This window comes from Bufo bufo, chromosome 2 (genome assembly GCF_905171765.1).
Source record: "Bufo bufo chromosome 2, aBufBuf1.1, whole genome shotgun sequence".
NCBI lineage: Eukaryota > Metazoa > Chordata > Amphibia > Anura > Bufonidae > Bufo > Bufo bufo.
Genome location: NC_053390.1, coordinates 674,166,858 through 674,311,036, shown reverse-complemented (window position 1 = coordinate 674,311,036; position 144,179 = coordinate 674,166,858). Strand labels below are relative to the sequence as shown.

General features: G+C 44.3%; 1 protein-coding gene across 1 annotated transcript; it reads right to left on the bottom strand.

Annotated features, from left to right (window-relative positions):
- Window positions 1-48,873: 48,873 nt before the first annotated feature.
- Window positions 48,874-125,803, bottom strand: TMA16 (translation machinery associated 16 homolog). Its single transcript, XM_040418628.1, has 7 exons — window positions 125,666-125,803; window positions 86,102-86,211; window positions 82,479-82,516; window positions 79,369-79,453; window positions 76,214-76,362; window positions 59,360-59,402; window positions 48,874-49,585 (listed from the first exon to the last, which is right to left on the bottom strand). Exons 1-7 carry the CDS (start codon window positions 125,666-125,668, stop codon window positions 49,423-49,425), a joined length of 591 nt encoding a protein of 196 aa, XP_040274562.1. The 5' UTR covers window positions 125,669-125,803; the 3' UTR covers window positions 48,874-49,422.
- Between the last annotated feature and the right edge of the window lie 18,376 nt (window positions 125,804-144,179).

Genomic DNA, 144,179 nt, shown 5'->3' with positions numbered 1-144,179 from the left:
CGGGCTTGTCGAGAGGCTGAAATGAAGGAATGGTGCTGAAAATAGCTCCTCTGAATATTTGAATGTGGGATCACTTGTTTGGCAAGACTCTCCATGGTGGGAGGAAGGAGGATCAGGGTGAGGATTGTGTTGACCAGACTCTTGGCTACTGAGACTGGACTTGGTGGAAGACAGGGTGGTGCTTAACCAACTGGAAGCATTATCTGCTGCAACCCAACCGACCACCTGGTCGCACTGGTCTGACTTCGAGAGCGTTGTCCTACGCCGCCCTTCAGACTGGGACATGAAGCTAGGTATTGTGGATAATTGTTTTTCTTGTGCTCTGGCAGCAGGCACAGTTTCAATGTGCCCAGGGCCATGGCCTCTGCGTGCACCATCAGCATCACGGCCACTTGCCTGTCCCCTTACTGCTCGCCTTCTTCATGTTGAATGTTATATATGTTTGAAAGTATGTCACATGTACAGTAGCATAGGATTTGTAAGTGTATGCTCAAAAAAAGTAAAAAAGGTATTTGATATACCACAGATAATGTCGCTGATGTCAGCAGCGGCTAATATAAAATTACAGGGAATGTCACAGGTATTTTGGATGTGGAAACGTTACACAGGAGATATACCCCAGGTAATGTCATTGTCCGTCTATGGAAAAGTACACTGGATGTCACTGATATGTTTTGGATGTGCACACATGTCACGACCATGGTTATGGTCGTGACTCCTGGATCCGCATGCAGTTGCCGGCGGTTTGGTTTTATTGTCAACCACATGGTGAGGGCTGCTTGTATGTTGCCTCAAGTGTGGTTGCCGTTGGCAACATGATTGTATTTGGCAGTATAGCAGCCTGAGCTGTTGCTAGGCAGCTTGCTGTCAAATGCATGCGGTTACACCTGGCAACCTCTCTTTGTATGTGTGCACTTTTCCAGTTTGGTGTGTACGGGGTTTATGTGTGTGTGTGCACTTCCCCTTTAAGTGGCTTCACTACTTCCTGGATTGGGTTCACTGCTTGAAGTTGCTACTGCTGGTTCCTCAAGATAAGTCTATTTCTGTATTTGTGTTTTCCTGTTGGCTTGATTCTAGGTGACCCTGACTCCCTCCGTATTAAGTGCACGGAGCCGGTGGTCGTTTCCCCTCACTATTATAGGGTTTGCAGGTGTCACTCAGTCTAAGGTACGTGGACATGCAACTTTCTATCATTGAGATCTTTGCATGGGCTGAGCAGTGAGGGAGAGCTCTAGGGCTTTAATAGGGCTTACCCTGTTTGGTGATGGAAGGGTTAACTCCTTTCCTAGTGTGGGTGTGGCTGCTTGGCCTATTTAGCTCCTGCTGGAAGCCAGAAGTCTTAGGGGTACTTCAGCAATGGTTAGCTGGAGTCATCCTCCTGGTTATTTACCATCTCTCCAGTGAGGGCCACCTTTGCGGTCATAAAGAATGTCGTGATGTTTACTTTATTTTCCTGTGATGTCTCTTCTTACTGCAACTATATGGATCTGGTTTCCTGTGTGAGTCATGTTGTGTGCTGTGTCCGTTTGTGTTTGGTCTGGACAACAGCATTTGAGCACGGGTTCCAGTCAGTGTGTCTGTGGCAGGTAGGTGTGGAAGTGTTTCACTCACCTGCCATATCCTTATGCTGTTGATGTTCCCCCTTCCTTGCAGCTTGGCCAATGAGACTCCTGTTCGTCCATGTCCTGGAGGAACAGGTCGTCTTACCCTGCTCCTATGTTCAGGGATCCCTTGAGGGCTAGTAGGGATCCGAGGTTCCTGAGTATGAGCCCTCCTACCACCAGGGCCGGCTCATACAGCTAGGAGTTAGGGTCAGAGTTAGGGACGCTGTAGGAGGTGACCTGCTCCCTAATTCTGTTGTTTCTGGCCTAGCAGCTTCCCTTTCCGTTAACATCGCACGGATGAGAGTTTCCCCCACTCTCATCCGTGACAACACGTTACACAGGAGATGTAGCGCAGCTAATGTCGCTGATGTGAGCAGCGGATAATATAAAATTATAGGGAATGTCACAAGTATTTTGGATGTGGAAACGTTACACAAGAGAAATACCGCAGATAATGTGGCTGATGTCAGCAGCGGCTAATATAAAATTATAGGGAATGTCACAAGTATTTTGGATGTGGAAACGTTACACAGGAGAAATACCGCAGATAATGTCGCTGATGTCAGCAGCGGCTAATATAAAATTATAGGGAATGTCACAGGTATTTTGGATGTGGAAACGTTTCACAGGAGATGTACCCCAGGTAATGTCACTGTCCGCAGCGGACACCGTCTACGGAAAAGTACCCTGGATGTCACTGATATTTTTTGGATGTGCACACGTTACACAGGAGATGTAGCGCAGCTAATGTCACTGTCCGCAGCGGACACCGTCTACGGAGAAAGTACACTGGATGTCACAGATATTTTTGGGATGCGCACACATTACACAAGAGATGTAGCGCAGATAATGTCGCTGTCTGCAGCGGCCTAACTATTGCACGCTATTTAGCGAAGGATGCACTAAAAATAGATATTGCTGCCACACACAACAGTCCGTAAAAGGACTTTTGGGTCTCTGACAATATTTGAAACTTCCTAAAAAAAAAGATTTCACTCCCTACACTATCTTTCCCTTCTTCAGCACAGCTCTCCCTGACTAACACTGAGGCGAACACGTGTCATCGGGTGCTATATAGCATTACAGTGAAGGGAAGTACTTACCTGCATGTTTATTGGCTGCGTAGCAGCCAACAAACGTGATGGGAGGAGACTCGAGCATTGCGCTCGAGCAAATGCGGTATTCGTCTGAATACCGCCATGTGCCGAGGATCGAAATGCTCGAGCCGAACTGGTGTTCGGCCGAGTTTGCTCGATCAACACTACTGATTACAGGTTGTAGCATACAAGTAGCTGCTGGCTGTGCTATGTAACAGGATGTGGGGGTCGGGCAGCAGAGCTTGTGCTGGTGCATGTGAAATCAACAGGAACGGAGGAGACATGAGAAACAGTGCGTGAATCTCATAGAAGAGCATTTCTGAGGGCATGTGAAGCAAAGCTGATACAAGTAAACAAACAAGTGCAATTTTATGTGCTGCATTACAGTAAGATATGGGGTAATTCATTTTTAGCCTTTAAGTGTGCTGTATCAATCCTTTTTTAAATCATCCACTGTTCAATAAATTCCCCATGAGCAAGCTACATCTCATAAGTATTAAAACTCTCGATATATGGATATGTTCCCATAATTACACTGAAGATCAAGTGCATTTTGTAACTTTACATAGTCCATCTGGAATAAGCAATGGTAGGCACCCAATAATACTAGATTACTTTGCTTTCAGACGGCAATAGGTTTAATCTTCTGTCTCTCATCCTGGAATCATAGCTGAAAGATTAGAGTACAATGCTGTGGAGACATGGAATGCATCGCTACATTGCCGCTTTCTAAGAAAGTATTTATCTGCCCACAATTGTACAGAAAACACATGGGGCTGATTGCCACATTCACAGAAATAGTACTTTATGGGCAAAGAGTGGAAAGTAAGAAGCAACAAGCTGTACAGCTCCATTTACTCCACAGCTATAGCCAAGAGATTTGATAGAGCAATAAAGTGAAGTTCCATTACAGCTAATGGATCGAAGGCAAATTAATGTAATGTTTCACTGCATGACAAAACTCTAGTAAACCATAATAATGTAGTGGCAAAATATGTTATTGATTATAATGCAGCTGTAAGTAGCTTAATTAAAACTACAGTGTACATGTCACTATTTCTTCTGAGCAATAGCCAGTTTCGGTAATAAAACCATATATTTTTTCCTGCAGTCAACAATATATTAGGAATAAGCATGAGCAAATTGATTCCAAACAAATCTGATTCATTATAAATTTCACACAAAAAATCATCACAAAACGGCAAGGGGGAAGAAGAAGGATGGTCACATGACACTGGGAGGAAACGGGGGGAGAGTTTGCCCTGATTGGCTCAGAGGCTGACAGCCTGTGCAGCCTGAGCAGAACGTCATTCGGCTTTGTACTTGTGACCTGGCAGGAAGTTGTGCTGTTGCTCTGCCTCTGCAGACAAACACGGAGCTAGGGACAGTATAAGAAAATTATATGGTGAGGACAGGAAATACACTTGGGAATTTGGGGTATATTAAAGGGTGTTATCAGGGAGAGGGTGTGAGAACTGATCACTATCAGGTGTATTTGCTGGCAGGCTATTGTCAGCTCAACTTCTGGCAACTAGTTCTACATTACAGATTCCTGAAAAAACAGGAAAAATAAAAGCTTTTTTTCTTTTAGAAAAAAGTTTCATTAGAGTCTTACAAGCGACGAGGAATTGCCCTTTTTTCTAGAAACCAATTTCTATTTACTGTTTGTAATTGAACATAGCCGTAGTACTGAACACATACATTGCTGCAAGATAAAAGGTGGATAGGGTAGAGCGGCAGCATACGTATTTCACATCAGTAACACAAATTATAACCGTGTTACTGAAGGCAACTGCATCACAGCATCTAGTTCAAAAGACGCCTGGCATCACTGCAAAAAAACTGCAGTCACAACCAAGTTTTAGTGAACGTGTGTTATTTTTTTTTTAAAAAGTGTTTAATAATTTTACTGAAATAATAATAATAAGGCAATTATAATGCCATTACCATAGCCATGTTGCCGAACACATACGTTACTACAAGATAATGGGTAGATAAGGTATAGCAGCGGTATACGCACTTCACATCAGTAATCCAATTGTTACTGATGGAAACTGCATCGCAGCATCTAGTTCAAAAGACATCTGGCATAACTGCAAAAAAAAACTGCAGTTACACACGAGTTTTAGTGAATTCAATTATTTTACTGCAATAAAAATAATACAAGAATCATAATGCCATTACTAGAGATGGCCTTACGGTTCGCCCGGCGGTTGTTTTGCGGCAAACTTTGCTCGTTCGCGGTTCGCCAAACAGGCGAACATATGGCGATGTCCGCCGGCGCCATATTCTTTTACATTGTGAAGAACTTTGACCCATGACACATCCATCAGGTGGTACAGGACAGCCAATTGAGTTGTTTCAGCACATGGACATAACACCTACCTTATAAATAAACCCGATCTGGCCACCATTTTACATTCAGTCTTTGGGTAGGGAGAGGTTGCTGTGTGGAGCAGGGGCAGACTGTTAGGGACACCAAACACTAGCTAATAGGGCAACAAAAGTCCTTTTAAGGACTGGTATAGGTGTGCTATCGATAGGTGTGACTTACTGAGGGGTTCTAACATAGAAAGTATATTATAGTGCAATTGTATTGTGCAGCATTTGTTTGCGGTTCTGCTGTGATACTGCAGCTACACAGGGTGCCAAATGCAACTGGAACAAAAAATTTATGGTGTGATTTACCAGTTGCCACCCAAAAAAATGTATTGAAGCAGGGGTGTTATATACCAATAATATACTTTCTATATAGTGCATTTAGGTAGTGCAGCAGTTGTCTGCGGTTTTGCTGCGTTACCGCATCTACACAGAGTGACAAACGCTATTGGAACAAATAATTTCTACTGGTGTGATTTACCAGTTCCCCCACCAAAAAAAGTGGAAAAAAAAGTGCAGGCAGATTGGAAGAATTGAAATGAGCAGCAGAAAATCACCAACCCTAGAGAGATAATTCAATTTTACAGCATAGGAGGTTATAAAATATCTTGTCACAGGGATGAATACTTTATGAGTCAATACACATGACATGCATGGTATCGACCTTAATTATTATTTTTTTTAATTATGATAAAACAAAAATAATCTAATATATACAATTTCTCTTTCTCTCATCTGTAAAATTGTAATAACTTCTATTCAACTTAGTTGCATCTGTTTCAGGCACAGCTGACTAGCTATCAAAATGGCTGTCATAGTTGTATTTATAAAGATATTGCATCTATATAGTAACATTATGTCCACATGACCAAATTGCCCGATAGTTCCTGGAAGTTATATTCTCATGGGCAAAACATCACTTCATCCTACAGCCATATCCATATGAAGACCTGAAAATGACAACGTATCACTGAAAAACGGCCATACTGAATGACACAAGGTTTTGGCCTCATGCACATGACCGCTGTTTTGGTCAGCATCCGATCTGCATTTTTTGTGGCTCTGATGTGTTCCCATTCACTTCAAATGGGCAGCAAAAGATGCAGACAGCACGGGGGGGCGGAGCTTGCGCCTGAACTGCATGGCAGCGTTCGGCTAGAGCTCCGGCTTACAACCTGCTGTGGGGACGGCAATCTTTAGCCTGAAAAGAGAAAAAATGGTTAAATACGGCTGCCAGAAGCAAGGGGATGCTTCCCTGCAAGCTAAATCATCTCACGCTGTGTCAGACATGACGAAATACCTGAAAAAGCAGCAAACAACAGGCCCAGCCAAAGAACCCAAGATGGCCGCGGCGTCTGGTGGTGCCGCACGAGGACGCACCTCTAGTCAATCTGAAGAAGAAGATGACATAGAAGACGTGGGTGAGTCGAAAAACCTCCCGATATCACGCCGCTTTATTAAACAAGCTTTGGAAGAAGCCATACACCCCATATATTCCAAATTGCAGGAGGTGGCACAAGATATCCAGCAAATAGGCCATAGGGTCGACTCTCTGGAGACTGTCCAGACAGCGGCGTTAGAACACAGCGCCGCAGTTACGCAGTCCCTGACAGCCTGCCAAGCCCATGTCAACCAGCTATACTCTTCCCTGGAAGACCAGGAAAACCGAAGCAGGCGTAACAACCTCCGGTTCAGGGGGATCCCTGAGACGGTGTTGGCCTCTGAAATCCCGAGCGCCATCATGAAAATAGTTGCCTCTCTGCTTGGTGACTTTGACCCGGCCATGCTCATAATTGAACGGGCTAACAGAGCCCTACGTCCGCGTCCTAAGGACAACGAACCCCCCAGGGACATCATAAACAGATTCTTGAACTTTCAAGACAAAGAAGCGATTCTAAAAACGGCTAGAATTGCTCCCACGATTCTCCTGGAGGAGGCTCCCATACAAATATTTCAAGACTTATCTCCGTCAACCCTACAAAAACGGAGACTTCTCAAACCTCTCACATCACTCCTCAGAGAGAAAAAAATCCTATATAGATGGACTTTTCCATTTGCACTTTCCTTTATGCTGGCTGGAAATAGGATCACTATCTCCTCCTACTCGGATCTCTTGGAAGCCTGCAAAGCTTTGGACTCTCCTCCATTAGACATTCCAGACTGGGATAAAGCTAAAGACATCTCATCTTTGCCTCCTCTACCTGTCTTACAGCCTTGGGAAACTTCTGCTACTCCCAAGAAGCAAAGATCTAAGAAGTCCAAAGATCCAACAACACCTAAGAAGACCCTCTCCTTTCAAGATGGCTCCTGAGGACCTTGTATTTTCTCCATTATTTCAGAGTGAAAATGCCTCTTATATTGTTTTTACACTCATCTCTCCCATGCATCTGTTTACTACTCCCCTTATTCTTACTATGCGGCCCAAATAAGGCCTCTTCTCTCTTGTCCTGTTCTTATGCTTTTATATATCCCCCTCTTCTGTCTACAAACCTTCTTTTTCACTTGCAGTCCCCACCTTGATGCAGGTTACCAGTGAATCGAAATTCACTTCTCCCCTATCCGTTACAGGTCGTTATATGTACGACCATATTTTTTGTTATTTTCCCACTTAAAGTGGATACAAGTTTTTGTTTTTTCCTTATTTTGTTATAATGTTGGGCTTGTCATGATCGTCATGTTGTCTGCTCATAGTTACACTAACTGCCTTAAGACACCAATAATATGTCTGACTTAAGCATAGTTTCATACAATGTGAAGGGTTTGAGGTCCCCCTCTAAGCGTAGCCAGATCTTCTCTCTTCTTTGGAGGGAGAGGGGCTCTGTGATATTTTTACAGGAGACCCACTTCAAGCACAACAAATATCCTGACTTATCCTTCTCTAGGTTTCCGGTTTGGTTTCATTGTGGAGCTAATGGGGCGGCCTCTAGGTGGGTCAGCATTGGTTTTCGCAGAGGCATCCCTTTCTCCTACATCAGTCATATCCAAGACCCTGAGGGTCGCTTTATCATTTTAAAAGGTAAAATCGGCCAAACGCTTTACACCTTTGTAAATGCTTATGCCCCCAATGCTGACCAACCTAGATGGCTTGCCGAACTTCTCTCCTTGGTGGAGCTGCACAGAGAGGGAATTCTCATTCTTGCAGGTGATCTTAATATGGCTTTTAATCCCCTGATAGACACCTCCTCGAAAAAATCTGCCCTATCTGCAAAGGCTATCCGCGCTACTCTGGCTAGGTTGTATAAACTAGGGCTTACTGATGTTTGGAGATGTCTCAATCCTAACACTATTGACTATTCCTTTTTCTCCTCAGCCAACAATTCCTACAGCAGAATCGACTACATTCTGATCTCAAAGGAGTATTTACAACTCTGCTCCTCTGCAAAAATTGGGTCCATGACGCTTTCAGATCACTCGCCTATCTTCTGCACTATTTGTCCCCCACAAGGTCTGGGTAAGAAAACTGGTTGGAGGTTCAATGAGTCTATTTTGAATAATGCATCACACAAAAATCGTATATCATCTCTACTAAGCGAATACTTTCTTCTAAACCAATCCCCTGATATCTCCCCTAGCACACTGTGGGACGCCCACAAAGCTTACATCAGAGGACAATTAATTAGTCTTGGCGCACATTTAAAGAAAGAATCTGAAAAGAAATTAAACTCCCTTCTCTCCAAAATCAATACTTTAGAAAAGACCCATAAAATATCCCTTCTTCAAACACACTTATCTGAACTATTACTCCTAAAAACTGAGCTAAAAAACATGCTAAATGAACGCTCTGCTAAATTCTTCCTAAACTCCCAACAAAAAATCTTTGCCCATGGAGACAAAGCCACTAAATATCAAATCCAGAGGATTAAACATAGAAAAATAGCAAGCTATGTGCAAAATATCACCTCTCCTCAAGGTTCCACATATCTGAAATCTGAAGACATTGCTGAGCAATTCAGACTCTTTTATGAATCCCTCTATAACCTCCCTTCTCCTACTCTCCCCTATCCCAATTTAGACAAAAGCCAGAATATATCCCTCTTTCTCAGTTCCTTAAAGCTTCCTGCCCTTTCCAAAGATCAGCATGATCTCCTTGCAGCTCCCTTTACCTTAACAGATATCCAAACAGCGCTAAAATCCTCCCCTACGGGGAAATGCCCAGGTCCTGACGGACTTCCCCTGTCCTACTACAGAGCGTTCTCAGATACATTACTCCCTCAACTACTTCCAATTTGTAATAACGCCCTCCTGAATACCCCGGTATCCCCTGATATGTCCAGAGCCACGATCACAATTATCCCTAAAACAGGAAAAGATCCCTCATTATGTTCCAATTATCGGCCCATATCGCTGCTCAATGCAGACTTAAAATTATTGGCTAAAATGTTAGCAAATAGGTTACAAACCTTTCTCCCCTCCTTGATTCACGCAGACCAAGTGGGTTTTATTAAAGGTAGAGAGGGGAAAGATAATGTCATGAAAGTGTTAAATTGTTTTTCTCCTCTCTTAAAAAGATCCCTATAGTCCTCCTCGGTACTGATGCTGAGAAAGCATTCGATAGGATAGACTGGGTTTTTATTAGCCTTACCCTTTCCAAGTTCAACATTCCGGAACAATTTTCCAACGCGATAACAGCTATGTATCGTTCTTCCTCAGCATCAGTATCAGTCAATGGCATTTTATCCCCTAGCTTCCGTATACAAAATGGTACGAGACAAGGCTGCCCCCTTTCCCCCCTCATATTTGTACTAGTAATGGAAACACTCCTACAGGCTTTGAGACAACAAAAAGATATCTTAGGTCTTAGGATGGGGGATCGGGAGGTCAAACTAGCTGCTTTTGCGGATGATCTCTTGATCCTCACAACTAACCCGAAAAAATCCCTCCCTTCTATCATATCTCTACTTGAACTATTTGGCTCTCTATCAAATTTGAAGGTTAATCCCACAAAATCACAACTCATTCATAAAGGTTTCTCTCCCTCTGAAATTAAGTCCCTCAAACTCCTCTCTCCATTTGACTGGTCCACACAACTACTTACATACCTAGGGGAAATTTTTATCCCTAACACGACTGACCTATACAAACTTAACTTTATCCCTCTCCTACACTCTATTATCACTCAGATAGACTCATTGGACCTTCCTTTCCTTTCATGGTTTGGCAGAAAAAACCTGGTATCTGCCCTGATCTTACCCAGACTAACATATCTCATGCAGACCCTCCCTATTAAGCTTCCGAAATCTTTCTTCAACAAGTTTAACAGGGCGGTTTGTAAGTTTATCTGGAAAAACCGTAGACCTAGAATAGCCTTTGACACACTAACTAAGCCCAAACATCTAGGTGGCATTAATCTTCCTGACCCTGAAAACTATTTGAGGGCTATACATCTAGCCAGAGTAGTGGACTGGATTAGAGCTCCTCCTCATAAGGCTTGGGTCCTTATGGAAGGATATTTCCTTCCCTCCTCTCCTAGAGCCTTGCTCCTTGCCGGAAAACCCTTTCCCCTACCTCATCATATTCAAAACCCACTGATAAGATGCACATTAGCAGTATGGGATTGGTTTCTTTCATACAACAAGTTATTAACCACTCCTTCGCCGCTCCTCACTCTCAAAGATATTATTGACCTGGCTCCTTCAGAATTAAAAGAGACGTGCCACCCTCTGATTAGACGCTCAGACTTACTTATTGCTGAGATTCTGGATACAGATGGTAGAGTTCTCCCTCTATCATCTCTATTTGAGAATTTGAGGGATTCCTTGTCTCTTTCCTTCACACAAAATTTTCTCTCGACTGAAATCACTTCCATTCTCAATTCCTCTCCCTTGCAGCAGCTCTCCTCCTGGTTCGACACTACTATTGGGTCAAAACTCCCACCACAAAGAATCATTTCATCCATATACAAACGGTTGAAGGCTCCTGGATCTTTAGTTAAACCAGCTATAGTCGGTTCATGGGAAAGAGATCTTGCTCGCTCACTATCACCCCTAGAAATCAAATTGATGTTCTCTATACCTCACAAAACCTCTAGATGTGTCCGTATACAAGAGAATGGCTATAAGGTTATGATGAGATGGTATAAAACCCCAGAAAATATTGCTTTATACTTCCCTACCGTTTCTAACGTCTGCTGGAGATGCAAAACCTCGAAGGGTACCTTTTACCACATATGGTGGAGTTGTCATATCATCAATGATTGGTGGTCCAATATAATCAATAAATGTAATAGCATTTGCAACTCAGCTATCCCGTGTTCTCCTGACCTAGCCCTTCTTAGTTTGGGTTTAAGTAAGACTTGCAAAAAAGTCAGATCTCTTTATCTTATATTATTGGCTGCAGCCAGAATCCTTATTGCGACTGCCTGGCTTTCCAGTGAAGCCCCAGATGAGGCCGATTGGATCAATAAAATTGACCAAATTTACAGATTAGAAGAACTCTCCCATTGGGAAGCACATACACGTCCCATCTTTATTGACGTATGGTCCCCTTGGAAGAGTTTCAGAGGTTTTTCCTGAACCTCAATTCTCTTCTATCCCCCCTCCCCCCCTTCATCACCTCCCCTTTCACACCGGCAACCCCTTCACACTCAGAGACATATATGGATTACCTGAACAGTGTAACTCTCTTCTGATAGCTAGACACATTATCTACGAGCAAAATAGCCCACACCGTTGGTTAACTATGTTGTTACTTGCAAATCTGTTTCACAGTTTTGTAATATTGAATACGGCGCTACATTTGATGCCTTCAATTGGTCAAACTATGTATGTATTCATTCCTCAGTGTTTTTTCTTTGTTTTTCCCTTTTGTTTTTCATACTTATACATCATGTCTGTATATCATTTGGCTGTACCATCTTTTATTTTAAAACAATAAAAAACGTTAATAATAAAAAATAAAAAAAAAGATGCAGACAGCACTCCGTGTGCCGTCTGCATCCGTTGCTCCGTTCCGTTGCCCAGCAAAAAAATAGAACATGTCCTATACTTGTCCGTTTTGCAGACAGGAATAGGCATTTCTATTATGGGCGCCCGTTCTGTTCTGCAAATTGCAGAACACACACAGGCGGCATCCATGTTTTGTGTTTTGGTGGATACTTAGTATTCCAAGTGGGTAATTGCGAGTCAATACATTCTTGATTTAAAGGGGTTGTCCCTGAAAAATATTCTAGTTTTCAAACCAGCGCCTGGATCTGAATACTTCTTATATTGCATGAATTAAAAAATTTTGTATAGCCACTGAGTTATTCAATAAAATGTATCTTTATAGCACTACCTGCTTTTTTTATTTTTTATTATTATTTCTTTGTATGGCTCACTGAGATGGCCGCACATGCTCAGTTTCATCCTTCAACTGCCTCCAGAGCTATGATAGGGAGAACTGAGACACGCCTCCTGAGCTGTGATAGGGAGAGCTGAGACACGCCTCCTGAGCTGTGATAGGGAGAGCTGAGACACGCCTCCTGAGCTGTAGCAGAAAAGACACTCCCCTTGATCTGCCAGCTTGATATAAATCTAGCAGAGTAATGAATGGGGAAATCTCTGGATCCTGGTTCTAGCTTTGTTAGAAAGAGATTTTCATGTATTATATGATGACTGATTTTTATTTTTTACATTAATCATGGGATACCCATTTAATAGTATGGATATGATAGATGGACTGTTAGCCAGCATGGTGCACTACCAGTAACTCTGTGACACCTTACAAAAGCCTTTTCTGTGTGCATTTGGAATACTAAGCACCCCCCCTTTTATTCCCTATATTAAAAAAATAATTAAATAAAGTATTGCCATGTTCCAAAATGCCTGTACTATTAAAATACTGTATAAACGGTGAACACTGTAACAGAAAAAAAATCTAAATGGTTGCTTCACCTCCCCAAAAAAATTAATAAAAAGTGATCAGTCATACACACTTTAAAATGGTATCAATAAAAACTATGCACCCACCCTGTACAAAAATTAAAACACAAGAAAAACTATATAAATGTGGTTTTGCTGTATTTGTACTGACCTGCAAATTCAAGGCTACAGATTTTACTGCATAGGGGACACCGTGAAAACAAAACCCACAAAACTGTGGCAGAATTGCATTTTTTTTCCAATTCCACCCCATTTGGAATTTTTTTTCCAGCTTCCCATTAAATCGTATGAATTTATAGTGGATGAAAGGATGCACTGATGCACAAAACATTGGTGCAAATATTACACAAAGTTACAAGTATTCACATAACCTTACCCTTAACCACATAATTATGTGTCATTGTAAGCAGTGTGCCCTTGACCTGTCCAGAACATGAACAAATCCCATTAAAGACATTTGTTATTCACTCTCTTGCTCTTATACCAGAGCTTGCCCTGGGCTACCTGACCATTCTCCCTGAATTCTTTTAATCACCACAGCAACTTGAAACACTGTGGCAATTACCTCAAAATGAAAAGCACAAAAATCAAACGGAAAAAGAATTTTAAAACTATTATAAAAATATATTTATTATGGAAAAATGTTGTTTAGCTAAAGCAAAACTTAAAAGGGTATTACCATAGTGACTTTTCATCATTCACAGTATCTGGTCACTTAGGAGTTGTTGAAAGTATTGACAGCTATACTATGCTGTTTGTGTAGCTTCTATTCATTGGTAAGGTAGTTAAAGGGGTATTCCAGTTGTTAAAAGTTATCCCCTCTCTACACATTAGGGGATAACTATTTAGATTGGTGAGTTGGTGGGGGTCCTACCACTAGTCTCACCTGCAGTCCTTAATAGCAATATACAAGTACTAAGCCTAGAAGCCTAATAATGGCTCTGGTGCATTACTGCAATGGAATGACTTACCCGATCTCAGGATGGGGAAGGCATTCCTACCCAGCAAGTGCATGCTTCTGGATTTTCGGCCTCTCAGATTTTGTGGTCACGTTTGACCACTGCATCTTAGAGGTTAAATGTCCACAATTGGCATTACTGCTGATCGCAGACCATTAGCCCCGGGTGTCTGCTGTGTGAAACAGCAGGCACCCTGTAGTTATGGTGCTCGCTCCACTTTGGAGTGGATACCATTTTTAAAGACTCGACATGTACGACGAATGTCGGGAAGGGGTTAAGAAAAAAGAAGAGGGGTGCAGCTGGCTTAAATGTCTCCATTAATCCACCCAGTGCATGCACTCTAATTATTCCCATCTTAGCCTTTCAAGGGGAATACTGCTTTAAAGGGGGCTAGTCACATTTAACATGGTGACTGATCCGCAGGCAGTCAGAGAAAAATAGTTTTATGGTGCCTTCACACAGGGCAGATTATGTTGCAGAAATTTCTGCGACTGAAAATCATCTACCTCCATCTACCTTTATAACAATCCGATTCAAATGAATGGAATTGATTTTCAGTCAAAGAAATCTTTGCAACAAAATCTGCCACATGTGAATGCACCCTCTTACAGACTTTTGTGAGAAGTATTGCACTTGGCCATCTTTGGCTGTTCTATGGAGAGTGGAGTGCCAGCAGTCAGACCCTTACCAATCAGATACTGTACTTACCAGTAGTGATGGACGAACATCTGCCCGGGATGGTTCGCGAACGCGATCAAATGTTCGCGAACCGCAAGTTTGCGGCGGGTCTCATTCATTTTGATGGCAGGCGAACCTGAAAAACCTTCAGCTCATATTTGCAGCCAAGAAATAATTACTAGAAGTGCACAAATAGTCCCCACAACATGGACAGTGACATGCCAGATGTATTTTTCAAATTTGCGATCTCCATTCATTTTTTTTTTCAATGCGAAATATCGGGAATATGATTTTCGCGTACGCGCAAATGCACTATAAAGAAAGTATATTAGTATATAACACCCCGCTTCAATCAGTTTTTTTGGGGGGACGACTGGTATATCACACCAGTAGCAACGATTTGTCCCAATAACGCTTGTCCCTCTATATACCTGCAGTATCGCAGCAGAACCGCAAACAACTGCCGCACAATACAAATGCACTATAATATAGCTTCTAACATAGAAAGTATATTATAACATTGTACAAGGAAGGCAATCCATTAGAATATACATAAAGATAAAACGTAATCTTTAATAATGTTACTATGAGGGTCCATTCACACGTCCGTAAGTGTTTTGCGGATCCGCAAAACACAGACACCGGCAATGTGCATTCCACAATTTGTGGACCGCACATCGCCGGCACTATAATAGAAAATGCCTAATCTTGTCTGCAATTGTGGACAAGAATAGGACATGTTATATTTTTTTTGCGGAAACAGAAGCACGGATGCGGATGTGGATCCGCAAATGCGGATGCGGACTGCACATTCGGGCCCCGTTGAAAATGAATGGGTCTGCAACCGTTCCGCAAAATTGCGGAACGGATGTGGACCCATTTTGCGGAAGTGTGAATGGAAATGAAATCCCTCAAAATGAAAATAAATGAAATTATTAAAGATAACCAAAAAGCATAGAAGTGGTAGGCAATAACAAGTGCTCGGCGGCACTAAATCAGGTGCTCGGCGGCACCAAATCAGAAACCATATGTCCTACCACAATCCGGGGGGTTCCAGCGCACATCGATGAATCCAGGAGGGAAAGCAAAAAACATCTATCCCTGGGCTAGATGATGATGTGGTATTGAAGGACAGGATGGGCAAAGAACTGTCCCTGATATTGCCCTACAGGGGGGGTGCTATTCTGGCCCTGATAGCCTAACCACAGACCACCTGTCCTGATAAGAGCGACCCCGTCCGGAACCTTACCCTATATAAAAATGCCCCTAGTAAGCCCCTAGCCCCCTGACTTCCAGGTGATCACTATAAAGATCTATGTGTTTTTGACTCATTATAAAAGTATACTATAAGTATATTGCACCCCTCTGTGTATCACACATATCGATAGCACACCTATACTAGTCCTTAAAAATACTTTTGTGGCCCTATTAGCTAGCGTTTGGTGTCCCTAACAGCCTGTCCCTGCTCTACACAGCAACCTCTCCCTACACTGACAAAACACTGAATGTAAAATGGCGGCCAGATCAGGTTTATTTATAAGGTAGGGGGTATGTCCATGTGCTGAAATGTCTCAATTGGCTGTCCTGTAAAAAAAAAAACGTCCAAAAATGCGTTTCAATATATAAAATGAAATAAAAATAAAGGAGGTCATTTACAAACAAATATATGTAAATTTTTGGTTATTTGCACCTCAATCTGCAAATTTTCCCTACTCACACCAGGTCTAAAAACGTTAGTGTGGCATGTGCATGGATTTTGTACGCCTGTTTTAGGAGTAGAAAATGGTCTAAATCTATGCCAGCAAGGGAGCTGGCGTAGAATTAGACAGGCGGTGGATACACCGAAGTTATGTAGAGGCTGGGTCCTATCAATTGAAGTGGAGAGGGTGTGGCAGTTGCAGAGAGAGCAGAGCCTCTATATATATATATATATATATATATATATATATATACACACTCACCTAAAGAATTATTAGGAACACCTGTTCTATTTCTCATTAATGCAATTATCTAGTCAACCAATCACATGGCAGTTGCTTCAATGCATTTAGGGGTGTGGTCCTGGTCAAGACAATCTCCTGAACTCCAAACTGAATGTCGAAATGGGAAAGAAAGGTGATTTAAGCAATTTTGAGCGTGGCATGGTTGTTGGTGCCAGACGGGACGGTCTGAGTATTTCACAATCTGCTCAGTTACTGGGATTTTCACGCACAACCATTTCTAGGGTTTACAAAGAATGGTGTGAAAAGGGAAAAACATCCAGTATGCGGCAGTCCTGTGGGCAAAAATGCCTTGTGGATGCTAGAGGTCAGAGGAGAATGGGCCGACTGATTCAAGCTGATAGAAGAGCAACGTTGACTGAAATAACCACTCGTTAGAACCGAGGTATGCAGCAAAGCATTTGTGAAGCCACAACACGCACAACCTTGAGGCAGATGGGCTACAACAGCAGAAGACCCCACCGGGTACCACTCATCTCCACTACAAATAGGAAAAAGAGGCTACAATTTGCACGAGCTCACCAAAATTGGACTGTTGAAGACTGGAAAAATGTTGCCTGGTCTGATGAGTCTCGATTTCTGTTGAGACATTCAAATGGTAGAGTCCGAATTTGGCGTAAACAGAATGAGAACATGTATCCATCCTCTGATGGCTACTTCCAGCAGGATAATGCACCATGTCACAAAGCTCGAATCATTTCAAATTGGTTTCTTGAACATGACAATGAGTTCACTGTACTAAAATGGCCCCCACAGTCACCAGATCTCAACCCAATAGAGCATCTTTGGGATGTGGTGGAACAGGAGCTTCGTGCCCTGGATGTGCATCCCTCAAATCTCCATCAACTGCAAGATGCTATCCTATCAATATGGGGCAACATTTCTAAAGAATGCTATCTGCACCTTGTTGAATCAATGCCACGTAGAATTAAGGCAGTTCTGAAGGCAAAAGGGGGTCCAACACCGTATTAGTATGGTGTTCCTAATAATTCTTTAGGTGAGTGTATATATAAATATACACTGCTCAAAAAAATAAAGGGAACACTTAAACAACATAATGTAACTCCAAGTCAATCACACTTCTGTGAAATCAAACTGTCCACTTAGGAAGCAACACTGAGTGACAATCAATTTCACATGTGGTTGTGCAAATGGGATAGACAACAGGTGGAAATTATAGGCAATTAGCAAGACACCCCCAATAAAGCAGTGGTTCTGCAGGTGGTGACACAGACCACTTCTCAGTTCCTATTCTTCCTGGCTGATGTTTTGGTCACTTTTGAATGCTGGCGGTGCTTTCACTCTAGTGGTAGCATGAGACAGAGTCTACAACCCACACAAATGGCTCAGGTAGTGCAGCTTATCCAGGATGGCACATCAATGCGAGCTGTGGCAAGAAGGTTTGCTGTGTCTGTCAGCGTAGTGTCCAGAGCATGGAGGCGCTACCAGGAGACAGGCCAGTACATCAGGAGACGTGGAGGAGGCCATAGGAGGGCAACAACCCAGCAGCAGGACCGTTGCCTCCTCCTTTGTGCAACGAGGAACAGGAGGAGCACTGCCAGAGCCCTGCAAAATGACCTCCAGCAGGCCACAAATGTGCATGTGTCTGCTCAAACGCTTACAGCCCAACACTGTGCAGGACGTTTGGCATTTGCTAGAGAACACCAAGATTGGCAAATTCGCCACTGGCGCCCTGTGCTCTTCACAGATGAAAGCAGGTTCACACTGAGCACATGTGGCAGACGTGACAGAGTCTGGAGACGCCGTGGAGAACGTTCTGCTGCCTGCAACATCCTCCAGCATGACCGGTTTGGCATTGGGTCAGTAATGGTGTGGGGTGGCATTTCTTTGGAGGGCCGCACAGCCCTCCATGTGCTCGCCAGAGGTAGCCTGACTGCCATTAGGTACCGAGATGAGATCCTCAGACCCCTTGTGAGACCATATGCTAGACCCTGGGTTCCTCCTAATGCAAGACAATGCTAGACCTCATGTGGCTGGAGTGTGTCAGCAGTTCCTGCAAGACGAAGGCATTGATGCTATGGACTGGCCCGCCCGTTCCCCAGACCTGAATCCAATTGAGCACATCTGGGACATCATGTCTCGCCCTATCCACCAACGTCACGTTGCACCACAGACTGTCCAGGAGTTGGCAGATGCTTTAGTCCAGGTCTGGGAGGAGATCCCTCAGGAGACCGTCCGCCACCTCATCAGGAGCATGCACAGGCATTGTAGGGAGGCACGTGGAGGCCACACACACTACTGAGCCTCATTTTGACTTGTTTTAAGGACATTACATCAAAGTTGGATCAGCCTGTAGTGTGTTTTTCCACTTTAATTTTGAGTGTGACTCCAAATGCAGACCTCCATGGGTTAAAAAATTTGATTTTTATTTTTGTGTGATTTTGTTGTCAGGACATTCAACTATGTAAAGAACAAAGTATTTCAGAAGAATATTTAATTAATTCAGATCTAGGATGTGTTATTTTTGTGTTCCCTTTATTTTTTTGAGCAGTGTATATATATATATATATATATATATATATATATAATGGCAACGCCCTTGTTAAACCCTAGAAGCTCATTTAAGCGCATACAATAAAACATTTTTCTCAGCAATGTGGGCATTTTTCTCAGCAATGCGAGCACTCCGTACTGTATTAGAATGTATTGGCCTTGATTAGCCGAAGTTATTACTTTGTGAAGTCTTGTGAGATTTTGCATAATAACTTTAGAAATTGATTTACACTGTAAAAAAAACTTTCCCAAACTCGGGTTCTCATCCCTACATGAGACCAACACAGATGCCTTCAGCTGCCAAGCGCACATCCAGTTTCATAGATACAAACCTGCTGACATTCCGGCTATGTTATTCACCCTGGAATTCACCTGAGAAATATATAAGAACTGATACTCTAACAAGGTTTAGTTTATTCGTTAATTTTCCATTCAAATTATTTGCTTGGACATAAGCGAGGCATGTGATACATTTTTATATTGACTGGAAAATAAATTTTTATGAATTCTAACTACTTCAGATAAGGAACTGCATTTATCTTAGATGACAACATAAAGTCAAAAAATGCCCACCTCGCTAACATATTGCCTGAAGATCAATCTGAAGCTTTAATGATTAAAACTGGTAAGGACTATAATAAGAATCAATATTTGTTCCTTTATGAACTGATAACATGTGCAAAATAAAAGGAGAAATCAAAGAATATTTTTTAAGAATACAGTGTGCTTCTTGTTTCATCCAACATCTCATATACCAGTAGTATTTTTGACTCTTCACTAAACATTCTAAATAGTTTGTTGTCTATCAACAAGGTTTTCATGAAGGAGGACTTCAATAAGCAATAAACAGAGAGTGGTATGAAAACTATTGATTATTTTTTAGGAACAGCAAATAAACATTATTGTTCATCTGGAGGATTTAAATTTAAAATTTAATTTGGTGTGGGATTATGCCGGATTACTGAGATCAAATAGTGAACACAGAGATTAATAACATGCTGAAGCAGAGACTTGGTGCCCCAAAGTAATTCAAAAGATAGCAGGCAAACTGATTAAACAAGAAATAACTGGAATGGGAGGACTACAGTACCAAGAAAGATTATCAAAATTAAGGTTATTCAGTTTAGAAAAAAGATTGAAGGGAGATCTAATAACTATGTCTAAATATATCAGGGGGCAGTACAGAGATCTCTCCCATGATCTATTCTTCAGGACTGTGACGAGGGGACCTCCTCTGTGTCTGGAGGAAAGAAGGTTTGTACACAAACATAGAAGAGGATTCTTTACGGTAAGAGCAGTGATACTTTGGAACTCTCTGCCTGATTAGATGGTGATGGTGAGTACACAAAAATAATTCAAGAGGGGCCTGGATATATTTCTGGAGAGTAATAATATTACAGGTTATAGTTATTACATTTCTGTAGAAGGGTCATTCATCCAGGGAGTAAGGGCTGTTTCAGACGTGCATGTCTCTGTGTGTCAGCATGATTCCCCGTTATGGAGACTGCTCATTTCGCAGGGGCACATGGCATTATAATGATTTATAATGCTGTGTCTCTCTGCAGTGGCCGTGTTTTTGGTGGCCCCAATGCTACGCTGGGTCCCCCGACACCGTTAAGGTGTCACTACATGTTGCTGATCTCCTGAAGGGATGGTAAGATGTGGTGCACCCCAATGGGAAATAAGTCCAGAAAGTCAGGGTCTGCAATAAACCAGGGTGCTTCTTTGCTGGACGAATTCAGGTACAAAACAATCCAGGCGAGGCATTGGGCTGGCTTCTCCAGTCTCCTCCCTGGCAGAAGAAGGGTTTGATGCTGAGGAAAGGCCTGAGCTAGCTGTCCCTCTTTCTCTTCAGAAGGCTGGTACCCTGGTCCAAGGCTGGTGATCCAGGGTCTGTGGCAGCGTATCCCCGTCTCAGCGTCTTCTTCTGGTCAATCAGTAATATGGCAGAGTCTCCTCTTCCAAGCACTATTCCCTAACTGCAGCACACTATGATCTCTGACTGATCTCATTATATACAGTTTTTGCTAGACTAGAACATTTTAGTGGGAGGGGTGGAGTGGAAAAACTCAGCACAAACAGATACATTGTTTCAGCTTCCGTCTAGTATAGACTTACATTAGAGCTTCAATGATACTCAATGGCAATGACACAGCAGGTTTTCCAGACAAAAACAAGTTTTCAGACATAACAACATAGCTAAAACCAGACATTTATAAGGTCAGGCTGTCTGCTTTTTGGTGGTAACCAAGTCTGGGTTTTTCCCTCCAAAATATGGTGGTAAACAAGTCTGGGGTTTTCCCTCCAAAACATGGTCTTCTTTAACCACCTCAGCCCCCAGTGCTTAAACACCCTGAAAGACCAGGCCACTTTTTACACTTCTGACCTACACTACTTTCACCATTTATTGCTCGGTCATGCAACTTACCACCCAAATGAATTTTGCCTCCTTTTCTTCTCACTAATAGAGCTTTCATTTGGTGGTATTTCATTGCTGCTGACATTTTTACTTTTTTTGTTATTAATCGAAATTTAACGATTTTTTTTGCAAAAAAATGACATTTTTCACTTTCAGTTGTAAAATTTTGCAAAAAAAACAAGATCCATATATAAATTTTGCTCTAAATTTATTGTCCTACATGTCTTTGATAAAAAAAAAATGTTTGGGTAAAAAAAAAATGGTTTGGGTAAAAGTTATAGCGTTTACAAACTATGGTACAAAAATGTGAATTTCCGCTTTTTGAAGCAGCTCTGACTTTCTGAGCACCTGTCATGTTTCCTGAGGTTCTACAATGGCCAGACAGTACAAACACCCCACAAATGACCCCATTTCGGAAAGTACACACCCTAAGGTATTCACTGATGGGCATAGTGAGTTCATAGAACTTTTTATTTTTTGTCACAAGTTAGCGGAAAATGATGATTTTTTTTTTTTTTTTTTTTTTATTACAAAGTCTCATATTCCACTAACTTGTGACAAAAAATAAAAAGTTCTATGAACTCACTATGCCCATCAGCGAATACCTTGGGGTCTCTTCTTTCCAAAATGGGGTCACTTGTGGGGTAGTTCTACTGCCCTGGTATTCTAGGGGCCCAAATGTGTGGTAAGGAGTTTGAAATCAAATTCTGTAAAAAATGACGAGTGAAATCCGAAAGGTGCTCTTTGGAATATGGGCCCCTTTTCCCACCTAGGCTGCAAAAAAGTGTCACACATCTGGTATCTCCGTATTCAGTAGAAGTTGGGGAATGTGTTTTGGGGTGTCTTTTTACATATACCCATGCTGGGTGAGAGAAATATCTTGGTCAAATGCCAACTTTGTATAAAAAAATGGGAAAAGTTGTCTTTTGCCAAGATATTTCTCTCACCCAGCATGGGTATATGTAAAATGACACCCCAAAACACATTCCCCAACTTCTACTGAGTACGGAGATACCAGATGTGTGACAATTTTTTGCAGCCTAGGTGGGCAAAGGGGCCCACATTCCAAAGAGCACCTTTCGGATTTCACTCGTCATTTTTTACAGAATTTGATTTCAAACTCCTTACCACACATTTGGGCCCCTAGAATGCCAGGGCAGTATAACTACCCCACAAGTGACCCCATTTTGGAAAGAAGACACCCCAAGGTATTCACTGATGGGCATGGCGAGTTCATGGAAGTTTTTATTTTTTGTCACAAGTTAGTGGAATATGAGACTTTGTATGAAAAAAAAAAAAAATAAAATCATCATTTTCCACTAACTTGTGACAAAAAATAAAAAATTCTAGGAACTCGCCATGCCCCTCATGAAATACCTTGGGGTGTCTTCTTTCCAAAATGGGGTCACTTGTGGGGTAGTTATACTGCCCTGGCATTCTAGGGGCCCAAATGTGTGGTAAGGAGTTTGAAATCAAATTCTGTAAAAAATGACGAGTGAAATCCGAAAGGTGCTCTTTGGAATATGGGCCCCTTTGCCCACCTAGGCTGCAAAAAAGTGTCACACATCTGGTATCTCCTTATTCAGTAGAAGTTGGGGAATGTGTTTTGGGGTGTCTTTTTACATATACCCATGCTGGGTGAGATAAATATCTTGGTCAAATGCCAACTTTGTATAAAAAAATGGGAAAAGTTGTCTTTTGCCAAGATATTTCTCTCACCCAGCATGGGTATATGTAAAATGACACCCCAAAACACATTCCCCAACTTCTACTGAGTACGGAGATACCAGATGTGTGACACTTTTTTGCAGCCTAGGTGGGCAAAGGGGCCCATATTCCAAAGAGCACCTTTCGGATTTCACTCGTCATTTTTTACAGAATTTGATTTCAAACTCCTTACCACACATTTGGGCCCCTAGAATGCCAGGGCAGTATAACTACCCCACAAGTGACCCCATTTTGGAAAGAAGAGACCCCAAGGTATTCACTGATGGGCATGGCGAGTTCATGGAAGTTTTTATTTTTTGTCACAAGTTAGTGGAATATGAGACTTTGTATGAAAAAAAAATCAAAAAAAAAAATCATCATTTTCCACTAACTTGTGACAAAAAATAAAAAATTCTAGGAACTCGCCATGCCCCTCACGAAATACCTTGGGGTGTCTTCTTTCCAAAATGGGGTCACTTGTGGGGTAGTTATACTGCCCTGGCATTCTAGGGGCCCAAATGTGTGGTAAGGAGTTTGAAATCAAATTCTGTAAAAAATGACGAGTGAAATCCGAAAGGTGCTCTTTGGAATATGGGCCCCTTTGCCCACCTAGGCTGCAAAAAAGTGTCACACATCTGGTATCTCCTTATTCAGTAGAAGTTGGGGAATGTGTTTTGGGGTGTCTTTTTACATATACCCATGCTGGGTGAGATAAATATCTTGGTCAAATGCCAACTTTGTATAAAAAAAATGGGAAAAGTTGTCTTTTGCCAAGATATTTCTCTCACCCAGCATGGGTATATGTAAAATGACACCCCAAAACACATTCCCCAACTTCTACTGAGTACGGAGATACCAGATGTGTGACACTTTTTTGCAGCCTAGGTGGGCAAAGGGGCCCATATTCCAAAGAGCACCTTTCGGATTTCACTCGTCATTTCTTACAGAATTTGATTTCAAACTCCTTACCACACATTTGGGCCCCTAGAATGCCAGGGCAGTATAACTACCCCACAAGTGACCCCATTTTGGAAAGAAGACATCCCAAGGTATTCGCTGATGGGCATAGTGAGTTCATGGAAGTTTTTATTTTTTGTCACAAGTTAGTGGAATATGAGACTTTGTATGTAAAAAAAAAAAAAAAAAAAAAATCATAATTTTCCACTAACTTGTGACAAAAAATAAAAAATTCTAGGAACTCGCCATGCCCCTCACGGAATACCTTGGGGTGTCTTCTTTCCAAAATAGGGTCACTTGTGGGGTAGTTATACTGCCCTGGCATTTTCCAGGGGCCCTAATGTGTGGTAAGTAGGTAAATGACCTGTGAAATCCGAAAGGTGCTCTTTGGAATGTGGGCCCCTTTGCCCACCTAGGCTGCAAAAAAGTGTCACACATCTGGTATCGCCGTACTCGGGAGAAGTTGGGGAATGTGTTTTGTGGTGTCATTTTACATATACCCATGCTGGGTGAGAGAAATATCTTGGCAAAAGACAACTTTTCCCATTTTTTTATACAAAGTTGGCATTTGACCAAGATATTTATCTCACCCAGCATGGGTATATGTAAAATGACACCCCAAAACACATTCACCAACTTCTACTGAATACGGAGATACCACATGTGTGACACTTTTTTGCAGCCTAGGTGGGCAAAGGGGCCCAAATTCCTTTTAGGAGGGCATTTTTAGACATTTGGATACCAGACTTCTTCTCACGCTTTGGGGCCCCTAAAATGCCAGGGCAGTATAAATACCCCACATGTGACCCCATTTTGGAAAGAAGACACCCCAAGGTATTCAATGAGGGGCATGGCGAGTTCATAGAAAAAAAAAAATTTTGGCACAAGTTAGCGGAAATTGATTTTTTTATTTTTTTTCTCACAAAGTCTCCCTTTCCGCTAACTTGGGACAAAAATTTCAATCTTTCATGGACTCAATATGCCCCTCAGCGAATACCTTGGGGTGTCTTCTTTCCAAAATGGTGTTATTTGTGGGGTGTTTGTACTGCCCTGGCATTTGAGGGTCTCCGCAATCATTACATGTATGCCCAGCATTAGGAGTTTCTGCTATTCTCCTTATATTGAGCATACGGGTAATGAGATTTTTTTTTTCCGTTCAGCCTCTGGGCTGAAAGAAAAAAATGAACGGCACAGATTTCTTCATTCGCATCAATCAATGTGGATGAAAAAATCTCTGCAAAAAAAAGAAAAAGGAGGGGAAAGGCGTCTGCCAGGACATAGGAGCTCCGCCCAACATCCATGCCCACTTAGCTCGTATGCCCTGGCAAACCCGATTTCTCCATTCACATCAATCGATGTGGATGAATAAATCATTGCCGGGATTTTTTTTTTTATATATACAAAGTGTTTGCCAAAGTATATGAACACCGCCACCTCCTCAGCTCATATGCCTCGGCAAACGTATCTTTTACTGCAGAGGAGAAATCTCGTCTTGCAGCGCCGCATACACCGACTTGCGTGTAATCTGACAGCAGCACAATGCTTCTGTCCGGATGCACATCAGTGCTGCAGCTAGTCGATCGGTTGGTCCACCTGAAAGGTAAAAAAAAACAAAACAAAAAAGAAAAAACCAGGCCGCAAAGCAATAACTTTATTAACTTTAGAACAGAACATATTAACTTTTTTTAACTTTTGTAACTTTTTTACTTACCGGTAATTTTTTTTTTGTTTAGTTTTTTTTACCTTTATAGAACAAACCTCTCCTTCCCCATGGGACAATGTGCAAAGCGCAAATCGCCCAAAGATGTGGCGAAGTACGTTATGCACTTTATCCCAGGTGAAAGGAGAGGTTTGCAGCAGCTGTGAGTAAAAGGGCCCTAATAGCCCTGTGTGCCTGTCCTGTGAGATGCAATCCCTATGCTAGGTGTACCTGTGTGTGGTACTTCCGGAAACACTCACCTAAGCATAGGGCAGGGTGGTCAGGGCAGTCAGGACAGAAATAGCGGGTGTCACGCCTTATTCCACTCCTGCTACAGACACGACATTTTTTTCGGGGTGGCGGTTGGGTTGAGGTACCAGCAACGACACTGGGGAAATGTCGCTCGTGTAGACGGCTAACTACACTGGTGGATGGGGCCACGGAACCTCCTGGGTAAAGGAGGTTCGCGATGATCTCTTCCTGGAATTTGAGGAAGGATCCTGTTCTCCCAGCCTTACTGTAGAGAACAAAACTATTGTACAGCGCCAATTGAATTAAATATACAGACACCTTCTTATACCAGCGTCTGGTTCTGCGGGAAACTAAATAGGGAGCCAACATCTGGTCATTGAAGTCCACCCCTCCCATGAGCGCATTATAGTCGTGGACTGAGAGGGGCTTTTCAATGACACGGGTTGCCCTTTCAATTTGGATTGTCGTGTCTGCGTGAATGGAGGAGAGCATGTAAACGTCACGCTTGTCTCTCCATTTCACCGCGAGCAGTTCTTCGTTACACAAGGCAGCCCTCTCCCCCCTTGCAAGACGGGTGGTTACAAGCCGTTGGGGGAAGCCCACGCGACTAGTTCGCGCGGTGCCACAGGCGCAAATCCGTTCTAGAAACAAATGCCTAAAGAGGGCCACACTTGTGTAAAAATTGTCCACATAAAGATGGTACCCCTTGCCGAATAAGGGTGACACCAAGTCCCAGACTGTCTTCCCACTGCTCCCCAGGTAGTCAGGGCAACCGACCGGCTCCAGGGTCTGATCTTTTCCCTCATAGATCCGAAATTTGTGGGTATAGCCTGTGGCCCTTTCACAGAGCTTATACAATTTGACCCCATACCGGGCACGCTTGCTTGGGATGTATTGTTTGAAGCCAAGGCGCCCGGTAAAATGTATTAGGGACTCGTCTACGCAGATGTTTTGCTCAGGGGTATACAAATCTGCAAATTTCTGGTTGAAATGGTCTATGAGGGGCCGAATTTTGTGGAGCCGGTCAAAAGCTGGGTGGCCTCTGGGACGGGAGGTGGTGTTGTCGCTAAAATGCAGAAAACGCAGGATGGTCTCAAATCGTGTCCTGGACATAGCAGCAGAGAACATGGGCATGTGATGAATTGGGTTCGTGGACCAATATGACCGCAATTCATGCTTTTTTGTCAGGCCCATGTTGAGGAGAAGGCCCAGAAAAATTTTAAGTTCGGAAACTTGGACTGGTTTCCACCGGAAAGGCTGGGCATAATAGCTTTCCGGGTTTGCGGTTATAAATTGTGTGGCATATTGGTTGGTCTCTGCCACGACTAAGTCCAAGAGCTCCGCAGTCAAGAACAGCTCAAAAAATCCCAGGGCCGAAGCGATTTGAGCCGTCTCAACCCGAACTCCAGACTGGGCGGTGAAAGGGGGAACTACAGGTGCGGCTGAAGTTGGTGACTGCCAATCAGGGTTTGCCAGCACCTCAGGGACTCTAGGGGGTCTACGGGCCTGTCTGCGCGGTGGCTGCGACGGGGTAACTACTGCACGTGCCACCGTACCAGCTTCAACTGCCCTTCTGGTGCTCGCTACTTCACCAGGTTGTACGGCAGTGCTGGTACTAGGTCCAGGAAGGGCTGCGCTGCAGGTGTATGCCTCACCACGTGATCCGGCAGCGACAGCCCCACTCTGCTGCTCTTGAAGCGGATCCTGCGTAACCTGTGGTCTAGCGACACGGGGCCGGGTACGCCTGGTGCTGCCAGGGACCTCAACCTCCTCGTCCGAACTTTGGGTCAGAGAGCCACTGCTTTCTACAGGTTCATATTCTGACCCGCTAGATTCGTCAGATGAGGGTTCCCACTCCTCATCCGACTGGGTCAGAATCCTGTAGGCCTCTTCAGAAGAATACCCCCTGTTTGACATTTTGGACTACTAAATTTAGGGGTATTCCCTGAGACTACCCAAGAAAAAAAGCAAACCTGTCTTACAAAGGGGAGGCTAGCGAAGTACCGGAGGCCGCTGCGGTTGATAAAAAATATCAAAACTGATTTTTTTATCGCCGCAGTGCGTGTAAAGTGAATGTGCAGTGATCAAAAAATAATAATTTTTTGTCACTGCAGTGGGGCGGGCGTGGGTGAACGCACGTGTGGGCGACCGATCAGGCCTGATCGGGCAAACACTGCGTTTTGGGTGGAGGGCGAACTAAAGTGACACTAATACTATTATAGATCTGACCGTGATCAGTTTTGATCACTTACAGATACTATAAAAGTACAAATGCTGATTAGCGATACGCTAATCAGCGAATAAAAGTGACTGCGGTGCGGTGGGGTGGGCGCTAACTGACGCTAACTACCTAACCAAGGGGCCTAAACTATCCCTAAAACCTAACAGCCAATACTAGTGAAAAAAAAAAAGTGACAGTTTACACTGATCACTTTTTTTCCTTTCACTAGTGATTGACAGGGGCGATCAAAGGGGTGATCAAAGGGTTAATTGGGGTGCAGGGGGGTGATCTGGGGCTAAGGTGTGCTGTTTGGTGTACTCACTGTGAAGTCTGCTCCTGTGCTGGATCCAACCGACGAAAAGGACCAGCACAGGAGCAGAGAAGCCATATAACAGATCATATTTACTAATATGATCTGTTATCTGGTTTGTGATTCGATTTTTTAAAAATCAGCAACCTGCCAGCGACGATCATTGGCTGGCAGGTTGCTGATGCAACTCTCCTCGAACTTTTGCCGGCCCGCGATGCGCATGCGCGGGCCGGCTGTGACCGAAATCTCGCGTCTCGCGAGAAGACGCGCCGGCGCGTCCACTCGGAATGAAACAACCACCTCCAGGACGCGTCTGTGCGTACAGCGGTCCGGAGGTGGTTAAACACTATGGCAGCTGTGGAAAATTACCAGCTTCTCAATCAAAGCCCTAACAGTCTCTCAGTATTAATTAACCCTTTCCACAGAGCCATGTAAATACAGTGAAAATGAACAGGATATATATCACAACATATATATAAAATGCAGTAACACAGTAACAAACAGTATAAGTTAACCCTTTCAAGAGAAATAAAGTAAGAAGTTTTAACTTAGCATAGGGGATATAGGTAAAAGTCCACAAATGTCCAAATGTCAAAGTACTCCCTGCTCTAGGGCACTACATCTCTACATGACCTTAATCCTTCAGAATTATGCTGATATAATGCTGTCAGTATAATTCAGTAGATACAGGTCATGCAGAGACTTTCAGCATTATAAATCATTATAATGCTTTGCGCTCCGATAAAACGAGCAGTGTCCATAACGGAGAATCATGGTCACACATGGAATGTGATCCCTGCGTACTGGACATGCTTGTCTGAAACAGCTCTTATTCTGATGTTTGATTGGAGTCAAGAAGGATATTTTTCCCCTAAAAATGAGGAAAATTGGCTGTGACAAACTGCCATTTGTCACTGGGCATTGTAGAGGACTTATGGCTAGCCTCCTGCCCTACGACTATGGCCCCGGGACATGTTGCCCTTCAGGAACAGTGTGACAGAACTGTGCCGCATGTCTGGACTGTTGGTGGGACCGAACGCGGTCAGCGGTGTATGCTGGGGATTCTGTGGAGCTGAAATTGGATGCGCAGATACACGAACGCCGCTAACCCTTACCTTCTTCCATACTGAACTTTCAGCTCCAGAGACTAAGTCCCGTTCGAAGATGGGACTTAGTCGTTTTTCTGCATGAAATTGACCGACCGCACAGCCCAAATCTATGGAACTGTTTTGGGCAGGAAATTGTGCTTGCGGTCGGTCATAAAGGACTTCCACTAAACTTTTGATCCGCTGGAGGGATTTGTGTGATTTTTGGAAGTGTTTATGTTTGATGTATGCTGAGTTTAAATATGTAATTTTTATGGAGATGGAATGTATGGTTTTAAAGTTACAGTGTATGTTTAAAAACTGTATTTTTACTGTCTGTGATAGTTATGTTAATCCATAATTATATCCCAGACAGAAGGGAGGATTTTGTGTATTCGGGTGGGGATTCCTCTCCTATTGTTCCCATATGTGTATTGGTGATCTCCCTTTGTCCTGGGAGATAATTGAATTGCACTTCGGGTGTCGCCAGGGCAGAGAGGAGGAAACCATGATGCATTGTGGGGACCTGCATAAATATGGGCGGGTAGCCCTCAATAAAGAGTTCAGTTCAGTTCATGTTTTGCTAACCCTTCAAAACGCAGCCTTGTCTCGTTATTGAAGGGAATTGCTGCATCACGCTGGGGATTGCTATGCTCTGCATATTCCCTGGAGGAGAGATCTTTTCCCACACGGTCCTGAATGCTGGAGGTTCATTCAGGGTGGAAGGAAGACGGCGCGGCTCCAGTTAAGCTACGGCGGTTGTGGAGTCTGCGGTGGTTGTGGTGTCCAGTGCGGTGCTTGTGGTCCTCGGCGCAAGCTAGGAAGCGTCCATTAACGGAAGCGGATCCGTTACATTGGTGGCAAGCGGTGGGATGGCTTCCCTAGTGCGAGGAGCAGCATCCTGGGAACACCAAGCAGAGTGGATTATTGGTATAGTCACGCACGGTTTGACGCAATACTGAAGAGGCGGTTGGCTATCTACGGGCGCCTCCTAACAGAGGAACTTGTACCGGAAGTGAGGAGAGAACTGGCGGAGTATCTGCAGCAGGAAGCAGAATATCGGGGAGAGATAGTGAAGTATTCCGTCCCTGCGCAACAGCAAAAGCGTGAGTTACAGGGGGCCGAAGGTGTCGTCCTTTCCCCCCCAGCGGCAGTGTGTACCCCAGGGGGCCGAAGGTGTCGTCCTTCCCCCCCAGTGGCAGTGTGTACCCCAGGGGGCCGAAGGTGTCGTCCTTCCCCCCCAAGCGGCAGTGTGTACCCCAGGGGGCCGAAGGTGTCGTCCTTCCCCCCCAGCGGCAGTGTGTACCCCAGGGGGCCGAAGGTGTCGTCCTTCCCCCCCCCAGCGGCAGTGTGTACCCCAGGGGGCCGAAGGTGTCGTCCTTCCCCCCCCAGCGGCAGTGTGAACCCCAGGGAGCTGAAGGTGTCGTCCTTCCTCCCCAGCGGCAGTGTGTGTTACAGGGAGCTGAAGATGCTCTTCTTCCTCCCCAGCGCAGTGTGTACCCCAGGGGGCCGAAGATGTCGTCCTTCCCCCCCCCCAGCGGCAGTGTGTACCCCAGGGAGCTGAAGGTGTCGTCCTTCCTCCCTAGCGGCAGTGTGAACCCCAGGGAGCTGAAGGTGTCCTCCTTCCCCCCAGTGGCACTGTGAACCCCAGGGAGCTGAAGGTGTCCTCCTTCCCCCCCAGCGGCAGTGTGTACCCCAGGGAGCTGAAGGTGTTGTCCTACCTCCCCAGCAGCAGCCTGTGTTTCAGGGAGAGGAGCGAAGCACCCTCTCTCCCCAGCGGCAGCTTACCATAACAAGGGGAGACACCAATCGCCCAGATGGCGCAGATGGGACCGTGGTCTCTGCGCCTGACCTACCGGGATGCTGGACAGCCTGTCCATATCCCCCACTACCCTCACCAGGACAACAGGAGGAGGGGGTAAGTACAAATTCCCCTCCCCAGTTAACTCCAAACGTGGCCTCAGGGTTAACAGAGGCGATGTTAACCCCTGCTGACTCCCATGTTCCTCTGGCTACTGAGCCGGACTATGGTCTCAGCACCCCAGCAGAAGAGCTGGCAGCTGGGCAGAGTGCAGTCGGCCTCTGCCCTCCCTCAAGTCCCCACAGCATGTTGCCCCATCACCACAGCAAAATACCCAGGTGCAGTAACTGTTTCTTGTGGGTGGGTCACCCTTGTACCTGTTTGTTGTGGGTGGGCTACTTGGGCATCTGGTTACTGTGGGTTGGTGGATCAACTAACGGAGGCACTGACCGACAGAAGGTCAGGTGCCTGGTTAGTCTTCCCCCCAAAGGGGAGATGTGTGACAAACTGCCATTTGCCACTGGGCATTGTAGAGGACTTATGGCTAGCCTCCTGCCCTACGACTATGGCCCAAGGACATGTTGCCCTTCAGGAACAGTGTGACAGAACTGTGCCGCATGTCCGGACTGTTGGTGGGACCGAACGCGGTCAGCGGTGTATGCTGGGGATTCTGTGGAGCTGGAATTGGATGCGCAGATACACGAACGCCGCTGACCCTTACCTTCTTCCATACTGAACTTTCAGCTCCAGAGACTAAGTCCCGTTCGAAGATGGGACTTAGTCGTTTTTCTACATGAAATTGACCGAACGCACAGCCCAAATCTATGGAACTGTTTTGGGCAGGAAATTGTGCTTGCGGTCGGTCATAAAGGACTTCCACTAAACTTTTGATCCGCTGGAGGGATTTGTGTGATTTTTGGAAGTGTTTATGTTTGATGTATGCTGAGTTTAAATATGTAATTTTTATGGAGATGGAATGTATGGTTTTAAAGTTACAGTGTATGTTAAAAAACTGTATTTTTACTGTCTGTGATAGTTATGTTAATCCATAATTATATCCCAGACAGAAGGGAGGATTTTGTGTATTCGGGTGGGGATTCCTCTCCTATTGTTCCCACATGTGTATTATTGGTGATCTCCCTTTGTCCTGGGAGATAATTGAATTGCACTTCGGGTGTCGCCAGGGCAGAGAGGAGGAAACCATGTGTCACGGGGTTCCGAAGGTGCACTCGGTCCCCCATCGCCCGCAGACCTGTTGCTTAGCTTTGGGAATGAGGATCTGTGTTTGACCTCATTCCCAGGGCGGCTTTACTAGCTGGGTGGCTCCCTGCTCCTAAGTCTGCCTTGAGCGCCGAGCTGATCACTCGGTGCTCGACTGGTTGGTCTGTCGGTCATGTGACGCTGGCCACGTCACATGACCCTCACTCCCCACTATAAATACAGGCAGCCTGCTGGCTACAGGTTGCCTGTTAATTTCTAGGTTCCTGGCTATTTGTTGGACTACTGAATATTTACCTGATCCTGTTCCCTGACAATCCTCTGCCTGCTCCTCCTGTACTGCGCATACATCCTGGTATTGTGACCTCGGCTCCCACCTGACTACTCTCTTAGGACTCCTCTTGTACTTCGCTACTCTCCTGGTATTTGACCCCGGCTTCTCCTGACCATTCTTTGCTTAATCCGTTGTACTGCGTAGCTCTCTTGGTTCTGACCCGGTCCGTTCATGTTCCGTATTTTGTCTTGTCTGTCTTCCCTGCACATATCCTAAGTTAGGGACTGCCGTCCAGTTGTCCCCTGTCATCAGGACTCGTGAGGCAAGTAGGCAGGGCCAGGGGTGAGGGTGGAGCGCAGTGGTCACTACCCTTCCCCCTGTGTGTGTGTGGACGTGACCGTTACACCATGATGCATTGTGGGGACCTGCATAAATATGGGCGGGTAGCCCTCAATAAAGAGTTCAGTTCAGTTCATGTTTTGCTAACCCTTCAAAACGCAGCCTTGTCTCGTTATTGGAGGGAATTGCTGCATCACGCTGGGGATTGCTATGCTCTGCATATTCCCTGGAGGAGAGATCTTTTCCCACACGGTCCTGAATGCTGGAGGTTTATTCAGGGTGGAAGGAAGACGGCGCGGCTCCAGTTAAGCTACGGCGGTTGTGGAGTCTGCGGTGGTTGTGGTGTCCAGTGCGGTGCTTGTGGTCTTCGGCGCAAGCTAGGAAGCGTCCATCAACGGAAGGGGATCCGTTACATTGGCTTCTACCCCATGGGGTATTTTTGCCTTCCTCTGGATTAATGTGCAGGATGTCCTTTTTCAGTCTTACCGCAGGCAAGCAAAGCAAAGACAGGCTTATAACTGACAAAATAACAACCACAAATGATAAATATCCCCCTATGTTATGTATCAGATTCAGGCATCACAATATCCATGCATGTTAGCAAAGTGAATACTGTAGAAGCGATCAATGAGTCATATATAAACATATAAAACGTAACTTTTACTTATTATTAAGATACAAACAAAAAAGAAGACAAATGGGGAATACGGCAAAAATTCAGGTGCACGGCGGCACACACCAGCAGAAAGATATATTAAACTGGGTGTCCTATCACTTTCCAGGCATGTTCTAGGTATATCCAGTAGTCAATACAGTTGTCAGGCAAATGCCCCTAAACTGTGTAATAAGGATAGATCAGTAAAATAGGGGAATTACTTGCCCTAGTAATGCCCTAAGGGGGTACTATCTCTGACCATGATAGCCTAGCCACATAGCACCCTCCCTGAGAAGGGTGACCCAGTCTGGAACCTTGACTTAAATAAACAAGCCCTAAACAGCCCTATCCTGCTCATTCCCTACATGCATACACTCCAAAACGAATGCTCATCAGGGGAAACAAATTGCGAGCTGGGCATAAAATGGGAGACAGTACGCATATAGGTAATGGTTACTGTCAAACAAAAAGGCAGGGAAGAAAAATGCTAATTAGTCCCACCTAGTCATGTCAACAGATAATGACATGAGTATATAAGCTGATCAAGCGGACCAAGCTATAGAAAAAAAAAAAGGGAGGGCAGCATAATGTCCTTGCCGCACACCTCCCTGCACAGGGGCCTGATACAAACTGTGGGAAAATAGTGGCCTACTAGAGTTGCTTTGTCCATGTGTATTTAAACCTTGAGCCGCCTCACAGCGAGGCCTGGCTCATAATGTTATGATGCCGATGATGCGCAGATGATGTCATCGCGTCAGATCGCGCTAGATTAGAGAGCGATCCTGGACACAATGTTGCCGGGCAACCGGGACGCAATCCTGGCACTTGTTGCCGGCGAAGTACAGGGTAAAGGACCTCGCCTTTATTAAAATGACATTATTGCCGCAAATAAATCAATACTCTTTCTGGGCATCAAGCATCTTAATAGCCATAATATAGATATAATCAAGACCAAATTAAAGCGGCATCTATAGTCGCCGATGATTAGACTAGAGATCACCATAATAGCATTAAGTGTGCAAAAGGAGCAAACCAACATAAAAATAAGGATAAAAGAAACAAACAAATGACTAAAAAAGATATATAATATGGAGAAAGATAGCTGCATAAGAGACAACCCCGCAGATAGAAGAGGGCAAGGGATGGGGAAAACTTATATGTACCAAAAACAGCTGTTACGGGGAGGGTACTCAAATGAAACAGCTGTAATTCAGCTGTTCAGTAAGACCAGAGGGGGACGCGGTCCGCAAAAGGAAAGTCCATTAGGCTTCACACTGCAGAATAATGCGAGACCAGTCTCCACCTCTGACAAGGAACTTGACTAGTTCGATACCCATAACCTAAATACAATTGGTGTTACCCTGGCGTTTTTCATGCACATGTCTGGACACTGCAGTGTCCCTTCTATTCTAAATGTCCCCCAAATGTTCCCCTATGCGTCGGCGCAACTCGCGTTTGGCCTATGTATTCTTCTTCACAGGTAATTTTTGTAAATGACCCCCAGTGTTTTACAATTAATAAAATTCTTGATTTCCAAGGTACGCCTTAAGTTAGTGCTATAAAATTGTTTGCCACTTTGTATAGTCTTGCATGCGACACAGCCACTACACCTAAAACATCCCTTTGGTTCACGGTTGAGCCATGTGCCCCTTGTAGGGGCAGGGGTGTAATGGCTGTGGAGCAAAAGATCCCTGAGACTACTACCCTTTCTAAATGTAATCTGTGGGTAGGTCTCAATCACTCCTTTGATATCGGGGTCCATCAAAAGGATGGGCCATTGCTTATTCAGGATTTTTCTAGCCTGGTTTGTAGCACCATCAAATGTAGTGATCAGGCAGATATTTTGGTCACCAGTAACCTTTTCATTAGAGACCAATAGTTGAGTATGATCCTTAGTCAATGCTTATTGGTATGCCGTTTTTAGCTTGTGGTGGGGGTATCCCCTAGATAAAAACCATGTCCTAAGTTCATTTGCTTGTTTCTTAAACTCTGTTTTATAAGAACAGTTGCGACAGAGACACAGATACTGTCCACGTGGAATTCCCCTTTTAAGGGGTGGCTACTCTCCAAATGAAGAACTGACTCAATCTGAGCCCTATAGAATTATTATTAAGTCTATTGACAAAGGATGCAAAAGCCAATTTTGTATCATTCCAGATAATGAAGATGTCATCTATGTACAGAGCCCAAAAAGTTATGGCCTCGGTACATGTAGATGACCCATCACCAAAAACAATGGTCAACTCCGACCAGCCCAGGAGTAAATTTGCGTAATATGGCGCACAAGAACAGCCAGTGGCTGTTCCCCTGAGCTGGTGGCACATTCTACTATTAAAAAGGAAAAAATTATAGGCGAGTAGATATTGAAGGAGTCTCAAGACAAAATCATTATGCTCCTGATATTGTCCCCTCATACTCAGATGATGTAAGACAGCCTGCAGCCCAACCTCATGTGGGATAGATGAATATAATGCTTCAACGTCAATACTACCCAAAATGGATTGACTGTTAATCATGATCCCATCCAGCCTTTTTAAAAGGTCCATAGTATCCCTGGTGTAAGATGGTAGGGAGACAACAAATGGTATAAGGAAACGATCAATGTAGACCCACAAGTTTTGACAAATGCTGTCCACAATAGATACTATAGGTCTACCTTTTAGAGGATTAGTAGCTTTATGTATTTTGGGTAGACTGTAAAACGTCATTGTTACTGGATATTTGGGGTATAAAAAGTCATATTCCTCTTGAGAAATGAGCCTTCTAAATTTAGCATCCAGGAGAATGTCCCTAAGTTTGCTTAGATATGTCACCGTTGGGTTGGAGGTACAGTTGAAACCAGAAGTTTACATGCACTATTTAAAAAGATACATATGCATGTTTTTCTTAATATCTGACATGAAATCAGAATAAACCTTTCCTGTTTTTGGTCAATAAGGATTACCATAATTATTATTATTTGCCAAATGCCAGAATAATGAGAGCGAGAGAGAGAGAATGTTTTAAGGCATTTTTATTACTTTCTGCAATGTCAAAAGTTTAAATACACTAAGATTGCTATGACTTTAAACAATTCTGGACTGCATATATGATGATGTCATGTTTTTGGAAGCTTCTATTAGGTTTGTTGGCAACATCTGAGTTAATTAGAGACACACCTGTGGATGTATTTAAATGCACACCTGAAACACACTGCTTCTTTGTGCAGCATCGTGGGAAAGTCTAAAGAAATGAGCCAAGATATCAGCAAGAGATTTGTGGACTTGCACAAGTCTGGTTCAACCTTGGGTGCAATTTCAAGATACCTGAAGGTGCCTCGTTCATCTGTACAAACAATTATAAGTAGAAACAAAATGGGAATGTCCAGCCATTATACCACTCAGGGAGGAAACTAGTTCTGTGTCCCAGAGATGAACGTGCTTTGGTTCGACATGTGCATATCAACCCAAGAACAAAAGCAAAAGACCTTGTGAAGATGATTGCGGAAGCTAGAAAGATTGTGTCAATATCCACAGTGAAATGAGTACTGTATCAACACAAGGCCACTCTGCCAGGAAGAAGCCATTACTCCAAAAGAAACATAAAAGAGCCATATAAATGTTTGAAAATGCACACAGGAACCTACATTTTTGGAGACATGTGCTGTGGTCTGACAAAACTAAAATTGAACTTTTTGGCCATAATGACCATCGTTACGTTTGGAGGAAAAAGGGAGAAGGTTGGAAGCCTAAGAACACCATCCCAACTGCAAAACACGGGGGTGGCAGCATAATGTTGTGGGGTTGTTTTGCTGCAGGAGGGACTGGTGCACTTCACAAAATACGCTCCACACTTCCCTGATCCCTGATGTATCTATACCCCCAAATATTAGATTATTAATATTAATATGAGCGTGCATTCCAACAATGGAACACATAATCCCCCCACTTTCGGTCCGGAAGTCACCTGACCAGAAGTTACCGCCGGAATGACTGCCACATGGAACACATCAGACAATCACTGTCTACCTATATAAAACTGTGAGTTTTCCATTTGTATGTATTGTATTTTCTCCTGAAGAAGGGGATCTTTTATCTTTACTCCCCAAAACGCGTCAAGCTACACCTTAATAAAGCACCTCAAATTTTTGGAGTCCTCCAGTTCATCTTTGGCAAGGACGGGGTGTTCACACCTTTACAGGTGACCTCAGCGAGGGAAGTAAGGGTGACAAGTGCCTTGAGCTCATCTTGCTCACCCTCCTCCTTGGTGAAGTAATATTACTATTTACCCCCATTTTTTTCAATGATTGATGATTATTTCATTAGTACCTATTCCCTCTAAAATGAACAGTGACTTCTAGCCTTTCTTAGCAAGGTCCACTATACCTGCGCATTATCAGTTTCACAGTGTCCTATAGACGGTATACCTTATCTTGGCATTACCTAGGTTTGCCAGCCTACACACCCATCCTTCCACTTTTCTAATGACGCAGATACAATAAATTCAGATGAACCAGTCTATTCTACACAAATCAAATTTGTTATGAATTTCCCAAAAGATTATAATTTCTGAGAATCTAAAACTTTTGTGATTTGTTCCGCAAGAATCTCTCAAAATGGTGGTCACAATTTTACAGATTACAAGACAGAGAAGAAAGCATCCGCCACCAAGAAGGAATAATTTTGGACCATGTTTTAATTTAAAAAAAAAAATCATACAGTGCAGTTTGTTACCACCCACTACCATCCAATTACCCATAGTCATAAATGTCACCTTCATATTACTAATGCTGTCTTGGGATAAGGGTACTTTCACACTAGCGTTATTCTTTTCCGGTATTCAGTTTGGTCCTAGGGGCTCAATACCGGAAAAAACTGATTAGTTTTATCCTAATGCCTTCTGAATAGAGAGCAATCCTTCAGGATGCATCAGGATGTCTTCAGTTCAGTCACTCTTACGGTATTTGGCTTGAGAAAATACTGCAGCATGCTGCGGTATTTTCTGCGTCCACATTTCCGGAACACTTGCCGGTATGCCGGATCTGGCATTATTTTCCATTGAAATGCATTAATGCCAGATCAGGCACCAAGTGTTTCGGCAAAACGGATCCGGTTTTCCGGTCTGCGCATGCGCAGGCCTTTAAAAATGCAAAAATAAATAAATACTGGATCCGTTTTTCCGGATGACACCGGAGAGACGGATCTGGTGTTTCAATGCATTTGTTAGACGAATCTGCATCCGGATCCGTCTACAAATGCTATCCTTTTGCACACAGATTTCCGGATCCGGCAGGCAGTTCCAGCGACGGGATTGCCTGCTGGATCTTCACAAGGAAAATGTGAAAGTACCCTTAAATAACTTGAAAGGGGTTTGATACAGTCCTAGGAGACCTAAGAGTGTCACATATAACTTTTGAGGGCAACTGGGGCAGATCGAATTTATTCTGGACCAAATTGAAATTTACGGCTGGTTTGACTAAATCGTGCCGAAAATGAATTTTGGGAAATTTGCTCATCTTTCACAATAATAAAAGGGGAGATTATTGGCAAGTCTACCATTGTTTATCATATTCTGTGTCTGCAATACATTTATAATGCATAGTTGATCACCATGGGTGTGGTTTCTAACAACTCCAGCAATCATCCAATCTCACTAGGAAAAACTGCTGACAGTCACACATTTATCCTGTAGCAGTCATTACATACAAAAGGCATTAATATATAAAAATCCATTTATAGAAATGCACAGCCATGTAAAATATGGCCATTTTGAGTTTTCCAGAGAAATTCATAGTGTGGAACCACCAAGCTACGAAATCCACGTACCCTAATTTCACATATGTATGAAGGTTCAACCATAGACATACATGCCTGGCTGAACGTGTATGTGTATTCAATGGGGGGAAATCCACTGCCAGACACCTTTAGGGGGCAGCTTATCTCCTGAAAGAGCAAAAGGATCAGGTGAAAATATTCACTTCTCACAGATCATTCTCTCCTCGTATCATCTGTTATGGAAGACTCGGGAGCTCTGCACACACATAGGCTGTTGGCCGAACCAGCCACTCACGGCAGGTTCAGCCAATAATACACTAAAGAGTATGGGCCCGAGAGTAGCAGGCCTCCCAAGTGTCCCAGATCCTACTGAACAGTCTCATGTATTAAATTCTGTCTGGAGTGTACCTTCCCTAATCCTACAGGTAACAAAAGGTGATAGGATGTTTCTATAGTTAGGACAGTAACGTCAGTGAGATATTAAAGGGATTCTGTCACCAGGTTTGACCCCTGTCAGCTAAACATACGCTGATGTTCAGGGCGTCTTCACGATTCCTAATGTGGGCTTATAAATGTCATCTGTGGGCTTATTTAGCTAAAAAACAGCATTTACTAACCTGTCAGTCAAACAAATAAGGTGCCCAAGGGGATGTTAATGGGTGTAAGATGCCCGCCGCACCCACCGCCGTTCGTGCCCAGTGCCGCCTTTCCGGACTTCTGCGCCGCCTCTTAATCCTCTGTGCAGCCTCTAGCTCTCCCTCCCTCCCCCCTCCTTCTGCTGTAAGATCTCGCGCATACAGGGGTTGAGCGAAGTGCCGGCGCATACGCACTTCGCTGTAAGAAGCCAAATGGAGAAGTCAGCACGGGCGCATCAGGCAGAGCCCTGTGCGCAAGCGCGAGATCTTACAGCAGAAGGAGGGGGGAGGGAGGGAGAGCGAGAGGCGGCACAGAGGATTAGGAGGCGGCGCAGAAGTCCGGAAAGGCGGCGCTGGGCACGTACGGCGGTGGGTGCGGCGGGGCATCTTGCACCCATTAACATCCCCTTGGGCATCTTATTTGTTTGACTGACAGGTTAGTAAAAGCTGTTTTTTAGCTAAATAAGGCTACGGATCACATTTAGAAGCCCACATTAGGAATCCTGATGAGGCCCTGAACATCAGCATATGTTTAGCTGACAGGGGTCAAACCTGGTGACAGAATCCCTTTAATAGCTTTACTGTATGCGGCTGGAGAGATATTTCTCTCTTGGAGCTGGTATGTGACAGGGACAACACTGTATTACTTGAGAGTGTGGCCAATATAGATTTGGACAAAGTTTTGAATTTTATACTCTGTTTACATGAAAATTTTTGCCGTTATGATGTTATAAGCAAAAACAGTTCTTTTTGACTGGAGAACTGCTGAAATTTGAATCTATGCCTACATCAAAGAAAATCTCCATAATTTAACATTATCTGCTATTGTCAGACCCTCCTGAGGCTTTCCAGTAATTAAATCGCTGCCAGTAGAAGATCAATGGTATTTCTGTAAATGAGATATACCGTATATACAAATAAGCAGGTAGCATTTGTATTAGGCAGAAAGATGAAAAACTGCTGTATAATAACTGGCATTAGATGAGGGGGTATATTATATTGACTTGGGGGAACTTTATCATGCTTTAGTGTCAGTTTCATTTGGGTTTTATTATATTTATCGCAAGTGAAAACCCCGATGGCGGCGCATTAACCCTCGCACAGTCGCTGCACGTGCGGGATCCTGCCAGGTGCGGGGTGGCCATCGGGTCCCCACGCTGCTGTGACGGGGATCTCTGTAAGACGGGAACCTAACACTAAGTTCAACCTGTTATGTGCCATGACAGCGACCATGAAGTTCGGGGGGTGTAGGTTGCACATGCATGCTGGGCCCCCTTTGGTTTTTTATCATTTTCGGTACCAAAATGGCCTCCATTGAATCCAGGGAATGCAAGTACCAACATGCATGCAGAGCAGGCTAAGCTTTATACTCATGCTAATTAAAATCAGCTACACCCCCTGAACTTCATGGTCGCTGTCATGGCACATAACAGGTTGAACTTAGTGTTAGGTTCCAGTCTTACAGAGATCGCCTTGACGTGTGGCAGACGGGCTCAAATAATTTTGTACAAAATGTATTTGCCAAGCATCTCCAAATTATAAGCATAGCATTAGCATTACAATACATTTTTGTACTTTATTTGGTTTGCAGAGTGCTGGATTTATTTGGTTTGCAGCCCCCTGGATCTCACAGGCAAGCAGGCTGAAGTGTATTACACTGTGTAAGACACTTACAGCCAATGCATTACAATACAGAAGTATTGTAATGCATTGTAAAGGTGATCAGACCCCCAAAAGTTGAGTTGAAGTCCCAGAGTGGGACAAAAAAAAAAGTGAAAAAAAGTAAAAAAAAAATAAAGTTTTACAAAAAAAAATTAAAGGTTTCAAGTTAAAAAAAAAAGTAGACATATTAAGTATCGCCACGTCCGTATCGATTGGCTCTATAAAAATATCATATGACCTAACCCCTCAGGTAAACACAGTCAAAAAAATAAAATAAAAACTGTGCTAAAAAAACATTTTTTTGTCACCTTACATCACTAAAAGTGCAACACCAAGCGATCAAACAGGCATATGCCCCCCAAAATAGTACCAATCTGTCAACTCATCCCGCAAAAAATGAGCCCCTACCTAAGACAATCGCCCAAAAAATACTATGGCTCTCAGACTATGGAGACACTAAAACATGATTTTTTTTTTGTTTCAAAAATGCTTTTATTGTGTAAAATGTAAAAAAAAAAAAAAAGTAGACATATTAGGCATCGCCACATCCTGCTCTATAAAAATACCACATGACCCAACCCCTCAGGGTAGCACCGTAAAAAATATAAAATAAAAATGGTGTCAAAAAAGCAATTTTTTGTCACCTTACATCACAAAAAGTGTAATAGCAAGTCATTAAAAAGTCATATGCACCCCAAAATAGTGCCAATCAAACCGTCATCTCATCCCGCAAAAATCATACCCTACCTAAGACAATCGCCCAAAAAATAAAAAACTATGGCTCTCAGAATATGGAGACACTAAAAAATGATTTTCTTTTGTTTCAAAAATGATATTATTGTGTAAAACCTAAATAAATAAATAAAAAGTACACATATTAGGTATTGCCACATCCATAATGACCTTCTCTATAAAAATAGCACATGAACTAACCCCTCAGGGGAACACCGTGAAAAATAAAATAAAAACGGTGTCAAAAAAGTCATTTTTTGTCACCTTATATCACAAAAAGTGTAATACCGAGCGATCAAAAAGTCATACGCAGCCCAAAATCATACCAATCAATCCGTCATCTCATCCAGCAAAAAATGAGACCCTAACTAAAATTAAAAAAACTATGGCTCTTAGAATATGAAGACACTAAAACATACCGTATTTTTCGCTTTATAAGACGCACCTAGGTTTTTGAGGAGGAAAATAAGAAAAAATATTTTGAACCAAAAGGTGTGCTTTTGGTAGGTTTTAAACTAATGGTGGTCTGTGGATGACGCACTGTTATGGGGGATCTGTGGATGACGCACTGTTATGGGGGGATCTGTGGATGATGCACTGTTATGGGGGGATCTGTGGACGATGCACTGTTATGGGGGGATCTGTGGATGATGCACTGTTATGGGGGTGATCTGTGGATGATGCACTGTTATGGGGGGGATCTGTGGATGACACACTGTTATGGGGGGATCTGTGGATGACGCACTGTTATGGGGGATCTGTGGATGATTCACTGTTATGGGGGGATCTGTGGATGATGCACTGTTATGGGGGATCTGTGGATTACACTGATGGGGGATCTGTGGATTACACTGATGGGGGATCTGTGGATGACACTTATGTCATCCACAGATCCCCATAAGTGTCATCTACAGATCCCCCATCAGTGTAATCCACAGATCCCCGCATGAGGAGGGAGCTGGGGCAGGCGGCGCATGACCGAGGGAGCTGCCGGTCTGCGCCGTATTAATGCAATACATAAGGTACTACAGTAAGTACAGTACAGTAATTGCGGACCCATTCGGATTGAATGTACTTAACAGCTGCAGGGCCTGGTGTATTAGAGTAGAATCACTGCACCGGGCCCCGCCATGAGTGTCCCCGCCTCCTCCCTCCACACTGATACTTCGCTAGCCGCGCTGTGCAGCATAGCGGCCAGCGAAGTATCCGCTTTATAAGACGCACGGCCATTTCCCCCCCACACACTTTTGGGGGGGGGGGGGAGTGCGTCTTATAAAGCAAAAAATACAGTAATTTTTTAATGCTGTTATGGTGTAAAACTTAAATTAAAAAAAGGATACATATTAGGTATCACCGCATCCATAAGAACCTGCTGTATAAAAATGTAACATGAACTAACCCCTCAGGTGAACACTAAAAAAAAAAAAACACAGCTCCCCATTCTAGTGATCACAGTATCCCGTGGAGAGGATGCGATGTTATATGGATCAACCCCCTTTGAAGGTGAAAAAGACATACGTCCATTCAGTTCAGTCTATTATCCTGCAAAGTTGATCCAAAGGCTCATAACTTTGAAGACAATTTTCCTCATCTTAGGGGGAAAAAAATCTGAACTCCAACCACACATCTGCATTTTGCCTGATCCGGCAGGGATCAGCAAAAAAGCAACCGTAATGATAATACAACTGTATTCTGCACTGTCCTTTAAGCCACACATCCAAACCCTCACCTCCATCTGAGGTTTTCAATTTAAGAATGTCTATCGTATTTGCGCCTTCCTCACCCCTGAGTCAACTAAAATACTAGTGCATGCTCTTGTCATCTCCCGCCTGGACTACTGCAACATCCTCCTGTGTGGCTTCCCATCCAGCACTCTCGCTCCCCTTTCATTTTATTCTCAACTCTGCTGCCAGGTTAATCTACCTCTCCCCTCATTTCTCCTCTGCCAATCTCTTCACTGGCTCCCCATTGCCCAGCGAATTCAGTTAAAAATACTTACAACTACATATAAGGCCATCCACAACCTCTGACCTGCTTTCCTGATACATCCCCACATGTAATCTCCGATCCTCACAGGACCTCCTCCTCAGTTCTTCTCTCATCTGTTCCTCACAAAATCGACTACAAGATTTCTCACGTGCCTCTCCCCTACTCTGGAACTCACTACCCCAATACATCAGGCTCTCCCCCAACATCCAAAGCTTCAAGAGTAACCTGAAAAGCCATCTTTTCAGGAAAGCCTCATCTACTATGTTCTCCCCTTCCCTTATAGATCGTAAGCTCTTGTGGGCAGGGTCCTTTACCCCTCTGTACCAGTCTGTTAATAGTTAATTGTTTACTGTGTTTTTTATTTCTGTGTAACCCCAGCTGGGTGTACAGCGCCATGGAATTAATGGCACTTTAAAATAAATAATAATAACATCAGTTCAGAACGAATCCGGTTGTATTATTTCTAAAATGACCAAGACAGATCCGGCACTAAAACCACTGTGAGTCAATGGGCGCTGGATCCGTTTTCTTTTGTGTCCGAAATAAAGGATCCGTCTTGATCAGTATCCCATGAGCACACAAAAACGTTGCTTTCAGCGGTTTTCTGTCTGGTATGGGAATGCAACGAAACAGACTGAAAGCATTCTGGTGCACTCCGTTCCGTTTAGTTTTGTCCCCATTGACAATGAATGGGGACAAAACTGAAGCATTTTCCTCCGTTATTGAGATCCTATGTCAGATCTCAATACCGGAAAGGAAAACACAGCTGTGAAAGTAGCCTAAGGCTAGTTGCACATAAACACCAAGAACAACCTGTCAGAGCTCTCTGGATCCGGCATTGACAGACGGTACAGGAATGCCCCCTGGCCTCATTAACTAGAATGGGGTGCCGGAACAACCTGCCCGATCTCCTGCCACATATGTGAAACTAGCCCGAGTCAGTTACTTACCCATGAGTACAAGAAGCAAAATGTGCATTCGAGTGTGGGGCTGCATTGGTCAGTATCTTGGTTATTTTCTATACTTACCTTCTTCTTGGTATGCCTTTGTGCATATTTTATTTTGCTATTGGTCTACCTACCATTAACACAGTATTTATGGCAATTATATGTGCCTATGCTGTCTAAGGAAGAGGGAAGTGTCTATATCACGTATACCACCTTGTAATCTATATATCCCTGTTTCTGCTGCTGATACCATCATTTGTAATATTGAATCAATAGTGTACATTTTTTATATATTACTTTTTTGTGTATTAAATTCTGTAATTGGTATGTTATGCACCAATCCTGTGGAACAGATCCTATTATTATACAGTTTTTTTTTTTACACAACTGTACTATGTCATTGATCCCTAATTGGGTGGAGGGGGATCTCTGCAAAAGGGAAAAAAATAAATTCCACAGTAAAGGCTTAATGTAGAATTTTCACTACATAATACAGAGAAAACCTTAATTCCAATCTATTAACAGTACCAACTTGGAAACTTTATAGGAGCAACTTCTTTTTTAAGCACAGGCTCTTTCATAGTTAACATTTTCTTTCTTTCTATAATTCATGCCTTTATAAATTTTGCTGAACTTTTAGGGCCATCAAAACCTCTTCACAAATACTTAGGGAAAAAAAAAATCTTTAAAAAACACTACACAGTAATGGATGTGTGGGATCAAGGGATCAAATTGTCAGAACATGTCAAGTCTTATATTTGTTTTATGAAGTCCTAACCATCAGATTTTTATCCCCCTGCTTGTCAAATATTACCAACACCCCCATCTGGGCAAAGCTGTGCTGACAATCCCTTGATTATGCCAAAGTGAAGTAAGCTGAGGTGAACATTTCTATCATAATTTGTCATTCAAAAAGTCCCCTTTCTGGTCTTGAACCTGTAAATTTGCAGTGTTCAACTTAAAGAGAACAAGACCATACTTACTAACCCAAGGGTGGATGAAAACGTGGAGGTTAATCACGTACATAACAAAACACAATAAAGTACAAATAACAGAATAAGTGGCCAACATTGCCACTGATAACACTTTATAAAGGCTAAATAATACCGCTACACCATGACCGTCATTAATAATCCTGTTTAGGCACCCATTCAGTAACTTACAGGTGATGTCCCCTTTCCTTTTTTCGCAATACTGCACAGATCACCATGATGACGTCTCCTGACCACAACTTCTTTCTGCATAATTGAACACACCTATTTAGTATTAAAGCCTACTTTTATGCCCCAGTAGATATAATGCTCCCCAGTAGTGCCCTATGTACATATAATGCCCCACAGTAGTGACTTCTTTACATATAATGCCCTCCAGTAGTGGCCTATTTACATATAGTGGCCCCAGTTGTGGCCTCTTTACCTATAGTCCCCGCTTGAATATAATGCCCCCCAGTAACAGCCTTTTTAAACATAGCGCCCCTTCCAGTAGTGGCCTCTTTAAACATACTGTAGTGCCCCCCAGGTAGTGCCCTCTTTATACATAGTGCCCCCAGCAGTGGTCTCTTTCAATCTAGCACCCCTCAAGTAGTACCTCTTTAGATATAGTGCCCCCCAGTAAATAATACACCAACCCCTCCCCCAAAGTGCCTCCAGTAGTGTTCAGAAACCAAATAAAAAAATAAAAATAAAAAAAAAAAAAAATACTCACCTCCCTCCCACCGTCTGCACACGTCATTCTTCCAGTCTGCTGCTGCCTCGGCTGCCTGGATTACGGCACAGGTGATCTTTACACCAGTGGAGGTCGCAATCATGTCATCGTCACCTCCTGCACATTCGCATTGCCTCATAGGCCTGAAGCCTATGAGGCTAAACGTGGGGCACAGGAAGCAATAATTCCTGTCCCTCCTACTCAACTCTGCTGCCCCCGCGGACCAGTACCGGATGATACGTTGAATGGTGGTGGAGTACCTCTGCTTTACCGCAACTACATGAACATGGCCTGAAGACGACTTACTGACTTCTATGGCAGAGGGTTATGTGCATGCTGTGCATCCCTGTACAGGAAGGGGGAGGTGGTGAGTTGTCCCACTGCCATCAGTAGAGTGATTCAATAACAGGGATGTTACTTTTCATATTAATCCTGCCTATAATGATAATGAGAGAGTGGTAGTGAAATGATTTCTACTGAAAAGGAAGTGTTAGCCTACTGTGAAGCTCAGTGGCCTGAGTGAAAACTTCAATGGAAAATAATTGTCTTTAAATGGGTTGTATGCTATAATGATATTGACGACCTATTCTCAGGATAGGTTATCAATATCAGACCTGCAGGGGTCAGACTCCTGGCACCCCTGCCAATCAGGGCTTTGAAGGTGCTGCATTCTCTTCAGTGTTCAACTTCACACCAAATGGGACCAGCAGTGGCAGTTATACTACACTGCCGCCATAAACAAGATGGCATGCTGTTAAACACTGAAGAGTGTTCACATTAGCACCCCAGCCCCAGACTGCTAATCAATGGTGGTGCCGAGTGTCGAACCCCAACAAATCTGATCTTGATGACCTAACCTAAGGAAAGTCTGCGTAAACAAAAAGAAGTATGGAGACAGCACGTCCTTCCATTGTAATTTATTCCAGATGCAACTTTTGGCTGAAGAACCTTTGTCAAGAGAAGTGCACCCACCGCTTACTGAAATAGGGGTGCTGTGTCTTCCCCTCCTTTTCTTGTCTAAACTGAGGAAAGGTCATCAGTATCATTACAGCGCACACAACCCAATTAACTTTAAAGGATTTTCCAAAATCTTAATACTGATCTGTGGGGTTCCAACATCTGGGACCCCTACCGATCAGCTGTTTGAGAAGGCATTATCTGTGCTTACTAAGCACAGTGTTGTACCGCAGCTGTGTTTGGTCTCGCGGTTCAGCCCCATTCATTTCTATGGGGATTAGCCTTTAATAGGTTCTATAGTGTGGTAGGGCTATATGTAATTCCAAAACACGTATTCATCAATATGCAGATGATATTTCAAAAGTCAATAATAACCCATGCAATTACCAAAAAAGTGAAGAATAAAAAGCTGTAATGAGAATTAAATTCACACTTGCACACAGAAGGACAGTCATTAAAAACAGAGCCCATTTTGAGACCCTAAAATGTAGGATTTATTTAAAGAATGACATTATCCAGAAATACTCACAGTTCAGTCAACAGTAATAGCAACAGCGAAGATAATATATCATCTGCCTTTATAAAATATACTGTATGTCTACAAGAGAAGAAATACCACACAGATCCTTTTAAAATTCATGCAAAGTCCTCAGCCCAAGACAGCAATTAATTGCAGCACATGAAGTGCAGCTAATTCTTACTGAAATCTCCTCGCTTCGCTTAATCATCTCACTTGAGACACGCGGAGCCGTATTCCTCAGCAGACTCAAATACAGAAATATCAAATATGTTTTCTGCGTGGCTCTTGTGCGAACAGCTCCCACCAAGATGAATTATTAACACAAAATAAACTTGCAAAGATTTGACTTTTGCATTTCCTTCTGTCGGGAGTCCCAGTTACTTCCAAATCCAAAAACGGGGCTTTTACTGCAGACTCGGTTTACAAGGCGTTGCGGTCTTGATTGTTATGCTCTTTCTGGATTTTAGAGGTAAATTTAACAGTCTCTTGGCGCACTTCACTCGCTTCCATTGTCGTCAGACTCGTCTTTACATTCTATTTTCTCTTCAACTTCAGAATCTTCGGCTGCAACGTCTTTCTTAATTTTAGGTAATGATTCACTGACTGAAAATTTGCGCATTTTAATGTTTGGCAGCTTCTTTAGATCCAAATCCCATTCTCTGAAAATAAGCCGTTAAGGAGGAGGAAAGAAAAAAAAACAAAAAACAAAAAAACACACTTGTTAATTTATCAGAACGGCACAGATTTACCCTGAGGAATGCTGGAAAACGGTTCATCAATCACATACACCTTCAATGCTTAGAACTGTACAGGAGGCGGAACTAGAACAATGGTTTATAAATCATATCAATCTCCATTACTGGAGCCCAACGTCTTGTGTATTAGAACCTGAGGTACATATCGTCTTAGGCCTCCTGCACACCACCGTATCCGTTTTGCAATCTGCAAATTGTGGATCCCAGTCGTGTGTACGCCAGCATTTTATTTTAACTCCTGTAGAAATGTCCTATTCTTGTCTGCAAATGAATAGGACTTGATCTATCTTTTTTTTTCGGGTGGTGGAACGAACACCTGGATGCAGACAGCATACGTTGTGCTGTCGGCATGTTTTGCGGCCCCCTTGAAACGAATGGGTCTGCATCTGATCTGCAAAAATTATGGATTGGATGTGGACCGAAAATATTATCAAGTGCATGAGGCCTTAAGGTACTACTGACTTGCGAATAAATGACACATTACAATTTACAGAGGAGCTGTCACCACAAAATGCAAAGCAATTCTAAAGCACCATGGTATAGAGTAGGAGGAGATGAGCAGCTATCAGTGATTGATAGCACTGTGTGTATAACGTCTGTGGGAAGGAAGCTCACCAGTGAAGGAGACTGCTGTAATTACATACAGCGATTTCCTCCACAGTATGGGGGGGGCGGACCTCAACAGGTGCAGAAGCAATGAGCGCTTCCATCAATACATCCGTCTCTCCCGCACTGAATCATGAAGGAGGGAGACTTCTCCCTGCTCCACCATTCAGCATGCAGGCACAGATCGCGCTGCCGGCCTGTGTGAGACGAGCATGCAGCCTGGGAATCTGCCTGCTTTGGGCATTACAACTATGAATGGGGCACAATGGGCATTACTACAATGGAGGGGCACAATGGGCATTATTACTATGGAGGGGCACAATGGGCATTATTACTATGGAGGGGGCACAATGAGCATTACTATTTTGAAGGGGGCACAATGGGCATTACTACTATGAAGGGGGCAGAAAGGACATTACTGCTATGATGGGGGAACAGCGGGCATTACTACTATGAAGGGGGCACAATGGGCATTATTACTGTTACGGGGGTACAGTGAGGGCATAACCATGAAGGGGCACAAAGAGGGCATTACAACTGTGAAGGGGACACAATGTGGGTATAACTACTGTGAAAGTTGTACAGTGAGGGCATAAATACTGTGAGGTTGCACTGTGTGGGCATAACTACCGTGAGGGGGCACATATCTGGACAAAACTACTGTGAAGGTTGTATAATGAGGGCAATACTACTGTGAGGGGGTACCACCCTAGGCAAACCACTTTGGGCAGCAGATCACTAATGCCACAATCATTATTTGCCAGCAGCAGAGCGTAATTAGACGGCACAATCTCTGCCAACAAACAATGCTTTTTGTTAGCATTTCGCTAATTCATCGAGTAATCAGCGGCACCATTAGACCGGCAGAGCGTTCCTACGAACACCAGTTAGCAATGATCTGGCCAATTCTCGGCCAGTGTATTACGGCCCTAAATGTGCGTACAAAGATGGCTATCAGTCACTGATAACACCTCCTCCCTGTACTGATAGCTGTTCACAGGAGCTGGAATGAGCAAATACCTGTATAGAAATGTATATCCCATCTATCTATTCTATATTATCAATCTTACAGGTTTTACTGAATCTTTTCCCACAAATATCTATATATCAATCTGCTCTATAACGTGCTGCCTGCAGATTACATCACATTTTATGGTGACAGATCCTCTAAGTCCCAACAAAAGAAATTAAAGGGAAGTGTCCCCAGGAAATTCGCTGTTGAACCAGGCACAATGCCTGGTAAGTTAGCTCAAAGTAATGATACCTTTCACTTACTGATCTTTTGCTTCATTCAATCCATATGCAGATATGCAGTTAAGTGCACCGAGGGCAGACTAAAGCCACCGTGTGCTCCTCCCAACATTAGAAACCTTATTCTGCGGGTCAGTACGATTACACAAATATCAATTTGATATAGTTTTTATGATCTTAATACTACTTTTAAGTAAATAATCTGGAAAAAAAAAATCTAAATTGTTTGCATTGTCACATTTGGACCCAGAACCTATAAATAATTCCATCCACAGAACTATGTGAGGGCTCATATTTTGCAAGATGAGCTGTAGTTTTTATTGGCACCATCTTGAGGTGCATACACATTTTTGATCTCTTCTCTTTTTTGCAGCAGACGCAAAGACCAAAAAAAAGGTGATTTGAGCATTTGGATTTTTTTTCCATAGTTAAAGCATAACTAAATGTTTAATAAACTTTGATATGTCATAGTGAAATAGCAAAGGTTATGATCCATGGGGGTCTGAGAGCTGAAAATCCCACCAATTACTAGAATGAGGCGAAATACTCAGAGTGTGTACTCTCTCCTCACTGAAGGGAGACAGAAGCGAGACAGACTAAACAGAAAGCCTAAGAGGCCCATCTCAATTCAGTCCCTTGCAGCAAGGAGAGGAAGTGCGCAATGCGAGTCCTTCCCTCTCCTCGTTTTAGTGATCGGTGGTGGTCTCAACACTCAGCACCCCCACATTTAAAAAAAAAAAAAAAAATTTTCAAAGCACATTGACACACTAAAAAGCAAGTGGTCAGCTCTAGAAGTTGATGTTCTGGAGGCAAGTATAAAAATCGGATTATGTCCAAAATGGTGGTTCTCATCTATTTGTGTGCATTTGCTGCCAAAGCAAGTATAGCCAGTGAATCAGCTATGTCAATGAGTCATGGGCATCCGAGGCTCACTAATGTGAATAAAGAGTGAAGGCCGGCCTATCTGCTCCAATCATACAGAAGGGTTTCTACGGCAAAGTGAGCACAAAGTTAATGACTATGGCTATGATAGAAAGGTGTCAGAATACACAGTGCACTGCAGGTTTCTGTGTATGGCTCTCCATAGCCACACACCACTCAAGGAGCCTGCTGACCCCTTGTCCACTGATGAAAGTGCTCATGAGCATCAGAACTGGAACACGAAGCAATAGAAGAAGGTGGCCTGGTCTGATGAATCGCATCCCTTACATCACGTGGATGGCCAAGTGCATGTGAATCTTTTACCTAGGAGAAATGGCACCTGGACACACAATGGGAAGAAGGCAAACCAGAGCAGGCTATCTGATGCTCTGCTGGGTAATCTTGGGCCCTGGCATTCATGTAGAGGTTTCATATATACCATCTACCTAAACACTGTTGCAGACCAAGTACACCTCTTCATAGGAACAATATTCCCTAATAGCAGTTACCTCTTTGGAGCCACCCTGCAAAATGTGTATAGGAATGGCTTAAGGAACATGACTGTGTGCAACGTGTTGAATATTCCCACAATGCCAGGACCCAAAGTTTCCCAGCAGAACACTGCCCTAAGCATTGCACTTGACAACTTACCTCCTTCCCATTGTGCATCCTGGTGTCTCGTCCACAGATGGATGATCATCTATATTATAAAAGTGAATGTCTGTTTGTCTGTCCTCTACATTTGAACTTAAATTTGGCACACAAGTAAATCGGGTGTCTGGAAAGGTTCTTGTAAAGGTCAAATCTTGCCAGACATCACTGGGGGTTGTAGAAGCCTCAGGAGCTATCTCCTGCCACAGTTATAATGTCTCCAGCTCCAACTATACTGGATCAGCCTCACATGTGTGCAAGCATATATTTCTATTGGACAGTTTTCCCAATCACATCCTTGTTGTTCGCTATTATTAGCCACAGTCAGAGGATTTTACACAGAGGATGTACAGTGGATATAAAAAGTCTACACACCCCTGTTAAAATGTCAGGTTTCCGTGATGTAAAAAAATGAGACAAAGATAAATCATTTCAGAACTTTTTCCACCTTTAATGTGACCTATAAACTGTACCACTCAATTGAAAAACAAACTGAAATCTTTTAGGGGGAGGGAAGAAGAAAAAAAAAAAACTAAAATAATGTGGTTGCATAAGTGTACACACCTTCTTATTAGGGATCGACCAATTATCGGTTTTACCGATATTATCGGCCGATATTCAGGATTTTGACAGTTATCGTATCGGCATCTATTTTGCCGATATACCGATAACGTATTGGGAACACAGAACCCGCTGCTCTCAGCGCTCTCTGTGTTCCCTCAGCAGCACAGGGGAGAAGGAAGCAGTGTCTCCCTCCCCCCTGTGCTGCTGCTGCCGCCAATTAGAGGAGAGAGGACAAAAGGGGAGGGGCTGTGGCCACCGCTCCACCAATGAAGATAAGTCTTTCATTAATTCATATACAGGAGACGGGAGCTGGCTGCAGAATCACATAGCCGGCTCCCGACCTCTATGAGCGGTAGCTGCGATCTGCGGTAGTTAACCCCTTAGGTGCCGCGGATCGCAGCTACCGCTCATAGAGTTCGGGAGCCGGCTATGTGATTCTGCAGCAAGTTCCCGCCTCCTGTATATAAATAAATGAGAGATTTCTCTTCATTGGTGGCGCAGTGCGCCCCCCATCCCAGTATTAAAAACGTTGGTGGCGCAGTGCGCCCCCCCACCCCAGTATTAATCATTGGTGGCAGTGGGCACAGGATCCCCTCTCCCCTGCTCCTCCGATCAGAGCCCCAGCAGTGTAATCCTGGGGCTCCGATCGGTTACCATGGCAACCAGATTGCTATTGAAGCCCTGGCTGTCATGTTCAGCTCCAAAGCACAGAGCAGCAGGGACAGTGTGAGATCCTATTCACCCGGATAGAAATCTATCAGGGTGAATAGGACAAGGGTTCTAGTCCCTAAGGGGGCTAAAAGTTAGTAAAAAAAAACACAAAACACAAAAATATTAAGTGAAAATTCCCAGAATATCGGTATAAATTATCGGCTATCGGCCTGAAAGTTCACAAATTATCGGTATCGGCCCTAAAAAATCAATATCGGTCGATCCCTACCTCTTATAACTGGGAATGTAACTGTGTTCAGAATTAAGCAATCACATTCAAAATCATGGTAAATAGGAGTCAGCATGCACCTGCCATCATTTAAAGTGCCTCTGATTAACCCCGAATAAAGTTCAGCTGCTGTAGTTGGTCTTTCGTGAAATGTTTTTAGTCGCATCCCACAGCAAAAGCCATGGTCCACAGAGAGCTTCCAAAACATCAGAGGGACCTCATTGTTAAAAGGTATCAGTCAGGAGAAGGGTTGAAAAGAATTTCCAAGGCATTAGATATACCATGGAACACAGTAAAGACAGTCATCATCAAGTGGAGAAAATATGGCACAACAGTGACATTACCAAGAACTGGACGTCCCTCCAAAATTGATGAAAAGACTAGAAGAAAACTGGTCTGGGAAGCTACCAAAAGGCCTACAGCAACATTAAAGGAGCTGCAGGAATATCTGGCAAGTACTGGCTGTGTGGTACATGTGACAACAATCTCCCGTATTCTTCATACGTCTAGGCTATGGGGTAGAGTGGCAAGACAAAAGCCTCTTCTTACAAAGAAAAACATCCAAGACAGGCTACATTTTGCAAAAACACATCTGAAGTCTCCCAAAAGCATGTGGGGAAAGGTGTTATGGTCTGATGAAACCAAGGTTGAACTTTTTGGCCATAATTCCAAAAGATATGTTATGCCCAAAAACAACACTGCACATCACCAAAAGAACACCATACCCACAGGAAACCATAACCGGACGGATCCGTTATGTAGGCCATAGACTTCTATTATGACAGAAAGAATAACGGAATGCCTCTAAAGGCATTCCGTTATGCATTCCGTCATGGAATTGCGTTATGGTCCGTGCGTTATCATCCCTACCAATAACCAATATCATCCCTACCAATAACCACCAAACTACTACCTTCCTTTTCTAAGGAGCCTTGAAAAGATATTTGACATTTTTGCTATGGGCAACTGTTTCTGCTTTCCCACCAGTTTAGATCAATCATCCCCCATTGTCTGGCACATCTCTTTTGCTGCCAGGGGTGTTTGGACAGTTTGCACCTCTGGTAGTCAGGGCAATTTTCACAGGTTTGACATGTTCAAATAAACCTAAAACCGTGAGTTAGAGCACTTAGAATTTGAGTTGGGAATTAAAGATGCAGGTCTTTCTACGGGCTCTAACTTGAGATCTTGGTCTCTTTAGAAAGCTGACAATCTGGCTTGAATCTTCAGCTGTTACACATCTTGAGGTCCAACTATCAGTAGCCAGGACATATGTGATACGTCCTAAGCACGGAAAGGGTTAAAGTTTTTAGTCATAACTCTTGAAGAGGGGTGGCAGATGTTAGGTAATCTCCCTGATTTCAGTGGGATCTTTTGGTCTTGAAAAGTAAAACCACATCCAGTGGAGGCTTAAAGTTTCTCTGGTCATGTTATATCAGATATTCAAATTTCAAAAGTTTATTAGGCTACTTTCACATCTGCACTTTGGTTTCTGGTTTTGAGATCCAGCAGAGGTTCTCAATCACTGTTTTGACAGCAGGTGGTGCAGGTCCTTAGTCTACAGCCATGTCTTTTGGTGCAGCTGCAGCTGAGGGGTTTTAAAGGCTGCTGGAGCGCTCCAGTGAAGAACTGGTGCTTGGTAACAGTTTTGGTTCTTGGAGCAGGCTCTGCTTCACAGCCAGGGTCACAGGAAGTGGCATGATCAAAGGGGACTGCCCCCGTGATCAGGTCACTGAGTATCTCAGTGACCCGATCGGAGACTAGCGGAGCAATCCGCAGTCAGCCCTGAGGACCTATGAAGGACACCAGGGCTGTCTGGTCAGTAAGCCTGAAGTTAGGGAACCCTAGTATTGCCCTAACAGTAGCTTGTGCCATGACACAGAGCATAATACATTAGCATACAGGACTATGCTAATACAAAATAAGCTTAGAGGGTCACTGTACTTTCAAACACTCATTTAATTTAATAGAGAATGGTGTAATTAGCAGACTTCTAAATCACTTAAAAAAAATTATATATGCCTGCATACCCCTGAAAAGTCATAGCCACTAGGGGTTTCACTTCCACCTAACTTGCAGTCCACTTTCTATTGTCAGGCAAGATCCCTCCCTAGAGACATAGAAGACGGCTCACAGGAAGTGTCAGAGCTAGCTGAGATCCTAAAAGAACTGCTTCTACTTTGCTTCTGAAAATTATAGGATCCTTCTGTGTGTCTGTAAGTGTGATTTCCCCCTCCTTATCTGGCTAGAAGTTACTCAAACACACTCGCAGAGTCAGTTTTGACCTATCTTTACCTGTTTAGTAGTTATGCAAGGTCAACGTTTCCTAAAGTGTTCTACATAGCGTGTTTTGGGTGTCCATCATTCTGGCGGATGGCCTTGGTTTAGCGTTTAATCCAGTGTTTGTGAACACGCTGAAGAACCGCTGGTGATACTTCCTCACAGCACTACCAGCTGGTAGATGTTGAGGAACCCCCAGAACTAGAGGGACATTACCTTAAGTGAGGACCACCATATCCCCACACACCGACTAGCAGAGGAACATCTATCCCTCTGCAGCACGGCACTCCAACACCAGGGGTGTCAGTCTATGGGCCCTCACTGTAGTTGATAGAGCCTTTTTTAACTTCTTGACTGCAGGGTCTCTTTTTTTTACCCGTGGTCGCATATCTTATATGCTGCTTTTTTCTATGTGTACCATCTTCCCCTGAGGAGTCGACACGACAGAAACGTGTCACGTCGGGAGGTCTGAAGAAATTGCATTTTAATAGTGCTAGTGATCAGGTCCATAACTAGGGACAGGTATCCGGACGGGGTCGCCCCTCCTAGGGCGAGTGCTCTGTGTAGACAGGCAGTATGGGAGCAGCCCCCTTCCCCAAAGTATACAGGGTGAGATAGGGTACAGCATCACGACTCCCTCAGACAATACGCCAACACGAGACACCGTCCGGTCCAGGCAATATCAAAGCCAAGCTGATCCTAGCCATCTGGTTGGTCGGGTAAGACTGCTTGCGTCCACACAGGCGCGGCAGATCCATTTATTTACCTTTGCTCTACCAGCAGTGGGGTATCCCATCGGACCCCTTATATATATATATATATATATATATATATATATGTATGTATGTATGTTATGTTGATGCATCCCTTGGTGTATTGTATTTTATTGCATATCGTATAAAAGTTATATTTTAATAAGGATATTTCCCCACACCTTCTTGTGGTGGGCCTTTACGCATATAGAACCTTGAAATATCAGTGAGGCTTTTTTAACCATCAGCCACACTCAACAATTGTTATCTTCACCAAATAATGCAGCCTCCCTCCCAATTAATACGTTCACACATTGGAAGTAAATTTTCTATAAATTACACCAGTTAAAAAGGAAACACCAGACTTTTGTCTCACCATGTTTATTGGGCGGCAGGTGGTATGTATTAATATACAGTATTTTCTGCTTTATTAGACACACTTTTTCCCCCCAAAAGTGCATGTGTATGGGGAAGGGGGGGGGGGAGTGTCAGTGTGTCTTATAAAGTGAATTTGCTAATTAGTATGCAGGAGGCTAAGGGAGTGCAGCGTTGTACTCACTGCTCTCTGGTCTTCCTCCGGGCGCCATGCTGCAGTGCCGTGACTGCGTGGAGCGGCAGGATGTAGTGAGCGCACTATGACCTGACGTTGTACGCAGTCAGGTCACAGTGCGGCGTGGGTCCAGAGAAGACCAGCAAGCAGTGACTGCAAGAGACACCATAGGATCTGCAGAGCAGGAGATGCAAGTTAATGCATTTATTCTATCTCTGATCTGAGGTTTGACATGAGTGTCTGATTTGAGGTCTGATATGGGGATCTGATGAAGATTGGCATCTCTTCTGAGGAAAACATTTTTTCTTAGATTTTCTTCCTCTAAAACCTAGGCGCGTCTTATCAGGTGCTTCTTATGAAGCAAAAAATATGGTATATAGTTGGTTTTTTTCTGATATGGGTACTTACAAGTAAGGGAATATAAATTAATGGATGCGCTCAATTGCATTTCGTTGAATGAATCTGTGGATATTATGCAGTGGACTTACAAAATTTTTTACACTCCGCATGACATTTAGTGGTGTCGAAATGGTGGTGAGGATGTATCGGGCCATCAGCCTAGACAAATTTGTCAACATTTAGGCCTACATACTGATGAATAAGTCGTTTTTCCTCCAGGTAAATGGACTGCTGGATGTGTGCCTAATTAATGAAGAACCGCACACCCGGTCATAAATTATGCACATCTTCTAGCAGCAAAGCCAGCGCATAAGGGGAGTAAAAGGCCGGCGTCAAACACTGGTCTTAGTAAATCACCCCCAATATTCTTACTCCTAGAGCGAGTCCGGCTAGTGACCTTTAGACCATTTTCTAACGCCTAAAACAGGAGTCTATAATGGTAAATGAATCCCCTTTTTAAGATCTGGCGTGAGCGGGAAGAAGTTGCAGATTGCAGCAAAGAGGACCTTCGCGTCGCAATCTGCACCAGAAATACTTAGGCGTATTTCCGTTTGATAAATGACCCCCCTAAGTTCTTTAAGTCTATCCTGGTATGTCTTATGCTGAAGACCCTCCACCATTTTTGTAGCCCATCTTTGCACCCGTTCCATTTCATCTATGTCTTTGGACATATGGAAAACTTATTTGGCAGAGAAAGGAGTTAATGTTAGCTACATACTGCATGTCTAAAATGGTTGCCATTGTACCAAGTTATCAAGGAGACTTACCTAAAAGTTTTCAAGTGTTTTGTATTCACAATATCTGGTATCTCTGTAAAATAGCAAAACAAGAGTATTTTAATCAGCAGGGAATGTTAAAGAAAAAAAAAAGAAAAGAAAAAATTATAATCTATATATATATATATATATATAAATATTCCATACAAATTTTGTCAGTTATTGGAAGTATTGACCTTACAATGGATTTGTTATTATATTAAGAACACATAGGAATCGTTTGATTTTCAGAGGGCCGCTGGTGAAGAAAGAAGACCTTTTACACACAGGCAAGGGGCGACCGAGCTCCTGCTTTGAGCGGCAAATAAAATCTATTTAATGAAACTGTGCAAAAACTGAATTGTTAGGCACTTATGTGATAATCTGACAAAATGTTTTACTCTTTAGTATGTAAAGAATGTAAACTGGGGTATGGAGAACTTACTCACCTGGCACATCCTCTATGAAATACAGCACAAGTCTATGAGAGCCAGGATGTCAGTCTCAAGAGACTTGAAAAGAAAGCGAGACTTCTGGTTCTCGCAGCACCCGCTGTGTGAATCGGCAGGGGATCAAACAGGGGATCCAAATGGAGGCTGTATTACAAGAGGAAGTGCCTGGTCACCATGATGTCCAGTACTAATGAATAATCCAATGAATGTATGGTTTCAAATGGTTAAGTTACTCAAATGTATTAAATTAAAAAGTAAAAAAAAAAGTGACAGGGTCTGAAGACTTTCCGAGTGTATGTGTTTAGAATACAATACTTATTTAGGTAATTGTAATGTTCCCTTAAGTGGTCTTGGGTTTATTAAATGCACTGCTTCCCAATACAACACAGAGCTGAGAAGGCAAAACAGAATACTTAAACAAAGTTGCCGGGACTAAATTCTGCTAGTCGAGTGCAGAAAAAGACTGCCTTGGGGGAAACATTGTGAACAGGACGCAGAGACTGGCTTTAAACCTGCAGGTAGCAAAAATAACTATTTTTAGAACAAGTGTAGTTATCAAGATAAAACAGATCTTTTATGGTTCATTGGGGGGAAAAAAAGACCAACATATGTAGCAAGACTTCACTTGTCAGAGCAAGGATTTTGATCATGCTCCAGTGACAAAAGTTTGCAATCAAATGACGTCCTCGGTCTAGTACTGAGGACATGGAATACCGTAAGTCATAAAAGGATTGCCAAGTAGGGTAACCAAGGGCAAGCAACTTATTTCCATGTTCGCTCATTTATGCTATAATTTTATTTTTCATCATTTTTTTTTAAAACAGGCCACTAATTGTACAGTATCAAAACCACAGCGTATAAGCAGAGATCCCTGCAGAGAGATTGTGTAGAAGAGAGCTAACATTAAAGATTCTCTTCTGGGTAATATTGGCTTTTTAGCTGAAAGCAGATGGATGACTGAATTAACAAGGCTTCATGAAAGGTCAGGATTGGATAACATACTTTGTGAGTCATTTTTTTTACTTCTCACACACTGGGTGACATTCCATTAAAGGAAAACAGAACCTGTTTTGTACTTTACAGAGTAAAAAGATATGGATTTAGTTATAAAATAATAAGGTCTCTGGTTTAGTGATATTTATGGCATCAACTGCAGGACAGTTATTAAAAGAGAAAAAAAAAAACCTGCAAAGGATTAGGGCAGCATTAACATCAGTGCTATTGATTTCCGCCCTTCTGCTCTGATCTAGGAGCAGAACAACAGAAATAACGGAACTGCCGAATTTGGCACATAGCTGAACCAAACGGAAATCATTGCCTATAATGGGTTCCATTCAGCAGACTGGAATTTAAGTGGAGAAAAAAAAAATGTCCCGCGTGCATGACTTTTTTTTCCCTCTGGTATTTTAAAAAGAATTTGCAACGGAGGACTCCCGCAGACCCTCTGAAGCAGATGTGAATTTAGCCTTCCACATAATAACTGTATACGGTTTTATAATAGAAAACCCATTTTATATAAATGTTTAAATAAAAACAGGTTCATTATGTAAATTAGGGAGACCCATAAAAAGGCATACCATAATATTTAACCCCTTAAGGACACAGCCTTTTTACACCTTAGGACCAGGCCATTTTTTGCAAATCTGACCAGAGTCCCTTTAAGTGCTGATGTCAAAGTTTCAGTTTCTCTACTTCTGTAATACATAGTAATACCCCCCAAAATTGTGATGACTTTACATTCCCCATATGTCTACTTCATGTTTGAATTGTTTTGGGAATGATATTTTATTTTTTGGGGATGTTATAAGGCTTAGAAGTTTAGAAGCAAATCTTGAAATTTTTCAGAAATTTACAAAAACACAATTTTTAGGGACCAGTTCAGGTCTCAAGTCACTTTGCGAGGCTTACATAATAGAAACCACCTCAAAATGACCTCATCTAAGAAACTACACCCCTCAAGGTATTCAAAATTGATTTTGCATACGTTGTTAACCCTTTAGGTGTTGCACAAGAGTTATTGGCAAATGGGGATGAAATTTGAGAATTTTCCATTTTAACCCATTTTTTCCACTAACAAAGCAAGGGTTAACAGCCAAACAAGACTGTATCTTTATTGCCCTGACTCTGCCGTTTACAGAAACACCCAATATGTGGCTGTAAACTACTGTACGGCCACACAGCGGGGCATAGAGTGAAAGGTGCGCCGTTTGGCTTTTGGAAGGCAGATTTTGCTGGACTGTTTTTTTGACACCATGTCCCATTTGAAGCCCCCTGATGCACCCCTAGAGTAGAAACTCCATAAAAGTGACCCCATCTAAGAAACTACACCCCTCAAGGTATTCAAAACTGATTTTACAAACGTTGTTAACCCTTTAGGTGTTGCACAAGATTTAATGGAAAATAGAGATACAATTTCAAAATTTCACTTTTTTGGCAGATTTTCCATTTTAATATTTTTTGTCCAGTTACAAAGCAAGGGTTAACAGTCAAACAAAACTCATTATTTATGGCCCTGATTCTGTAGTTTACAGAAACACCCCATATGTGGTTGTAAACTGCTGTACGGGCACACGGCAGGGCGCAGAAGGAAAGGAATGCCATACGGTTTTTGGAAGGCAGATTTTGCTGGACTGGTTTTTTTGACACCATGTCCCATTTGAAGCCCCCCTGATGCACCCCTAGAGTAGAAACTCCAGAAAAGTGACCCCATTTTAGAAACTACGGGATAGGGTGGCAGTTTTGTTGGTACTAGTTTAGGGTACATATGATTTTTGGTTGCTCTATATTACACTTTTTGTGCGGCAAGGTAACAAGAAATAGCTTTTTGGCATCGTTTTTTTTTTTGTTATTTACACCATTTATCTGACAGGTTAGATCATGTGGTAATTTCATAGAGCAGGTTGTCACGGACGCGGCGATACCTAATATGTATACAATTTTTTTAATTTATGTAAGTTTTACCCAATGATTTCATTTTTAAAACAAAAAAAAGTTTTAGTGTCTCTAAAAAAAAAAATAGTTTTTTCAGTTTTTGGGCGATTATCTTAACCACCTCCGGACCGCCTAACGCAGGATCGCGTTCCGGAGGTGGCAGCGCTGCGCACAGTCACGCATATACGCGTCATCTCGCGAGACTTCCTGTGAACGCGCGCACACAGGCGCGCGCGCTCACAGGAACGGAAGGTAAGAGAGTTGATCTCCAGCCTGCCAGCGGCGATCGTTCGCTGGCAGGCTGGAGATGTGTTTTTTTTAACCCCTAACAGGTATATTAGACGCTGTTTTGATAACAGCGTCTAATATACCTGCTACCTGGTCCTCTGGTGGTCCCCTTTGTTTGGATCGACCACCAGAGGACACAGGTAGCTCAGTAAAGTAGCACCAAGCACCACTACACTACACCCCCCCCCCCCCGTCACTTATTAACCCCTTATTAGCCCCTGATCACCCCTAATCACCCCTGATCACCCCATATAAACTCCCTGATCACCCCCCTGTCATTGATTACCCCCCTGTCATTGATCAACCCCCTGTAAAGCTCCATTCAGACGTCCGCATGATTTTTACGGATCCACTGATAGATGGATCGGATCCGCAAAACGCATCCGGACGTCTGAATGAAGCCTTACAGGGGCGTGATCAATGACTGTGGTGATCACCCCATATAGACTCCCTGATCACCCCCCTGTCATTGATTACCCCCCTGTCATTGATTACCCCCCTGTAAAGCTCCATTCAGATGTCCGCATGATTTTTACGGATGCACTGATACATGGATCGGATCCGCAAAACGCATCCGGTCGTCTGAATGAAGCCTTACAGGGGCATGATCAATGACTGTGGTGATCACCCCCCTGTCATTGATTACCCCCCTGTAAAGCTCCATTCAGATGTCCGCATGATTTTTACGGATGCACTGATAGATGGATCGGATCCGCAAAACGCATCCGGACGTCTGAATGAAGCCTTACAGGGGCATGATCAATGACTGTGGTGATCACCCCATATAGACTCCCTGATCACCCCCCTGTAAAGCTCCATTCAGATGTCCGCATGATTTTTACGGATGCACTGATACATGGATCGGATCCGCAAAACGCATCCGGTCGTCTGAATGAAGCCTTACAGGGGCATGATCAATGACTGTGGTGATCACCCCCCCTGTCATTGATCACCCCCCTGTAAAGCTCCATTCAGATGTCCGCATGATTTTTACGGATGCACTGATAGATGGATCGGATCCGCAAAACGCATCCGGACGTCTGAATGAAGCCTTACAGGGGCATGATCAATGACTGTGGTGATCACCCCATATAGACTCCCTGATCACCCCCCTGTCATTGATTACCCCCTTGTCATTGATTACCCCCCTGTAAAGCTCCATTCAGATGTCCGCATGATTTTTACGGATGCACTGATAGATGGATCGGATCCGCAAAACGCATCCGGACGTCTGAATGAAGCCTTACAGGGGCGTGATCAATGACTGTGGTGATCACCCCATATAGACTCCCTGATTACCCCCCTGTCATTGATTACCCCCCTGTAAAGCTCCATTCAGATGTCCGCATGATTTTTACGGATGCACTGATAGATGGATCAGATCCGCAAAACGCATCCGGACGTCTGAATGAAGCCTTACACGGGCGTGATCAATGACTGTGGTTATCACCCCATATAGACTCCCTGATCACCCCCTGTCATTGATCACCCCCCTGTCATTGATCACCCCCCTGTCATTAATCACCACCCCTGTCATTGATCACCCCCCCTGTCATTGATCACCCCCCCTGTCATTGATCACTCCCCCTGTCATTGATCAACCCCCCTGTCATTGAATAAACCCCCCTGTCATTGATCACCCTCTGTAAGGCTCCATTCAGATATTTTTTTGGCCCAAGTTAGCGGAATTATTTATTTTTTTTCTTACAAAGTCTCATATTCCACTAACTTGTGTCAAAAAATAAAATCTCACATGAACTCACCATACCCCTCACGGAATCCAAATGCGTAAAATTTTTTAGACATTTATATTCCAGACTTCTTCTCACGCTTTAGGGCCCCTAGAATGCCAGGGCAGTATAAATACCCCACATGTGACCCCATTTCGGAAAGAAGACACCCCCAGGTATTCCGTGAGGGGCATATTGAGTCCATGAAAGATTGAAATTTTTGTCCCAAGTTAGCGGAACGGGAGACTTTGTGAGAAAAAAATTAAAAATATCAATTTCCGCTAACTTGTGCCAAAAAAAAAAAATTTCTATGAACTCGCCATGCCCCTCATTGAATACCTTGGGGTGTCTTCTTTCCAAAATGGGGTCACATGTGGGGTATTTATACTGCCCTGGCATTCTAGGGGCCCCAAAGCGTGAGAAGAAGTCTGGTATCCAAATGTCTAAAAATGCCCTCCTAAAAGGAATTTGGGCACCTTTGCGCATCTAGGCTGCAAAAAAGTGTCACACATCTGGTATCGCCGTACTCAGGAGAGGTTGGGGAATGTGTTTTGGGGTGTCATTTTACATATACCCATGCTGGGTGAGAGAAATATCTTGGTCAAATGCCAACTTTGTATAAAAAAATGGGAAAAGTTGTCTTTTGCCAAGATATTTCTCTCACCCAGCATGGGTATATGTAAAATGACACCCCAAAACACATTCCCCAACTTCTCCTGAATACGGCGATACCACATGTGTGACACTTTTTTGCAGCCTAGGTGGGCAAAGGGGCCCATATTCCAAAGAGCACCTTTAGGATTTCACAGGTCATTTACCTACTTACCACACATTAGGGCCCCTGGAAAATGCCAGGGCAGTATAACTACCCCACAAGTGACCCCATTTTGGAAAGAAGACACCCCAAGGTATTCCGTGAGGGGCATGGCGAGTTCCTAGAATTTTTTATTTTTTGTCACAAGTTAGTGGAAAATGCTTATTTTTATTTTTTATTTTTTTTTCATACAAAGTCTCATATTCCACTAACTTGTGACAAAAAATAAAAACTTCCATGAACTCACTATGCCCATCAGCGAATACCTTGGGGTCTCTTCTTTCCAAAATGGGGTCACTTGTGGGGTAGTTATACTGCCCTGGCATTCTAGGGGCCCAAATGTGTGGTAAGGAGTTTGAAATCAAATTCTGTAAAAAATGACCTGTGAAATCCGAAAGGTGCTTTTTTGAATATGGGCCCCTTTGCCCACCTCGGCTGCAAAAAAGTGTCACACATCTGGTATCTCCGTAATCGGGAGAAGTTGGGGAATGTGTTTTGGGGTGTCATTTTACATATACCCATGCTGGGTGAGAGAAATATCTTGGCAAAAGACAACTTTTCCCATTTTTTTATACAAAGTTGGCATTTGACCAAGATATTTATCTCACCCAGCATGGGTATATGTAAAAAGACACCCCAAAACACATTCCTCAACTTCTCCTGAATACAGAGATACCAGATGTGTGACACTTTTTTGCAGCCTAGGTGGGCAAAGGGGCCCACATTCCAAAGAGCACCTTTCGGATTTCACAGGTTATTTACCTACTTACCACACATTTGGGCCCCTAGAATGCCAGGGCAGTATAACTACCCCACAAGTGACCCCATTTTGGAAAGAAGAGACCCCAAGGTATTCGCTGATGGGCATAGTGAGTTCATGGAAGTTTTTATTTTTTGTCACAAGTTTGTGGAATATGAGACTTTGTTTGAAAAAAAAAAAAAAAAAAAAAAAATCATCATTTTCCACTAACTTGTGACAAAAAATAAAAAATTCTAGGAACTCGCCATGCCCCTCACGGAATACCTTGGGGTGTCTTCTTTCCAAAATGGGGTCACTTGTGGGGTAGTTATACTGCCCTGGTATTCTAGGGGCCCAAATGTGTGGTAAGGAGTTTGAAATCAAATTCAGGAAAAAATGAGGAGTGAAATCCGAAAGGTGCTCTTTGGAATATGGGCCCCTTTGCCCACCTAGGCTGCAAAAAAGTGTCACACATCTGATATCCCCGTACTCAGGAGAAGTTGAGGAATGTGTTTTGGGGTGTCTTTTTACATATACCCATGCTGGGTGAGATAAATATCTTGGTCAAATGACAACTTTGTATAAAAAAATGGGAAAAGTTGTCTTTTGCCAAGATATTTCTCTCACCCAGCATGGGTATATATAAAATGACACCCCAAAACACATTCCCCACCTTCTCCTGAGTACGGAGATACCAGATGTGTGACACTTTTTTGCAGCCTAGGTGGGCAAAGGGGCCCATATTCCAAAGAGCACCTTTCGGATTTCACAGGTCATTTTTTACAGAATTTGATTTCAAACTCCTTACCACACATTTGGGCCCCTAGAATGCCAGGGCAGTATAACTACCCCACAAGTGACCCCATTTTGGAAAGAAGAGACCCCAAGGTATTTCGTGATGGGCATAGTGAGTTCATAGAACTTTTTATTTTTTGTCACAAGTTAGTGGAATATGAGACTTTGTAAGAAAAAAAAAAAAAGAAAAAAAATCATCATTTTCCACTAACTTGTGACAAAAAATAAAAAGTTCTATGAACTCACTATGCCCATCAGCGAATAACTTAGGGTGTGTACTTTCAGAAATGGGGTCATTTGTGGGGTGTTTGTACTGTCTGGGCATTGTAGAACCTCAGGAAACATGACAGGTGCTCAGAAAGTCAGAGCTGCTTCAAAAAGCGGAAATTCACATTTTTGTACCATAGTTTGTAAACGCTATAACTTTTACCCAAACCATTTTTTTTTTACCCAAACATTTTTTTTTTATCAAAGACATGTAGAACTATAAATTTAGAGCAAAATTTCTATATGGATGTCGTTTTTTTTGCAAAATTTTACAACTGAAAGTGAAAAATGTCATTTTTTTGCAAAAAAATCGTTAAATTTCGATTAATAACAAAAAAAGTAAAAATGTCAGCAGCAATGAAATACCACCAAATGAAAGCTCTATTAGTGAGAAGAAAAGGAGGTAAAATTCATTTGGGTGGTAAGTTGCATGACCGAGCAATAAACGGTGAAAGTAGTGTAGGTCAGAAGTGTAAAAAGTGGCCTGGTCTTTCAGGGTGTTTAAGCACTGGGGGCTGAGGTGGTTAAGTAGGGTCTCATTTTTTGCGGGATGAGATGACGGTTTGATTGGCACTATTTTTTTCAGTTTTTGGGCGATTATCTTAAGTAGGGTCTCATTTTTTGCGGGATGAGATGACGGTTTGATTGGCACTATTTTGGGGTGCATATGACTTTTTGATCGCTTGCTATTACACTTTTTGTGACGTAAGATGACACAAAATGGCTTTTTTTACACCGTTTTTATTTTTATTTTTTTACGGTGGTCACCTGAGGGGTTAGGTCATGTGATATTTTTATAGAGCCGTTCGATACGGACGCGGCGATACCTAATATGTATACTTTTTTTTATTTATGTAAGTTTTACACAATGATTTCATTTTTGAAACAAAAAAAATGATGTTTTAGTGTTTCCATAGTCTAAGAGCCATAGTTTTTTCAGTTTTTGGGCGATTATCTTAAGTAGGGTCTCATTTTTTGCGGGATGAGATGACGGTTTGATTGTTACAATTTTGGCGTACATGCGACTTTTTTGATCACTTTTATTACCTTTTTTTGGGAAGTAAGGTGGGCAAAATTTCAATTTCATCATAGTTTTTTTTTTTTTTTTTTTATGGCGTTCACCGTTCGGGTAAAGTAACATGACCTTTTTATAGATCAGGTCGTTACGGACGCGGCGATACCAAACATGTGTAGGGAATTTTATTTTTTTAATTTTTAATCAGTGATAAATGTGTTTTTTGATTTTTACTTTTTTTTTCACTTTTTTTTACTTTTTTTTTGACCCAGACCCACTTGGTTCTTGAAGATCCAGTGGGTCTGATGTCTGTATAATACAGTACAGTACAATATATATTGTTCTGTACTGTATTTTACTTACACTGAACAGATCTATGCTTTCAGCATAGATCTGTTCAGCACCATGGACAGCAGGACGCCAGAGCAGGCGTCCTGTTGCCATGGGAACCTTCCCCGTCTGCTCAGAACTTCGCAGACGGGGAAGGGTGAGCACGGGGCTGCGGGGGGCTGTCTGGGGGCTCTCTCCCTCTCCATCGGGGGGCTGCAAAGGCACAGCAGCCCCCCGATCGGAGAGGGAGGGAGCTCCCTCTTACTGTTAACTTTTTCCATACAGCGGTCCGTACGGACCGCTGTATGGAAAGGGTTAAACGGCTGACATCGCATCACCGATGTCAGCCGTTTATACCAGGGTGCCAGCAATGTGCTGGCACCCTGGTATACCCACTTTACACCAACGATTATGCAATGGGAGGCGGGCGGGGGATCGCGATCCCGCCTGCCGCACCGCCCGCCTCCCGCACCGCCCCCACCGCCCGCAACACCCCCCCTGCACCTCCCACCGGGCTAAAATCATTCAGAGGTGCAGGGGGGGGGTGATAAATATATATTTCCGCCACACTAAAGTTTCTGATCGCCGCGGTCAGGGACCGCAGCGATCAGAAACTGCAGAAAGCACAACAAACCGCAGGTCTGAATTGACCTGCGGCTTGTTGCGATCGCGGACATCGGGGGGTCACGGGACCCCCCCGCGCATTTAGCCGAGGTGCCTGCTCAATGATTTGAGCAGGCACCTTGTTCCGATCACAGCCGGCCGCACGGCAGTGATCGGAACAACACATGACGTACCGGTACGTCATGTGTCCTTAAGGACTCGGGAAACATGCCGTACCGATACGTCATGTGTCCTTAAGGGGTTAAAGGGGTTGTCCCATAAAAAATATTCTAGTTTTCAAACCAGCACCTGGATCTGAATCTGAATCCTTTTGCAATTGCATGTAATGCAAAATTTTGCATAGCCACTGAGTTATTCAATAGAATGTATCTGTATAGCGCCACCTGCCATTTCTTCTTCATCCTTCAACTGCCTCCCGAGTTGTGATAGAAGGGGCATGGACACGCCTCCTGAGCTGTGATAGGGAGAGCTGAGACACGCCTCCTGAGCTGTGATAGGGAGAGCTGAGACACACCCCCTGAGCTGCAGCAGAAAAGACACTCCCCTTGAGCGGTCAGCTTGATATAAATCTAGCAGAGCAATGAATGGGGAGATCTCTGGATCCATGTGAGGTACAGGGCTGGTTCTAGCTTTGTTTGAAATAGACTGTCATGTATTATATGATGTCTGATTTTGAACATTAATTATGGGATAACCCACTTAGAGAGCATCTGTCACTCCTCAAACTTTTAAAACTGTGTACCTCCCTCAGATTGTGCCACTCCACCGAGTCCTTATGTGTTCTGTTAGTTCTGGCACCCAATATGCAAATGTGGCCACACATGCATACACAAGAGGACAGACACTGGCAATCTGTTCTCAAGGCGGGGTTCCATTCACTACACTGATCAGAGCGGCTATGCATGGCCTTATTGGTATGTTAGGTGCAGATTGATGGACGTACACACTTTTCAAAGTCCTAAAATTGGTTTCAATGATCTCAATTAGGGATCGACCGATTATCGGTTTTACCGATATTATCGGCCGATATTCAGGATTTTGACCGGTATCGGCATCTATTTTGCCGATATTCCGATAACGTATGGGGAACACAGATTGCGCTGCTCTCAGCGCTCTCTGTGTTCCCTCAGCAGCACAGGGGAGAAGGAAGCAGTGTCTCCCTACCCTGTGCTGCTGCTGCCGCCAATTAGAGGAGAGAGGACAAAAGAAGGGGAGGAGCTGTGGCCACCGCTCCACCAATGAAGATAAGTCTTTCATTAATTCATATACAGGAGGCGGGAGCTGGCTGCAGAATCACATAGCCGGCTCCCGACCTCTATGAGCGGTAGCTGCGATCTGCGGTAGTTAACCCCTTAGGTGCCGCGGATCGCAGCTACCGCTCATAGAGGTCGGGAGCCGGCTATGTGATTCTGCAGCCAGCTCCCGCCTCCTGTATATGAATTAATGAAAGACTTCTCTTCATTGGTGGCGCAGTGCGCCCCCCCCCCCCCCCCAAGCCCCCCAGTATTAATCATTGGTGGCGCAGTGCGCCCCCCACCCCCATCACAGTATTAAAAACGTTGGTGGCGCAGTGCGCCCCCCCCCCCCCCCCCTCAGTATTAATCATTGGTGGCAAGGGCCACAGGATCCCCTCTCCCCTGCTCCTCCGATCAGAGCCCCAGCAGTGTAAGCCTGGGGCTCAGATCAGTTACCATGGCAACCAGGACGCTATTGAAGCCCTGGCTATATATATATTAAGTATAAATGAAAAAGAAAGATTTACAAAAAAAAAAAAAATACACGTTAACAATAAACAGTAATTTCCAGCAGATTTGTGTAGGAATTTTTATTTTTTTTTTAAATGAAAATTCCCAGAATATCGGTATAAATTATCGGCTATCGGCCTGAAAGTTCACAAATTATCGGTATCGGCCCTCAAAAATCTATATCGGTCGATCCCTAATCTCAATGTTCCTAATGGTGAACCTACAAATAATCCAAGAGAGTTAGGCCTCTTTCACACGTGCGTTGCGGGAACACCCGCGATTTTTCCGCGCGAGTGCAAAACATTGTAATGCGTTTTGCACTTGCGTGAGAAAAATCGCGCGTGTTTGGTACCCAAACCCGAACTTCTTCACAGAAGTTCGGGCTTGGGATCGGTGTTCTGTAAATAGTTTTATTTTCCCTTATAACATGGTTATAAGGGAAAATAATAGCATTCTGAATACAGAATGCATAGTAAAACAGCGCTGGAGGGGTTAAAAAAAATAAATTTAACTCACCTTAGTCCACTTGTTCGCGGCCCAGCATCTCCTTCTGGCTTCATCTGATCTCTGTGCAGCAACAGGACCTGTGGTGACGTCATTCCGGTCATCACACGGTACGTCACATGATCTTTTACCATGGTGATTCACCATGGTAAAAGATCATGTGACGTACCATGTGATGACCGGAGTGACGTCACCACAGGTCCTTCACCTATAATTAATGCTCACCACAGGTCCTATTCAGTAAAGGGGACAGAAGGAGATGCCGGCATCGCGAACAAGTGGATTAAGGTGAGTTAGATGATTTTTATTTTTTTTTAACCCCTCCAGCGCTGTTTTACTATGCATTCTGTATTCAGAATGCTATTATTTTCCCTTATAACCATGTTATAAGGGAAAATAATAATGATCGGGTCTCCATCCCGATCGTCTCCTAGCAACCATGCGTGAAAATCGCACCGCATCCGCACTTGCTTGCGGATGCTTGCGATTTTCACGCAACCCCATTCATTTCTATGGGGCTTGCGTTACGTGAAAAACGCACAAAGAGGAGCATGCTGCGATTTTCACGCAACGCACAAGTGATGCGTGAAAATCACCGCTCATGTGAACAGCCCCATAGAAATGAATGGGTCAGAATTCCGTGCGTATGCTGTGCGTTCACCTCCCGCATCGCATCCGCGCGGAATACTCGCTCGTGTGAAAGGGGCCTTATTGTTTCTAACAGAAGATGGGGTCACTACAAAATATTTTTGTCCAGTGTTTCAAAATCGCTTTCTCTAGAACTACATATACTCAATAGCCCATAGAAAACCTATCATAGGAAAATGTGAACCTGGCAGTTTCAAATACGCAGACAAAAAGGACATTTGTAGTGTGTCACTGCGTTATCTTTGTATGACTATTTCTCACTGATGGCAACAGCCAAAGTTATTTCCATCTCAACTAAGCTGCCACATGTTCAGGTTTTTTGATGCAGACAACACTGAATTTTTAAAAGTGAAAGTTTTGAAGAAAATAAATAGAGCCAAACATGGAGGATATCGGAATAGGGTCCATTTGAAAAGGGAGGCGTTTGGATAATGACATTAGACCCTCATGACCCCAAGGGCCTAAATTTAGTGTGATACTGTATGTGTCTAATCTTGCTGTTTTTCTAAATCGGTCCTATTGGTGTATCACATATAGGTTTGTGCAATGCCCACTCTCTCAGCTGTGACTCACAAAATATACGGAGATGGCTTGCCATTGTGTTTTATGCTATGACCAAGTGTGATCACACTGGAAACGTGTAAGCGGTAACATTTTTTTACTCTGTGATTTTCCATGTATTAAATAATAAAATTTTATATTTTTACTAGTGCTGGGTATCTGGATTCAACATGGAACAAAAATGTCGGGTGTCCAGTCCTGTATTCATCCGTACACGGTGAATAATTTAAAGGTGTCAGGAGCTCAGGGTGAGCAGTTCTATTTATATTCACAGAGGGAGAGTCTGGCAGAGGAAGCAGGATGAGTGAGAGTGCACAAAGTGACTTCAAACTGCCCTTAGTGCACTTAACTGCTTATTTGCATATTGATTAAAAAATTTCGCCCCAGAATGAAGCAATGGATCCCTATGTGAAAGATTTCATTAAATTCAGCTGAGCTAGACCTACAAGGCATTGTGCTTGCTGTAACTGTGAATTTCCTGGTGACAGACTCCCGAGATCACCCTTTAGATTACGATAGGTGTATCTGGAATCTGCTGTCTTCTGCTACTTGACCACTAGAGACTGCTGTTTTACACTTAGAAGAATGGTGTTGACTCCTTACCACTGGAGGCTGCTGGTTTGCCCTTTATCAAGATGGCCAGTGTTTGTGGGATGGGAACCATCTTGTTCCCTGTTTGGGCCTATTTCAGTCCATACGAATTAGCCAAACATTGCTTGAGTATTGTGACTTGTTCCAGTCTCCTGCCACCAGAGAACTATCATTTCCAGGCAGTTCTTACTCTTCGTTGGACTTGTACTTCACCTCATCTACACTTCAGCAGTTCTGCTGGGGATAGCTACTGTCAAGTCCTTCACTGTGCTCTACTCACTCTTCCTGTTTTAGATTCCAGGAGTGTTTACCAGTATCGTAATAACGTGTTACAAGAGCAATACAAAGCAGGAGCAATTTTTTTTTATGGTAAGATTACTGAACAGTGCCTGATGTAAAGATTATAAGTGACAAAATGCAAATCACAACAGTACTGCAACTTATGTGTGTTGTGCAGCTGGTGAGGACCCACTTTCTCACTTGAGCAAATTTGGCTTGGGGCTACTCCCAAGGACATTTTCTAAGTGGCTCCCCTGGTATTCACTCTTTAAATCCTATACAGGGATCTGTACTTTCCTGTAGAAAAACCACCAGGCCACTATGTCTCGGAGTAGTCTATGTTCAAGTCACAGCTGACCCACGGGGGTCAAGAGACACTGGTCTGGAACCCTGAGGGATAAGGCAAAACCGTAGTCAGGGACAAGTCAAGGTGGGCAGCTCATGGTCAGTACGAAGATCAGGCAAAAGTCACGACAGGCACCAAAGGATTTAAATTCAGGAAACAGGCAGAAGTTTGTACAAGGGCAAATAAATGTAAAACAGTACACCATTGCAAGAACAGATGAACTGGAACCTATTGCTCAGGCACCCTCCCACTGGGAAGCATCCCTTGGTGACTAGCCATTGGCTGTGGAAGATCACTGTGCGCGGATTGGCCGGAGAGAGGGGGCGCTTCCACTACATGCAGGGAGAGGCAGTGCTAGCAAGAAGCAAGCCACAGCCTGCGTGAAGAACCAGGAAGGTAGTCTGGCGGCTAGGCAAGAGGAGGAGAAGACTGGTGTGTTTGAGCCACTGGAAAAACAGAGAAGGGAAGCGCTGAGAGTCAGCAGTGCCTGTAAAAGAGCACTATAAAACTGGGCAAAAAAGGATAGCTGGAAAATTTAAGGATCACTACAAGTAATGCAATATATATCTGAAATGTTGTTCTCTTTTTAAGTCATTAATTCGATATGTAAACTGGTGTTCAAAAGGTGGATACTTACATTAACCTCTTAACAATCATGTTAAAATTGGGAAAACCCTCCCAAAAATGTCACTTTTTTTAATTGTAGATTTTTAATCTGTGTCTGCGGTAAATCTTGTTGCTGTACAACTCAGGGGAAACCACTTGCATTTTTAACCCCTTAGTGACATTATTAATTTTAGCCATAAGGACCAATAATATTTTCCCACTTTGTGTTATAGCAGTCATAATTGAAATTTTTTCTTCTAAATGTTTTTTTTATTTTGCGGGATAAGTTGTAGGTTTTTTTTTTAAACCATTTTGGGGTATATATATATATATATATATATATATAGTGTATTTTATAACTTTTATTATTTTATTTTTAGGGGGGGAAACAGCAATTTATACATAATTTTGTGGAATTTATGGCATTCACTGTGTGGTAAAAGAAATATAATTTTATTATCTGGGTCACTATGATGATGATGTCATATTTCTATATATTTTTACTGTTTTTTCTCTCCTCCTGCAGCCTGTCAGCTCTGCAGCTGCTCCCTCATTCTCCTCCGGACTGAAAGGGAGTGAGGGAGTTGCTTTAACTGCCCATATCTCTGGTTTGGTACCAGCTAGAGATATTGATTGAAAGCTGGCATTCCAAGCTTTCAGACAATACTAGAATTAGTGCAATATGTTCAGTACAGGGGAAGATATCACTGTTAGAAATCGGGATGCAGTGAATATTGCTGAAAGTGAAAGTAAAAGCAGATTTTACCTGCGATTATTCTGGACTCGATTTCTAACAGTGATTTCTCCTCTGTTGCTTGGACTTTAGCTGTCATTTTTCAAACAAGACCAGTTGCATGTTTCTAGCTGCTACCATTCAGGAGAAAGCAGCATCCAAAGCAGCCCCCCCCCCCCCCCCCCCCCCCCGTGACTTTCTGCGCAAGCCCAGTTCTGCCAGAACAGTTAAGTACTTTTCCCACTGCCCAAGCTGGACTCAGGCAAAAACAATTTAGTGGTGAAGCCAAACCTAACACACAAAGATCATTACGATATGCAATATAAGGTTTGTCACTAAAAAATAACTGAATAGAATACAGAAAAAAAGAGGAGTTAAGAGAAGGCATTGACAGGTTTTTCTCCCTGGATCCCAATTACTGTAAAAACGGCCCACATCTATTTGCCTACAGGCACATATGGCCTGGGAAACCTAGATCGTTTAGCTGCAACTGTAAAGCAAGACTCCAGCAGTTATTCACCCTCCAGCAGAAAACATACAACATCAATAGTGTAGATGGTCGTTAAGCAGTTAACATACCATATAACTAACTGCTGGCATTCATCCTTTTACTTGCAGAGATGACTAAAATGATGTCTAATATATTCTGCAATGTGCCATAAAGAAGTGGAGATGTGAATTCTCACTTGCAGTTTCCAACTCTTATGTAGCTTTTGATGGTTTGGTAGGATAAGAAGAGAAAACATTTAGAAGCTGCATGTGTTCAAGCTACTGAACCATAAACAATACAACACTGCAGTAACACATAATGGCTCTACCAAGGAAGGAAAAACAGAAATAAATCAAAAGAATGAGGCAAAAATATTACCCATCCCATATCCGTCGTACAGTCTTCTTTCGCGCTCTATGGTCTGTTTAATGACGGTCTCCCGGGAGCCATGCTGTCTGGCTTGTCTACCTTTGATGCTGTTATGCAATTCAATTTGTTCCAGTTCACTATCGAAGCGATGTAAATAGCTGAAAATGCAGAGAAAATTACTAAGATGACCATAATATCTATCATCTGAGCAGGTACAACTATGTTATCAGCAAAAAGCATTTTATTGTTTGTCACAGCAGAATCAGAACAAGCTTCCCAAGGACTATATAACCGGTGCTCAGTCTACATTAAAGGAGCCATCCAAGTTATTCTTTGTATGTTTTTATCTAAATGAAAGTAATGGATTTTCAATTGATTAACTTCTTCTACAGTACCACATAAAAGGTTAGTATATAAAATGAGAATGCTCGGACTGGGAGAAAACGTCTGTATGTGGGTAAGTAACTGGCTCAATGATAGAAAACAGAGGGTGGCTATTAACGGTACATACTCAGATTGGGTCACTGTCACTAGTGGGGTACCTCAGGGGTCAGTATTGGGCCCTATTCTCTTCAATATATTTATTAATGATCTTGTAGAAGGCTTGCACAGTAAAATATCCATTTTTGCAGATGACACTAACGTAATTAACACGGAAGAGGACAGTATACTACTACAGAGGGATCTGGATAGATTGGAGGCTTGGGCAGATAAGTGGCAGATGAGGTTTAACACTGATAAATGTAAAGTTCTGCACATGGGAAGGAATAATGCAAGTCACCTGTACATACTAAATGGTAAAACACTGGGTAACACTGACATGGAAAAGGCTCTAGGAATTTTAATAAACAGCAAACTAAGCTGCAAAAACCAGTGTCAGGCAGCTGCTGCCAAGGCCAATAAGATAATGGGTTGCATCAAAAGGGGCATAGATGCCCGTGATGAGAACATAGTCCTGCAAAATAAAAGGGGGTTAGTTAGCACCTCCCAGTGCGTAGGTGCACGCTGCCATTGCAAAGACCTAAAGGAAAAAAGAGACAATGCAGCAGCACCCTGCAAATCAGATAAAGTACAACAATGCCATAGTCACAAAAATTATAGCGCTAATACTACGCTTATTTATAAAGTGAGATGCTTGGCCAATGCATTTTGTACAAAACCATCTGAGCCCGTCTGCCGTACGTCAAGGCGATCTCTGTTAGACTGGTCCTAACACTAAATACTACTTGTTATGCGCCATAATGGCCGACATAAAGTTCAGGAAGTGTTGGCCACCAATGAAGATAACTGTCTCATTCATTCATATACAGGAGGCGGGAGCTGGCTGCAGAATCACATAGCCAGCTCCCGACCTCTATGAGCGGTAGCTGCGATATGCGGTAGTTAACCCCATAGGTGCCGCAGATCGCAGCTACCGCTCATAGAGGTCGGGAGCCGGCTATATGATTCTGCAGCCAGCTCCCGCCTCCTGTATATGAATAAATGAGAGATTTCTCTTCATTGGTGGCGCAGTGCGCCCCCCCAAGCCCCCCAGTATTAATCATTGGTGGTGCAATGCGCCCCCCCACCCCCGTATTAAAAACATTGGTGGCGCAGTGCGCCCCCCCCCCCCCAGTATTAAATCATTGGTGGCAGTGGCCACAGGATCCCCTCTCCCCTGCTCCTCCGATCGGAGCCCCAGCAGTGTAATCCTGGGGCTCCGATCGGTTACCATGGCAGCCAGGATGCTATTGAAGCCCTGGCTGCCATGGTAAGCTCCATGCTGCTGTGTGCACAAAGCACAGAGCAGCAGGGACAGTGTGAGCTCCTATTCACCCGGAAAGAGATCTATCAGGGTGAATAGGACAAGGGTTCTAGTCCCTAAGGGGGCTAAAAGTTAGTAAAAAAAAAAACCACCAAAATATTAAGTATAAATGAAAAAGAAAGATTTACAAAAAAAATAAAAAATACACGTTAACAATAAACAAATTTTCAGCAGATTTGTGTAGGATTTTTTTTTTTTTAAATGAAAATTCCCAAATTATCGGCATCGGCCCTAAAAAATCAATATCGGTCAATCCCTAATAGGGAAAAGCAGCAGGCTGTGCTTCCCATACAGTGGGCCATTGCAAAAAAAAATAAAAAATTCTAACATTGTGGTCAAACGCTGACATACCCATTGTATGGCAACATGGGAATAATAAGCGTTCCATTGAAAGTATACTCCTGAAGTTTATGTCTGACAGTAGGTTCAGATGTGATCCAAACCTAGGCAATTTCTACCAAAAGCAGGTGTAAACTGAATTAAAAATGTGGGTCACTGTGTTATGCCCAGTGCATGGCCTGACTTTAATTCTTCTATCAATAATTAAACTGTATATGACAATTTTGGACTTACACTTGGTCTGTATGGTCTAAAATAATCAATCTGATCAATTAAAATAACACGGCAGCCAGTATCCTGGTTGTGAGTAATGAATGGAGCAGCAGGTCAGACATGTGCACTGCCCCTCCATTCATCCGTATGGAAGTTCTGGAAATAACAAGCTATGTACTTGGCAGTCTCCAATTCTCCCATAGAAATTAATGGAGCAGCAGGAACATGCCAGAACTGCCACTCCATTCTTTTTGGGGGCCCCCACCGACCTAATAGTTATCTCTTATTCTGTGGATAGGAATAGCTTTTTAAAGGGGTTGTCCACTTTCTACTTAAATTTCTGAAATGCCATACACTGACGTGTAATGGCATACGAAAAGCTAAAAGGGTCCATTGCTTACTCAAGAAAGTAGAAGTACCCAACACCAAAACACCATCCCAACTCTGCTGCCAAATGGGTGCAAAATGAAAAAAGGCCACCATGTCCATAGAGTCCAAAAAGGCATAGGTCATGTGATTTAATCTACAGTAGATTCTGCACCTGTGCAGTACGAGAGGTAGTCACATGAGTAAATCATGTGACCAACGCCATCTTGGATGGGGTGGTCTGTTTACAAACAGCACCCATGGGAAGCAGGGAGAGGCTTTTATGAGCGTGCCAGGGTAAGAAATGGGCATTTCATATGCTGACACTGCAATACAAGTGAATATTAGTACAGAGCTCCTTTAGCATTTTCTACTTAAATATTTTCTAGAAAACAGACCATAATTCACACACGACGTAAAGCTAATTATGCAGATTACCTACCTTTCAATTAGCTCACATGCTTCCTTTTTAGTGTACTCTGTTTTGTTAGGATCAAGATGGCTTTGAAACCACTCAAGTTTATCGCCTACGTAGAAAAGAAAAATAACAATGACATTAACTACCTAACTGTCCACTGTGGGAAAAGTACTGAACTGTTCTGCCCCAACTGAGCTCGGGCGGAATGTGGAGGGAGGAGGGCTGCTTTAGATGCGAATACGTCCTCAATGGTAGCAGCTAGAAGCCTACAACTGGTCTTGTTTGAAAGCTTGAGTAAGGGAGCGCCTTCTCCCGAAACGTCGCTGGGAGGGGAGGAGGTGTGAACGATGTCTGTCTCAGCGTCCCTCATGATGTACCATTTTATATTGGAATGACGTAAAGAAATAAAAAAAAAAAAAAAAAAAGGTTTTGTACCAGCGAGCTGCGAGTATGACTTCTATTGCTCACTCACATACAATATTGGCATAATGAGGCAAAATGAACACACAAATCTGCAAGTTTGAAAGACTGTCAGTGCTGGGTTCAGCAGAGCTTCTGGTGAGGACTTGTAATTGCTACAGGTGACTGAAGTGCTTTATATTATACTTGTTTGAAAGCTGGCATCCATACAAGACCAAAATGACAGCATTAGTCTAAGCCAGTGTTTCCCAACCAGCGTGCCTCCAGCTGTTGCAAAACTACACCTCCCAGGATGCCCGCACAGCCAAATGCAGTCCGGGCATGCTGGGAGTTGTAGTTTTGCAACAGCTGGAGGCACGCTGGTTGGGAAACACTGGTCTAAGCAACAGAGGAGATATCATATTAAGGGCCCTTTCACACTTGCGTTCTTTTCTTCCGGCATGCCCATTGAAAGGCATTAATCCGGATCCGGCCTTAAGCTAAACGTCGTTTCGGCACATTACCGGATTCGACGTTTAGCTTTTTCTGAATGGTTACCATGGCTGCCAGGACGCTAAAGTCCTGTTTGCCATGGTAAAGTGTAGTGGGGAGTGGGGGAGCAGTATACTTACCGTCCGTGCGGCTCCCGGGGCGCTTCAGAGTGACGTCAGGGCGTCCCACGCGCATGGATGACGTGATCGCATGGATCACGTCATCCATGCGCATGGGGCGCTCTGACGTCATTCTGGAGCGCCCCGGGAGCCGCACGGACGGTAAGTATACTGCTCCCCCGCTCCCCACTACTACTATGGCAACCAGGACTTTAATAGCGTCCTGGCTGCCATAGTAACACTGAACGCATTTTGAAGACGGATCAGTCTTCAAATGCTTTAAGTTCACTTGCGGTGTTACGAATCTGGCGGGCACCTCCGGCAAATGGAGTACACGACGGATCCGGACAACGCAAGTGTGAAAGAGCCCTTAGAAATAGAGTCAGGAATAATCGGGTGTAAAACCTGCTTTTACTTTCACTTTCAGCTGTATTCACTGCATCCCGATTTCTAACAGTGATATCTGTAGCTGGTACCAAACCAGATGTATGAGCAAATAAAGCAAATGCCCCCCCCCCCCCCCCCCCCCACCCTGTCAGTCTGGTGGAGGAGAGGCAGTTGGGGAGCTGACAGGCTGCAGGAGAAGAGAAAAAATAGTAAAAATATATAGAAATGTGGCATTATCATCATTGTACTGACCACATAATATGTTGTTTTTACCACATAGTGATAGCTGTAAATAAATTCCACAAAATAATGTAAAAAATGCAGTTTTTTTGTTTTCCCCTAAAAATAAAATAATAAAAGTTATTTAATACACTGTATATACCCCAAAATGGTTCCTAAAAAACCTACAATTAAAATCGCACACAAAAAAAAAAAAAAAATTATATAGAAGAAAAAGTTACCTAAATAGTTATGACTGCTAAAATATAAAGGGGGGGAAATATTATTGGTCTTTAAGGCTAAAATGAATTGTGTCACTAAGGGGTTAAAATGCAATTTTGTCCCCTGAGTTGTGCGCCAACAAGATTTACTGCAGACACATAAAAAATGTACAACTTAAAAAAAATTACATTTTTGGGAGCGTTTTTCCAGTGTTAACCAGTTAAATAAACTATATCAGCACACATTTCAAGGAGGAAAAATATTTCCACCAAAAACATAAAAATGTATAAATGTAAATGAGTGATAATGACGGTAAAAAACGGTCACATGATTATTGATTGCTATAAAGAAACATAATTACCACTTCTCCAATTTCTGATTTACTTGTGTAGGTCGTAACTACCTTTTTAGTGGAAATCCTTTATAGTTAACATCTGCCTTAGGGGGATTTCTCACACACAGTTTTAGAGAAACTGCATTGCAGCTTTTTTTATATACCGTATTTTTCGCTCTATAAGTTTTTGAGGAGGAAAATAATTTTAAAAAAAAATTTACACTTTACCTATGAATACTGCTGTGTGCGGGACTCGGTGTAATAGAGTTCAGTGACTGCACCGGGCCCCGCCGCGATTCCAACAGCAGTTGCCTGCCTTCAGCCGCTCCTCCCTCCCAGCTGATACATCGCAGGCCGCGCTGTGCAGCATCGCGGCCCGCGATGTATCAGTGTTAGCAGAGTTTTAAAAAAGTGCGTCTTATGGGGCGAAAAATACGGTAGTTTTCTGAGCTAAAGTGCGAAGTGGATCCAGCAGGAAGAAGTATAAGGGTGCATTCACACCACTGTATGTATTTTGCTGTCCGCCAAAAATACGGATGACGTCCGTGTGATTCGTTCAATGACACGTTCTATCTTTTTTGCAGGGCTGTGGAACAGACATATGGAATAGTTCCACATCCGATCAGCTAAAAATACAGATAGGATGCGGAGCAAAAATATGATGGACTCTGCTGTGATTTTGACTTTGCTTTTGGATTGTGATCCAGTCCTGTTATTGCCTGTATGTCATTAGTTTATTATTTTCTGCATTTGTATTTTCCCTTATAGGGCCCAGCAGCTATTTAGGAAGGGACTGTCGTCCAGTTGTGGGCCGCCGCTTTAGGACAGATCGTGCAATTAGGTAGGGACAGTGGTGTGGGTGAGTTCAGGGCTCCACCATTCCCTCCCATTACACATAGGTGAACCTGAACCTGTGTACACACACACACACACACACACACAATATACTACATTTTACTTACGAAGAATGCTTAACTTCAAGGCTTTCTCATTCTTTAACCTTAAAGAAAACATACAGTTAATGAATGTGCCATACAGTGGGAAAAAACGAAAATAGGTCAAGAGGTATGAATATGTACACCAAGGGTACATGCACACGTTCAGGATTCATGTGCGGAGAATCTGCACTGAAATCCGCAGGTGTTCACAGGCAAATCCGTGCGGTCAATCCGTATGCGGATTTGGTGCGGATTTTACTAAGTGAATAGAGAAAATCCGGTCAGGAAAAATAAAATAAATTGACATGCTGTGGATTTTAATATCCGCACCGTAGGTCAAAATCCTCACTGAAAAAATCTGCATCTTGTGCATGAGAATTTCAAATAAAATGTACATGATCTATGGTGCGTATATTCCGCGCGCAAATCCTCGGGGAAAATCTGCATGCAATCCTGATCATGTGCATTTAGCCTTATGGGGTAATAACAGTGCAGTCAAAATCAATCTGCCAAAGGTGTTGTTTTTCCCATAATCACTAAAGAAATCCTTCTGTATACATGAATCTGTATACATGACTTTACTAAGGATACTTTCACACTCGTGTTTGGTGCGGATCTGTCATCGATCTGCACAAACGCATCCGTTCAGATAATACAACTGCATGCATCCGTTCAGAACGGATCCGTTTGTATTATCTTTAACATAGTCAAAACGGATCCGTCTTGAACACCATTGAAAGTCAATGGAGGACGGATCCGTTTTATATTGTGCCAGATTGTCAGTGAAAACGGATCCATCCCCATTGACTTACATTGTGTGTCAGGACGGATCCGTTTGGCTCAGTTTCGTCAGACGGACAGCAAAACGCTGCAAGCAGCGTTTTGGTGTCCGCCTCCACAGCGGAATGGAGACTGAACGGAGGCAAACTGATGCATTCTGAGCGGATCCTTATCCATTCAGAATGCATTAGGGCAAAACTGATCCATTTTGGACCGCTTGTGAGAGCCCTGAACGGATCTCACAAACGGAAACCAAAACGCCAGTGTGAAAGTGGCCTTATACTATATTATAGCACAAAGTCTGGATTACAGAAACAGCCTGCGACCGCAAAGTACTATGCATTAACCCCTCAACAGTAACATAAAAATTTCGAACCTCCCCCTGAAAATGTCACTTTTTTATTATAGATTTAGAATTTACGTTTTTAACCCCTTAGCTTTAACTCTTCATATCTTGGGCTTGGTAACACCTAGGGATATGGGACTGTCTTGTTTGAACACTGACAGTCTAGGCTTTAAAATAAGACAAGAATGATAGCATTATCTTTACAATCGGGAGATACAGCAGTTAGAAATCGGGTCGGAATTGAAAGCCTATACCTGCTTTCACTTTCAGCTGCTAATACTCCCGATCAATTTCAACAGCTGTATCTTCCGAAGTAGAGGCGATCATGCTGTCATTCTGATCTTGTTTCAACTCTTTCCAGATATCCACTGTACATGTATGGCGAATGTCAGGTCTTTAAAGATGGCGAGCGACATAGCCGCTGGGTGCCCAAGGCTAATGTCTGTGATCGGTGATAACCTTGCTGAGGTCAGAGAAGGCGTTCCTTAGCAGTAATAGGCCAGAGCCTATACAAGCCTTCTAGGCCTATTACTGGTATATTCCAATGCAGGCCAGCAGGAGGCAGCACTGCATTGGAATATACTGATTTTTGTATTCAGTAATGGATAAAATGCTATTACAGAATAGAAAGCACAATCTAATGATTGCATATTGGCCAATTCGATGTTTTTCTTTGCTTCATCTCACCAAAATAACTTAATAAAAAGTAATCAAAAAGTCATACATACAAAAATGGTATCAATAAAAACTACAGATCGTCCCACAAAAAAATGAGCCCTTACACAGTTCTGTAGAGGTAACTATAAAAAAAAAGTTATGGGGGTCCGAATATGGCAGTGAAAAAAATATATATTTTTTTTCCAGAGTTTTTTCCCAGCTTCCCACTACATAGTATACAATATTAAATGGTGCCATTAGAAAGAAAACAGCTTGTCCCACAAAAAACAAGCCCTCATACGTCTAAGTGAACAAAAAAAAAAAAGTTATGGCTCGAGGACGGCAGGGCATAAAAAAAAAAAATGGAAAACTGCCATACCAGGAAGGGGTTAAAGCCAAGACTGTCAACTTTCAAACAAGATCAGTCCCATATATTTATCCGTTACGAAATCTGAGATATGAGGGGTTAAAGCAGGCCTATTCCCTCCCCCTGCTGCCTGAGCTCTGCTCGGGGCTTAACTGTTGATGCCTTTTCTCAAAGCCTGAGCAGAGTTTGGGCAAAACTATTGTACGCTTTTTTCTATTGATTACCTATCCTCAGGATAGGTCATGAATATCAGATCAGCAGGGGAAGGGGGCCAACTCCCAGCACCCCTGCCGATCAGCTGTTTGTAGAGAACGCAGCGCTCATACAAGCTCTGCCTTCTCTTCACTGTTTACCTGCTCGCCGTCACAAGTGCAGCTGTGAGCAGTGTAATTACAGCTCATCCGTCCCCATTCACTTCTATGGGACGACTCCAGACTATTCACTTGAACAGACGGGAGCCGTCCCGTAGAAGTGAATGGGGGCGCCATAGTTGTAGTACACGGCTCACTGCTGTAGTTGCCACAGCAAGCAGGTAAACAGTGAAGGCAGCGCTTGTACGACTGGTGCATTCTCTTCAAACAACTGATCAGCAGGAGTGACGGGAGTCGGAACTCCACAGATCCGATATCGATGACCTATCAATATAAATAAAGTGGACAACACCTTTAAAGGGTTTGTCAGAGTTATTTTTTTGTTCTTTGTATGTTTCTAACTAGGCAAATGTAAAGGCTTTACCATGCATTTACTTCATCTGCAGTGCCTGCTTTCTCACAATTCACTAATGGTCACATGACCTGTAATGTAAGCTTCTCTCCCTGCTCTGATGATGTTTCACGCACAAGCCTGAGAGAGCAGATATCTGTACACCAGACATCATGGTGCTGGCCACACCCGCTGCACTGCCGTCTGCTGCTGATCTCTGCTCTCACCCTGGATTCTTCAGGAAACTTTAACCCCTTAAGCAGCACAGACTTAGGGCTGAAGGCTTTACTCAGTAGCTGCAGGCAGTGAGGAGACAAATGCTGGGCACAGTAGCTGACAGACTAGAGGCTCCGTCTACTCACCATTTCTGCCGCCCAGCGTGCTCCAGCCCGCCCCTCTCCTCTAGATTGACAGCCTACTTCTCTCCATCTCGGCCAAATTCTCGCGCCTGCGCCGTGTGCTTCTGTATTCGGCGCAGGCGCAGTGACTGTCGGACCGCTCCCTGCGCCGGCAGAAATAGTGAGTAGACGGAGCCTCTAGCTGCTGAAAAGACGCCCCCATAGTACCTAGAGGCTCATTTGCATACCAATAAAAGTAAGTTTTTAAGCTTAACCGCTCCAGGCAAAGGTAATACATGAACATGGTTAGGTACAGCAGACACTAGCAGATCGCTAGTGTCAGACAGCTAAATAGGTGAAAATCTGGTGGTAGAAACCCTTTAACTCGTACAACCTCTTTAAGGGATTAAACAACTAGAGAATACAGGAAAGTGTATCAGTCATATACATTACTTACTTCTCTTTTCTGTCTTGCTTGTGGCCTTCTCGTGTTAACTGAGCAGCTTTTCTACTGTAAGGATGGATGACCTTCTTTTCTGGTTTACCTTTATTTGGTGGTGCTTTAGGCTGCAACATAAAAGCCACCATTAAAAAGGAAACTGTCAGAAGTGTTTGCCAACATCGCTAAAAGGCTCTGAGGAATCAATTTCAATCATACCTATGAAGCTGATCCTACAGCTAACATAAACTGAAGAAACAAATTTTAATCAGTATACTAATGAATACTAAAGAGTTGCCACGTGTCCATATGGCATTCCTGACCCAGGTCAGTGTAAAGACTTCTTGGCTGCAAACACTCCACAACACCACCACTCTTGACCAAAAGCTTCAGTGGTCTCCTGGCTGGTTAGGACATAATGTGAAACTGGAGACTGCTGGAGCTATCAATCAAGAGTAGGGATGAGCGAACTTGTGTTTTGAAGTTCGGTGTACAAGGCTTGGGTTTGAGTTATCTAAAAATTCTGTTATGGATTCCGCTACCACGGACCACACAACGGTCTGCTAATAAAGCTCATGCTCGTCACTTAGCATCATAGGGCCTCATTCTTATCAGATGGGCGCTCACAGTATGAGACACGGCAGAGAACAGAAGACCAGGCTGGAAGTGAACAGGAACAACATCATTAGAAGCTCTAGTGAGAAAAGCAACTGGGTCCATGTCACTGCATTCTGGATTGATCCAAAAATGAATGAAATAGATGGAGACAGCACGTCCCTTGTGTTCCTTCTATTCCAGATGTGACGTTACGATAAAAAGCATTTTAACCCTTTAGTGACTAGCCTGTTTTGGGCCTTACTGACCAAGCGTTTTTCTTCGCCGCATTCCAAGAACTATAACTTTTTTTATTTTTCTGTCTATATAGCTTTATGAGGGCTTGTTTTTTGCTGGACAAGTTGTAGTTTTTAATGGTGTCATTTTGGGGTACACATAACTTTCTGATAAACTTTTATTTACTCTTTCTGGGAGGGAGATGGGAAAAACAGCAATATTGCCACTGCGTTTTTACGTTATAAATTTTACGGCGTTCACTTTTCAGTATAACATAATATCTACTCTATTCTCTGGGTCAGTATGATTACAGTGATACCAAATACATATATTTTTTTTTTTAGGTTTTACAACTTTTTCGCAATAAACCCCTTTTTTTTTATTTTAAGAAAAAAATGTTTTTGCATTGCCGCTTCCCAAGACCCATAACTTTTTTTATTTTTCTTTCTATAAAGTTGCATCGGTATCATTTTGGAGTAAATGGCGCTTTTTGATCACTTGTCATTACGTTTTTTTCAGTGGCAACTAAGAATAAATTAGCAATTCTGTTTTTTTGGGTTTTTTTACGGCGTTCACCGTAGGGGATAATTTAAGGGATATGTAGTCCGGGTCGTTACGGACGGGGAAATAACAAATATACGGGGGAGATTTATTTTTTGCAATTTATTTTCATTGAAAAGCCTATTTTCAATGGAAAAAAAAAGTGCAATTTTTTTATTTAATAAATGTTTTTTTTTCTTTTTTTTACCACTTAATAGTCCCACAAGGGGACTATAACAGACAGTATTTTGATAGAAATGCTATTTTAACATTGACCTTCTGGCGCAGCATGCTGGAAATTAGTACAGCCGGGACCAGGGCCTACAACAGATGCCAGGTAGCCTTCAAACACAGCCTTCCGCTCCCTCTGTCACCGCTTTACATGCGGCGGGCGCTTAGACTGGGCCGCCGTAAAAAAGCAGCGGCCCAGCCTAAGGCCCCTTAGTGAACGCCATAAAAACACATATTGGTGGTCACTAAGGCCTCTTTCACACTTGCGTTGTTGGGATCCGACATGCACTTCCGTTGCCGGAGGTGCCCGCCGGATCCGGAAAAACGCAAGTGTACTGAAAGCATTTGAAGACGGAACCGTGTTCCAAATGCTTTCAGTGTTACTATGGCACCCAGGACGCTATTAAAGTCCTGGTTGCCATAGTAGGAGCGGGGAGCAGGGGAGCGGTATACTTACAGTCCGTGCGGCTCCCGGGGCGCTCCAGAATGACGTCAGAGCGCCCCATGCGCATGGATGACGTGTCCATGAGCGTGGGGCGCCCTGACGTCACTCTGAAGCGCCCGGGGAGCCGCACGGACGGTAAGTATGCTGCTCCCCCGCTCCCCGCTACACTTTACCATGGCTGTCAGGACTTTAGCGTCCCGGCAGCCATGGTAACCACTCTGAAAAAGCTAAATGTCGGCTCCGGCAATGCGCCGAAACGACGTTTAGCTTAAGGCCGGATCCGGATCAATGCCTTCCAATGGGCATTAATTCCGGATCCGGCCTTGCGGCAAGTGTTCCGGATTTTTGGCCGGAGCAAAAAGCGCAGCATGCTGCGGTATTTTCTCCGGCCAACAAACGTTCCGTTCCGGAACTGAAGACATCCTGATGCATCCTGAACGGATTTCTCTCCATTCAGAATGCATTAGGATAATCCTGATCAGGATTCTTCCGGCATAGAGCCCCGACGACGGAACTCTATGCCGGAAGACAATAACGCAAGTGTGAAAGAGCCCTAAGGGGTTAAACTGAAGCATCGCATCTGGAATAAAAGGAACACGAGGAACGTGCTGTCTCCATCTATTTCTTTAATTTTGGATCAACTTATATGGGGGATTGAACCTATTCCCCAGGAGACAGGCACCCATCTTTTTTTTTTTACTTGGAGTGCTGTTCACTTTGGACATTTTGGATTGGGAAGTGGTGTACATTTAATGACCACACACTTTCTGTGATTTGCAGTGTTTTAACAGCTCCAAACAGGGCCAACAATAATTGTTGTCCTTTTTTTTTGTACATGACATTTTAAGTTTTTGAGTTTTTTGTTTAGGGAGAAATCTGAAAAAAGTACATTTTTTTCAAACTATAGCGCGTTATTCTGTAAGTATGCAAGTAACATCAAAATAAATGATTAAAATGGGTTTCCTATTTTGTATGGGTTGTAATATAATATAACAAGTATATTTCTGTGTGAGCAGGTGGACTATGGCGATTGTTTTGGTTGAAATTAGTATATTTTTTCTCTTACGTGTAAGGCTACTTTCACACTAGCGTTTTTTGCGGATCCGTCATGGATCTGAAATTACAATAATACCACCAACTGAATCCGTAATGAACGGATCCGGTTGTATTATGTCTTCTATAGCCATGACGTATCCGTTATGAACACCATTGAAAGTCAATGGGGTACGGATCCATTTTCTATTGTGTCAGAGAAAACTGATCCGTCCCCATTGACTTACATTGTGTGTCAGGACGGATCCGTCTTGCTCCGCACCACATCGTGGACTGAAAAACACTGCTTGCAGTGTTTTTCTGTCCGCGATGGGAACGTAACCAAATGAAATGGAAAGCATTCTGATGCATTCTGTTTCGTTCAGTTCAGTTTTGTCCCCATTGACAATGAATGGGGGCAAAACTGAAGCGTTTTCTTCCGCTATTGAGACCCTATGACGGATCTCAATAGCAGAATTGAAAACGATAGTGTGAAAGTAGTCTAAGCTATTATATACCCTGTATGTATTTTATTTACTTTTTAAAGGGTTTCTGTCACCAGATTTAACCCTATTAAGCTAGCTGACATTAGCGATGTGCTAATGTCAGCTAAACCTAACTAGCCTGTTCCTACTTTTATCTATGCCCCCGTTACGCCAGAAATCTAACTTTTATAATATGCTAATTAGCCTCTAAGAGCAGGGGGGGGGGGCGTTGTTCCTGCGCTAGAGGCTCCGTTCTCCCACCTTTGTCGCCTCCCTCCAAGTCCTGATTGACAGGGCCAGGCAGCGCTCGCATCTGTCTGCCAGCCCTGTTCAGCCGTTCAGCATTCGGCGCAGGCGCGGTGAGGGAAAGACACTCGCAGGCTGCCAGCTTCCTCCCCGCGCCTGCGCACAGGGCTGGCAGACAGATGCGAGCGCTGCCTGGCCCTGTCAATCAGGACTTTGAGGGAGCATCTATAAAAGTTAGATTTCTGGTGTAACGGGGGCATAGATAAATGTAGGAATGTCAGCTAGTTTAATAGGGTAAAATCTGGTGACAGAAACCCTTTAAATTAATTTTTGGTAAATAATATTTCTTCCAAGAGGTCATTAAAAGGCCTCTGAAGAATATTTTCATTTTTTTGCAGCCAAAAGGACAAAGGCAGAACTGATCAGGGTCTGCTAAGACCCAGCTGCTCTGCTCAAGACACCCGGCGAACAAGCGATCCATTTGTCCAATAGAGATAATCGGCATAGCCACTTCATCTATTTACTTAAAGGGGTTGTCTCAATTCAGCAAATGACATTGATCATGAAGATAAAGTAAATACCAGGCACTTACTAATGTATTGTGATTGTCCATATTGCCTCCTTTGCTGACTAGATTAATTTTTACATTACATTATACACTGCCCGTTTCCATGGTTACGACCACCCTGCAATCCAGTAGCAGTGGCCATGCTTGCACACTATAGGATAATTGGGCCGTGTAAATCCGCCTGGCATAACTAAAACTGCTGGCCGAGTCGCTATAAATCTTTACGATAAGTATGACTGTAAGGCCACTGTTAGATGTTTTGTGGTTTGCAAATTACGGATCTGTACATTCCGCATTTTGCGGACCAGAATGGCCGGGCCCTAATAGAACAGTCCTATCCTTGTCCATAATGTGGACAATAATTGGCCAGGTTATGTTTTTTTGCGGCACGTCCCATGTGGACACAGAACGCATACAGTGATTTCCTTTTTTTTGCGGCCCCATTAAAGTGAATAGGTTCGTGTGCACGAGCCCTAAAACAAACATTTACAAGGTAGAAAAGACAAAACAAAAAAAATACTAAATTCTGTCTGACTATCTGTGTGGCAAAGAGAGGGAATCTGTCAGAACATATCCACTTTATTATGATGGGTTCAGAGGTTTTCTTAATCAGAACAAAAAACCAATGATCTAAATCCTGTGGGCGGCTGCAGACTTTGCAAGTGCCCACTAATTCATATTTCCTGAAGATTATGTCAATCAGCCCCTTCACTTTCTTCTTTTCTCACCGTCCACAGACACTGCGCGAATGTCGGAATTGCTAGAATTATTAGCACAGGGCTGAACAGAATTTCCGTTCTGTAACGAAGTCTCTCAGTCTAGATCTTCTGACCTGCAATCCTGCGCTTCTAAATTGGAAGCGAGTCCTCCAGGCGGCCGGCTTGCTTAGGTCTGTGATGTACATGTGAAAATGGGCATTTCTGTCATTTCTCTTGGCTGCTAAATTTAGAACTTCGATACGTTTCCATAGCAACGCATTCTGATAGATTCTAATGGAGATCTATAGGAGATGAAAACTTCAGGCCAGATCTTGGAAAATGTCCAGGTTTCTATGGCCACAAATCGTCTAACTGTAGTTTGTAGAACACTAAACATCAAAGTACTAAAAGGAAAATAACAGTCCAATTAAGTGCATTCCCGGGATTCCAGACATGCAAAGCTATGGTTGGGTGTTGCCATTGGCCCTTTGTAGCCTAACATTTCCCTATCTCTATTCATATCATTGTCTGCCCAAATCTATATTACATTAAATTATACCCCTGCTGTTACAAGGTTAACCCATATATAAGACTGAAACACTATAGCCCCGGGTTTCCATAGGCGTAATAATAAAAAAGTCTAATGAGCAAAAAGTCCAGCAGATTGGACAAACACTGGCTGAGGCCGCGTTCACATCACCGCTTCATTTCATGTTCATGATTTACATTAGTCATGGGATAACGCCTTTAAAAAAAAAAAAAAAAAAAAGTAGAACTCTCATCTGTCCTTTATACTTTCTCTCCTTTCATCATCCACTCCCGATTTTGGCTTTCAAAACTGCATAAAAAGAAACCTGACATTTGGAATCAAATAATGTTCCTGCAATTATAGATGGAGGCTTCCAACACACACATTTGGTGAACTAAGCCTTTAATAATGTATTTTTATTGGGCCATGATACAGAAAATGACTAGAAAATGCAAGAGCCATCTTCTGTCGACTGTAAGCTCTTCTGGCGGGGATTCTCCCCTTCTGTGTTGGTCTTTTTACTTTGTTTCTCGAGTCTGTTTTGTCTATTGCATCTGCTTGTTTGATCGATGAATGTGCATTCACATGCAATGTATTACAGGGCTCCAGATGGCAACCAAAATGGTCGCAAATGCGACCTAGAATTGCTAAATGGCGACAAGACTTTGTAGTCTTGTCACCATTTGCGCCTAGACCTCTGCCGCTTTCACCTTACTGACATGGCACGCGCTGCTGTCAGCGCGTGCCATGTTCTTCTCAACAGCACAGGGCAGAAGGAGGCAGTCCCTCCCCCCTGTACTGCTGCTGCCACCAATAGGCTGATAGAAGGGAGAAGGAGGGGAGGGGCTATGGCCACTGCGCCACCAATGAATATCGTTTATGCTTAATACAAACGCAGGCTGCGGGTGCCGGACATATCCCATACCCGGCACCCAGCCTCTATGACTGCGCACTGCGATCCGCCGCTATTAACCCCCCCAGGCGCGGCATCTGAGGGGTTAATAGCGGCAGATCGCAGCACGCAGTCATAGAGGCTGGGTGCCGGGTATGGGATATGGCCGACACCCGCATGGCAGCCTGCAAATACCCCCCCAACCCCAGTATTATAAAGTATAATCATTGGTGGCGCAGTGCGCCCCCAACCCCCCCTCTAAGTATTATCATTGGTGGTGCAGTGCGCCCCCAACCCCCCATCCCCCAAGTATTATCATTGGTGGCAGTGGCAGCTTCCGATCAGAGCGCCAGCAGTGTAAGGCTACTTTCCCACTTGCGTTCGGTGCGGATCCGTCTGGTATCTGCACAGACGGATCCGCACCTATAATGCAAACGCTTGCATCCGTTCAGAACGTATCCGTCTGCATAAACAGCTTTTTCAGATCTGAGTTTTCACATCGTGAAAACTCAGATCCGACAGTATATTCTAACACAAAAGCGTTCCCATGGTGATGGGGACACTTCAAGTTAGAATATACTAAGAACTGTGTACATAACGGCCCCCTGCTGCCTGGCAGCACCCGATCTCTTACAGGGGGCTGTGATCCGCACAATTAACCCCTCAGGTGCCGCACCTGAGGGGTTAATTGTGCGTCTCATAGCCCCCTGTAAGAGATCAGGTGCTGCCAGGAAGGGGGCCCCCCTCCCTCCCTAGTTTTAAATTCATTGGTGGCCAGTGCGGCCCCCCCCTCCCTCCCCAGTTTTAAATTCATTGGTGGCCAGTGCGGCCCCCCCTCCCTCCCAGTATTAAATTCATTGGTGGCCAGTGCGGCCCCCCCCTCCCTCCCCAGTATTAAATTCATTGGTGGCCGGTGCGGTCACTGTACTCCGGCCCCGCCGCTCACTCACTTCCTTAATGCCTAAACCTTTTATAATAATAACTTTCATTAAAGTCACGTGCCTGCGCCGCCTACTTCATTCATAAAGTAGGTAGCGCAGGCACGTGACATCAGTGAGTTACGGACTGCCGCCCGCCCTGCTATGCCTGCTACAGGACATTTAGTAAGTAGTACAGATGGGGCTGGGGATCAGAACTTCAATTAAAGTTATTATTATAAAAGGTTTAGGCAATAAAGCAGTGAGTGAGCGGCGGGGCTGGAGTACAGTGACCGCACTTGCCCCGCCGCATTTGCATGCCACCGGCCCCTCCCACAGGTTTAGCTCCGATATATTAGGGCATCTGTGGATGCCACTATTATGGGGTGGGGAATATGTGATGGGGGATCTGTGGGTGACACATATATAGCAGTGCCACAGATTTCCCCCCCCCCCCCCATAACAGTGCCATCTACAGATCCCCCTCCATAACAGTGCCATCCACAGATCCCCCCCATAACAGTGCCATCCACAGATCCCCCCCATAACAGTGCCATCCACAGATCCCCCCCCATAACAGTGCCATCCACAGATCCCTGCCATACCAGTGCCACCCACAGATTTCCCCCATAACAGTGCCACCCACAGATTCCCCATAGTAGTGTCATGCACAGACCACCGTTAGTTCAAAACCCACCAAAAGCACACCTTTTGGTTAAAACATTATTTTTTCTAATTTTCCTCCTCAAAAACCTAGGTGCGTCTTATGGGCCGGTGCGTCTTATAGTGCGAAAAATAAGGTAGATTCAAGGAAATGCATTCAGAACTGGTTCTATGTAAAACCACATTTTAATAGTAGATGATCCCCTTGGCATAAGCATATGATGATAAAATACAGGAAAAATTAGGTGAAAGGCAGGTAATGGAATGGTGCAGAGTTACTAAACCTGCAGGTGTAAATGGGGAGCAGGTGTGTTAAATTTGGTGTTCTCGCTCTAACACGCTCTCATACTGGTCACTGGAAGTTCTCTCTGAGGATCTGAAAAAAAGAATTGTTGCTCTACATAAAGATGGCCTAACCTAGGCAATAAGATTGCCAATACCCTGAAACTGAGCTGCAGCACGGTGGCCAAGACCATACAGCGGTTTAATAAGACAGGTTCCACTCAGAACAGGCCTTGCCATGGTCGACCAAAGAATTTAAGAGCACATGCTCAGCGTCATATCCAGAGGTTGTCTTTTCAAAATAGATGTATGAGTGCGGCCAGCATTGCTGCAGAGGTTAAAGGGGTAGCGGGTCAGCCTGTCAGTGCTCGGACCATATGCTGCACACTGCATCAAATTGGTCTGCATGGCTGTCGTCCCAGAAGGAAGCCTCTTCTAAAGATGATGCACAAAAAAGCCAGCAAACAGTTTGATGACGACAAGCAGACTAAAGACATGGACTACTGGAAACATGTCCTGTGGTCTGATGAGACCAAGATAAACTTATTTCGTTCAGATGGTGTCAAGCATGTGTGGCAGCATCCAGGTGAGGAGTACAGAGACAAGTGTGTCTTGGCTACAGTCAAGCATGGTGGTGGGAATGTCATGGTTTGGGGCTGCATGAATGCGGCCGGCTGTGGGAAGCTACAGTTCATTCAGGGAACCATAAATGCCAACATGTCATACTGAACCAGAGCATGATCCCCTCCCTTCGGAAACTGGGCTGCAGGGCAGTATTCCAACATGATAATGACCCTCAAACACACCTCCAAGACGACCGCTGCCTTGCTAAAGAAACTGAGGGTAAAGGTGCTGGACTGCCCAAGCATGTTTCCAGATCTAAACCCTATTGAGCGTCTGTGGGGCATCCTCAAACAGAAGGTGAAGGAGCGCACGGTCTCTAACGTCCACCAGCTCCATGATGTCGTCATGGAGGGTGGCAGAGGATTCCATTGGTGACCTGTGAAGCTGTAGTGAACTCCATGCCCAAGAGAGTTAAGGCAGTGCCGGAAAATAATGGTGGCCACACAAAATATTGACACTTTGGGCACAATTTGGCCATTTTCACTTAGGGGTGTACTCACTTTTGGTGCCAGCGGTTTAGACATTAATGGCTGTGTGTTGAGTTATTTTGAGGGCACACCGAATTTACACTGTTATACAAGCTGTACACTGACTACTGTACATTGTATCAAAGTGTCAAAGCTTCAGTGTTGTCCCATGAAAAGATATAATAAAATATTTACAAAAATGTGAGGGGTGGACTCACTTTTGTGAGATACTGTACATTATTTAGCAAATGGCTATTTCTATTCTGTGCTAATTAAAGTGTACCTAAATCTTCAAGTACAATGCATCTGGGCTATTACAGCAGCTGAGAGAGCGCTGGGCAGAAGCTCACCTAAGACATCGCTCTCCTCCTGACATACACTTCTATGCCAAGCTTTAGAGGAGCAGCGCTGGCAGACAGGAGCAGCCCTGTGCTATGCAGCTCCTGTCTGTATAGCTCTTAGTATTGCCATAGGGGAATCCGTACTCCAATACACAGCGCTGTACGGGAGTACGGATTCTAAAGCGCGTTAGGCACCAGCACTTCAGATGGCTATTTCACATGAAAAAGTAAACTAAATAAATAAAAAGTACATTAGAAATATTATTTTAGCACATTTGCTATAGGTTCTAATAAAGTGTCCTTGAAGGTTTAGGTATACTTTAACCACAGCATTTTTCTTTTATAAACCGTAGCACGTTCCATGGGTCACATTTTATTTGCAGACAGAATGCGGGTAACCAGTAATGAACATATGAAAAAAATAATAAGAGACCACTGCAAGATTATCAGTTTCTCTAGTTTTACAGTTTATGGATATGTGTTTGACTAATATGAGCAGTTTTGACAACATTTCTCCCAAATTCCAGAGAAAAATATTGCATTGTAGAGCAATTTCTTTTTTTTTTTAAATGACAACTAGTCAAAATAGCAAAACACTTTTGGTAATATCAGACCTCAAATAATGATTAAAAAACAAGTTCATATTCTTTTTTTAAACAGTGCAGTACTTAATATTTCAACTTAACCTGGCATCCAGAAGTCAATATTTTGTGGAATAACCCTGATCTTGGCATGTTTTTCCCCGGTCGTTCACATTGCTGTTGAGTAACTTTATGCCACTCCCAGTGCAGACATTCAGGCAGCTTGGCTTTGTTTGATGGCTTGTGACCAGCCACCTTCCTCTTGATCACATTCCAGAGGTTTTCAATGGGGTTCAGGGCTGGAGATTGGCTTGGCCGTGACAGGGTCTTGATCTGTTGATCCTTCAACCACACTGTGATTGACCTGGCTGTGTGGCATACAGAGTCGTCTTGCTCAAAAAAATAAAAAATTATATATATATATATATATATATATATATATATATATATATATATACACACACACACACGTTTTGAAACCTCGTCAGAGCAAAAAGAAGCACGTTTTCTTCCAGGATATGGGTGCATTCACATGACTGTTTATATTTTGCAGTCTGCAAAACGTGAATCTGCAAAAAATACGGATGACGTCCGTGTGACCTGTGTGTTGCATCAGCTCCTTTTTTTGCGGACCCATTGTAACAATGCCTATTCTTAGACATGTTCTATCTTTTCTGCGGAGATGTGTAACAGACATACAGATGCGTATAGCACACGGTGTGCGGTCTTTGCCAACCCATTGAAATGAATGAGTCCACATCCTATGCACAAACAAAATATGCAGATCAGATGAAGACCAAAAATACGGTCGTGTGAAGGAGGCCTAACTTTGTACATGGCTTGATTCATGTGTCCTTCAGAAAGGCAAATCTGTCCGATTCCAGCCTTGCTCGATCACTCCCATATCATCACCGATCCTCAACTAAATTTTTACAGTGGATGCGAAACACTGTGACTTGTAGGCCTCTCCAGGTTTCCTTCTAATCATATAACCAGGTGTCAGGCAAAGCTGAAAATTGGGCTTATCAAAGAAGATGACCTTACTCATCCTGTATGGTCCAATCCTTATGCTCTTTTGCAAACTTCGGTCTGGCTCTTCTTTGCTTCTCATTGATGAAGGGCTTTTTTCGAGCTCTGCACAACTTCAGCCCAGGCTGTACTGTCCTCACTGTGCATTTCACCCCAGCTCTTGCTTGACAGTATTTTGTAGTTCCATTGATGTCATCCTATGGTTGTGTTAAAGGGGTTCTGCACTTTGTTTAAACTGTTGATCTATCCTCTGGATAGATCATCAGCATCTGACCGGCGGGGTCCGACACCCGGGACCCCCGCCGCTCAGCCTTCTCACTATTTACCGCTGGCCCAGTGACGTCACGAATAGCATCACTGGCCTGGGCGGGGCTAAGCTCTGTTCAAGTGGACTGAACTGATGCATCCTGAACGGATTGCTCTCCATTCAGAATGCATTAGGATAAACCTGATCAGTTTTTTTCCGGTATTGAGCTCCTGTGACGGAACTCAATACCGGAAAACAAAACCGCTAGTGTGAAAGTACCCTTAGGTGACCTCAATAAGTAGGATGAGGTGTGCCTATGATGGAATGGCTGCCATACATGTGGAGATGCCGATTTAAGAAAAACTGGAGTGAGCTCTTATTTTTTTACAGAGCTGGATATAGTTTTTTTTAAAGAAATGCTGTCTCTCAAAATAAAACCTTTAGGAGAAATTGCCTTCGTTCTACAACAGTGAGATAGAAAAGTGAAATGTTTCTACAAATACCCATTACCACAAAGGGATCACGGTGTTTAACGTTCTAGCACGCAGATTAATGCAAGGACACAACAGGGCTACAGTGAGTCACTATCGCTTTTAAATGGCCATATTTGCCTACAATTGGCAGGTTTACTGATCGTACCCTGGTGAAAGTCAATTATATGGATGCCATACAAAAGAAAGTACACAAAGATTGCAAAAAGCTACCTAAATAAAAGGTCAGAGAAATGAAAAGTTTATGGACAAACAAGAATCTATTAAACTGAAATGACCGTCAAAGGAACAGTGAGAAAAATGTGAGATGTGGATGCAATAAAGTTTGGTTTCGTCTAAAGCAAAGTTATTTTATTGTTGCACGGAAAATCTGTTTTTTTTTCTAGCGATCAGGAGATGTAGAAGGCTTCAATACGCCAGTGTAGAGCCAGTATGTTTACTGGAAGTTACATCCGTTCAAATGAAAGAAACTGCTGTTCAACGTGGGACTGGCTAGAGAAATACGACAAACGCCTTATCCCGATGACTCAATCTTAGGTCTTCTACGGGCATTCATTTTAAGAGTTTTAGGGTACTTTCACACTAGCGTTAATGTTTTCCGGTATTGAGACCCTATGACGGATCTCAATTCCGGAAAACATTAACGCTTCATTGTCAATGGGGACAAAACGTAACTGAACAGGACGGAAGGCTCCAAAATGCATTCCGTTCCGTTCTCCTACCGGAGAGCAAACCGCAGCGTTCTGTAGTTTGCTTTCTGTCCTGGGATGCGGAGCAAAACGGATCCGCCATGACCCACAATGCAAGTCAATGCATCCCCCATTGACTTTCAATGGAGTTCATGCCGGATCCGTCTTGGCTATGTTAAAGATAATACAACCGGATCCGGCAAAAATCCAGCAAAAACGCTAGTGTGAAAGTAGCCTTAGAGAAGTTTTCTGCATTTGTTGCTTGTTCTCACAATCCCTTTGCCCTGGAACAAGGAACATTATTATTATTTAGCATTAAAGCGCCATTCATTCCACAGCGCTGTACATATGATAAGGGGTGCACATACATAATACAGACAATTGCACTAAGCATGAAGAAGACGAGTTAGGCTACTTTCACACTAGCGTTCGGAGCGGATCCGTCTGATGTTTCATCAGACGGATCCGCTCCTATAATGCAAACGCTTGCATCCGTTCAGAACGGATCCGTTTGCATAACAGTTTATTTCAGATCTGATTTTTCACTTCGGAAAACTCAGATCCGACAGTATATTCTAAACACAGAAGCGTTCCCATGGTGATGGGGACGCTTCAAGTTAGAATATACTGAGAACTGTGTACATGACTGCCCCCTGCTGCCTGGCAGGTGCTTCCAGGCAGCAGGGGGCAGACCCCCCCCCCCCCCCCTCCTGTATTTAACTTATTGGTGGCCAGTGCGGCCCCCCCTCCCTCCCCAGTATTAATTGTAAGCAGTGCGGCCCCCCTCCCTCTATATTCATCGGTGGCCAGTGTGGATATTAAATATGAGCAGTGCGGTCTCCCCCTCCCCAGTATTAAATATGAGCAGTGCGGTCTCCCCCTCCCTCCCTCCCCAGTATTAAATATGAGCAGTGCGGTCTCCCCCTCCCTCCCTCCCCAGTATTAAATATGAGCAGTGCGGTCTCCCCCTCCCTCCCTCCCCAGTATTAAATATGAGCAGTGCGGTCTCCCCCTCCCTCCCTCCCCAGTATTAAATATGAGCAGTGCGGCCTCCCCCTCCCTCTATTCATTGGTGGCCAGTGCGGATTCAAAGTATTGTGATCAGTGCGGCCTCTCCTCTCGACCCCCCCCCCCCCCCCCATCATTGGTGGCAGCGGAGAGTACCGATCGGAGTCCCAGTTTAAATCGCTGGGGCTCCGATCGGTTACCATGGCAGCCAAGACGCTATTGCAGTCTTGGCTGCCATGGTTACTTAGCAACAAATAGCAGCATTATACTTACCTGAAGAGCTGCGATCTATGTGACCGGCCGGGAGCTCCTCCTACTGGTAAAGTGACAGGTCTGTGCGGCGCATTGCCTATAGACCTGTCACTTACCAGTAGGAGGAGCTCCCGGCCGGTCACATAGATCGCAGCTCTTCAGGTAAGTATAATGCTGCCATTTGTTGCTAAGTAACCATGGCAGCCAAGACTGCAATAGCGTCTTGGCTGCCATGGTAACCGATCGGAGCCCCAGCGATTTAAACTGGGACTCCGATCGGTACTCTCCGCTGCCACCAATGATGGGGGGGGGGGGTCGAGAGGAGAGGCCGCACTGATCACAATACTTTGAATCCGCACTGGCCACCAATGAATAGAGGGAGGGGGAGACCGCACTGCTCATATTTAATACTGGGGAGGGAGGGGGAGACCACACTGCTCATATTTAATACTGGGGAGGGAGGGAGGGGGAGACCGCACTGCTCATATTTAATATCCGCACTGGCCACCGATGAATATAGAGGGAGGGGGGCCGCACTGCTTACAATTAATACTGGGGAGGGAGGGGGGGCCCCACTGGCCACCAATAAGTTAAATACAGGAGGGGGGGGGGGGGGTCTGCCCCCTGCTGCCTGGCAGCACCTGCCAGGCAGCAGGGGGCAGTCATGTACACAGTTCTCATTATATTCTAACTTGAAGCGTCCCCATCACCATGGGAACGCCTCTGTGTTAGAATATACTGTCGGATTTGAGTTTCACGATGTAACTCAAATCCGATGGTATATTCTAACATAGAGGCGTTCCCATGGTGATGGGGACGCTTCAAGTTAAAATATACCATCGGATTGGAGAAAACTCCGATCTGATGGTATAATCCTGACTTTACATTGAAAGTCAATGGGGGACGGATCCGTTTGAAATTGCACCATATTGTGTCAATGTCAAACGGATCCGTCCCCATTGACTTGCATTGTAAGTCTGGACGGATCCGTTTGGCTCCGCACGGCCAGGCGGACACGAAAACGCTGCAAGCTGCGTTCGGGTGTCCGCCTCCTGAGCGGAGCGGAGGCCAAACGGTGCCAAACTGATGCATTCTGAGCGGATCCGCATCCACTCAGAATGCATTGGGGCAGTACGGATCCGTTCGGGGCCGCTTGTGAGAGCCTTCAAACGGAACTCACAAGCGGAGCCCCGAACGCTAGTGTGAAAGTAGCCTTACAGACTGGTAAAGGAGGAGAGAGGCCCGTGAGGGCTTACAATCTACAAGCAACATCAGTATATTTATGACCAAAATGCAGAGTAACTGCTACATTTCAGGTGACTTAATACTCACCGTATACTTATACGTAAACTTATATATACAAATACTTATATACATAAAGAACTGCAAGAATACACAATAGGACGTCCATGCAAAAGACGTCCCTTTCATGATGGGTAGCCCAAAGTAAATTAAGAGAGGAGGGAGAACAGTGTACATAGGCACAACCTCTATCTTATCTGGTGAGAACGGGGGCTTATAGACGCTCATCTGATGGGGGAAATGCTAGGATCGCAACACACGAAACGTATAGAGTTAAACTGTAGATTTGGATGCTGCCAAGCTTCAGCCTTCAAGCATGGCGTGCAAAATCAGGGACTGGAAGGAAGACAAACAGGGATCAGCGGTGGCATAACTAGGTAAGTCCAAAAGGAGACGTATTGGTTAATTGGCTTTATTTAATGTTCTCTTTCTAGGTAACATGTTTCGGGGCCAAAGAGTGATATAGGCCTGAAATGCGTTACCTAGAAAGAGAAGCAAATTAACCAATACATCTCCGTTTGGACTCGCCTGGTTGCGCCACTGCCGATCCCTGTTCTTCTTCCTTCCAAAGTAAATTAAAGCAGATCTGTCAGCTGAATATGCTGCGATACGTAAGAACGAAGAATTACAGAAACTGCCCCGTCCTCCTGTTAACCAAAATGGTACAAAAAATTGTGCCATTTGGTAGGACTGACAAACTGTTATGTATACATTCTATTGTACGAAAAATGTCTTTGCCATATTTTGCCCTTATATAGGTCATTACATTCATCTGATATCCCTACCTTAGGCTACTTTCACACTGGCGTTCGGTGCGGATCCGTCTGGTATCTGCACAGACGGATCCGCACCGATAATGCAAACGTTTGTATCCGTTCAGAACGGATCAGTTTGCATTATTCATTCAAAAAAAAAGTCCAAGTCAAAACGGATCCGTCCTGACTTACATTGAAAGTCAATGGGGGACGGATCCGTTTTCAATTGCACCATATTGTATCAGTGAAAGACGGATCCATCCCCATTGACTTATATTCTAAGTCAGGACGGATCCGTTTGGCTCCACATCGTCAGGCGGACACCAAAACGCTGCAAGCTGCGTTTTAGTGTCCGCCTCAAAAGCGGAACGGAGACCAAACGCAGCCAAACTGATGCATTCTAAACGGATCCTTATCCATTCAGAATGCATTGGGGCTGAACTGATCCGTTTTGGGCCGCTTGTGAGAGCCCTAAAAAACGGATCGTACAATAGGACCCAGAAACGCCAGTGTGAAAGAAGCCTTAATGGTCTAATGATGTTGCCCCATGACAATAACTGGGTCTAACAGGCTGTTACCTGAACCTCTTCACACGTAGCTTTAGTCTAGCCTTACCTGCTCTGCGCCTTGAAAAGACAACTTCTGCCGTGGGAGGATTATGACCCGTGTGCAGAGTCTAACTCTAAATGATAGGTTTGGACCTCCACCAATCATAACGTGATGGCATATCGTAGCAATAAGATGGGAATACCTCATTAAAGAGGATCTCACTGAAGCAATAGCACCTCTCTCATCTTATTGAAAATGTAAAAACCCCTTCCTCGCCCCACGATTTTCCATTTTTTACTCCCTGCCTTCCTGCAGTCATAACTTCTTTATTTTCCTATTCACATAGCTGTATGATGGCTTGTTTTTGCAAGAAAAGTTGTACTTTTTGAAGGCACCATTTACTGTTGCATACTATATAGTTTTTATGGATGCAGTAAAATAAAAAGTATTATTATCTATGCAGTAAAACTGATACTAAAATACCACATTCATATAGTTTTTCAGAGCAAAAACAAAGAGACATACAGGTCCGAGAAATCGACCAAACACATCAATGAAGTCTCTAAGTCCATTAAAATTATAACCAAGCAGAGATGGCATCCATGTTCCTTCAGTGGTAGAAGATGCTCAGGAAATACATTTTCAGCCTAGCAGAGTACCCCGAATACAGAGAGCAAAAAAAAAAATGGACAAATGGACCAAAAGTCAATTAAAGACAAAAGTCAAATACAGTATTTTTCGCTTTATAAGACGCACCTGACAAAGGTGCACCTAGGTTTTTCAGGAGGAAAACAAGAAAAAAAATATTTTGAACCAAAAGGTGTGCTTTTGATGGGTTTTGAACTAATGGGGGGATCTGTGGATGACGCACTGTTATGGGGGGGGGATCTGTGGATGACGCACTGTTATGGGGGGGGGGGATCTGTGGATGACGCACTGTTATGGGGGGGATCTGTGGATGACGCACTGTTATGGGGGGGATCTGTGGATGACGCACTGTTATGGGGGGGATCTGTGGATGACGCACTGTTATGGGGGGGATCTGTGGATGACGCACTGTTATGGGGGGGATCTGTGGATGACGCACTGTTATGGGGGGGATCTGTGGATGACGCACTGTTATGGGGGGGATCTGTGGATGACGCACTGTTATGGGGGGGGGATCTGTGGATGACGCACTGTTATGGGGGGGGGATCTGTGGATGACGCACTGTTATGGGGGGGGGGATCTGTGGATGACGCACTGTTATGGGGGGGAATCTGTGGATGACGCACTGTTATGGGGGGGAATCTGTGGATGACGCACTGTTAAGGGGGGGGAATCTGTGGATGACGCACTGTTATGGGGGGGGGGGGATCTGTGGATGACGCACTGTTATGGGGGGGGATCTGTGGATGACGCACTGTTATGGGGGGATCTGTGGATGACGCACTGTTATGGGGGGGGATCTGTGGATGACGCACTGTTATGGGGGGGGGGGATCTGTGGATGACGCACTGTTATGGGGGGGAATCTGTGGATGACGCACTGTTATGGGGGGGAATCTGTGGATGACGCACTGTTATGGGGGGGAATCTGTGGATGACGCACTGTTATAGCGGGATCTGTGGATGACGCATTGTTATGGGGGGGGATCTGTGGATGACACATATATAGCATCTTATGCTATATATGTGTCATCCACAGATCCCCCCCCATAACAGTGTCCCTGTGTAAATAGTGACCCCCTAATACTCCTGGCCCCACTCACAGCAGTCTTCATATCTAAACTGTAGTAATGTAATCCTTAACCTCTTGGTTAGCTTTGTTAAAGTAGCGTACTAGTCTGTAGTAGTACTCACTATCAAACTACCGTAGCAGACCGGCCGGCAGCGTAACATCACTCACTCCGTCACGCACCTGCTCCTCCCACTTTATTAATGAAGCAGGCGGAGCAGGCGCGTGACGGAGTGAGTGACGTTACGCTGCCATCCGGCCTGCTACGGTACTTTGATAGTGAGTACTACAACAGAGGATTGCGCTACTTTAACAAAGCTAACCCACTGGTTAAGGATTAAATGACTACACTTTACAATGACTTCTGTGCGCGGGGCCCGGTGTAATAGAGTACAGTGACTAAACCGGGCCCCGCTGCGATCGCAACATCAGTTGCCGGCCTGCAGACCCTCCTCCCTCCCCGCTGATACATCGCAGGCCACGCTGTGCAGCATAGCGGCCGTCGATGTACCAGTGTCAGCACATCATTCGCTTTGTAAGACGCACTGCCATTTCCCCCCCACTTTTGGAGGGAAAAAGTGAGTCTTATAAAGTGAAAAATATGGTAGCTTTCTTAGAATAATCATCATACAGTGATAAGGAAAAATTATTTGCCTCCTTCCAGATTTAATTTTGCATATTTGTCATACCAAATGTTTTTTGCAACTTGGCAACAGGAGTGTAAAACATCGCTTTTGACATTTCTTGACATCTTAGTCATAAATCAGACAGAAAACATTTTTATGAAAATATGCCTACATAAACATATGCCTATAAAAATATGGGGACATTAATGATCCTCTGTGCACTAGAAAACTGGAATAAAAAAGTTGCAAGGTTTGGAGCACGCCATAGTTGCGCTAAATGTTGGGGCTTTTGGGGGGTTTAGAGCCTTATTCTTTCACTAGAGATATTAGCAAGGCCTCTTTTACACATCAGGGAATCATGGATGTGTGGTGTCTATGGTCTCCACAGACAGCACATGTACCCATTGACTTTAATCTGTGGTTTTTTACAGACATAGGTCCGTTTGGAAACCACAGAAGCATGACCTATTTTTGTCAATTTTTACGGATCTTTCATGCACATTATAGTATATGCAGTGGCAGATTATAATTGGAGCAGCGCCCCCGGGTCTAACACCGCCCCAAAGGCCCAAATACAAGCAATGAATTCAGCAACACCGAGCCCTGTCCTGTCGCCCTAAGCTGTGTGGCCGCACAGCTTCTACTGAAGGCCCGCTCTCAGCTACTGATAGTCCCCGCTTCCTCCCTCTTGCCGCGCTGCTCCTAGCCAGAAGAGGAGGAGGTCAGAGGAGCAGCACGACAAGAAGGAGGAGGCGTTACCAGACTGCAGGAAACCTCTACTACATTATCTGTCCCCATCGAGTTATCACTGTGTTATCAATGGTGTTACATAGGACTGCATGGAACATCTACTACATTATCTGTGGTGTTACATAGGACTACATGGAACATCTACTACATTATCTGTCCCCATCGAGTTATCAATGGTGTTACATAGGACTGCATGGAACATCTACTACATTATCTGTGGTGTTACAAAGGACTGCATGGAACATCTACTACATTGTCTGTCCCCATAGAGTTATCACTGTGTTATCAGTGGTGTTACATAGGACTGCATGGAACATCTACTACATTATCTGTACCCATCGAGTTATCACTGTGTTATCAATGGTGTTACATAGGACTGCATGGAACATCTACTACATTATCTGTCCCCATAGAGTTATAACTGTGTTATCTAGGGTTTTACACAGAACATCTACTACATTATCTGTGGTGTTACATAGGACTGCAGACGACATCTATTACATTATCTGTCCCCATAGAGTTATCACTGTGTTATCAATGGTGTTACATAGGACTGCATGGAACATCTACTACATTATCTGTGGTGTTACATAGGACTGCAGAGAACATCTACTACATTACCTGTACCCAGAAAGTTATCAATGTATAATCTGGGGCGCATAGGACTGCAGATGACATCTACTACATTACTTGTAATAGAATTTGGAGATTATCCAGCTCACCCGTATTCATCCTGTGACTCTGTGCGCGGAGCAGACCCAAGCCGGTCCAAGCATCATATGTTGTGTAGAAAAAGAAGGCTCCAGCACTCATAGTAAAAGTTTTCCGGTCCCGGTCTTTATTTCACCAAACTTCTAATACACAAACACAGTGGCACTCCTCCCCACTCCCCCAGATTTACGCGTTTCAAACTCTTTAGTTCTTAGTCATAATCCAATGTGTCTGTTCCTCCATGAGTTTATGTAGGCTGTGCTCCCATCCACCCCAGGAAAAAGGGGGGAGGGGAGCACGGACCTCTTCATCAACAACATGTCAGACACCTGTTTAAACATAGTACAAAATACACCCATGTTAAGTAAAGTGAATTAAATTCATTAAAATAAATTCATATGGATCTGTGCGAGAGAGTTAGCACCATAGTGGACAACAGTAAAACACAATAGAAAAATAAAAATATAAATATAAAAGTATATCGTGTGATAGCGTAGTTTGCCACTTTTCTCATAGTTGTACCCCAACAAGTTGCATTATGCCACTGAGTGCCACTGTGTTTGTGTATTACAAGTTTGGTGAAATAAAGACCGGGACTGGAAAACTTTTACTACAAGTGCTGGAGCCTTCTTTTTCTACACTACTTTACTTGTACTCATTTGTAGTAGACGGTACCTGCAGTCCTATGTAATACCACAGATAACACAGTGATAACTCTGAGTACAGTGTAGTAGATGGTACTTGCAGTCATATGTAACACCACAGATAACATAGGTTTCTCCAGGATTCACATATTGATGGCCTATCCTCAGGATAGGTCATCAATAGGAGATTGCCAGGGTCCAACTTTCAGCACCCCTGCTGATCAGCAATTTGAGGAGAACGTGGTGCTCCAGTACGCGATGCGGCCTTCTCGATGCGCACCAAGCAAAGCACTGTACATTTGATAGCAGCTGTGCTTAGTATTGCAGCTTGGCCCCATTCACTTGGTTCGGACTGAGGGGCTCCTAGGCCCTGTGACTGATGAAGGTGACATGTCACAAGACCTAGGAAGAGGTTGCAGCACTCATGGAGCAGCGCAGCCTCTTCATAGAGAAAAACAAAATATATAACTATTGGGCTGCACACGGAAGGGGAGATGTCAGGGGAAAATGGAAGGAGGGTGCCCAAGTTGGGTAGACGGCCCAGAGCCTATGATGTATTTAATCCACCCCCGAGTCTGTGGGTTGTGAAAACCAAGGGCACATCACGGATGCCATCGATATTGGGTCCGTGCTGATCAAGGATCAGAGTTTGGAAGGGAAGAGTTGGAACAATGCAGTGGAAAAGTCGATAAAATCCACAACATGTGGTGTGAATTTTGCTGATTTGCATTTCCGTGCGGATTTAACATTGCCAAAAATCCTCAGCAGACCCACCAAGTGTGGCCATATTCTGCATCTCTTCTTGATCTAAGCAACGGGATTCACAACAGAAAAAAACAAAACAAAAACGCTAGAATAACCAAATGCAGTTTTTCATTTTTGGCCACCTGCCAATTCACCACCAATTTTTTCTCACCCAATAGCATCTTTTTTATGGTGGGTTTTTCCCCTACAGAGACACCTGAAAAAGATGCCGCACGTTGCGTTTTAGAAAATAAGTCAAAGAGAGAAAAAATACCACCTAATTAACAAAAACACAAACTGTGTGGGTCCTGCTCATATTTCTCAAAGATGTTCAACTAAGGCTATTTCCACACTAGCGTTAAAGTTTTCCGGTATTGAGTTTCATCCTAGGGGCTCAATACTGGAAAAAAAACGCAATTAGACTTACCGGTAATTCTTTTTCCTTGAATGCACCATGACGGCCCACAATGAGATTGACCCTTGACCTCTGTAGGGGCAGGAACACATGAAGAGAGTTTAAATTTCCCCCCACCCCTCCACCTCCTCAGTGCTTTACAAATTACCCGAAAGGTGGAACAAAAATAAAAGAATATTGATTCATATACCTTAATATATCATCTATATCTTCCCCGTGTAATAATATTATATATACACATTTTTTTATTTTTTTTATAATTTCTTTTTGGGGGATGGGAATAGTACAGGCCGTCATGGTGGATTCAAGGAAATGGAATTACCTGTAAGTCTAATTGCGGTTTTTCCATTTCATCCACCATGACGGCCCACAATGAGAGGTAACAAATGACTAAGTGGGTGGGGATATCGCCTGTAAAACCTTCTGGCCAAAAAGAGTTTCATTCGAGTCCGGAAGACTAAGACGATAGTGTCTTACAAAGGTATTTACACTTGACTAGGTTGCAGCCCTACAGATCTGGTCAAGTGAGACACCTCCTTTCTCAGCCCAAGAGGAGGCAGTGGCCCTAGTGGAATGAGCTTTAATGACTCCAGGGCTGGGTTTTCCCTCTATCACATAGCAACACTCAATGGATCTAATCCACCTAGCTATGGAGGATTTAGAGAGCTTCTTTCCCCTATTTCTTCCTGAGAACTGTATTAGGAGTAGGGTTGTTGCGGGTATCGAAATTTCGATACCCAATCGATACTTTTGTCCCGGTATCGATACGATACCGGGATTTCCGTTTTTTCGATACTGGGCTGCGCTTCTGCGCAGTCTAGTATCTCTGAACATGAGCGCGCTGCTATCGGCGCGCTCATGTTCTCTCTCAGCAGCACGGGGAGAAGGAAGCTGTCCTCCCTCCCCCTGTGCTGCTGCCGCTGCCACCAATGAGAAGAGAGGGGCGGAGGAGGGGCGGCAATGAGAAGAGAGGGGCGGAGGAGGGGCGGCAATGAGAAGAGAGGGGGTGGAGGAGGGGCGGCAATGAGAAGAGAGGGGCGGGCGCACTGCGCCACCAATGATAGGATTACTATCGGAGCGATGGGAGGAGACATCAGCTTCACTAGTGGGCGTTCCTTTTCCCTGCGCTGCGATTGGACAGCGCTACAGCCAGGGAGAAGGAACGCCCACTAGTGAAGCTGATGTCTCCTCCCATCGCTCCGATAGTAATCAGCAGCATGTGGAGCAGGAGAGGAGACAGTAATGGGGCACTGCGGGCGAACGGAGCGGCGCCCAGGACTAATGGTGAGTGCTGAGACATCGCTGGGCGCCGCTCTGTGTGGCCTAATAGTGAAAGTCTGGACTCATATACAGTAGTCAGTCTTTAACACATACAGGAGGCGGGTGCCGGCAGCAGAATCGCATTGCCGGCACCCTGCCCCTGACAGGGAGCTGCGATCAGCGGCAGTTAACTGCCGCTGATCTGCTAGTACCCGCCTCCTGTATAAAGGGGTAAAATCATTGGTGGTGCAGTGTGCCCCCCCCCCCTCAATCCCCCCATCCCATTAAAATCATTGGTGGCACAGTGCGCCGGCCCCTCTCAACCCTCCAGTATTAAAATCATTGGTGGCAGTGGCCACAGGGACCTCTCCACTCCCCCTCATTGGTGGTGCAGTGGCAGCTTCTGATCGGAGCCCCAGCTGTGTAAGCCTGGGGCTCCGATCGGTTACCATGGCAGCCAAGACGCTACAGAAGCCCTGGTTGCCATGGTAACATCCCTGATGCTGTGTGCACAAAGCACAGAGCAGCAGGGACAGTGTGGAGTCCTATTCACCCTGATAGAGATCTATCAGGGTGAATAGGAAAAGGGATGAAAGATCCCAGGTTCTAGCCCCTAAGGGGGGAAATAGTTATTAAATAAAAAGTGAAAAAAAAAAAAACACTAAAATATGAAGTATAAATCACCCCCCTTTTCCCAATTTCACATATAAAATATATAAATAAACATATTACATCGCCACGTCAGAAAAGTCCAAACTATTAAAATATAAAAAAAAAATCTAGGTGGTGAATGCCGGAACAGAAAAAATAAAATAAAAACTGCGCGATTCGCCATTTTTAAAAATGAGGAATGCACGTGGCTTTTTTTGTTTATTTTTTTCGCATGGTATCGAATGGTATCGAGTATCGCAATACTTTTTCATGGTATCGAAACCGAATCAAAAATTTGGTATCGCAACAACTCTAATTAGGAGATTATTATCCTTCCTAAATTCTTGGGTAGACTCAAGATATTGAATGACAGTATTTCTAACATCTAATAGACGCATTTTATCGTCTGACCCTCTATCTTCACACCCGGTAATCGAGGGTAGGAATATCTCCTGGTCTCGGTGGAAGGAGAAGACCACTTTAGGGAGGAACCCAGGATCGAGCGTTAGACGAATGTGATCTTCGTTGATTTGGAGATATGGTTCCTTGCAGTAAAGGGCCTGAAGTTCTCCAATACGTCTGGCTGAGGTTATTGCTATCAGGAAAGCGGTTTTTAGGGAAAGGTGCTTTAAAGAAATATCTGACAGCGGCACGAAGGGAGGTTTTGTTAAACCCTCTAGGACGGTGTTTAGGTCCCAATTTGGAGCCCTAGATCTTAGAGTGGGTCTTAATCTGATTGCTGCTCTGATGAATCTCCTGACCCATTTATGATTGGCTAGGCTGCAGTCGTAGAAGGTGCTAAGAGCCGATATTTGTACTTTCAGGGTACTAGGTCTCAATCCTAATTCCAAGCCATTCTGAAGGAAATCTAAAATTTTATTGATGGGAGGAGAGGAGGTGTCCGGGTGATCCACCCCTAACCAAGAGCAGTATCCTTTTCCAGATTTTAAAGGTAGATGGAAGATGTAACCTTTTTCCTACTGGCCTTGAGGGTGAGGATCAATCTATCTGAAAGGCCTCTACTTCTTAAAGGGACACTGACAGGCCAAATCAGCATATATAGTTAGATATATGACATTACAGGTCTTATAGAGTCTTTTAAAAGCATATAAGTATCCCCCCTGTCCACCTTATAAAGAGCGAAATATAAAGTTTTATAACCTGCTTGTCCGGTCAGCAATCTGCCCAAGGGGCGGCGTTTCATGTGAAAATGCGCCCAGCCAGCCTTCCCAACTGCCGTTCTTAAGCCCCGCCCAGCTCATCATTATTCACTTCGCTGGGCGGCGGCTAGAACTCTCCCCAGTCCCGATCCTGCGCATGGGCAATTCAATCCTCTGGGCATCGTTCATGCCCAATCTTCCGCGCATGCGCCCCGCCGTGGTTAGATCGTGCATGCGTACACACACAGCCTGTCTGCGTCTTGGAGGTAGCTGCAGCCTCAGCCATGCACTGTTCAGAGCAGCGCTTCAGAGCGCTGCTCACTCACATCGTCAAAGGGGTTAATAGTGCGTCCCAGAGGATTGAATTGCCCATGCGCAGGATCGGGACTGGGGAGAGTTCTAGCCGCCGCCCAGCGAAGTGAATAATGATGAGCTGGGCGGGGCTTAAGAACGGCAGTTGGGAGCGGCTAGCTGGGCGCATTTTCACATGAAACGCCGCCCCTTGGGCAGATTGCTGACCGGACAAGCAGGTTATAAAACTTTATATTTCGCTCTTTATAAGGTGGACAGGGGGGATACTTATATGCTTTTAAAAGACTCTATAAGACCTGTAATGTCATATATCTAACTATATATGCTGATTTGGCCTGTCAGTGTCCCTTTAAGGTCTCGCTCTCAGGATCCAAACGGCTTGTCTGAATATTCTTGGGTCGGGATGTAGAAGAGGGCCCTGAACTAGCATGTCTCTCTGAAAGGGGATCTCCCAAGGATCCTCCAACGATAGTTGTTTTAGAGCGGAAAACCAGCTCCTCTTTGGCCATAGAGGAGCTATCAGGATCAGAGTGGTTGGTTCTCCTAGGAACTTCTGGATGACTCGAGGGATTAGAGGTATTGGAGGAAATACGTATGCTAGTCTCCATCTCCAGCGTATTGACAGGGCGTCTATCGCCGAAGATCCGTCCTCTGGATTTAGGGAGCAAAAGAGCTCTACCTGAGTGTTTCCTCTGGAAGCGAATAAGTCTATTTCGGGATGACCCCATCTTTCGGATATCTTCTGAAAGATTTTTCTGTTCAGGGACCATTCTCCCAGATCTATTCTTTCTCTGCTCAGGTAGTCTGCCACTGTATTTTCGCATCCTTTCAAGTGGACGGCGGAGAGCGATAAGGCGTTTCTTTCTGCCCAAGAGAAGATTCTTTTTGCCACTCCCCCTAGCAAGCAGGACTTTGTCCCTCCCTGGTGCCTCAAATATGCCACCGTTGTGGTGTTGTCGGACAGGATCTTTAAGTGTTGACCCTTTAACAGACCTTCTCCTCTTGTTATAGCCTCGAGGACAGCGTACAGTTCTCTGTAGTTGGATGACCTTTTTATGTCCTCTGGCCAGGTATCCTGAAAAAATGGTCTCCTATTTTGGCTCCCCAGCCCTCGAGACTTGCCTCCGTTATTACTTGAACCACAGGATGGTTCCGCCACTCTAGACCTCAGAGTAGTCTTTTCTTTTGCTTCCACCAGTTGAGATCTGTTTTCACAGACTGTGGTATCCATATTCTTCTGTCTAGGTCTCCCTGTTTTCCATTCTCTCAGGATCCAGCTCTGGGTTATTCTCGTGTGGCTCTGGCACCAAGGGACTGAAGGTAGGCAGGCGGTTAGGCTTCCTAGTAAGCACATGGCTTCCCTGATGGAGCATCTGTGAGAACTCTGAAACGTCACAATCTTTTTTATCAGCATCAGTCTTTAGTAAGGTTGAGTCCAGTTATACCCCTAGGAACCTTATTCTTCTGGATGGAGTGAGTGTGGATTTTTTTATGTTTATTATCCAACCGAGAAGCGTTAGAGTCTCTGAAAACCTTTGAGTTGCCAATAGGTTTTCTTCTTCTGTTCTGCCCAGAATCAGGAAGTCGTCGAGGTATGGGATGACCGTTATACCCTCTCGGCGAAGATAAGCCACCATTTCTACCACGAGTTTTGTAAAAAATTCTGGGTGGAGAGGAGATGCCAAATGGAAGGGCGACATACTGAAAGTGGTGGATCGAACCGTCCACGCCCTTTAGTGCGAACCGTAAATTTTTTTGAGAGAGATGGTGAATAGGGATATGGTAATAGGCATCTTTGAGGTCGATCGACGACATAAATGCCCCTTTTTGGATGAGAGGAATTGTGGATGAGATGGTTTCCATCCTGAATTTCCTGTACAGAATGGGTCTGTTTAATGGCTTTAGGTTTATTATGGTTCAAAAGGACTGGTTTGGTTATTTTTACTAGAAAGAGGTTGGAATAGAATCCTCTTCTCTCTTCTAGTACTGGGACTCTTTGAATTACACCTAGACTTAGAAGATCTCGGACACCCTGCCATATCTTTGGTAATTCTGCTCTGTTCTGGGCCGAGATACAGAATCTTCTTGGGGGACTGATGTGAATTCTATCTTGTAACCCTGGGAAATTATGCTTAGTGCCCAGGGATTTGAGGTGATCTGTTCCCATGAGGATAGAAAGCTCATCAGTCTGCCCCCTACTCTGGCGTCATTGTTGTTTGGTCTGTCTGTTTTGGGGATTGAGGATGAAGCCTCTCCCCCTTCCCCCTTTAGGGTAGCTCCATCTTCCGGTTTTTCCTTTACCCCTGTAAGATCTTTGTTGAGGTTGAAACTGACAAAAGGGCTTCCTTTTAGTTTCTTTATCCTCCGGAAAACCCTTTTTCTTATCAGCAGCTCTTTCTAGAATTTTATCTAGAGTGGGTCCAAATACAAATTCTCCTGAGAATGGGATCGAGCAGAGCTTGGCTTTGGAGGCTTTGTCCCCTGACCAGGCCTTCATCCATAGCGACCGTGGGGAGGCATTGGAAAAAGCTGCTTCTTTTGCTGAAATGCGGAGGAATCTGCTAGAAAAGCTGTGGCGGATCGGAGGAGCGGGATAGAATCACGAATCTCTTCTCTAGAAGTTTTATTTTTTAGGTGTTCATCAAGTTCTCCTAGCCAGATATACATGGCCCTGGCCACGGATGTTGCTGCTATATTTGTTTTGATTCCAAACACTCCCAGGACCTTTTCAGGAGCCCGTCTGCTTTTCGATCTATCGGATCGCCAAGCTGAGAGGAGTCCTCAAAGGGCAACGCTGTTCTCTTTACCACCTTGACTACCTGTATGTCAACCTTAGGGGTCTCATTAAATATCTTGCATTCCATCGGGTCAAAGCAGAGTCTATTTCTGAACTCCTTGGGGACCCCTAACCTCTTCTCTGGATCAGACCACTCTTCCATAATCATTTCCCGTATGTTTTCGTTTATTGGGAAAACAATAGAAGTTTTTGATCTAAGACCTCCAAACATCTCGTCTTGGACAGTACGGGGCTTAGGGGTGTCCTCAATCCCCATTGTGGACCTGATGGCCCTAAGCAGTTCCTCCATTTCATCTGAGGAGAAGAAATATTTTTTATCTTCCTCCACGATCTCCCCCTCTGATAGGGGGTCCTCATTATGTATCTGTCTAGATAAGACGGAGGCTTCTTCCGCATCCTCGGCATCAGAGGAGGAAATAACGGAGAGCTTGCGCTTCTTGGGAGGGTTAGGAGTACTGGCGGGAGTTGACATAGTGGCCGAAGAAGACTTAATCTCGTCCAGAATAAACGACTTCATTTCTGTAAGAATATCTGGTTGTTCTTCTTTCCAGATCTCTGCCGTGCAGGATCTGCACAGTCTTTTCTTGTAATTCTCGGGGAGCCTTTTGGAGCATGCATTACATTTTTGAAGTCTCACTTTTGTTTTAGACTCTTTAGTGCCGGGGATCAGAACCTTCCTGGTAGGGAGTAGGTGTCTCTGACATCGTGGTGCTTGCAGGCAAAGGCTGGCTGGAACCGCGATTCTTTTAAACATCCCCCGGCGTCTGACGTCATCCAGCTGCGCCCCGGGCTGTCAGCGTGTGCCTGCGCCCAGCCCTGTGGGTGTCGGACCCCCACCGATCAGAGGATAGATCATCAGTTTAAACAAAATGCAGAACCCCTGTAAAGCTTTTTTTTTTTTTTTTTTTACTCGCTCCACAGCAGTTTGCCATAAGAGATTTTTAATTCTGACAACCCCTTTGAGGTTTAAAATCAAATTACACTCACTGTGAAACCTCAAACAGTTTGGATAGTCTTATAAGGAGAAGAAATGTGTAGGAAACATCAGAAGGCCTAAAGGATGACAGAAAAACGTGACTGTGCCCATTTGCTCTATTTCTCCTTTAAGGAACGATGAACTACGCAGATTATTATTACTTGTGACAGACGAACCCTGCCAGGCCGAAAAACTATGGAATACATACCATAAATGATTAGCTTTCAAAACTGCAAACCAATGTCATATACAGTGTATGCGGAAAGTCTTAGGACCCTTTCACTGTTTTCACATATTGTTGTGTTGCGGCTGTGTGCAAAAAAATAAAATAAATAAAAAGCTCTAGTTTTTTCCCCCATCATTCGGCACTCAATACCCCATATTGAGAAAATGAAAACAGAATGTTTAAAAGGTTTGATAATTTACTGAAAAGGAAAAATGTTGATCAGTTTTCCATGAGCCAAAGACAGCACCCCTGGAAAGACCGCCTCCTCCTCCTCTAGACAGGAAACCAGAATTGCTTAAAGGGGTTGCCCAGGTGAATTAGTACCCACCTCCCTGAACAGGGCTATACACTGCCCGTTTGTGCCGTTAACGTCACCGGCTTATCACCGGCTCACAACAAACCGATCTTGCCTGTGATGGGAAAAAACGTCACATTTCCTTTTCAGGATCTGTGAATGCTGGCACCCATGACATCTTGTCTTGGGACTTGTGTTGCTTTTTTTCTAGTTTGAGAGCGATAGATAGGAGATAGATACTGTAGATAGATAGATAGAATAAAATCTGCACGTCAGGTCAATTTCCACACAGCAGAAAAAAAAGCGTACAAAAGATGAGTCAAATATCATTTATTTTACTGGTATTCTATTACGCTGCGTATTTTCCACATCAAAATCTGTGTGTAAGGCCTTATGCACACAAACATGTGCCTGTTGGGCCCGTGCTGCGGACTGGGGCTGCAGCAAACGATTATTTTAGTAATTGAGTATTCTATGGATTATTTTTTACGATTAATCGAGTAATCTAATAAGAATTAATTAATACTGTTTTCCTTTATAAAAACTCATCAGACCCCCCCTGCTATCAGTCCCCAACACCCTTCGTTCCCCCCTGTGCGATCAGCCCAAGTGCATCAGTTCCCCCCAGTGCCATCAGCTCCACTATCCCTCAATGCCATCAGCTGCCCCCCTAGTGCCATCTTCTTCTCTGCGCGCTGCACGTCCTGACGTCACGCAGCGTTGGGTCATAGTGCGCGCTTACATGCACTATGACCTGACAATGTGTCAGGAAGAAAGTGCGGGCAGGCGACCGCGGAGCGGTAAGTAATAGCAAGCGCTTCACTCCCGCTCCGTGGTCACATGACACAAACAGATCCTCTATGCAAAAAATTTGCATCAAGGATTTTCTTGTGTCAAATTACTCTATTCAATCGAGTAATCGTTTCAGCCCTACTGCGGACCGCAAATTGCAGTCCGCAATGCACAGGCACCTACCATGGGGCTGCCGCATACGGATTGCATACCCATTCACTTGAATGGGGTCCGCGATCCGCATCCGACTGTCCACATCGCAAAAAAGTAGCGCACGCACTCCTTTTTTGCAGTGCGGAGGCATGGACAGAAAACCCACGGAAGCACTCCGTAGTGCTTCCGATCCGTGCCTCCGTGACCGCAACACATCTCCCGGATCGAGGACCCATTCAACTGATTGGGTCCGCATCCGTGATGCGGGGTGTACATGGCCGGTGCTAGTCTATCGCAGACCCGTTGCTTGCTCTTACCACATTACCATTACCGCATGAGCTCTTACCACATGGTTAATGAGGCGACTAGGGGCTGGGGGTATAGCCTTAGGGTACTCCGAGTTCCTCCATCCCACCACCAATGTCACCTGGAGACAGCGCCACCAGACCACCACTGCTACCTCCAGTCCTCCACTTCGGTTTCATCTTCCAGAGCACTGTCCTCTGCCAAAACGACCAGACCCCCTGTTCAAATGTTACTGTGCTGAGTTTTGCACGCTCGACTGCTCTGGTCCCTGCGTGAGTCTAAATTTGCTATTTATGCATGGAAGTCAGTTATGGAGTAGACCAGCAATGGTTCCCTGCACAAATAGCACCCTCTTAATGTTATGTGTGCCTACGTATTATTTATTTCAATAACTACAACTTCCGTACTCCTCCTTGGCTAAAAATACTCAGAAATGCTAAGATGGGTATTTTTAGTCATCCAGAAAAAAAATGCAGTTTGACCTCTGCACTCTTATTTCACCATATCTCTCGAGGGTACACAAACCTTCTCCAGGTGAACACTTTACTGCAATACTAGACCAGGTCACTGCTTCCAGGGAGCCACGTACGAGACCACTGTACACATTCTCACAAGTTTATTCAGTATCACAATATAAGGCGACAGGGTTACCAATCACCCATAAATTCACAGGCCGCCTGTATAAAACAGGTGTATTTCTTCTGCCATCCGTAGTGTCCAGACCAGAGCCTGAGCAGAAGGACGAGGACGTCAGGACGCCAAGAGGAGATCTGGGAAATACTGTATGTAATTGGCTGAGTCTTCCTAGCTTAGGCCTCATGCACACAACTGTATTTTGCGGTCCACAAAAAATATCCGTGTGCATTCCGTATTTTTGCAGAACGGAACAGCTGTCCCCTAATAGAACAGTCCTATCCTTGTCCGTTATGCAGACAATAATAGGACATGTTCAATTTTTTGCAGCACAGAAATACGGACATACGGAAATGGAATGCACACTGAGTAACTTCCGTTTTTTTTGGCGGACCCATTGAAATGAATGGTTCCGTACACGGTCCGCACAAAAAACATAACGGACACAGAAAGAAAATACACACCCTGTCACTTTCCCGCGTGTACCAAGTCGCTTCCCACAGCACCACCATTCCAACAGTAGGGCTGCCTGGCAGGTGCTGACCGCTGGCACTTCGACCAAATTGGGCCCTCTTCTCTCTCCAGGCTGCCTGTCCCCAGTGAGCCACCTGCTCCTCCTAGAATCGCCAGTGGTTTATTCACCAAGCCAAATGCAACGCTTTGCCTATGGATAGTCTTTTTCAAGCTATCAGTAGTAGAAACATCACATTTGACCTGGTGAATAAACCACTCTTAGGGTCCATTCACATGTCCGTAAATTGCGTATCCGCAAAACACGGACACTGGCAATGTGCATTCCGCAATTTGCGGACCGCACATCGCCGACACAATAATAAAAAATGCCTAATCTTGTCCGCAATTGCGGACTACAATAGGACATGTTCTATTTTTTTCCGGAAACAGAAGCGCGGAGGCGGAAATGCGGATGTGGACAGCACATTCCGGCCCCATTGAAAATGAATGGGTCTGCTTTGCGGAACGGATGGGGACCCATTTTGCGGACGTGTGACTGGACCCTTAAAGGAAGGCAAGGGAGATTTATCAAAACTGGTGCAAAGGAAAACTGACCTAGTTGCCCCTAGCATCCAATCAGATTCCACCTTTTATTTTTCTGATCTCTTGAAAAACAAAAGGATTAATCTGATTGGTTGCTATGGGCAACTGAAGTCAGTTTTCATTTGCACCAGTTTTGATTAATCTCCTCCAAGGAGTGCTGCAGATTTCTATATTTCCATTACCTACTGGGGCCCCGGGCTAAGGTCCAACACTGCGTGCACCGCCACCTGCTGGCTCTCATTGCAAAGCCGAACGGTAGTGCTGCTGATGTTTTACTTTTCTGATATTTCATAAAATGTATTTCAAGGGTGTCGCAATGTGACATTGACAACAGTCACATAACAAGCCACTTGGATGGATTTTTGCGACTGTTGCGTCTCAGTATGTCGCACTCCGACACCATTAACCCCTTAAGGACCTCCACCATATATGTACAGAGGAAGTCCGGTCCCTAAACATGGCGCCCGCTCGCCTGTGCAGCGGGCGCCATAGCTGCCGGGTTTCTGTTATTTTAAATAGCAGAGACCTGCAGCATAAGGCTGATCGCATACATTTTCCCCTTCAGATGCCGTGGTCACATGTGACCACAGCATTTTTGCAGTCCGGAAGTGGAAGTCACGCGCTCCGGTAACAGCGTTCCCCGACTGACAACGGGGAACCTGTTACATCGCCGAAATAGCCCGAAGCCTTAAAGGGGTATTCACATCTCAGACAATGGGAGCATATCCTAGCCTTTAAGGGTACTTTCTCACTTGCGGCAGAGGATTCCGGTAGGCAGTTCCATCGCCGGAACTGTCTATCATATCCAACAATCCAGAGACAAACCGATTGCATTTTTTTAGACTGATCCGGATGCGGATTCGTCTGACAAATGCATTGAAATACCGGATTTGTCTCTCCGGTGTGATCCAGAAAAACGGATCCAGTGTTAATTTATTTTTGCATTTTTAAAGGTCTGCGCATGCACAGACCGGAAAGCCGGATCCGTTTTGCCGGAACACAATGCCAGATACGGCACTAATACACTTCAATGTAAGTGTTCAGTATTTTTGGCCGGAGAGAAAACTGCAGCATGCTCTGTCCAAAAAACGTAAGAGGGACTGAACTGATGCATCCTGAACAGAATGCTCTCCATTCAGAATGCATTAGGATAAAACTGATCAGTTTTTTTCCGGTATTGAGCTCCTGTGACGGGACTCAATACCGGAAAACAAAAACGCTAGTGTGAAAGTACCCTAAGCAGGCTTCGGAGTCTATTTTAGGAATATAACAATACAGGCCTCTAGGTGGCAGCACTGTATTGTTATATTGCAAATGAAGTGTTCAATGATGGCTATATAGCCATCAATGAACACAATGGGCAATCTATTGGCAGTTATTGTCACCCAAGGGGATTTAAAAAAAAAAAAAAAAAAAAAAAAAAAAAAAAAGTAAAAAAAGTTTTTTTACAAATATAAAAAAAAATAAAATACTTAACCAATAAAAAAAAATAAAAAAACATCAAAGGAATCGCCTTGTGCGAAAATGCCAATACAGTTAAAGTATTACAATATTAATGGCATACGGTAAATGGCGTAATGGGAAAAGAAAATTAAAACAGCCAATTTGCCATTTTTTGTCACTTCAACTACCCAATAATTTTTTTAAATAAAAAGTTATCAAAAATTCGCACACTTCAAATTGATATCACTGAAAAGAACAGATAGTTTTTTTTTCCCTCAAAGGTTTTAATTATTTTTTCCGTATTAAAACGCAAGAAAAATTATACAATTGTGGTATCTTTGTAACTGTACTGACCTGGAGAATGAAGATAACAGGTCAATTTTACCGCATAGTGTAGAGTGTAAAAAATAAATAAATAAATAAATGGTTTTTATTAGATTCTACCCCATTTGGAATTTTTTTTCCGCTCCCTACTACAAGGTATGCAGCCGTATATGGTGCCATTAGAAAGTACAACTTGTCCCGCAAAAAATAAGCCCTCGTAAGGCTATGTGAATGGAAAAATAAAAAAGTTAGGACTATGGGAAGGCGGGGAGTGAAAAACGAAAACGCAAAAATGGAAAATCTCAGGGTCCTGAAGGGGTTAAAATACATACGGTATATCGTTAAACCCTTAGAAACCTGCGCAAAAGAAAAGCTGCATTTATTGCCCACAATAAAGTTTACAAAAAAAATTAAGCTGTGCTGTGATTGGTCGGTCAAGGCAACAAAAAGCGTTTCTCTTTTACACAGGTTTCTTCAAAATCTACAGTTCTCAAAGCAATTCCCATAATGAACAAATACGATACATGTGCGAGCTGATGCCACAGATTTACTTCTACCTGCCTTGGTTGAACAGGTGCTTGGCACAAGAACTGGCATCAAAGTGGGCAAACGGACACATTTCACCGATTTGAATAAGTAACTGGTGTTTTTAAAGGGTTAAATGAATTTGGGCCACTGATCTCACACTGCCAACCTACAGAGGGAGATGCCCCACACTGTACAGTAGGGGTGCACCGAAATTTCGGCAGCCGAAAATATCGGCCGAAAATGCACCTAATCCACTTCGGCCGATATTGTTACATATCGGCCGAAAATATGGGGTGTGGGATTTGTCACCCACCATCTGCGGGCGGGCGCCGGGCGGGCGGTTTACTTTGTCACTGCATCTTTATTTTACCTTACAATCGTGAGGCTCCAGTAACTAACAACTCTGCAGGCAGAGCGGAGGCCGGCGTAACGTCACTTACTCACGTGACGCGCCTGCTCCGCCTCCTTCATTCATAAAGTGGGCGGAGCAGGTGCGTCACGTGAGTAAGTGACGTTACGCCGCCCTCCGCTCTGCCTGCAGAGTTGTTAGTTACTGGAGCCTCACGATTGTAAGGTAAAATAAAGATGCTGTGAGCAGCAGGGCCGGGGCTGTTATGGGTAGGGGGATCGGTCTATGGAACTGCTATGGGGAGGGGGGATCTGTGCACTGCTATGGGGAGGGGGGATCTGTGCACTGCTATGGGGAGGGGGGATCTGTGCACTGTTATGGGGAAAGGGATCTGTGCACTGTTATGGGGAAAGGGATCTGTGCACTGTTATGCCCATAACAGTGCACAGATCCCCCTCTCCATAACAGCGCCACCCACAGATCCCCCTCTCCATAACAGCGCCACCCACAGATTACCCTCTCCATAACAGCGCCACCCACAGATCCCCCTCTCCATAACAGCGCCACCCACAGATCCCCCTCTCCATAACAGCGCCACCCACAGATCCCCCTCTCCATAACAGCGCCACCCACAGATCCCCCTCTCCATAACAGCGCCACCCACAGATCCCCCTCTCCATAACAGCGCCACCCACAGATCCCCCTCTCCATAACAGCGCCACCCACAGATCCCCCTCTCCATAACAGCGCCACCCACAGATCCCCCTCTCCATAACAGCGCCACCCACAGATCCCCCTCTCCATAACAGCGCCACCCACAGATCCCCCTCTCCATAACAGCGCCACCCACAGATCCCCCTCTCCATAACAGCGCCACCCACAGATCCCCCTCTCCATAACAGCGCCACCCACAGATCCCCCTCTCCATAACAGCGCCACCCACAGATCCCCCTCTCCATAACGGCGCCACCCACAGATCCCCCTCTCCATAACGGCGCCACCCACAGATCCCCCTCTCCATAACGGCGCCACCCACAGATCCCCCTCTCCATAACGGCGCCACCCACAGATCCCCCTCTCCATAACGGCGCCACCCACAGATCCCCCTCTCCATAACGGCGCCACCCACAGATCCCCCTCTCCATAACGGCGCCACCCACAGATCCCCCTCTCCATAACGGCGCCACCCACAGATCCCCCTCTCCATAACGGCGCCACCCACAGATCCACCTCTCCATAACAGCGCCACCCACAGATCCCCCTCTCCATAACGGCGCCACCCACAGATCCCCCTCTCCATAACGGCGCCACCCACAGATCCCCCTCTCCATAACGGCGCCACCCACAGATCCCCCTCTCCATAACGGCGCCACCCACAGATCCCCCTCTCCATAACAGAGCCACCCACAGATGAATTTCATTCATGAAAAAGAATTATTAATAAAATCATTAAAAAAAAAGTATTTTAAAAGTATTTGGGCAAAAAGGCAGTTTCGGTTTCGGTTTCGGTTTTCGGTCAAGGGCATCCTGAATTTTCGGTTTCGGTTTCGGACCAGAATTTTCATTTCGGTGCACCCCTACTGTACAGTTATCGCCCTCTGTGTGTTGGCAGTGTGAGATCAGTGGCCCAAATTTATTTAACCCTTTAAAAACACAACTAAGGCTACATGCACACAACCGTTGTTTGTTTCCGTGTCCGTTCAGTTTTTTTTTTTGCGGATAGGATCCGGACCCATTCATGTGCTGTCCGCATCAGTATGTCCATTCTGTAGCCCCGCAAAAAAAAAAAAACCGGATGACATCCATACGCTATAGTTTTTTTTTGCGAATCCATTGTAACCATGCCTAAAACGGACATGTTCTATTTTTTTTGCGGGGCTACGGAACAGACATACTGATGCGACAGCACATGTATGGGTCCGCATCCTATACGCAAAAAATAAATAAAACTGAACGGACACGGACACAAACAACGTTCGTGTGCATGTAGCCTTATTCAAATCAGTAAAATGTGTCCGCCCATTTTGATGCCCAGAAGTTCGGTCCAGGCTGAACTCCACTCTATCTGATGTGGGGCATCACCCTCTGCATGTTGGCAGCGTAAGATCCCCGACCCATTATGCCCACTTTCTGCCTGTCATTTTAATGCAGCTCTCCACCGATTCCCCTTTAGGACAGATCACTGCAGCTCTATTTTCTATTACTGGTGAGAAGTAGGGACGAGCGAATCGACTTTGGATGGTACATCTGAAGTCGATTCGCTAAAAACTCCCTTGTAATACTGTACGGAGTTTCCACACCATACAGTGTTAGAATGTATTGGCTCAGATGAGCCGAAGTCATGTGAGACTTCAGTTCCTAGTGGTACCGTGGAACCAAACCCAAGTTCGGTACCAAGGTTTTTTACATTAAGGCCTCATGCACACGACCGTTCTTGTGTTCCGTGTCCGTTGTTCCGTTTTCCGTGATTTTCTGCGGCCCCATTGACTTTCAATGGTTCCGTTGAAAACTCGGATAATGCACCGTTTATCATCTGCGTCCGTGATCCGTGTTTCCAGTCCGTCAAAAAAATAGGACCTGTCCTATTTTTTTCATGGACAACGGTTCGCGGACCCATTCAAGTCAATGGGTCCGTGAAAAAACACGGAGGCACACAAGGTTGTCGTCCGCGTCCGTTTTTTTCCTATGATTTGCAAGGCAAACTTGACTTAGATTATTTTTTCACTTTTCATGTCTGGTACAATTTTTTTTTTAGATATCATACATCCCAACTTTTGAAAGTTGCAAAGAGGGACAATATGTGCGGCATCACAGCAGTTTTTTCGTACTAGGCTGCGACTCTAACTCCGCCCTAAGCATAATTATTGGAGCTCCTGATGCAATTTTTTTTCTTGCGCTTCAATGTCCATATAATTATTAGCTCATAAATAATCTGATTATAGATATTTTAAAGGTCCAAATTGCGCCTAGTAAGGAAGTTCTGGTCTAATATACCGGAAGAAACCGTACAGTCACTTTAGTAAGGAGCAGAGATGAGCCAATTTCCGCTTATGAAATTCATTCACACTTCGTTTGGTGGTAAAAGCAGAATTGGGTTAAGGATTCCGTTACCACGGGCCATAAGGCAATTCTATGACGGAATGCCTTTAGAGGTAACGGAATCCATAACGCAATTCATCTTTTACCACCAAACGAAGTGTAAATTAATTTCAAAATGATAAATACGCTCATCTCTAGTAAGGAGCAAGTTAGTAAGGCTACTTTAACACTAGCGTTAACGTTTTCCGGTATTAAGCCCGTCATGGGGGCTCAATACCGGAGAAAAAAAAAAAAAACGCTTCAGTTTTGTCCCCAATTATTGTCAATGGGGACAAAACTGAACTGAACAGAACGGAATGCTCCAAAATGCATTCCGTTCCGTTCCCATACCGGAGAGCAGACCGCAACATGTTGTAGTTTGCTTTCCGTCCTGGGATGCGGAGCAAGACGGATCCGGCATGCTCCACAATGCAAGTCAATGGGGGCGGATCAGTTTTCTATGACACACGGATCTGTCCCCTATTGACTTTCAGTGGAGTTCATGACTGATCCGTCTTGGCTATGTTAAAGATAATACAACTGGATCCGTTCATAACGGATGCAGATGGTTGTATTATCAGTAACAGAAGCGTTTTTGCTGAACCCTGCCGGATCCAGTAAAAACGCTAGTGTGAAAGTAACCTACATTTATTAATGCACAATTTTCCAGGTAAAAAAAGAGGGACATTTAAGGATCAAAAAGGGACAGAGGGACTTGGGTCAAAAAGAGGGACACTTGGGAGGTATGATATAGATATATATATATTACACAACAAAAGATTTGAATAAGAAACTGGTCGATACAACTTATAATTGCAGTCCCCCTCATAGACACGTGCACAGCAGATGTCCCTCCACCCCACTGACACACGTACCGCTGGTCCCCTAAAGTCACAAGTGATACTGGAGGCTGCACCAGGCGGGACTATAACGATCACTTACCATTGTGACGTCACAATCTCTGATTACACAAGTCTTATACACGGAATCTCTCCCACAGCAGACTATAACCGTAAGATCCTAGTGAAGGTAAAGGACCTTTCATGACGTCACGACCATGTGCTCAGTCACATGTGTGGGCGGGGTTAAACTGCTGGATTATAGTCATGTGACCTGTGCTTCCTGAGCCTTTTGACACCGTGGGGCTGTGCACCTGGCAGGCAGCTGTCAGCACACTCAGCTCTGCAGTGTACAGTCTGTACCATGTGATACGCACTCAGCTCTGCAGTGTACAGTCTGTACCATGTGATACGCACTCAGCTCTGCAGTGTACAGTCTGTACCATGTGATACGCACTCAGCTCTGCAGTGTACACAGTCTGTACCATGTGATACACACTCAGCTCTGCAGTGTACAGTCTGTACCATGTGATACACACTCAGCTCTGCAGTGTACAGTCTGTACCATGTGATACACACTCAGCTCTGCAGTGTACACAGTCTGTACCATGTGATACACACTCAGCTCTGCAGTGTACAGTCTGTACCATGTGATACACACTCAGCTCTGCAGTGTACAGTCTGTACCATGTGATACACACTCAGCTCTGCAGTGTACACAGTCTGTACCATGTGATACACACTCAGCTCTGCAGTGTACAGTCTGTACCATGTGATACGCACTCAGCTCTGCAGTGTACACAGTCTGTACCATGTGATACGCACTCAGCTCTGCAGTGTACACAGTCTGTACCATGTGATACACACTCAGCTCTGCAGTGTACAGTCTGTACCATGTGATACACACTCAGCTCTGCAGTGTACACAGTCTGTACCTGGTGATACACACTCAGCCCTGCAGTGTACACAGTCTGTACCATGTGATACACACTCAGCTCTGCAGTGTACACAGTCTGTACCTGGTGATACACACTCAGCTCTGCAGTGTACACAGTCTGTACCTGGTGATACACACTCAGCCCTGCAGTGTACACAGTCTGTACCAGTTGATACACACTCAGCCCTGCAGTGTACACAGTCTGTACCATGTGATACACACTCAGCCCTGCAGTGTACACAGTCTGTACCAGTTGATACACACTCAGCTCTGCAGTGTACAGTCTGTACCATGTGATACACACTCAGCCCTGCAGTGTACACAGTCTGTACCATGTGATACGCACTCAGCTCTGCAGTGTACACAGTCTGTACCATGTGATACACACTCAGCCCTGCAGTGTACACAGTCTGTACCATGTGATACACACTCAGCCCTGCAGTGTACACAGTCTGTACCAGTTGATACACACTCAGCTCTGCAGTGTACACAGTCTGTACCATGTGATACGCACTCAGCTCTGCAGTGTACAGTCTGTACCATGTGATACACACTCAGCTCTGCAGTGTACACAGTCTGTACCTGGTGATACACACTCAGCTCTGCAGTGTACAGTCTGTACCATGTGATACACACTCAGCCCTGCAGTGTACACAGTCTGTACCAGTTGATACACACTCAGCTCTGCAGTGTACACAGTCTGTACCATGTGATACGCACTCAGCTCTGCAGTGTACAGTCTGTACCATGTGATACACACTCAGCTCTGCAGTGTACACAGTCTGTACCTGGTGATACACACTCAGCTCTGCAGTGTACACAGTCTGTACCAGTTGATACACACTCAGCTCTGCAGTGTACACAGTCTGTACCATGTGATACACACTCAGCCCTGCAGTGTACACAGTCTGTACCAGTTGATACACACTCAGCTCTGCAGTGTACACAGTCTGTACCATGTGATACACACTCAGCCCTGCAGTGTACACAGTCTGTACCATGTGATACACACTCAGCTCTGCAGTGTACACAGTCTGTACCTGGTGATACACACTCAGCCCTGCAGTGTACACAGTCTGTACCTGGTGATACACACTCAGCCCTGCAGTGTACACAGTCTGTACCATGTGATACACACTCAGCCCTGCAGTGTACACAGTCTGTACCAGTTGATACACACTCAGCTCTGCAGTGTACACAGTCTGTACCATGTGATACACACTCAGCCCTGCAGTGTACACAGTCTGTACCATGTGATACACACTCAGCTCTGCAGTGTACACAGTCTGTACCTGGTGATACACACTCAGCCCTGCAGTGTACACAGTCTGTACCATGTGATACACACTCAGCCCTGCAGTGTACACAGTCTGTACCAGTTGATACACACTCAGCTCTGCAGTGTACACAGTCTGTACCATGTGATACACACTCAGCTCTGCAGTGTACACAGTCTGTACCTGGTGATACACACTCAGCTCTGCAGTGTACACAGTCTGTACCAGTTGATACACACTCAGCCCTGCAGTGTACACAGTCTGTACCATGTGATACACACTCAGCCCTGCAGTGTACACAGTCTGTACCAGTTGATACACACTCAGCTCTGCAGTGTACACAGTCTGTACCTGGTGATACACACTCAGCCCTGCAGTGTACACAGTCTGTACCATGTGATACACACTCAGCTCTTCAGTGTACACTTGATATAAGGGACTGTATTACCATCTTGATGTACAAAGTTGGACTGTTTTTTAGGGCTCTTTCACACCTGCGTTCTTGTCTTCCGGCATAGAGTTCCGTCGTCAGGGCTCTATGCCGGAAGAATCCTGATCAGGATTATCCTAATGCATTCTGAATGGAGAGAAATCCGTTCAGGATGCATCAGGATGTCTTCAGTTCCGGAACGGAACGTTTTTTGGCCGGAGAAAATACCGCAGCATGCTGCGCTTTTTGCTCCAGCCAAAAATCCGGAACACTTGCCGCAAGGCCGGATCCGGAATTAATGCCCATTGAAAGGCATTGATCCGGATCCGGCCTTAAGCTAAACGTCGTTTCGGCGCATTGCCGGAGCCGACATTTAGCTTTTTCAGAGTGGTTACCATGGCTGCCGGGACGCTAAAGTCCTGGCAGCCATGGTAAAGTGTAGTGGGGAGCGGGGAGCAGTGTACTTACCGTCCGTGCGGCTCCCCGGGCGCTCCAGAGTGACGTCAGGGCGCCCCAAGCTCATGGATCATGTGATCACATGGATCACGTCATCCATGCGCATGGGGCGCTCTGACGTCATTCTGGAGCGCCCGGGGAGCCGCACGGACTGTAAGTATACCGCTCCCCCGCTCCCCGCTCCTACTATGGCAACCAGGACTTTAATAGCGTCCTGGGTGCCATAGTAACACTGAACGCATTTGGAAGACGGTTCCGTCTTAAAATGCTTTTTAGTACACTTGCGTTTTTCCGGATCCGGAGTGTAATTCCGGCAAGTGGAGTACACGCCGGATCCGGACAACGCAAGTGTGAAAGAGGCCTAAGTAAAGCAACGTTTGGTTCACTATACCACCCGTGTACCTCACTTATTGCTACTGGAAACCGGTGTGCCACCGTTACAGGCACTGGCGTCACAATCCTTAAAGGGACCTTGCCCCAGGCACTCAAAACACCTGCAACATCCAGGGCACCTCATCCACCACCAGGCCTGGTCCCTAAATACAGAGTGTGCCCCAGAGGAACTTTGTGTCAGCCTCTCCTTCACTGTCGCATGCCTGCCCAGGGTTCTTCTATTAACAGTGAGTAACCCTCGATTGCCCATAACCGTGACCTCACTATCGCAATACCCTGCAGGTCTGGCGTGCTGCATAAATTGGCGTCACGAACAGGATACGATTATTCCTGCGCCATTGTTGGAATACAAAAACTGTGTGCCGTTATCTACCTAAAAAGTGACCAAGCCCTACTGTTTATTGAAAAATTTTTGGCCCAAAGAACTCTCATAAATTGCGGTGTGAAGAACTGTATATTGCATGGACTGTTTGCCGTTTATTTAAGCCACCGCTTGCTGTCAGTGAATAGACAGCGATTTGCTCAAAGATGGCTGCTTAACCTGACCGGATTAAAAGTGCGCCTCGTTGTGCCCGTTTGGCGCGAAAAAGGACAAGGTGAAGTTACCGCCCAGCCTGCAAGGAGGAAAAACGCTGCCCTGTCTGGAAAAAGTACCGCCTACCTGAATCCCGGAGCTGCAAGAGGCCGCGCCTACCTTCTGACGCTGAGCGTGGAACTCCCTTCTGACGTAGCCACGCATCTCGCGAGACTTGGAGCGAGCACCGCCGGAGTAAGTACTAACTTTACCCTTCACCGGCCCCCTTCTGATTAGTATATCGGAGCGGTTCAGACCCCTGCCAGTGTACCGGAGAGGGTCCTCCCCTAGCGACAAGAGACTTTACCTGAAAAAAAAGAAAAAAAAAAACTTAAACATTTTAGCTCCGGTCCGCTCCGCTGTCATTTAAAGGGCCATACCCATCTAGTAACACTATGTCCGCACCTGAAGGAGCAGGGCAGGCGGCCCCAGATGTGCCTTCTGAAGTGCCCGCAACTGACAATAGGGCACCTGCCGCCGCAGCAGCATCAGGCCTGATGCCATTGATCATGCCGTATTACTTTGGGGCCCCCTGGTTTCCACGATATTCAGGGGAAGCCCACAAATTAAAGGACTTTAGAGACCAGATACTGGCCTTATTCCGGCTCTACCCTATATCTGCTGAACAACAAATGGAGATCCTCCTAGCTCAGTTAGAAGGGGCCGCCCGCAGGGAAGTCATGTCATGGCCCCGTTCTGAAAAGAGTAGCCTGGAGCAGATTTTTGATCGCCTCGGCACCACATTTGAGGCCAGAACGGTGTCCGAAGTTAAAATGCGATTCTTCAGCAGGAAGCAGCAGCCTGGGGAGTCGCTCCGTGATTTTGCTCTGTCCTTGCAAGAAACCCTGAGGGCTGTGGTCCAGGTGGATACCCTTTGAAGCCCTGCTGGATACGGGGTCACAGGTCACCACCATCCAACGACCTGCCTTTGACAAGTTCTGGGATCCAAGTCTCCTCACCCTGCCACCAGAGTCCTGGCTAGATATCATTGCCAGCAACGGTAAGCCGGTGAAAGTCCATGGGTACTGGGAACCTACTCTTCAGGTGGGAGAGGCCACCTTACCACAGCAAGGTATGATTGTGGTACAAGCAGGAGATAAAGGAGGACACCCTGTGATCCTAGGGACTAATGTCCTTAAAAACTGTTACTCCTAAGTGCTTGAAGCATTGAACCAAACTATATCCTCAGCCTCGCCTGCTTCCAGAAGGGTCATTCACAGCACAGCGTGCTGTGCGCTCAACAAAGGTTCGCCAACAAAAAAGGGGAAATTTGTACTGTCCGGATCCGGGACAACCGGCCGGTAATCCTGCCTCCGAATTCCCAGATCATCCTGTGGTGCCGTGCGGTGTTAGGGATCCAGGGTCAGGACTATCAAGCCCTAGTGGAACCTATCCAGATTGAGAATCATCCCTTCGTACGGACAGCCAAGAGTCTGGTGACCGTGTCCCAAGGTAAAGTGCCTGTCCGTTTAATTAATTTTGGGGACCTCCCCGTTACTCTTTTTAAACACTGCCCTGTTGCTCAGCTTTTCCAGGTGTCTTTCCAGGATGTGATCCGTCTGCCTGCCACGGAGGCGTTCCAGACCACACAGAGCAGCAGCGCCACCGCCAGCGCCTCTACAAAATCCTGGTGGGAAGAGCTTCATGTGGGGAACGAATCCACCCCGAAGAAGCAAATAGAGGGAGTTCTGAAGCTAGCGAGAGAACATTGCAAGGCTTTCAGCAAGCACTCCACGGACTATGGAGAGGTCAGTGTAATCCAACATACCATACCCACTGGCTCTCATCCTCCTATCAAGGAGAGACACAGACTCATACCACCTACTACTTATCAGTCTGTGAAAGAGATGATACAAGAGATGAAAGACTCTAATATAATCCGGGACAGTCACAGTCCCTCGGCTGCGCCCCTAGTCCTTGTGTGAAAAAAAGATGGCAGTATAAGGTTCTGCGTGGATTACAGAAAGATCAATCAAATCACCCACAAAGATGCCTATCCATTACCACGCATTGAGGAGTCCTTGACTGCCCTGGGGTCATCAGCCTATTTCTCCACCCTGGACTTCACCAGTGGGTACTGGCAAGTACCTATGGCCCCAGAAGATCGAGAAAAGACCGCTTTCACTACACCTATGGGCCTGTTTGAATTTAACTACATGCCGTTTGGATTGTGTAACGCTCCAGGGACGTTCCAACGGTTGAGGGAACGTTGTTTAGGCCATAGGAACTTTGAAACTGTATTGTTATATTTAGATGATGTTATTATATACTCCAAGACGTATGAGGACCACCTAAAACACCTGGCAGAAGTATTCCAAGTCCTCACTAAATATGGCCTCAAAATCAAGCCATCCAAGTGCAACCTGCTGAAACCAGCAGTAAAATACCTAGGGCACGTTGTCAGTGCCGAAGGAGTACAGCCTGACCCTGATAAACTTGCTGCTGTCCGCAATTGGCCTACTCCTACCACCGTGAAAGAGGTGAGAAGCTTTCTCAGCTTTGCAGGGTATTATAGGCGTTTCATCCCGCATTTCGCACAAATTGCGGATCCAATCCAGGAACTCCTGAGGGGGCATCCCAAGACTCCTATTCCTGTTGAGTGGAACGAAGAACGGGAGATTGCTTTTCAGCTCCTAAAAAAAAACCTCACGAACCCCCTGTTCTGGGTTACCCAGATTATCAGAAGCCGTTCCACCTCTACACAGATGCTAGTAAAAGAGGCCTGGGGGCCGTGTTGGCTCAAGTGCAAGATAACAAAGAGAGGGTAATTGCCTACGCCAGCAGATCCCTGAAGGGAGCTAAGAAGAACGACCAGAATTACAGTTCCTTCAAGCTGGAGTTTCTTGCCTTAGTGTGGGCTGTGACTGAAAAGTTCAAAGACTATCTCGCTGCCACACCATTTGTTGCCTTCACGGACAATAACCCCATGGCGCATCTGAATACAGCCAAATTAGGGGCTCTGGAGCAAAGATGGGCCTCCTGCCTTGCCAACTATAACTTCACTGTGAAATACAGGGTAGGCCGCTCCAATGACAATGCTGATGCCCTGTCTCGGCTCCCCACTACAGAAGCCCCAGATGAACCAAAGGATGCCTGGGAAGAAGTGGAAATGCCAGCGTTTTACAGTAAATTTGCCCAGCAGGATAATATCCGCACTGAAAACCACTCCGCTGCCGATCTTTCCTCTTCAGATATTCCTGAGTCCAGGGGCGACCAAGAAAGGTGGATTAAGCTCCAGTCCGAAAGTAGAGTCCTCGGTGAACTGCTCGATTTCCTTACCAGTGGGAGAACTCCTGAGAGAGTCTGCAGGAAGAGTGCAGACCCAGAACTAATGAGACTGTGGAGGCATCACCACCAACTTTTCCTTCAAAAAGGCCTGTTGCTTAGAAGAAGCCTGGATCGAGTGTCCTGTGATAGGATATATCAGATCCTCCTACCACGTCGAGATGCCAGTCTGGTGTTAGAAATGTATCACAACCAGTCCGGACACTTCGGCTTGCAGAAGACTGAGGCCACCATTCGCAGAAGATTCTATTGGATTGGGATGAGAGAAGATATTGAGAAATGGTGCCGAGAATGCACTGCCTGTGCTGTGGGGCGAACTGAACGCCATGACCAGAGGGCGCCTCTCCATCCTATCGTAAGTAAAACTCCTTTAGAACTTGTTGCTATTGATCATGTGAAGTTGGAGCCGAGTCGCTCAGGGTATACTTATGCCATGACCATTATTGATCACTTCACCAAGTTTGTCGTAGCAGTGCCTGTGAAAGACCTGACAGCTAAGACTACAGCAGAGGCGTCCTGGAAGCATTTCCTCCTGCCCTACGGCTGCCCAGAGAGAATCCTCACCGACCAAGGGTCTGCGTTTGAGTCACATCTGTTCCAAAAGATGTGCCTTCTGCATAATTGCCAGAAAGTCCTGACCACCGCCTATCATCTGCAAGGTAACGGACTCTGTGAAAAGATGAATCAAACTCTCATTAAAATGCTGAGAGCAGTATCCCCTGAGACAAGGGGTGATTGGCCTACTCTGCTGCCGCAACTCATGTATACCTATAACAACACAATTCACTGCTCCACCGGTTACACACCGTTCTATCTGATGTTCGGCCGTCAAGGGAGGTTGCCCGCTGATCACTCCCTAGATGTACAAGTGCCTGATGTCATTAACCCACTACCAAAAGACTTATTGGGTAGTGGAGCACCAAAGACGTCTCCTCAATGCCAAAGAGATCGTTCAGGAACGCATGGAGAATGCCCGGGAACGACAGCAAAGAGACTATGACCTGGCTGCTCATGCGGAACCCTTAGCTCTAGGAGACCTGGTGTGGTTGAAGAACAACCATCGAACCAGTAAATTGGACAGTAAGTGGGAAAGGATTCCCTATGTCATTTCTGCCATTCCTAACGCTGAGGCTCACATTTATCAAATCTCCAGAGAAGGTAAAGGCTCCAAAGTTGTGCATAGAAATCGTTTGAAACCCTGTATAGAAGGAGAACCTGCAGCAGAGGACATTGAGCCAGAGTCTCCTGAGCCTGAGTTGCCGGCCCAACCTGCTGATCCTATGCAGGCTGTTGAGAACCTGATACATGATAAAAATCCACTTCATTGGTTTCTCACACCCTGGTTAAACCTGGTAGTACCAGCTCCTGTCCCAGTTGGTTCTCCATCCCAGGATGAACCCATTTCAGCTCCTGCTATTCCTTTGCCTCAGGATGACCTGTTCCAGAGTGTACCTGAGAGAGTTCCAGAGCCTGTGGACTCCTCCAACCCTCCTGAACCAAGTCAGGAGGAATCTCTGCTAGTAAGAAGGTCCACGCGGTCTACCAAGGGGCACCCACCTGTGAGATTTGGAGACTACATTATGGGCCCAGGTAGCCCCTCACGGGAAACCCCTGTTTAACCCTCTACAAGCCTTGGGTACGGACTCATTTTGTTCTCTGAGCCTCCAAGAACTTATTTTGTTCTACACTTTCTATGGGACTACTGTTTTATTATGGACTATCCTGGTATTATTGATACGCTGCGCCAGGTCAGCGCCCCCTGTTCCCTTATATTATCCTGAGAGAAGAGAACGACGCCCCTTTTCACCGCATTTTCCAGTGAAACTGTTTGTTATATTTATATTGCAAATGTGGTGGTTACTGTATATGCATGTTCTCCATTTTGTCTTTCAGGTTGCAGTTTACAGCTGGGCGGACCCCTTATCTGGGTGTCAGGCCTGTTAGGGTGTAGTTCAGCCTCCTAGACGTTTAAGGGAGCTAGAGAGCCCTGAGTATAAATAGGTAGGCCCAGACAGGGAAGAGTTAGTTCAGTCCAGGTGGCTAGAAGTGTAACCTAGTCAGCCTGAAGTTCCTGAGTCTAAGATTAGCTCAGAAGAGTCACCCCAGAAGAAGAACTTGCCTCCTGGGAGAAACCTGCAGTTACCCTCAAGCCAAGCAGTGCCATTGCATCCAATTTAGATAAGTAAGCTGAGAGGCAGAGGAACTATAAAGTTAATGCAAGGAGACATACGGGAGGAAGATTATTTACCAAGGATAAAAGCCAGCATTTAGGCATACAGGCCTTGGGATACAGCCAGCCAGAATAGCTGTGAGATAGTGCAGCCTGGTCTGAGAAGCATTGATCATTTATCCTCTGAGTATCTTGCAAGATTATACCTGCCAGTATTTGAAATAAGCCTGCTTGTGAAGCACTTGATATAAGGGACTGTATTACCATCTTGATGTACAAAGTTGGACTGTTTTTAAGTAAAGCAACGTTTGGTTCACTATACCACCTGTGTACCTCACTTATTGCTACTGGAAACCGGTGTGCCACCGTTACAGGCACTGGCGTCACGATCCTTAAAGGGACCTTGCCCCAGGCACTCAAAACACCTGCAACATCCAGGGCACCTCATCCACCACCAGGCCTGGTCCCTAAATACAGAGTGTGCAACAGAGGAACTTTGTGTCAGCCTCTCCTTCACTGTCGCATGCCTGCCCAGGGTTCTCCTCCAAACAGTGAGTAACCCTCGATTGCCCATAACCGTGACCTCACTATCGCAATACCCTGCAGGTCTGGCGTGCTGCACATTTAGCAAACGTGTGTACCTGTAATAGTGCATTGGAAACTGCAGTGCTTTGTGTGTACTGCATGTGATATAGTGTGATGTGCAGAGCTGACACAGTCTGGTTGTGTGTGTATCATGTACAGAGCTGTGACCTGCACAATTTAGTCTACGGATGCAGCCACACCTTTATATATAGCCATATACTGTATATAGTAGGCGTTAGCGATCCAATCATGGGTCGTGGTCATTTCATGAGAAATAACGTTATGTAGCTGACTGACAGCGATGTGCTAATGTCAGCAGTACATAACAGTATGCTTTATAACTCCCTGCCTGCCGCGTGTCCTTCACTCACTGCGCCTGCACCGAATACTAAACTGAACGGGACACTGAGGAGAACTCGAAAGTCAATCAACTGGACCTGGGCGTGCCGAGGGGTGAGAAGACGGAGCCTCTAGGTGCTGAAGCAACTGAATGGTGCACATGGGCCGGCGCCCATATATTGCGGACCCGCCATATGCAGGCCACAATACGGGCACACAACTTTCGTGTGCAAGAGGCCTAAGTATGTATGCTAGGAGTTGTAGTTTCACAACAGCTGGAGTGCTGAAGGTTGCTGATCCCTGATGTAAGCCATTAACAGTGGTGAGTGTAACACTTCTCCTGAAACCGTGGTTTTATTCTCTGCCGGCGCCCTTCTCCACACATGCTTGAAGTCGCTGAGGCAGCGGCCTCCTTGCTTCAAGTCACGGTAACCACGCCCCCTTCACTGCCCCTTCGCTGTGACTGGCTTTGCCAAACTCTCGTGCATAACCGCTATCAGTCACAGCGAAGGGGCAGGGAAGGGGACGTGGTTACCGTGACTTGAAGCAAGGAGGCCGCTGCCTCAGCGACTTCAAGCATGTGTGAAGAAGCGCGCCGGGCAGGGGATAAAACAACGTTTTCAGTACTTTTGCTGCATCTACCTTCAGGAAGAAAGGCATCATCAGAAACACTCTGCTGGCGGCTTGGGATGGTTTTGGGAGGTGACGGGTTCCCTTTAAACCCTGGTGTTCTGCATAGTGGGAATGATTTTAATAAATTTCAGCTAGCTGCTATAAAAAACTGCATCCTGAATGCATGTCAGAACGGCAGTGTGTGCCAGCACCCTAAGGCCTCTTTCACACGGGTGTGACGGATTGGCTCCAGATGCGTTCAGTGAAACTCGCATCATTTTGCAAGCAAGTTCAGTCAGTTTTGTCTGCGATTGTGTTCAGTGTTTTAGTTTTTTTCCCACGTGAGTGCAATTAGTTTTGATGCTTTTTTCACATGCTTGAAAAAAAAACTGAAGATTAACAAACACCATCTCCTGCCAACATACTGCGATTTTTTATTTTTTTTTCTCCTGAACGCAGAAATGATGCGTAACAATAATGTGCACAGGCCCATTGAAATGAATGAGTCAGAATTCAGTGCAGGTGCTATGCGTTCACTCATGCGGAAAACTCGCTTGTGTGAAAGGGACCTAAGGGCTCTTTCGCACTAGAATTTCCCTTGGGGGAATCCCGCTTCTTGTGAGAGAGGGATCCTGCGGTCTGGACTACAGAAGCACACGGAATTATGATTGACAATGCTGTGTGCCTCTGCCTGACCTTTCAGTAACAGAATGATACTGACCGCTTTATGTCAGTATGATTCGTTAGTGTCAAGACCGTACAATCCCTGTCTCACAAGGAGCGTGATTCCTGCAAGGGACCCGCTCGTGTGAAAGAGCCCCAAGTGTGGTTTTTATTTTTTGCATTTACTGCTTATATTTTTACTATTTAAAAGTGACCAGGATTTATGCACGTCCAAGTGCTCTTGACTGTCGATATCATGGACTTATTCTTTTTAATCATGTGCGCTCAATAAAAATCTTTTTTTTTTTTATATACAACTGTGTGGCAGTGTGCTAGTTTGTGGTTTATCGAAGTTATGTAAGTTATGACGAGGCGCACACTTTGTCATAAATGAGACTAATCTAACGGCAGAGCAAGGGGGAAACTAAGACCAGTGTAAAAAGCTGGTGTTAGTAAATGTGCCCCATTACCTCCTGACCAAGTGCAGCCATTTTCCCAGCTAGTACTTTGGGCAAACTTGCAGGTCTGTAGCTGGCATAAGTGGGGTGCAAGTCTCATCCCCCAAAAAATGAGCCCCTACATGAGATAATCGGCTAAAAAAAAAAAAAATGTTTACGGCCACATATGGGGTGTTTCTGTAAACGGCAGAGTCAGGGCAATAAAGATACAGTCTTGTTTGGCTGTTAACCCTTGCTTTGTTAGTGGAAAAAATGGGTTAAAATAGAAAATGTGGCAATAAAATTAAATTTACAAATTTCATCCCCATTTGCCAATAACTCTTGTGCAGCACCTAAAGGGTTAACAAAGTTTGTAAAATCAGTTTTGAATACCTTGAGGGGTGTAGTTTCTAGAATGGGGTCATTTTTGGGTGGTTTCTATTATGTAAGCCTCACAAAGTGACTTCAGACCTGAACTGGTCCCTAAAAATTGCGTTTTTGAAAATTTCTGAAAAATTTCAAGATTTGCTTCCAAACTTCTAAGCCTTGTAACATCCCCAAAATATAAAATATCATTCCCAAAATGATCCAAACATGAAGTAGACATATGGGCAATGTAAAGTAATAACTATTTTTGTAGGTATTACTATGTATTATAGAGGTAGAGAAATTGAAACTTGGAAATTAGCAATTTTTTACAAATATTTGGAAAATTTGGTATTTTTTTATAAATAAAAATTAATTTTTTTTTACTTCATTTTACCAGTGTCATGAAGTACAATATGTGACGAAAAAACAATCTCAGAATGGTCTGGATAAGTCAAAGCGTTTTAAAGTTATCACCACTTAAAGTGACACTGGTCAGATTTGCAAAAAATGGCCTGGTCCTTAAGGTGAAATTAGGCTGTGTCCTTAAGGAGCTAAGGCCTCTTTGACACAAACAAAACGGATTGTGTCAGGGTGCGTTCAGTGAAAATCGCACCATTTCGCAAGCAAGTTCAGCGCAGGTGCAATCAGTTTTGATGGGCTTTTCACACTCGTGAAAAAAAAATGAAGGTTTATAAACAACATCTCCTAGCAACCATCTGTGAAAAACGCGCTGCATCCCCGATGCAATGAGTTTTTCACTGAAGCCCCATTCACTTCTATGGGGTCAGGGTTGCGTGAAAAATGCTGAATATAGAACATATTTGTAACAATAGGGTCCCCCATAGCCAGTGGTGTTGTATATTTCCGTTTATAAGATGCAGTGCATCTTACAAAGGGAATACTAGTGAGCGCTTCCATTATGGAAGCGCTCACTAGTATGCAGAAGGAGGGGGAGAGAAGCGCTGTACTTACCCCTCCTCCTACTTGCTGTTCCCGGGGCCCGTGCTGCTGTGTCCTGGCTGCCTGCAGTGTCACGATGTACAGGGCGCACTCTGACCTGACGCTGCAGGAGGTCAGGTGACTGCAGCGCGGGCCCTGGGAAGAGAAGAGAACAGGAGACCAGGAGAGATAAGTTTATTTATTTTATGGTCTGATATGGGGGTCTGAAGGGTCTGATTAGGGATTTGAGGGGTCTGAAGAGTCTGATTGACATTAGAGATCTCGGAGTAGGCAGCAACAGCGGGGACCACACTCCTTGGGCTGATCTGGGTACTGTCGTCAGACAGCTGGGTGGCGGCCGTTGCTACCTCCTCTTCCTGATCCGATGCCAAGAATGGCTGCGCATTGGTAAGGTCTGGGATTGGATGGGAAAATAATTCCTCTGACTCGAGTGGAGGGGCTATGGTGGTGGTGGTGTCTTTGGGGGTGCACACAGCAGAGAGTGAAGAGGGTGCAGATACAGAGGATGAGGAGGGTGCAGAAGTGGAAGGCAGAGCGTGCTGCACCTTCTGCAACTTCCCACTTAGGCTCCAGCCTGGTGCACCTTCCCGACCCCTATCACCCCTGCGGAATGGCCTGCTTCTTCCTCTGCCTGTCATTTTCAAAATGACCCTGTGACAAAGTCCCTATAGAAGAACAGTATTTGTGGAAGCGGGTATAATGCAGGCCTCAATCAATATTTGGTGGAAGCCGGAATATCAATCCCCTCTTATCAGTATTTTGTGGAAACAGGTATATCAATATTTGGTGGAAGTCGGTGTATCGCAGGCCTCAATCAATATTTGGTGGAAGCAGGTATATCAAGCCCCTAATCAATATTTGGTGGAAGCCGGTGTATCAATCCCCTCTATCAGTATCAGTATTTTGTGGAAACAGGTATATAGAACCCCTTAACGAATATTTGCTGAAAGCTGGTATATCAAGCACCTTAATAAATATTTGGTGGAAGCCGGTGTATCACACCCCTCAATCAGTATTTTGTGGAAGCAGGTATATCGCACCCCTCAATCAGTTTTTTTGGGGGCAACAGGTATATCACACCAGTTGCAATTAGTTGTTCCAATAGCGTTTGTCCCTCTATATAGCTGCGGTATCTCAGCAGAACCGCACACAACTGCTGCACAATACAAATGCACTATAATATGCTTTTTATGTTAGAAGGTATATTATAGGTATAATATGATACGTTAGAATGTAGATGGATGGCTCTCCCAATGCTATTATGGAAAAGGTGCACTGACCTCTGTGATTTACCTTATCACAAAATATGAAAATTGAATACTTTAAAAGAGGGGGTTGGCACGACAATTTCAGAATCACTCCAAGAATCAATTTATTTATGATGAATATATCAAACAGTTATTCATAAACGTAGTGAACTATATAAAAAAAAATAAAAAATCAAAGCCTTCACCCTCAAAACCACCTTTAAAACTCCTTAGAAAATTGTCTCGGAGAAATTAAAATTGATCTAGAGAACAAGATATATATTTGGATATATCAGTAGAGAGAGTGAACATAAGACTAAAATCTGGATTTTAAAGTAAATATGAAAATTGCGGAAAAACTGCATCAAAACCGCAACCTTTTTTTTATAGTTTATAAAAAAATTTTTTTTACGTTTTGGGAGCTATAGGAACAGATGAGTTGGTATTATTGATCACTATAGATTATTTTATAGGGGGGACGCTAGTGAGTCATCTGTATATGGAAGATTGATATGAAATTGCGGCAATAAGCCAGAAGACTGTTATAGTGAATGTAAAATAGTTTGTTTTATTATTCTATTGCCTTACAATTATGAATGATTATGAATTTTTTTATATGAATTTCATCATACTGCAGTACTGATAGGGATACATAACATTTGCAATATGGAAAAAGAATAATTGAATCGAATCCATCTCAGGTTTTAGCATGACCTGAATGATTCAGACACCTATAAAGTATTTAATGCCATAATAGATCATATGGGGGTTTAACTACTGAGGAAGGAACAGTGTCTATGTTCCAAAACGCGTCTGGTGTACTACTACCCTCTATGCATGCACTTTAACCCCTTAGTGACCAAGCCTGTTTGGGCCTTTATGACCAAGCGTTTTTCTTCCTTTTTTTATGGTCTCGTTCCAAGAGCTATAACTTTTTTATTTTTTCGTCTATATAGCTTTATGAGGGCTTGTTTTTTACGGGACAAGTTGTAGTTTTTAATGGCGCCATTTTGGGGTACACATAACTTTCTGATTAACTTTTATTAACTCTTTCTGGGAGGGAGATGGGGAAAAATAGCAATACTGCCACTGCGTTTTTACATTATACATTTTTTGGCGTTCATTTTTCGGTGCAAATAATATAATATCTTTATTCTCTGGGTCAGTACGATTACAGTGATACTAAATACTTATAATTTTGTTTACGTTTTACTACTTTTTTTTGCAATAAAACACCTTTTATTAACCCAAAAAATTATTTTGCATTGCCACTTCACAAGACCCATAACTTTTTTTTATTTTTTTATATGGAATTGTGTGAGGGCTTGATTTTTGAAAGACGACTTGTATTTTTCATGGGTATGATTTTGGAGTAAATGGCGCTTTTTGATCGCTTGTTTTTTTTCGGTGGAAACTAAGAATAAATTAGAAATTCTGTCTTTTTTTATTTTTTATTTTTTATGGCGTTCACCATAGGGGATAATTTATGTAATATTTATGTAGTCCCGGTCGTTACGGACGCGACAATACCAAACATATGGGGGATATTTTCTTTTTGCAATTTTTTTCATTGAAAAGCGTATTTTCAATGGAAAAAAAGGCATATTTTTTTATTTTATGGAATTTTTTTTATTTAATAAATGTGTATTTTTTTTCTATTTTTTTTACTACTTAATAGTCCCACAAGGGGACTATAATATACAGTATTTTGATTGCTTTTAAAATGTAATGCATTATCTCTATAATGCATTGCATTTCAATAGAAATGCTATTCGAACATTGACCAGCAGGCTGCGCCAGAGAGGCACAGCCTGCTGGAAGTAACTGAAGACAGGCTCGGGCCCTCATCGGAAGCAAGGTAAGCTTCCCAGCACATCAGCACCCCGCGATCGCATTTTCGGGGTGCTGATGGGAGACAGAGGGAGTCCGCTCCCTCTGTCACCACTTTACATGCAGCGGGCGCCATTGCGCCCGGCATGTAAAGGGTTAAACAGCCCGGATCGGCACTCCTGCCCAACCGGGGCATTGCTATTGCTGGGACCACTATGAGGAGGTATTTTAAAAACTAGTACACTGTAGGGGACATTACAGGGGGTCTTATAACTGCAGGGGCACTATAGGGATCCATTAGACAGTAACCACTGGTGGTCCTTTAGGGGAAACTATAACTACTGGGGACACTATAAAGGTGGATAAATACTACTGGAGGTACCACAGACGTTATTATTAATACTATAGAGAGCCTTATTACTGCTGGGTGCACTATGGTGGTCGTTATTATGGGGCACAATATGGAGGGCACGCTCACTAACAGGGGCACTCTTGGGGAGCGGTATCATTATTGGGGGCATTTTAGGGGCACTATTGCTTATAAGGGCTCACTGAGAAAGAATTATTGCTATTGGTAGGACTTTTATATGACTATGGAGGGACTAACCTGTATGGCAATACAATTTTTGCGGTATAGTATTTGGGAAGCACAGCAGGTACAGTTCTGGGGGCATCAGCAGGATGATATTGTTGAGGCAGCAGGATGGGAGGATGAAGATAATAGAAAAATGAGGAACCTAAGATGTCTGTTTGGTAAACTCTGAAGAGACAAGATGCTGCTGAAAGAAGTAGTCATGGGCCAAGTGGAAAAGATGAGGAAAGAAAAATGCTACATCAGAGGAGACGTCGCCTGTGAAGCACTGGATGTAATAGGTATGTAGTGCCATGTTCTGTATGTTTGATAGTTTCCATGCAGCAAGTAAAATATAATATATGTTTAGTCCTAGGGTGTGTGTGTGTGTGTGTGTGTGTGTGTGTGGGGGAGGCAGGGAGGATACTTTGAGAATATGGCACATATGCATTGGGGCTTGTGCCCCGGTTCTTTTGAAACGCTAGCAACGCCACTGGCTAGACCTGCCAATAGCCTTAATACAGTTCCTATGTTTATGTGTTAAAGACAAAAGCAGAGTTATTTACTGTGACATCGTGTTTTGGATGTCATATAACTGTTATATTTTGTGTTCACAGAAGCAGAAAAAGATAATATGCCTTTTAAGATTCATTTTGTAATGTAAGGTAAGCTCAGTGACACAGCAGAAACAACAGAATGCATAGTGTCAATCTGCTGTTGCTGGGCAGAAGTCTAGACCAATCACAGCCAGCTTCTCACACAGCCTGTCTGGGAATTCCCCTAGCAGGAGCTGCTAGCATCATTATTTACCAGAGACAGGAGCTAAAGAGATATTCACTCCACTCCATAGTGCTGCGCCTGCCACAACATTGTTTACCTTTTTTGGCGGACATTTTAGAATAATACAAATGGATTCATACATGGAAGGACGCCAGTAAAACACTACAAATAACCTTTAAACTCAATGGAAACGAGATATTGTTGCAACAGATAACATATAAGGAATACATCATCCTTCAACAACTATGTCCTTGTAGTAACAATATATGTACTGGACAATTATTACAATAAGTGACAATAGGCCATTTGTATCGCAGCAGGAGTGGACTGTGTGGAATCTTTGTACACAAAGGGACTCCATGGTGTGTCTTTTTGCTGATGACACAAAGATTTGTAACAGGGTTGATGTTCCTGGAGGGATACACCAAATGGTAAAGGATTTAGGAAAACTAGAGGAATGGTCAAAAATCTGGCAACTAAAATGTAATGTTGATAAGTGCAAGATAATGCACCTGGGGTGTAAAAACCCAAGAACAGAATATAAAATCAGTGATACAGTCCTAACCTCAGTATCTGAGGAAAGGGATTTAGGGGTCATTATTTCAGAAGACTTAAAGGTAGGCAGACAATGTCATAGAGCAGCAGGAAATGCTAGCAGAATGCTTGGGTGTATAGGGAGAGGCATTACCAGTAGAAAGAGGG

Excerpts from the sequence above, each read along its gene's own strand:
- TMA16 (XM_040418628.1), bottom strand. Across the intron at positions 82,517-86,101 it reads AAGCAAGACAGAAAAGAGAA|GTTAAAGAATGAGAAAGCCT; the intron begins GTAAGTAATGTA and ends GTTTTCTTTAAG. Across the intron at positions 76,363-79,368 it reads GCATGTGAGCTAATTGAAAG|CTATTTACATCGCTTCGATA; the intron begins GTAGGTAATCTG and ends CTGCATTTTCAG.